At 47.8% G+C, this 135,952-nt stretch overlaps 4 protein-coding genes across 4 annotated transcripts; 2 read left to right on the top strand and 2 right to left on the bottom strand.

Moving 5' to 3' along the window:
• Positions 1-30,096: 30,096 nt before the first annotated feature.
• Positions 30,097-67,251, bottom strand: LOC138352844 (uncharacterized). Its single transcript, XM_069305401.1, has 3 exons — positions 67,127-67,251; positions 32,720-32,899; positions 30,097-32,603 (listed from the first exon to the last, which is right to left on the bottom strand). Exons 1-3 carry the CDS (start codon positions 67,241-67,243, stop codon positions 32,055-32,057), a joined length of 846 nt encoding a protein of 281 aa, XP_069161502.1. The 5' UTR covers positions 67,244-67,251; the 3' UTR covers positions 30,097-32,054.
• Positions 67,252-67,897: 646 nt separating this feature from the next.
• Positions 67,898-110,263, bottom strand: LOC138352980 (tripartite motif-containing protein 59-like). The gene is made up of 3 exons (XM_069305644.1): positions 110,039-110,263; positions 80,161-80,230; positions 67,898-68,581 (listed from the first exon to the last, which is right to left on the bottom strand). Exons 2-3 carry the CDS (start codon positions 80,164-80,166, stop codon positions 67,898-67,900), a joined length of 690 nt encoding a protein of 229 aa, XP_069161745.1. The 5' UTR covers positions 80,167-80,230; positions 110,039-110,263.
• Positions 83,729-84,067, top strand: LOC138352979 (tigger transposable element-derived protein 7-like). The gene has a single exon (XM_069305643.1). It carries the CDS (start codon positions 83,729-83,731, stop codon positions 84,065-84,067), a length of 339 nt encoding a protein of 112 aa, XP_069161744.1.
• Positions 110,264-125,433: 15,170 nt separating the features above from the next.
• On the top strand, positions 125,434-126,475 carry LOC138352978 (uncharacterized). The gene is made up of 2 exons (XM_069305641.1): positions 125,434-125,716; positions 125,958-126,475. Exons 1-2 carry the CDS (start codon positions 125,434-125,436, stop codon positions 126,473-126,475), a joined length of 801 nt encoding a protein of 266 aa, XP_069161742.1.
• The last annotated feature ends 9,477 nt before the right edge of the window (positions 126,476-135,952 follow it).

Raw genomic sequence — 135,952 nt, 5'->3', positions numbered from 1 at the left:
TGTGAGGTAGTAGGGAGGTTGTGAGGTAGTAGGGAAGGTTGTGAGGTAGTAGGGAAGGTTGTGAGGTAGTAGGGAAGGTTGTGAGGTAGTAGGGAAAGGTTGTGAGGTAGTAGGGAAGGTTGTGAGGGTAGTAGGGAAGGTTGTGAGGTAGTAGGGAAGGTTGTGAGGGTAGTAGGGAATGTTGTGAGGTAGTAGGGAAGGTTGTGAGGTAGTAGGGAAGGTTGTGAGGTAGTAGGGAAGGTTGTGAGGTAGTAGGGAAGGTTGTGAGGTAGTAGGGAAGGTTGTGAGGTAGTAGGGAAGGTTGTGAGGTAGTAGGGAAGGTTGTGAGGTAGTAGGGAAGGTTGTGAGGTAGTAGGGAAGGTTGTGAGGGTAGTAGGGAAGGTTGTGAGGTAGTAGGGAAGGTTGTGAGGGTAGTAGGGAAGGTTGTGAGGTAGTAGGGAAGGTTGTGAGGTAGTAGGGAAGGTTGTGAGGTAGTAGGGAAGGTTGTGAGGTAGTAGGGAAGGTTGTGAGGGTAGTAGGGAAGGTTGTGAGGTAGTAGGGAAGGTTGTGAGGTAGTAGGGATGGTTGTGAGGTAGTAGGGAAGGTTGTGAGGTAGTAGGGAAGGTTGTGAGGTAGTAGGGAAGGTTGTGAGGGTAGTAGGGAAGGTTGTGAGGTAGTAGGGAAGGTTGTGAGGTAGTAGGGAAGGTTGTGAGGTAGTAGGGAAGGTTGTGAGGTAGTAGGGAAGGTTGTGAGGTAGTAGGGAAGGTTGTGAGGTAGTAGGGAAGGTTGTGAGGGTAGTAGGGAAGGTTGTGAGGGTAGTAGGGAAGGTTGTGAGGTAGTAGGGAAGGTTGTGAGGTAGTAGGGAAGGTTGTGAGGTAGTAGGGAAGGTTGTGAGGTAGTAGGGAAGGTTGTGAGGTAGTAGGGATGGTTGTGAGGTAGTAGGGAAGGTTGTGAGGTAGTAGGGAAGGTTGTGAGGTAGTAGGGAAGGTTGTGAGGTAGTAGGGAAGGTTGTGAGGTAGTAGGGAAGGTTGTGAGGTAGTAGGGAAGGTTGTGAGGTAGTAGGGAAGGTTGTGAGGTAGTAGGGAAGGTTGTGAGGTAGTAGGGAAGGTTGTGAGGTAGTAGGGAAGGTTGTGAGGTAGTAGGGAAGGTTGTGAGGGTAGTAGGGAAGGTTGTGAGGTAGTAGGGAAGGTTGTGAGGTAGTAGGGAAGGTTGTGAGGTAGTAGGGAAGGTTGTGAGGTAGTAGGGAAGGTTGTGAGGTAGTAGGGAAGGTTGTGAGGTAGTAGGGAAGGTTGTGAGGTAGTAGGGAAGGTTGTGAGGTAGTAGGGAAGGTTGTGAGGTAGTAGGGAAGGTTGTGAGGTAGTAGGGAAGGTTGTGAGGTAGTAGGGAAGGTTGTGAGGTAGTAGGGAAGGTTGTGAGGTAGTAGGGAAGGTTGTGAGGGTAGTAGGGAAGGTTGTGAGGGTAGTAGGGAAGGTTGTGAGGGTAGTAGGGAAGGTTGTGAGGGTAGTAGGGAAGGTTGTGAGGTAGTAGGGAAGGTTGTGAGGTAGTAGGGAATGGTTGTGAGGGTAGTAGGGAAGGTTGTGAGGTAGTAGGGAAGGTTGTGAGGTAGTAGGGAAGGTTGTGAGGTAGTAGGGAAGGTTGTGAGGGTAGTAGGGAAGGTTGTGAGGTAGTAGGGAAGGTTGTGAGGTAGTAGGGAAGGTTGTGAGGGTAGTAGGGAAGGTTGTGAGGTAGTAGGGAAGGTTGTGAGGGTAGTAGGGAAGGTTGTGAGGGTAGTAGGGAAGGTTGTGAGGTAGTAGGGAAGGTTGTGAGGTAGTAGGGAAGGTTGTGAGGTAGTAGGGAAGGTTGTGAGGTAGTAGGGAAGGTTGTGAGGGTAGTAGGGAAGGTTGTGAGGTAGTAGGGATGGTTGTGAGGTAGTAGGGAAGGTTGTGAGGTAGTAGGGAAGGTTGTGAGGTAGTAGGGAATGGTTGTGAGGTAGTAGGGAAGGTTGTGAGGTAGTAGGGAAGGTTGTGAGGTAGTAGGGAAGGTTGTGAGGTAGTAGGGAAGGTTGTGAGGGTAGTAGGGAAGGTTGTGAGGTAGTAGGGAAGGTTGTGAGGTAGTAGGGAAGGTTGTGAGGTAGTAGGGAAGGTTGTGAGGTAGTAGGGAAGGTTGTGAGGTAGTAGGGAAGGTTGTGAGGTAGTAGGGAAGGTTGTGAGGGTAGTAGGGAAGGTTGTGAGGTAGTAGGGAAGGTTGTGAGGGTAGTAGGGAAGGTTGTGAGGTAGTAGGGAAGGTTGTGAGGTAGTAGGGAAGGTTGTGAGGTAGTAGGGAAGGTTGTGAGGGTAGTAGGGAAGGTTGTGAGGTAGTAGGGAAGGTTGTGAGGTAGTAGGGAAGGTTGTGAGGTAGTAGGGAAGGTTGTGAGGTAGTAGGGAAGGTTGTGAGGTAGTAGGGAAGGTTGTGAGGGTAGTAGGGAAGGTTGTGAGGTAGTAGGGAAGGTTGTGAGGTAGTAGGGAAGGTTGTGAGGTAGTAGGGAAGGTTGTGAGGTAGTAGGGAAGGTTGTGAGGTAGTAGGGAAGGTTGTGAGGTAGTAGGGAAGGTTGTGAGGTAGTAGGGAAGGTTGTGAGGTAGTAGGGAAGGTTGTGAGGGTAGTAGGGAAGGTTGTGAGGTAGTAGGGAAGGTTGTGAGGTAGTAGGGAAGGTTGTGAGGTAGTAGGGAAGGTTGTGAGGTAGTAGGGAAGGTTGTGAGGTAGTAGGGAAGGTTGTGAGGTAGTAGGGAAGGTTGTGAGGTAGTAGGGAAGGTTGTGAGGTAGTAGGGAAGGTTGTGAGGTAGTAGGGAAGGTTGTGAGGTAGTAGGGAAGGTTGTGAGGGTAGTAGGGAAGGTTGTGAGGTAGTAGGGAAGGTTGTGAGGTAGTAGGGAAGGTTGTGAGGTAGTAGGGAAGGTTGTGAGGTAGTAGGGAAGGTTGTGAGGTAGTAGGGAAGGTTGTGAGGTAGTAGGGAAGGTTGTGAGGTAGTAGGGAAGGTTGTGAGGTAGTAGGGAAGGTTGTGAGGTAGTAGGGAAGGTTGTGAGGGTAGTAGGGAAGGTTGTGAGGTAGTAGGGAAGGTTGTGAGGTAGTAGGGAAGGTTGTGAGGTAGTAGGGAAGGTTGTGAGGTAGTAGGGAAGGTTGTGAGGTAGTAGGGAAGGTTGTGAGGTAGTAGGGAAGGTTGTGAGGTAGTAGGGAAGGTTGTGAGGTAGTAGGGAAGGTTGTGAGGTAGTAGGGAAGGTTGTGAGGTAGTAGGGAAGGTTGTGAGGTAGTAGGGAAGGTTGTGAGGTAGTAGGGAAGGTTGTGAGGTAGTAGGGAAGGTTGTGAGGTAGTAGGGAAGGTTGTGAGGTAGTAGGGAAGGTTGTGAGGGTAGTAGGGAAGGTTGTGAGGTAGTAGGGAAGGTTGTGAGGTAGTAGGGAAGGTTGTGAGGTAGTAGGGAAGGTTGTGAGGTAGTAGGGAAGGTTGTGAGGTAGTAGGGAAGGTTGTGAGGTAGTAGGGAAGGTTGTGAGGTAGTAGGGAAGGTTGTGAGGGTAGTAGGGAAGGTTGTGAGGGTAGTAGGGAAGGTTGTGAGGTAGTAGGGAATGGTTGTGAGGTAGTAGGGAAGGTTGTGAGGTAGTAGGGAAGGTTGTGAGGTAGTAGGGAAGGTTGTGAGGTAGTAGGGAAGGTTGTGAGGTAGTAGGGAATGGTTGTGAGGTAGTAGGGAAGGTTGTGAGGTAGTAGGGAAGGTTGTGAGGTAGTAGGGAAGGTTGTGAGGGTAGTAGGGAAGGTTGTGAGGTAGTAGGGAAGGTTGTGAGGTAGTAGGGAAGGTTGTGAGGTAGTAGGGAAGGTTGTGAGGTAGTAGGGAAGGTTGTGAGGTAGTAGGGAAGGTTGTGAGGTAGTAGGGAAGGTTGTGAGGGTAGTAGGGAAGGTTGTGAGGGTAGTAGGGAAGGTTGTGAGGTAGTAGGGAAGGTTGTGAGGTAGTAGGGAAGGTTGTGAGGTAGTAGGGAAGGTTGTGAGGTAGTAGGGAAGGTTGTGAGGTAGTAGGGAATGGTTGTGAGGTAGTAGGGAAGGTTGTGAGGTAGTAGGGAATGTTGTGAGGTAGTAGGGAAGGTTGTGAGGTAGTAGGGAAGGTTGTGAGGGTAGTAGGGAAGGTTGTGAGGTAGTAGGGAAGGTTGTGAGGTAGTAGGGAAGGTTGTGAGGTAGTAGGGAAGGTTGTGAGGTAGTAGGGAAGGTTGTGAGGTAGTAGGGAAGGTTGTGAGGTAGTAGGGAAGGTTGTGAGGGTAGTAGGGAAGGTTGTGAGGTAGTAGGGAAGGTTGTGAGGTAGTAGGGAAGGTTGTGAGGTAGTAGGGAAGGTTGTGAGGTAGTAGGGAAGGTTGTGAGGTAGTAGGGAAGGTTGTGAGGTAGTAGGGAAGGTTGTGAGGTAGTAGGGAAGGTTGTGAGGGTAGTAGGGAAGGTTGTGAGGTAGTAGGGAAGGTTGTGAGGTAGTAGGGAAGGTTGTGAGGTAGTAGGGAAGGTTGTGAGGTAGTAGGGAAGGTTGTGAGGTAGTAGGGAAGGTTGTGAGGGTAGTAGGGAAGGTTGTGAGGGTAGTAGGGAAGGTTGTGAGGGTAGTAGGGAAGGTTGTGAGGGTAGTAGGGAAGGTTGTGAGGTAGTAGGGAAGGTTGTGAGGTAGTAGGGAAGGTTGTGAGGGTAGTAGGGAAGGTTGTGAGGTAGTAGGGAAGGTTGTGAGGTAGTAGGGAAGGTTGTGAGGGTAGTAGGGAAGGTTGTGAGGGTAGTAGGAAGGTTGTGAGGTAGTAGGGAAGGTTGTGAGGTAGTAGGGAAGGTTGTGAGGGTAGTAGGGAAGGTTGTGAGGTAGTAGGGAAGGTTGTGAGGGTAGTAGGGAAGGTTGTGAGGGTAGTAGGGAAGGTTGTGAGGTAGTAGGGAAGGTTGTGAGGGTAGTAGGAAAGGTTGTGAGGTAGTAGGGAATGTTGTGAGGTAGTAGGGAAGGTTGTGAGGGTAGTAGGGAAGGTTGTGAGGTAGTAGGGATGGTTGTGAGGTAGTAGGGAAGGTTGTGAGGTAGTAGGGAAGGTTGTGAGGTAGTAGGGATGGTTGTGAGGTAGTAGGGAAGGTTGTGAGGTAGTAGGGAAGGTTGTGAGGTAGTAGGGAAGGTGTTGAGGTAGTAGGGATGGTTGTGAGGGTAGTAGGGAAGGTTGTGAGGTAGTAGGGAAGGTTGTGAGGTAGTAGGGAAGGTTGTGAGGGTAGTAGGGAAGGTTGTGAGGGTAGTAGGAAAGGTTGTGAGGTAGTAGGGAATGTTGTGAGGTAGTAGGGAAGGTTGTGAGGGTAGTAGGGAAGGTTGTGAGGTAGTAGGGAAGGTTGTGAGGTAGTAGGGAAGGTTGTGAGGTAGTAGGGAAGGTTGTGAGGTAGTAGGGAAGGTTGTGAGGTAGTAGGGAAGGTTGTGAGGGTAGTAGGGACGGTTGTGAGGTAGTAGGGAAGGTTGTGAGGTAGTAGGGAAGGTTGTGAGGTAGTAGGGAAGGTTGTGAGGTAGTAGGGAAGGTTGTGAGGTAGTAGGGAAGGTTGTGAGGGTAGTAGGGAAGGTTGTGAGGTAGTAGGGAAGGTTGTGAGGTAGTAGGGAAGGTTGTGAGGTAGTAGGGAAGGTTGTGAGTTAGTAGGGATGGTTGTGAGGGTAGTAGGGAAGGTTGTGAGGTAGTAGGGATGGTTGTGAGGGTAGTAGGGAAGGTTGTGAGGTAGTAGGGAATATTGTGAGGGTAGTAGGGAAGGTTGTGAGGTAGTAGGGAAGGTTGTGAGGTAGTAGGGAAGGTTGTGAGGTAGTAGGGAAGGTTGTGAGGTAGTAGGGAAGGTTGTGAGGGTAGTAGGGAAGGTTGTGAGGTAGTAGGGAATGTTGTGAGGGTAGTAGGGAAGGTTGTGAGGTAGTAGGGAAGGTTGTGAGGTAGTAGGGAAGGTTGTGAGGTAGTAGGGAAGGTTGTGAGGGTAGTAGGGAAGGTTGTGAGGTAGTAGGGATGGTTGTGAGGTAGGTAGGGAAGGTTGTGAGGGTAGTAGGGAAGGTTGTGAGGTAGTAGGGATGGTTGTGAGGGTAGTAGGGAAGGTTGTGAGGTAGTAGGGAAGGTTGTGAGGTAGTAGGGATGGTTGTGAGGTAGTAGGGAAGGTTGTGAGGTAGTAGGGAAGGTTGTGAGGGTAGTAGGGAAGGTTGTGAGGTAGTAAGGAAGGTTGTGAGGTAGTAGGGATGGTTGTGAGGTAGTAGGGAAGGTTGTGAGGGTAGCAGGGAAGGTTGTGAGGTAGTAGGGATGGTTGTGAGGTAGTAGGGAAGGTTGTGAGGTAGTAGGGAAGGTTGTGAGGTAGTAGGGATGGTTGTGAGGTAGTAGGGATGGTTGCGAGGTAGTAGGGAATGTTGTGAGGTAGTAGGGAAGGTTGTGAGGGTAGTAGGGAAGGTTGTGAGGTAGTAGGGATGGTTGTGAGGTAGTAGGGAAGGTTGTGAGGTAGTAGCGAAGGTTGTGAGGGTAGTAGGGAAGGTTGTGAGGTAGTAGGGAAGGTTGTGAGGTAGTGAAAAGGTTGTGAGGTAGTAGGGAAGGTTGTGAGGTAGTGAAAAGGTTGTGAGGTAGTAGGGAAGGTTGTGAGGTAGTGAAAAGGTTGTGAGGTAGAAGGGAAGGTTGTGAGGGTAGTAGGGAAGGTTGTGAGGTAGTGAAAAGGTTGTGATGATAGTAGGGAATGTTGTGAGGTAGTAGGGAAGGTTGTGAGGTAGTAGGGAAGGTTGTGATGTAGTAGGGAAGGTTGTGAGGTAGTTGGGAAGGTTGTGAGGTAGTAGGGAAGGTTGTGAGGGTAGTAGGGAAGGTTGTGAGGTAGTAGGGAAGGTTGTGAGGTAGTAGGGGAGATTGTGTGGTAGTAGGGAAGGTTGTGAGGGTAGTAGGGACGGTTGTGAGGGTAGTAGGGAAGGTTGTGAGGGTAGTAGGGACGGTTGTGAGGGTAGTAGGGACGGTTGTGAGGTAGTAGGGACGGTTGTGAGGTAGTAGGGACGGTTGTGAGGTAGTAGGGAAGGTTGTGAGGTAGTAGGGAAGGTTGTGAGGGTAGTAGGGAAGGTTGTGAGGGTAATGGGGGAAGGTTGTGGGGTAATGGCTCACATCACTGCCTAATGCATTCCACCTGTTAACTTCTCTGACACTGAAAAAGTTCCTTCTAACGTCTCTGTGGCTCATGTGGGTACTCAGTTGCCACCTGTGTCCCCTTGTTCGCGTCCCACCAGTGTTGAATAGTTTATCCTTGTCTACCCGATCGATTCCCCTTGGGATTTTGTAGGTTGTGATCATGTCTTCCCTTACTCTTCTATCTTCCAGTGTCGTAAAGTACATTTCCCGCAGCCTTTCCTCGTAACTCATGCCTCTTAGTTCTGGGACTAGTCTAGTGGCATACCTTTAAACTTTTTCCAGCTTCGTCTTGTGCTTGACAAAGTACGGGCTCCATGCCGGGGCCGCATACTCCAGGATTGGTCTTACATATGTGGTATACAAGATTGTGAATGATTCCTTACACAAGTTCCTGAACGCTGTTCTGATGTTAGCCAGCCTCGCATATGCCGCAGACGTTATTCTTTTTATGTGGGCTTCAGGAGACAGGTTTGGTGTGATATCAACTCCTAGATCTTTCTCTCTGTCCGTTTCATTAAGTACTTCATCTCCCATTCTGTAGCCTGTGTCAGGCCTCCTATTTCCACCGCCTAGTTTCATTATTTTGCCTTTACTCGGGTTGAACTTTAACAGCCATTTGTTGGACCATTCACTCAGTCTGTCTAGGTCATCTTGTAGCTTCTTACTATCATCATCTGTTTCAATCCTCCTCACAATTTTGGCATCATCAACAAACATTGAGAGAAACGAGTCTATATCCTCTGGGAGATCATTTACATATATCAGAAACAGTATAGGTCCAAGGACTGACCCCTGCGGGACTCCACTTGTAACGTCTCGTCAATCTGAGACCTCAGTCCTCACATTGACTCGTTGTCTCCTGTTGCTTAGGTACTCCTGTATCCAATGGAGTACCTTCCCTTTCACTCCAGCCTGCATCTCCAGCTTTTTCACTAGCCTCTTGTGTGGTACTGTATCAAAGGCTTTCTGGCAATCCAAAAATATACAGTCTGCCCACCCTTTTCTTTCTTGCCTGATTTTTGTTGCCTGGTCGTAGAATTCAAGTAACTCTGTGAGGCAGGACTTGCCATCCCTGAACCCATGTTGATGCTGTGTTACAAAGTTCTTTCACTCCAGATGTTCCACTAGCTTTCTTCGCACAATCTTCTCCATCAGCTTGCATGGTATGCAGGTTAGGGACACTGGCCTGTAGTTCAGTGCCTCCTGTCTATCCCCTTTTTTTTATATCGGGACTACGTTAGCTGCTTTCCAAATTTCTGGCAGTTACCCTGTTGTCAGTGATTTGTTATACACTATGGAGAGTGGCAGGCACAGTTCTTCTGCTCCTTCCTTTAGTATCCAAGGGGAGATTCCATCTGGGCCTATAGCCTTTGTCACATCCAACTCTAGTAAACACTTCCTTACTTCCCCGCTGGTAATCTCAAACTCTTCCAGTGGTTCCTGGTTAGCTATTCCTTCTCTTATCTCTGGAATTTCTCCTTGCTCTTCTTATGTATGTATGTGTGTGTGTGTGTGTGTGTGTGTGTGTGTGTGTGTGTGTGTGTGTGTGTGTGTGTGTGTGTGTGTGTGTGTGTGTGTGTGTGTGTGTGTGTGTGTGTGTGTGTATGTGTGTGTGTGTGTGTGTGTGTGTGTGTGTGTGTGTGTGTGTGTGTGTGTGTGTGTGTGTTTGTACTCACCTAGTTGTATTCACCTAGTTGTGTCTGCAGGATCGAGCATTGACTCTTGGATCCCGCCTTTCGAGCATCGGTTGTTAACAGCAATGACTCCTGTCCCATTTCCCTCTCATACCTGGTTTTAAAATTATGAATAGTATTTGCTTCCACAACCTGCTCCTGAAGTGCATTCCATTTTCCCACTACTCTCACGCTAAAAGAAAACTTCCTAACATCTCTGTGACTCATCTAAGTTTCAAGCTTCCATCCATGTCCCGTCGTTCTGTTACTATTCCGTGTGAACATTCCGTCTATGTTCACTCTGTCAATCCCTCTGAGTATTTTATACGTTCTTATCATGTCCCCCCTCTCCCTTCTTCTTTCTAGTGTCGTAAGGCACAGTTCCCTCAGGCGCTCCTCATACCCCATCCCTCGTAGCTCTGGGACGAGTCTCGTTGAACACCTCTGAACCTTTTCCAGTTTCATTATATGCTTCTTCAGATGGGGACTCCATGATGAGGCGGCATACTCTAAGACTGGCCTCACGTAGGCAGTGTAAAGCGCGCTAAATGCCTCCTTACTTAGATTTCTGAATGATGTTCTAACTTTTGCCAGTGTAGAGTACGCTGCTGTCGTTATCCTATTTATATGTGCCTCAGGAGATAGATTAGGTGTTACGTCCACACCCAGGTCTCTCTCACGCGTCGTTACAGGTAGGCTGTTCCCCTTCATTGTGTACTGTCCCTTTGGTCTCCTATCTCCTAGTCCCATTTCCATAACTTTACATTTGCTCGTGTTGAATTCCAGTAGCCATTTCTCTGACCATCTCTGCAACCTGTTCAGGTCCTCTTGGAGGATCCTGCAATCCTCATCTGTCACAACTCTTCTCATTAATTTTGCGTCATCCGCAAACATCGACATGTAGGACTCTACGCCTGTAAACATGTCGTTAACATATAAAAGAAATAGAATTGGTCCCAGCACCGATCCTTGTGGTACTCCACTTGTTACTGTTCGGCAGTCCGACTTCTCGCCCCTTACCGTAACTCTTTGGCTCCTTCCTGTTAGGTAGTTCCTTATCCATGCTAGGACCTTTCCCCCCACCCCCGCCTGCCTCTCGAGCTTGAACAGCAGTCTCATGTGCGGTACTGTATCAAAGACTTTTTGGCAGTCCAGAAATATGCAGTCTGCCCAACCATTTTTGTCCTGTCTTATCCTCGTTATTTTATCATAGAATTCCAGAAGGTTTGTTAGGCACGATTTCCCTGTCCAGAACCCATGTTGATGTTTGTTCACAAACCTAATGTTCTCCAGGTGCTCAACCAGTCGTAGCCTAATTATTCTTTCCAGTATTTTACAGGGGATGCTTGTCAGTGATACAGGTCTATAGTTAAGTGCCTCCTCCCTATCACCTTTCTGTGTGTGTGTGTGTGTGTGTGTGTGTGTGTGTGTGTGTGTGTGTGTGTGTGTGTGTGTGTGTGTGTGTGTGTGTGTGTGTGTGTGTGTGTGTGTGTGTGTGTGTGACATGGTCATCATGGGTGTACATGATCACTACACATGGTCATCATGAGTATCCATCATTACTACTCATGTTCATTATGAGGGTATGTCATCAGTATACATGATCATAATGAGAGTATAACATTAGTATACATGATCATAATGAGAGTATATCATCAGTATACATGGTCATAATGAGAGTATAACATCAGTATACATGATCATAATGAGAGTATAACATCAGTATACATGATCATAATGAGAGTATAACATCAGTATACATGATCATAATGAGGGTATAACATCAGCATACATAATCATAATGAGAGTATATCATCAGTATACATAATTATAATGAGAGTATATGAGAGTGATCATGGGTGTACATGATCACTACACATGGTCATCATGAGTATCCATCATTACTACTCATGTTCATTATGAGGGTATGTCATCAGTATACATGATCATAATGAGAGTATAACATTAGTATACATGATCATAATGAGAGTATATCATCAGTATACATGGTCATAATGAGAGTATAACATCAGTATACATGATCATAATGAGAGTATAACATCAGTATACATGATCATAATGAGAGTATAACATCAGTATACATGATCATAATGAGAGTATAACATCAGTATACATGATCATAATGAGAGTATAACATCAGTATACATGATCATAATGAGAGTATAACATCAGTATACATGATCATAATGAGGGTATAACATCAGCATACATAATCATAATGAGAGTATATCATCAGTATACATAATTATAATGAGAGTATATCATCAGTATATGTCAGGGGACATATTTTCCCTGCTCTCTCGTGCACTGAATTGAGTACGAATTTGCATAGTGCACCGGTGATGTGCACGGTGTTTCAACTTTCTGTATATAACTTTTCCACAGTCGTGTTGGGTGTCGTTGGACAGCCCATGACATTTGCTAGCCATTGATGTCATCCTGATCGCTGTATCAGGTCTGTGAAGGAAATTACAGGAGGGAGTTGATTTCAGGGAATTTTGTACAAGTCAAGTGTAGAGAGGGAGGTATGGGGGGTTAACGGCCGTAGACCACCCCCCCCCTATCACGTGTCCACCTCGTGTGAGGGGGGGGTAGCGTCATGGAGCAGGTGCGCGATTGGCTGAGGGCCTGGGCCTCAGAAATGCTGAACCGTGATTGGCCAAGACGCTGAGGGGTACCACATGGTACCCCAGGCATGATATTGGCGGGAAAAGACATTCTTACCTAATACGTTGCTGCCTGAGGACAGGACATTTCCCGTGCTAGGCCAAGCATCGGGAAATACCGCCTGCAACGTTGCTAAAGTCACGCCTACATCTTGCTATCTTTCCGTGTGCCGTGCGTAAGAATCCGGTAATCGGAAAGGGGCTTGTATCGAGCCGTGTGAACTTGTCATCTAGCCGCGTAATTGTGGGACGCCATCTTAGAGGAGCTGGACTGAGTGAGGCGTTAATTATCGGGCTACAAAAACGACATCCGCCGTCGATCGTATCTGTGCTTGAAGATACTGCTGTGAGACATGCCAGAAAAGGTTTCAGTGTTATGAGAGAAACCTTAAATGTTATAATTCTGAGGAACAGTGAAGGACTCCATCTCGTGTACCGTCGTATCCTGGGGTACCGTGTCAAGTGGAAGGGGCGTGGTACCGCATCCCTGCTGTTGTGCACAACCTTGGCTGCCTGTGCCGGTGTGTCTGCGCCATCCTGGTCTCTGTGTGTGTGTAGAGCTAACCCCGTGGTCTAGGACCCTGTGCTCCACCTGACCACGTGTAGGAAGTGAGGATGCCTACGTCATCATCCAGCAGCAGCAGTGGGAGTGTGATTGACGTGTATGTGTGAGTGAAAGAGGGGCCCCACATCATTAATGTAAGTACACTGTTTCCGTTTGGGTAATAAAACTCTGAAGTTGGGTTCGCCCCCAGTGGTCCGTCTGTCCTCTGTCCCTGTGACCACCTGGGGAGGTGAATGGGAATTGGAGACGTGTGAGCCTACCCTGTTTGTCATCAAGTTGAGGATTGGGCTCAACTGTGATTTATGACGTGTGTGAAGACACCTAGTGACACATTCAGAGGTAAAGTGAGTTATTTACTTCTATAAATTTGCTATGTGCCGTGTATGTATTCGCTGTAATTTGATTCCCTTTTTTCAGCAGTGGAAAGTGGTAACAGGGAGATTTCCCTTGGTTATATATTTTACTGTTGTGTTGTGGTAAAGTGTGAATTATTGGTGGATAATTTACTGGGGGAAGTCATTTACAAGTTTTGCCGTGAGTGGCAAGGATGTACTGTGTTGTACCGTGTGTAAACCGTAGACAAGTTTGACCTAGGTGGAAGGCGTTGTGTACTGTGAAGGATTCCGTGAGAATTAAAGTCAGTTAACGTCACCGGGGGTCACGATTTACTTAACGAGGTCACTTGTTCGTTGAACATTGTTGTGATTAACGTAGGGACGTGTAAAGGCAACAGTCACAGTGAAGTTCACGCAGTGGAGGAATTGTCAAGTGAAGACTAACGTAGTGTTAACGAGTTAACGAGCTGTCGTTAATTGAGTAATTAACGTAAGGGGTTGACGGTCTGTGATGATCGGAGTCAATTGCGCTGTAATTAAGCTGCTGTAATTCGTTGGACTGATCAGCTCTGTCGGCGGACAGAGTGATTAAGCACTCGTAGCTAATTAAAGATAATTAGTAATCGCCACTTAGTGAATTCACCAGGTGTTGATGTTGTTTACACGGAGTATTGGAACATTGTGTGTGGTACAGTAGTCTACCCTCGTTAAGGTAATCTTGTCGTAAGACCGGAAGAGAACTGTCAGTTGAGAGACAGTAGGCTTTGTCAATACTCGTCTGTATTAATAGCCTGTTGTATTCAGTAATTAATTGGGAATTACTCACCGAATGCTTGACTTTCAAGTTGATGTAATTAATTGATTTACGAGTTATTGATGCCATTTAAGTGTCGTTGAGACACGTGTGTGTTAACGTAATTGTTTAAATTCAATTAGAGTAACTTTTGTTTTGTTTGTCCTGAGAGACAAGTGTTAACGTAAGATTTTTTTTTATAAGGGGTTATCATTCTTGGATTAACCGCCTTGTTACTTGGTACCTCGTTGTGGGCAGCGAGCGCCAGTCAAGTTTTTGTGATTATAGTATTGGTCACCGTGAAGCCGTGACAATATTGATTGCAAGCTTGCGTCACCAGTGGGCACCACTTTGTTCAGTTAGTGTCATTGTTCAGTCAGCGACGACGGGATAAGGAGACCGTGGGTCCATCAGGCTGTTGATTAGCTGTTCTGTAATGTGCCACTGGAGTGACAGTAAAGTAACGTAAATTCAATGTGTAGTAGTTTTAGTTCTTGTTTTGTGAATAAATTGTTTTGTTATAGAAACGGTCGTTTACGTCAAACCTTCCAATTTTACTGCCCCACATTTCATGTTCTGCAACGCTTTGCCTGCTTATGTTCATATCAAGTCTGTATCTAAAGCTCGAGTCCATTGCACAGCACCACACTTCTATAAATAAGAGGTGAGAATCCGTCGGCTACCCTTTATTAGTTTGTTAACTAGGAGGAGCCAGCGACCTAAGTGACAGGTGTTACCCGAGTGGTTTCGCCTGGCGGTTTGCTCCCGCGGTCCTATGATCTTAGGCTTTAAGATTAAATATCTACCACTGGCAGCTCTTGCTGTTTAAGGTCTGCCTCTCTTGCGAGGTAGTTACGATTAACGTAACATCAATAGGACTTAATTCTTTTGATAACCTGTCAAGAATAAAAATCTCACAATTACCATAATTACCTGAACTATTACTATAATATTACCATAATTACCTGAACTATTACTATAATATTACCATAATTACCTGAACTATTACTATAATATTACCATAATTACCTGAACTATTACTATAATATTACCATAATTACCTGAACTATTACTATAATATTATCATAATTACCTGAACTATTACTATAATATTACCATAATTACCTGAACTATTACTATAATATTACCATAATTACCTGAACTATTACTATAATATTACCATCATTTCTTTAATTATTACTATAATTTTACAAAAACTACCTAATTATTACTATAATATTAACATGATTGTCTTTATTAGTACTATAATTTTGCCATAATTACCTTAACTAGAAGTAGGCATCGGTCAACCCCGTGCGGGTTATGGAGTTGTGCCCTGGGTGTCTAGTTGTTATAGTGTAGTTGGATGCTGGGCCTGCTGTGGCTGTGAAGGTCAACCCCGTGCGGGTTATGGAGTTGTGCCCTGGGTGTCTAGTTGTTATAGTGTAGTTGGATGCTGCGCCTGCTGTGGCTGTGAAGGTCAACCCCGTGCGGGTTATGGAGTTGTGCCCTGGGTGTCTAGTTGTTATAGTGTAGTTGGATGCTGCGCCTGCTGTGGCTGTGAAGGCCAACCCCGTGCGGGTTATGGAGTTGTGCCCTGGGTGTCTAGTTGTTATAGTGTAGTTAGATGCTGCGCCTGCTGTGGCTGTGAAGGTCAACCCCGTGTGGGTTATGGAGTTGTGCCCTGGGTGTCTAGTTGTTATAGTGTAGTTGGATGCAGCGCCTTCTGTGGCTGTGAAGGTCAACCCCGTGCGGGTTATGGAGTTGTGCCCTGGGTGTCTAGTTGTTATAGTGTAGTTGGATGCTGCGCCTGCTGTGGCTGTGAAGGTCAACCCCGTGCGGGTTATGGAGTTGTGCCCTGGGTGTCTAGTTGTTATAGTGTAGTTGGATGCCGCGCCTGCTGTGGCTGTGAAGGTCAACCCGAGAATGACAGTCCCAACTACAGCGAGTGCAGGTAAACGCCGAAGCGGGTGCGTCTGACAGTGGTCGAGACCTCCTCTGTTGATGTCGATGCTCATCTGCTTGAGGTCGCGTTTGCAGCCGTCTTTGAAACGCAGCTGAAGTCTTCCGGTGGGTCTCCTTCCTGATGCCAGTTCTCCATACAAGAGGTCCTTTGGTTTGCAGCCATCTTCCATATGTGTGACATGTGCCAGTCATCGCAAGTGTCTCTGTTTCAGGAGAGTGAACATTGAAGGGACTCTTGTTCTCTCGAGTCCTGTATTCTTGGTGACGTGGTCTTTCCACGTGATGTCAAGGATGCGTCTCAGGTTCCGCATGTGAAAGGTATTAAGCCGTCTCTCCTGGTGAGAGCGTAGGGTCCAGGATTCCAAGCCGTAGAGAAGTGTACTCACCACGCATGCCATGAAGACTTGTGCCTTGGTGTGCACTGTCAGTTTGGCATTTTCCCAAACGCGCTTTGTGAGCCTGGCCAGTGTTGTTGCGGCCTTCCCGATACGCCTGTTGAGTTCAGTGTCCAGGGAAAGGGTGTCTGAGATTGTGGAGCCCAGGTACACAAACTAGTGAACTGCCTCCAGCATATAGTCTGCTATGTTTATATAGGGTAGCTCATTGACGTCTTGTCCCATCACCTGTGTCTTCTTCAGGCTGATTGTCAAGCCGAATGCGGAACAGGCTGCGGCAAAGCGGTTGAGTAGCTGCTGCAGGTCTTCTGCTGTGTGTATGATCGCTTCGTCGTCGGCGAAGAGGAACTCCCTGAGGATTCGCATCTGTACTTTTGTCTTTGCTCGGAGTCTGGATAGATTATAGTTCTATCAGATCTTGTTTGGAGATAGATGCCCTCTGTGGTTGTTTCAAAGGCATGCTTGACGAGGATCGCGAAGAAGAGGCCAAACAGTGTTGGAGCAAGAACGCACCACTGTTTAACACCACTCTTGATGTTGAATGGTTCAGAAGTTGAGCCGTCGTACACGACCGTGCCCTTCATGTCCTTGTGGAACGATTGTATCATGCTGAGTAGGGTGGGTGGGCAGCCAATTTTGGCCAAGATCTTGAAGAGTCCGTCCCTGCTCACGAGGTCGAAGGCCATTGTAAGGTCAATGAAGGCGATGTACACGGCTTTTCTCTGCTTCCTGCACTTTTCTTGAAGCTGTCTCAGGGTGAACACCATGTCAGTGGTCGACCTCTGCTCGGAAACCACACTGTGACTCGGGGTACACTCTTTCAGCAAGAATCTGAAGCCTGACCAAGACGACCCTGGCGAAGAGTTTGCTGACGACGCTGAGGAGGGAGATGCTACGATTGTTGTTGACATCGCTTCTGTCACCTTTATTTTTGTAGAGAGTGATGATGTTTGCATCTCTCATGTCTTGTGCCACCGAGCTCTCCCTCCAGCACTGGCACAGAAGTTCATGAAGCTCAGTTTTAAGTGTTCCACGAGCGCACTTGAGAACTTCAGGCGGAATCCCGTCGTCTCCTGGGGCCTTCCCTGAGGAAAGTGAATCCAGTGCTTTCTCAACTTCTGCCACAGTCGGTTCAAGGTCAAGTTCTTCCATGATGGGCAGGCACTTGATTGCATGCAAGGCTTCTACGCTGACCAAGTTCTTTCTGGAGTAGAGTTCGGAGTAATGCTCTACCCAGCGATTCATCTGTTGATCACGGTCTTTAATGATCTCTCCAGTAGCTGACTTAAGAGGAGCCGTCCTGTTTTGTGTAGGGCCTGTTGCCTGTTTGATCCCTTCGTACATGCCTCCTATGTTGCCAACAGTGGCCGCAGTCTGGATGCTGGAACAGAGTCGGAGCCAGTAATCGTTTGCACAGCACCTCACAGTTTGTTGAACTCTACTGCGGGCAGTACGGAGGGCCTGTAGGTTCCTTTCTGAGGGCAGGTTTTTGTAGGATGAGAGAGCTCCTCTCTTTTCCTCTACAAGGGGTAAGAGTTCCTCTGCAATGGCCTCGAACCAATCTGCTGACTTGTTCTGCTTCTTACCGAAGGTGGATATGGTAGTTGTAACACGGGACGGTATTGGCTCTACTCTGTCCTTTACCCTGTCCGTGACTATGCTTACTGAAACTTAACCGAATTCCAAAGGACCCCAGAGTATGCTCTATAGCCGAGTCCCACGCCACGTGGTCTTAGCCGTTTGACCGGCTAAGCTTCTATAGCCACGTGACGTCGTACTAGGTTTTCTAGCAAACTCAAGGGATCGTCAAGACACCCTTGGTTTGGTTACAGGTAGAGAGTTTAAGAGAACACCAACTCCTACTCAGGTTAAACGCCTCCTAGACAAAAGTTCTCAGGACACACGGAACAAAGTTGCTTATGTTGTCCAAGTGTTTAACGAGCTTAAATGTTACCTTAATTCCCTTGACACTTAACCATGGCTCATCAAACAAAAACAATTAAGTTTCTTTCTTGGAATATTCGAAGTGTTAATCTTCGGATAAATGACGTAATCTTGTATGCTAAAATGAGAGACGTGGATGTGATGTGTTTACAGGAACCATATACGTCCACAACTATCAAGAAGGTCCCACCCAGGATACCTGGGTATATAGCATACAACAACAGTATTGGAACTGGTTTACTAACGTATATTAAGAGTGGATTAATCTGTAAACTAATTAAAAATCACAGGAGTGATAGTATACATTATCAAAAATTCAAATTACAAACTGCAAATAGCCATTTCCTACTGTATAACATATATGGACGATGTAGTGTACTTAAAGCAGACCTGCTACCGACACCTACAGGTAACACAGCTATGTTATGTATGGGTGACTTTAATGCTCGTCACACTGCTCTTGGTGACGTTCAGTGTAACAATAATGGAAGGGTCTTCTTGAAATACCTTAATGATCATAATATTACTGTGTATGATACTGATAAACAGACCCATTTATTGGGGGGTAGGCTGGATTATGTGATTGGATACAGCCTAGTAGATAGCAATGTTAACGTTAAGCTCATCCCGAAACTAGTAAGTGATCATTTTGCAATATATTGTGAATACAATGTGGCGGATATTAGGTCCAGTCCTCATTCTAGAGTTAAAATTAACATTCCAGACAATCTTAAACAGCACTTTAAGGCTTATGTACATAAGTGGTACACTGGGTATACACCTGTATCAGTGGACCACTTTTACACTGATCTTGTCAGTATCATTACCAGTTATTATGATACCTGGGTTAAATCAAGGAAAAAAAAGAACACTCGTTCTTCCTCATGGACAGAGGATCCTATTATTATTGCAGAGCGAGCTAAAGCGCTTCAGCTGCTGACTCTTATAAACGAGACAAAACAGCTGACAATTTACTTGCATTCCTTAATGCCAACAGAGATTTTCGCGAGCTTAAGGGTCAAGTTAAGGACACATATTGGGAACAATTCCTACAAGGTATCAATAGAACTACAACATTATCAGAAATGTGGAACAAAATTAAAAACATTACCAAACCTTCAGCCCCAGTTCAGCTTCATCATACTCCTGCAGAATATGCTGACATGCTCCTAGCTCAATGGTCTAGTGTCTCACAAATTTCTTCCTTACCCCCAGATATACAGCAGCATTTAAGACATACCAACATTAACAGAAACTTTAATATTGAAATAGCACGCTCCTCACCAGATTAAACAGATCAGTTTGCTATAACCCCCTTTGAATTAACATCAGCATTAGGAAAACCTAAACAAATTGCCCCTGGTGAGGATGGTATAACTTATAACACCTTGAGCTTACTGAATGATGTCCCTAGCCATCCTCTGCTTGACCTCTATCAAATGAGTCTCTCACAAGGTATCTTGCCAAAGAAATGGACACAAAGTCTCATAATACCAGTTCCTAAACCTAACTCTCAAAAATTCAGCCCATTTCCCTTACATCTTGCATGTGTAAAGTCTTGGAGAGAATTATTCTCAATCGTGTCATGTTTCAGGTCAAAGAAAAACTGGCCCCAAACCTATATGGGTTCATGCCCAAGTGTAGCACACAAACATGCTTTGCTGAATATTTTGTACACTTCCAGGATGGGACACAGGCAACCTTTATTGACCTAAAGTCAGCTTTCGATGTAGCGAATGGCGAAATAATATTAGAGCAACTTGCTGAATTTGGAATCAAAGGTAATCTTCTGAGTTGGATAAAGAGCTACCTATCCAACAGGCGTGTTAGTATCCTATTTAAAGGAGTTAAAAGTACAAGAACAGATGCATTCGAACTAGGCACACCTCAAGGTGGTGTCCTAAGCCCTATGCTCTTCAATATACCTATGCACAAACTTATCCATGACATACCTGTACAAACTACTGAAACTGTTATATGTTATGCTGATGATATTTGTATTATGGCACACAGTAAACCAAGCACCAAAGTGTTACTTGATGCATTCTCCAAGAAAGTAGTAGAATGTGGCCTCATAATCTCTGTTCATAAAACAAGGGTTCTTATTCCCCATTCTCTTCATGTTAACTATACTATTAATGGAATGCCCGTGGAGACTTGCGAGTCTTATAAATATCTTGGAGTCGAGGTTAATGATACAAATCTCGTCAGCAACCTGGGCAAAAAACTAGTTGAGCGTCTTAAACCTCTCAAAACTCTTGTTGGCAAAGGATTTGGCATTAACATAAAATATGCTCGTAGTTTTCATATTGCCTTTACACGATCTGTTGTTGATTATTATGCCTTGCATCTTCTTAATTTTTCTCTTAAACAATTACAAGGCCTAGATGTAGTACAGAATGATGCCATGCGCATCATCCTGGGTTGTCCTAGAACTGTCAGAATTGTTAACATGAGAAAGGAACTAAACTTACCTTCCATTTACGAAAGAACAGTTCTACTTAGTACTATGTTTTGCGCCAAAACTTTGAAAAATAATGGTCCCCCCAGCTCTATTCAAATTAAATTGAGATCCATTCTAAACAATTCTGACTGTTCCCTCAATCCGCCGCAAAAAGCTCCCTACAGTGTGTGGCTCAGTTGTTGTGCCTATAATCTTCAGAAACTGAATGCGTCTCTTAACCCTGATAAAACTGTTCACTATATTCCCCCTTGGAAAGATGTGGAGGTCTCTGCATTATACTCCCATCAGTGTAAAATAAATGTATAACACTGACATTTTGAGATGTATAACATTAGAAGCTATTGACAGTCATCTTCAAATTCTCAAACCGACTGAATCCTATGCCTTTACTGATGGCTCTGTGCAGTTAGGCACTGGTAGAACAGGTTGTGCATGTGCAGTATATAAAGGGAATGAAATGATCATGTCTAGTACACAGAGATTGAACAACTGGGCAAGCACGACACAGACCGAGCTATTGGGTATTTATCTAGCCACTGAATACCTTAAGCTCAATGGTGGTGGAGTTATTTTCTGTGACTCTAAAAGTGCTCTGCAGTCCTTAAATAACCCATCACAATGTATGTTGGAAGTAAGTAAGTAATTATCAAAAGAAGGCACCAAACCGGGAAGGCTATGTAGCACCATCAAATACGCAAAATAATCAGAGGGCGCTAAATATCACCAAGGATGCCAATACGAGAACAAAAACGCATAAGGCGAACGATATCAAAAGTATCCGAGTCACCAAGAATTCTATCGAGGGACAGGTGACCGCGAGTGGCGGTCGGAAAGCAAGACACACGCTCGACCTGGAAGTCAGGACATTCAAGAAGGACATGCACGACCGTAAGAGGGACAATGCAACTAGGACAATAAGGGGCAGGGCGGTGCTCCATCAAGTGACCATGGGTTAAGCGAGTATGGCCAATACGCAACCTCGCCAGAGCTGTTTCCCACCTCCGGTTACGGTGGAAGGAGGACGGCCACGAGAAAACACAACATTCAAGAGTACGTAGCTTGTTACCAGTAACAGACAACCAAGAAGCCTGCCAACGGGTAAGGACTGAGGAATGGATAACCGGGTAAAAGTCGGAATACGGAATGCCTTTATGAGAGATGGGACAAGAGCGGACAGCTTCCTTGGCGGCAGCATCCGCACACTCATTTAAAGACACACCAATATGGCTGGGAACCCAACAAAACTCAACCGACTTAAATTTACTGTGAACGAGAAACAGCCAATGCTGGATCTCGACAACTACTGGATGAACCGGATTAAAGGACCCGAGAGCCATGAGGGCACTACGAGAGTCAACAACAACTACAAAGGAAGACTGACAACGAGAAAGCAGGAGACGAAGAGCATAGAGAATAGCATAAAGTTCCGCTGTAAAGATGCTAGTCTCCAGAGGCAAGCGACACATATAAGTGCGATCAGGAAAAACAACAGAGTAGCCAACACCGTCCGCTGACTTAGACCCATCGGTGAAGACAGAAACGGAGCGGGAGTGAAAAGAAAAGTGCTCTAGGAAAAGGCGTTTCAGAACCGTAGGAGGGGTAAAAGCTTTAGTGATACGGGTCAAGGATGTACAAAACCGCGGAAGAGGGACCCTCCACGGGGGCAAAGAAGGAACAACACGAGGAGAAACATCAGAAATACGAACGGAAAGAGAATCCTGTAGGCGAGATAACCGGACAGAAAGAGGGAGGTGGTGAAGAGGAACAGGAACCGCAGGAGGGGTAAAAGTTAAAGCACGACAGAGGCGAGAGGAAGGATGTTGCAAGGACCGCGCAAGATAGCGAAGACAGTAGCGATCACAGCGGTCCTGGAGAGACAGGAAGCCAGTGTCAACATACAAGCTAAGGATGGGAGTCGAACGAAAGGCACCAGAACTGAGGCGCAACCCAATATGGTGCAAAGCATCAAGACGGCGAAGAGTAGAAGGAGAAGCAGACGAGTAAGCAGGGCAACCATAATCGAGCTTAGACAGGACGAGAGAGGAATGTAAAGCAAGGAGAGTGCGCCTATCTGCCCCCCAAGAAGTATTAGGCAAGACCCGAAGGAGGGTAAGGGCCTTAGAGCACTCAACACGGAGGTAAGAGATATGGGGAGACCAAGACAAACGAGTGTCAAGGAATAACCCCAAAAGCTTTGCGGAATCTTTGTATTCAAGGGGATGACCATAAAGTGACAAAGAGGGATGAAGAACAACCCGTTTCCGCGTAAAAGTTATGGCACAAGTCTTAGAAGTAGAGAACTTGAAGCCATGATCTGTGGCCCAAGACGACACGGCATCAATTGCAAGTTGAAGCCGGCGTTGAAGGAGAGGCGAATCATCACCCTGACAACAAAGGGTAAGATCATCGACATAGAGAGCGGAGAAGACACCAGAAGGAAGAGAGGAAAGAAGACTATTGAGGGCAACCAGAAAAAGAGTAGTGCTCAGAACACTACCCTGGGGCACACCTTCGTATTGCTGAAAAGAGGGAGAGAGAGCGGTACCAAGGCGCACCCGAAAGGAACGACGAGAGAGGAAGCTGCGGAGAAAGAGAGGGAGATGACCACGAAGGCCAAAAGAATGAAGTTGAGATAGGATATGATAACGCCAAGTGGTGTCGTAAGCCTTTTCCAGGTCAAAAAGGACGGCAACAACGGAGGTCTTCACAGCAAAAGCAGTACGAATATAGACCTCCAAGTTCACCAGGACATCTGTCATGCTGCGGCACCTGCGGAAACCAAATTGAGAAGGGGAGAGGAGGTGATGGTGTTCCAGGAACCACATCAGACGAACGTTAACCATACGTTCAAAGAGTTTGCAGACACAACTTGTGAGAGCAATAGGGCGAAAGTCCTTAGGGGAAGTACCCAGAGACCCCAGTTTGCGAACAGGGAGGACAACGGCATCGAGCCAGTCCTCAGCGACTGACGACGACTCCCAGATCCGATTATACAGACTCAGTAAATACTGAGACGTGCTCGGAGGGAGATGGCGAAGCATCTCATAATGAATACCATCGGAGCGCGCCGCCGTAGACCCGCAGAGGGCCAGGGCAGAACAAAGTTCAGAGAGAGAGATGGGATCATTATAGGGAAGCTGAAGATGAGTGCAGAAATCTAAAGGACGAGACTCGAGGACAGGTTTACGAAGAAGGAAAGATTGGGGAAGATGAAGACCAGAGCTAACAGAAGAAAAGTGGGAACCCAGTTCAGAAGCGACCTGCAACGGGTCCGCCACAAGAGTATCATGGAGGTGAAGGACCGGTGAAACATCGGGAACGAACTTACCCGCTATCTTGCGGATACGCTTCCAGATCTGGGCCAGAGGGGTTTCGGACGTAACTGTTGAGACATAAGATGCCAAACATTCACGTTTAGCTGTACGGATGGCCCTACGGGCCACCGCACTCGCTTTCCGAAAGAAAAGAAAAGAATCGGTCGTCTGCCTACGGCGGTGCCTCTTCCAGGCTGCACGCTTACAGCGGACAGCCCGAGCACAGTCCGCATTCCACCAGGGAACGCACTTCCGCGGACCCCGAGAGGAAGAGCGAGGAATAGAGCGGAGGGCAGCGTTGAAGATAGTGTCATGAAAAAGGAGGAGAGCGCAAGAGAGAGGCAGAAGGGAGAGGCCAGAGAGAGCAGCACTGAGGGTAAATAGGGTCCAGTCTGCCTTAGCAAACTGCCACCTAGGGAAAGAGAGGGAAGGGCGAAAAGAGAAAAAGGAAACAAGGATGGGGAAATGATCACTTCCATGGAGGTCATGAAGAACCTGCCACGTGAAATCTAAGTAAAGAGAAGAAGAGCAGAGAGAAAGATCAAGACAAGAAAGGGTGCGAGTCCGAGAGTCCAAATGAGTGGGCTCACCAGAATTCAGAAGAGACAGGGAAGAAGAGAGGAGAAACGGCTCAAGGAGGCGACCCCGGGTATTCGTCACAAGGTCACTCCAAAGGGAATGACGACAATTGAAGTCACCCAGCAGGAGCACAGGCTCCGGCAAGGAGTCTAGGAGGTGTTTCAAATCAGGAAGAGAGAGCGGGACACTCGGGGGGAGATAAATGGAACAAACTGTGTACCATTTCCCCACAAAGATACGAGCAGCAGAACAATGGAGAGGCGAAGGAAAAAGTAAAGGAACAAAGGGAACATCAGCATGAATCAAGAGAGCAGAAGAATTAGAAGCCCCAGCAATGGCTGGGGGGGGGGGGGAGAGAAAGGAATAGCCACGAAAACGACCAGGACGAGCACCAAGCATTGGCTCCTGGAGACAGACACAAAGGGGCGAAAACTGCAAAATCAGAAGTTGGAGTTCGAGGAAATTGGCGTAATAACCTCGAACGTTCCATTGAAGAATGGACAACGACGAGAAGAGAAAGGACAAAACCAGAGAACAAGGAAGAAACCAAGGCGAAAGAGCAACAGAGCACGTTAAAGAATATCAGGGTCGGGATCAGGGTCAGCAAAGTCAGGGTTAGGGGGCATGGGTAAACTGAGCAAAGACGGAGGGAAGGAAACGGGAGAACAGATCAGAGGTGGGCGGGCGGGGTCCGGAGGAGGAGGAAGAGGAGGAGACAACGGAGAGGAGCAGTCAAGGACAGCAGCAGGAAGAGGGGGAGTAGAAAGAGGGGAGCGCACCCCAGCAACCGAAAGGGAAGCAGGGGCCAAAGAAACCTCCATAGCAGGAACAGGGGGCGCAATCACTGAAACGGGAGGGGAAGGAGCAACAGAACCAGACGTAGGAGCTGAGGAAGAAAGCGAAGCCTTCTTACCTGCCGGGGAAGAGGAAGGAGAGGAGCCAGGCTTACGCTTCTGACTTAAAGAGACCGGTGTCCCAGCAACTACGTACCGGGCAACGGATTCCAGTGTCTCAACAGGAGAAGCCGAACGAGAGCACACACGACGGCCGCTAGGAGAGCGATGGACATCCGCCCGCACCGACAGGCGGTGGGGAGAGCCGATAGATGGAGGAAGAGGATGGGAAGGAGGATCGGAGGGGGACGAGGAAGAAGACACAGGAGACACGACAGACCGGGTAGAAGGAAGGGGAACCCCGGACAGAGGACCAGGAGGAGGATCCTTCGGGAGAGAACCCAAAGGAACAGAGGAGGGGGCAGTGGGCGCATCAGGGTCCAAGGCCCGGAAACGGTTGTGAGTCTGAGGAAGGCGGGAAGGACGAGGAGAGGAAGAGCGCAACACGCGAGCATAAGAGATATTAGCATAAGGCGGGAGCCGGCGAACCTGGCGTCTCGCCTCGGGAAAAGATAAACGCTCCCGGTGCTTCAAGTTGAGGACGGCTGCCTCAAGCTTGTAATGGACACACGCACGGGAGAAGGTAGGATGGGCCTCACCGCAGTTGAGGCAACGAGCCTGGGGAGAAGTGCACTCCGACTTAGAGTGACCTTCGCCACCACACAAAGGACAGAGAGAGACAGTCCCGGAGCAGCGGAGGGCACCATGCCCAAACCTCCAGCACTTGTTGCAGAGCCGAGGAGAAGGAATGAACTCCTGGACAGAGCACCTGGCACCAGCAAGAATGACAGAGGGTGGAAGGGTCCTACCATCAAAGGTAATCTTCACAACCCGGAGGGGTTGACGGCGACTACCACAAGGGGGACGAGTAAACGTGTCCACCTGGAGAATAGAATGGCCCTGGGCAGCAAGGATATGTCGAATATCGTCGTGGCAGTCACGCAGGTCCCGAACACCGGTCGCAACATGGGGCGGGAGCAAAATAGTGCCAACACTGGCATTCAACTGAGCGTTCTTCGAGACCCGAACAGGGGTCTCGCCAAGGCAGTCTAAGGCAGCCAAGCGGGAAGCAGCATCCTGAGAAGGAGCAGCAACGACACGTGTACCGAGACGAGTGGGGTTGAAAGTAATGGAGGCATCCACGGAATCAACGAGATGTCGATGGAGGGAGAAATCGTCAGGAGGCGCAGAATCAAGAGGGAGGAGATCAAAATATTTGGCCCACGAAGCGGGACCAAACAAGGCTTGATAGGTAGCAGAACTGGAAGGAACCGAGCGAGGGCGGCCGTGATGAGGACGGCGGTGAGAACCCCCAGAGAGAGAGGGGTTAAAAGGCGCAGTAGTTACAACTAGAGAAGGAGCCGCGCCAGGGGACGAGGTAGTCACCACTGGGGGCCTGGGGCTCGACCCAACCACAGAGGAGGGAGGGGAGCCAGGGGAAGGAGTCAGAGAGGCCAAAGGAGGAGCAAGGTCGGGGCCCAATGCAGCGGAGGCTACAGAGCCCGGTCTTCCAATACGGACCAACTCGGGGGCTTGGTCGCCCACCCCACGAGCCTGAGAAGGTACACCAGAAGCAGCCGAAACAGGGGTTATCATCATGACGAAAAAGAAGAATTCATTCACGAATGTGCCCCCACACCCACCATGGAGCCACAATTAGAGGCAGGACACCCAACAAGAAGCTATCGCCGATCTTGCCGGGGCCTCCTAGGGGTGCGTCGTGAGTATACGCCCCACAAACGCCACCTTAAGAAACCGACAGTCCGTCGAGATCGGGTTCAGTGACGAAAGGGGGATTGACAATAAAAGGTTCCCCTCGCTCTCGACGTCGGGTACTACAGTTCTACAGGTGCAAGAGTATGCCTCCTCAAGCACCCGGGCGTCAAAATAGAAGAAGTCCAAGGAAAGAACCAGAACGAGCAAAAGGTCGGCAGGAAACGGCAAGCAGATAGGAGAAGAGAGGGGAGAAAAACGAAACAGAAGGAAAAGGAAAAGATGCCCAGCAGAATTGGAGAGGACGGCAGCAGGAGCACAAGGCTAGAAAAGGACAGAGGACTGTCCCAAGGAGCATCACACTCCGGCAGCCGTCCACTAAGCCCCCACACGGCGACAACGAGCTGAGCGGGGAGGGGGGTATGTTGGAAGTAGCTTGTAATATTAAATGGAATGTAATTTTTGCCAATGATAATAACTCTTGTATAAAATTTGTGTCGATCCCATCCCATGTTGGAGTTGGAAAACATGACTTTGTAGATCGATTGGCCAATGAGGCTTGTAGGAAAGAAAACATTGATTATGACTTTGGACTATGTAATGCAATTATTAATAACATACAAATTAAAGAAATTACTTCAGATTTAGAAGAACTAAGAAATGCCCAGAGGCCTGAAAGCTGCAGTATTAAGAGTTATGACAAGTTTTGTAATAATAGGTATTTGAATGGTCAGCACAGTAACCGAACCAGGCAGTGTGATGTAGTCATTGCGCGAATTCGCCTTGGCTATAGACACATTTGGCAGGTTAGTGAGGCTGAGCCACTACCAGAATACTCAGATTGTAAATTCTGTGATAAACCTTTAATGCATTCACTAGAACACTATATTGATGAATGTGAAACCGTAAAGGACTTTAGACCTCCTGGCCTCTTGTACCACCAACTGTGTAAATATTTTATTGACTCAGGTGTTCTGGACGACATCCTAACAATTTATCCAAAATTTGCTTGTCCATTTTAAAGAATGAAGAACAATTTTTATTTATATCACTTCTAAGCTGCATCACTTATGAACCATCCCTGCTCTTGTGTGGCAGTGCACAATAGAAAGTTGTTTTCACATATCCATACATTTTTTTTTTTTTTTTTTTTTTTTGAGATATATACAAGAGTTGTTACATTCTTGTACAGCCACTAGTACGCGTAGCGTTTCGGGCAAGTCCTTAATCCTATGGTCCCTGGAATACGATCCCCTGCCGCGAAGAATCGTTGTTACATCCAAGTACACATTTTACTGTTGCGTTAAACAGAGGCTACAGTTAAGGAATTGCGCCCAGTAAATCCTCCCCGGCCAGGATACGAACCCATGACATAGCGCTCGCGGAACGCCAGGCGAGTGTCTTACCACTACACCACGGAGACTGCTTTGTTTACATTGAAACATTGAAACATTGATTGTAACCATTATATATATGTGCTTCAGCCTACAGTTTAGACCTATTGTCTTATGTATGACCCTCTGTCTTGCATGACAGTGAATACCAGCATTATCCTCACTTTAATAAGACTTTATCAAAATCTTCAGATTAGGCAAAATTGTAATTATTTTTGTCTATAAAGATGTTAATAATAATAATCAACTGAGAAAATCAAAGAGTGACCGCCCAGAGCCATGCTGGCCGGGAGCGACACTGTATCCACCTCTATGAGTCAGCTGACTCCTCTCTTTCAAATATCTCAAGCTCATATACAGACATATCTCGATCAAGAACTCCTAATTCATATATCAACAAAATAAAGACTATAATACACAACCTTACATAATAATACATATCAATAATTCAGTACATTAAAGATTATATCATGATATAAAAATATGTGAACAAAGAATTCATATTGGCAAGACATGGTAACACTGGCGGGAGAGGGGAGGAGGGGTTAAGGGAGGATTTCAAGACGTCTGCCAGCCAGCCATTATACATAAGTATACATGAATACAATATAAAGTATATATATATAAAACATTTGTATCAAAACCATGTTTATGTGGTATACATCTCACAGTGCCAAAATCTAATTTAATGTTAGAGGACAATGTAATGAACAATAATGAAAGGGAAATTACACAGTATACATGACAGTAATACATCCGAGACTTAAATTTATACATTCTCCATCATAGTTCACATAATATTTCCTATACAGCATTATGTAGCATTCCATAATATAAGTATATACGGATGTTTTTCAAGCTACATGACATTAGGCTACTGCTATTCACTAGACTTCTAATATATATCCACAAATACATGGCAAGGACTTATAGTACAGATATATAATATACATAGATATATATGGAATACATATTACAATACACATTTAATACTAGTGTGTTGTCGAAAAAAGAATAACTACATAAATTAATATTCATGACACTAGGCTAATCAGCCAAGACATCACTATACAGTTTGAGCACATCATACACCAGCTACAGTATGATCATACTGGTGTATGTGTGGTCATAACCTCACACCCATATGGTAATATCACAACACACCATGGACCAGAATGGTAATATCACAACACACCATGGACCAGTATGGTAATATCACAACACACCATGGACCAGTATGGTAATATCACAACACACCATGGACCAGTATGGTAATATCACAACACACCATGGACCAGTATGGTAATACCACAACACACCATGGTCCAGTATGGTAATACCACAACACACCATGGTCCAGTATGGTAATACCACAACACACCATGGACCAGTATGGTAATATCACCACACCATGGTCCAGTATGGTAATATCACAACACACCATGGACCAGTATGGTAATACCACAACACACCATGGTCCAGTATGGTAATATCACAACACACCATGGACCAGTATGGTAATACCACAACACACCATGGTCCAGTATGGTAATACCACAACACACCATGGACCAGTATGGTAATATCACCACACCATGGTCCAGTATGGTAATACCACAACACACCATGGTCCAGTATGGTAATATCACAACACACCATGGACCAGTATGGTAATATCACAACACACCATGGACCAGTATGGTAATATCACAACACACCATGGTCCAGTATGGTAATATCACAACACACACCATGGACCAGTATGGCAATATCACAACACACCATGGACCAGTATGGTAATATCACAACACACCATGGACCAGTATGGTAATATCACAACACACCATAGTCCAGTATGGTAATATCACAACACACCATGGTCCAGTATGGTAATATCACAACACACACCATGGACCAGTATGGTAATATCACAACACACCATGGTCCAGTATGGTAATATCACAACACACCATGGTCCAGTATGGTAATATCACAACACACCATGGACCAGTATGGCAATATCACAACACACCATGGACCAGTATGGTAATATCATAACACACCATGGTCCAGTATGGTAATATCACAACACACCATGGACCAGTATGGTAGTATCACAACACACCATGGACCAGTATGGTAATATCACAACACACCATGGTCCAGTATGGTAATATCACAACACACCATGGTCCAGTATGGTAATATCACAACACACCATGGTCCAGTATGGTAATATCACAACACACCATGTTTCCAGTATGGTAATATCACAACACACCATGGACCAGTATGGTAATATCACAACACACCATGGACCAGTATGGTAATATCACAACACACCATGGACCAGTATGGTAATATCACAACACACCTGAGTGATTGTGATATAACTGTGATAGTATGGTGGTGATATAGCAGTGACAGTAAGGTATTGGTGTTGTAGCAATGATAGTGATATATCAGTGAATGTAAGGAGGAAAAATATAAGTGTGAGGTGATAATGCAGAGAAAGTGAAATGATGTTGGTGTAGCAGTGACAGTGTTATGTGATAGTGAGCTGTTGGTGATATAACAGTGACAACAGCTGTCATATAGTGACACCAACAATTTGTTACTCAACATGGTCAGTATATGACCCCAAGTGTGGGGCCTGAGGTGATGGTGATATATAGAGGTGATAGTGAAGCTATAGTGATACAGCAATGATAGGTTACAGTACTGAGAAGATATAGCATTGATGGTGATACAGCCGTGATTGTCAGGTATATGATACCAAAGTGTTAAACACCAAGGATAGTGAAGTTATGATGATATAGTGATAAAGGTCTGTCCTTAAACTACATTGTCATCAAAACACGCAGTTCAAGGTGATGCAGGAGTGGTGGTGATGATGGTGGTACAGTGAACTAGAGAGGCAGCACAACACCACAGTAGTGATGGTACAGTGAACTAGAGTGGCAGCACAACACCACAGTAGTGATGGTGGTGGTACAGTGAACTAGAGTGGCAGCACAACACAACAGTAGTGATGGTGGTGGTACAGTGAACTAGAGTGGCAGCACAACACCACAGTAGTGATGGTGGTGGTACAGTGAACTAGAGTGGCAGCACAACACCACAGTAGTGATGGTGGTGGTACAGTGAACTAGAGTGGCAGCACAACACCACAGTAGTGATGGTGGTGGTACAGTGAACAAGAGTGGCAGCACAACACCACAGTAGTGATGATGGTGGTACAGTGAACTAGAGTGGCAGCACAACACCACTGTAGTGATGGTGGTGGTACAGTGAACAAGAGTGGCAGCACAACACCACAGTAGTGATGATGGTGGTACAGTGAACTAGAGTGGCAGCACAACACCACAGTAGTGATGATGGTGGTACAGTGAACTAGAGTGGCAGCACAACACCACTGTAGTGATGGTGGTGGTACAGTGAACAAGAGTGGCAGCACAACACCACAGTAGTGATGATGGTGGTACAGTGAACTAGAGTGGCAGCACAACACCACTGTAGTGATGGTGGTGGTACAGTGAACAAGAGTGGCAGCACAACACCACAGTAGTGATGATGGTGGTACAGTGAACTAGAGTGGCAGCACAACACCACAGTAGTGATGATGGTGGTACAGTGAACTAGAGTGGCAGCACAACACCACAGTAGTGATGGTGGTGGTACAGTGAACAAGAGTGGCAGCACAACACCACAGTAGTGATGATGGTGGTACAGTGAACTAGAGTGGCAGCACAACACCACTGTAGTGATGGTGGTGGTACAGTGAACTAGAGTGGCAGCACAACACCACAGTAGTGATGGTGGTGGTACAGTGAACTAGAGTGGCAGCACAATACCACAGTAGTGATGGTGGTGGTACAGTGAACTAGAGTGGCAGTACAACACCACAGTAGTGATGATGGTGGTACAGTGAACTAGAGTGGCAGCACAACACCACAGTAGTGATGGTGATGGTACAGTGAACTAGAGTGGCAGCACAACACCACAGTAGTGATGGTGATGGTACAGTGAACCAGAGTGGCAGTACAGCACCACAGTAGTGGTGGTACAGTGAACTAGAGTGGCAGCACAACACCACAGTAGTGGTGATAGTGAACTAGAGTGGCAGCACAACACCACAGTAGTGATGGTGGTGGTACAGTGAACTAGAGTGGCAGCACAACACCACAGTAGTGATGGTGGTGGTACAGTGAACTAGAGTGGCAGCACAACACCACAGTAGTGATGGTGGTGGTACAGTGAACTAGAGTGGCAGCACAACACCACAGTAGTGATGGTGGTGGTACAGTGAACTAGAGTGGCAGCACAACACCACAGTCACCTCCGTAATGTCACTGTGGTTGACTGCTGCCCTCACCACATCCAGGCCGCTCACCACATCACCGAAGACATTTGGCCACTGGTAAACCTGGTCGTCCCTGGTGGTGATGATGAACTGGGCACTCTTGGGACTCTCCGACACCCACCAGCACGACACAGCTCCTGCCCGGCCTGACTTCCGGTACTGCCCCTGGAGGTCAGGCAGCAGTCGAGCTCCTCCCTTACCATCATTACTCTCGTAGTCTCCGCCCGCCACCCACTCCCCCGACTGACCCTTGTCCCACACCCCAAACAGTTTAGTGTTGCGGTAGGTGTGGCCCCGCTGGCCCGTACACAACAACACAAACTGTCTGGCCAGCGGAGTGTCAGGGGTCAGCCGGATGGTGACCCGCCCTCTTGTTGACCCCGCCCACCCGAGGTCAAGGAACGCCAGGGTGCAGGAGGGCTCCAGCACGCCCACAACCTCACTCTCCTGCAGAAAATGAAATAAATCATGCTGATAACTGTACAACAAAATGTTATCATATTAGTTATCATAACTCAGTAAATCAGTAATGTCAGTAAGACTAGTGGGTGTAATAAAGTAACCTGGAGGGTGTGAGCGTCGGCGGGCGTAGGCTGACGCAGGAGTGAGTGGAGGTACAGCTGTCCGTCTTGTAGAGTTATCCTGGCGGAGCGGCGGCCATCTTGGTCTTCCTGGACGGCCAACACCCGGCCAGCCTCCACCAGCCTCTTGACGGGCTTCCTCTTCCTGCGGAGGTCCTCAACCTGTGGACAGTGTCAGCCCCATTATCACCTGTGGTCAGTGTCAGCCCCATTATCACCTGTGGTCAGTGTCAGCCCCATTATCACCTGTGGTCAGCGTCAGCCCCATTATCACCTGTGGACAGTGTCAGCCCCATTACCACCAGTGGGCAGAGTCAGCCCCATTATCACCTGTGGTCAGTGTCAGCCCCATTATCACCTGTGGTCAGTGTCAGCCCCATTATCACCTGTGGTCAGTGACAGCCTCATTATGCTGGACCTGTAGCTCCAGCACCCCCCCTCCTGGCAGGGGGGCTGGTGCTGGACATGTAGCTCCAGCTCGCCCCCTCAACTGGAAGGGGGTTGTGGTGGACCTGTAACTTTAGCCCCCCTCTACTGGCAGGGGGGTTGGTGCTGAACCTGTAGCTCCAGCCCCCTCTACTGTCAAGGAGATGGTGCTGGACCAATAGCTCCAGCCCCCTCTACTCTCAGGGGGTTTATGCTGGACCTGTAGCTCCAGCCCCCCTCTACTGGCAGGGGTGTTGGTGCTGGATTTGTAACTCCAACCCCCCTCTACTGCAACCCGTTCTCGCAAATTCGTATAGTCAATATTGACTTATTAAATAAGTGCATAGGTGACATACTAAACATAATAGATACCCTTAAAAAAGCTTCATAGAAAACACCGACCTTACCTAACCTTGTTAGTATCTTAAGATAAGCATCTTATAGCTTCGTAATTACAATTGTTACTTAACCTATTATAGGTATAGGTTAAGTAATAGTTGTAATTACGAAGCAATAAGATGCTTATCTTAAGATACTAACAAGGTTAGGTAAGGTCGGTGTTTTCTATGAAGCTTTTTAAGGGTGTCTATTATGTTTAGTATATCACCTATGCACGTAGTTAATAAGTCAATATTGACTATACGAATTTGCGAGAACGGGTTGTCTACTGACAGGAGGTTGATGCTGGACCTGCAGCTCCAGCCCCCCTCTACTGGCAGGGGTGTTGGTGCTGGATTTGTAACTCCAACCCCCCTCTACTGACAGGAGGTTGATGCTGGACCTGCAGCTCCAGCCCCTCTCTACTGGCTCTACTGGCAAGGGGTTGGTGTTGGATCTGTAGCTCCAGCCCCCCTCTACTGGCAGGGGGTTGCTTCTGGACCAGTAGCTGCAGCCCCTCTACTGGCAGGGGGTTGTTGCTGGACCTGTAGCTCCAGCCCCCCTCTACTAGAAGGGAGTTGGTGCTGGACCTGTAAAGTCCAGCCCCTCCCCCTCTACTGGCAGGGGGTTGGTGCTGGACATGTAGCTCTAGCCCCCCCCCCCCTCTACAGGCAGGGGGTTGGTCCTGGATCTGTAGCTCCAGACCTGCTCTACTAGCAGGGGGTTGGTGCTGGACCTGTAGCTCATGGGCCCCTCTACATGCAGAGAGTCGGTGCTGGACTTATAGCTCCAGCCCCCCTCTACTGGCAGGGGGTTGGTGCTGGACTTGTAGCTCCAGCCCCCCCTCTACTGGCAGGGGGTTGGTGCTGGATTTGTAGCTCCAACCCCCCCCTCTACTGACAGGAGGTTGATGCTGGACCTGTAGCTCCAGCCCCCCCCCCCCTTACTGGCAGGGGATTAGTGCTGGACCTGTAGCTCCAGGCCCCCTCTACTGGCAGGGGGTTGGTGCTGGACCTGTAGCTCTAGCCCCACCCCCCTCTACTGGCAGGGGGTTGGTGCTGAACCTGTAGCTCCAGCCCACCTCTACTGGCAGGGGGGGTGGGTTGGAGCTGGACCTGAAGCTCCAGGCCCCCTCTATTGGCAGGGAATTGGTGCTGGACCTGTAGCTCCAGCCCCCCTCTACTGGCAGGGGGTTGGTGCTGGACCTGTAGCTCCAGCCCCCCTCTACTGGCAGGGGGTTGGAGCTGGATCTGTAGCTCCAGCCCCCCCTCTACTGGCAGGAGGTTGGTGCTGGACCTGTAGCTCCAGCCCCCCTCTACTGGCAGGGGGGTTGGTGCTGGACCTGTATCTCCAGCCACCTCTACTGGCAGGGTGTTGATGCTGACCCTGTAGCTCCAGCCCCCTCTTTACAGGCAGGGGGGTGGGGATGGTCCTGGACCTGTAGATCCAGCCCCCCTCGTCTGGCAGGAGGTTGGTGCTGTAGCTTTAGCTCCAGCCCTCCTCTACTGGCAGGGGGGGGGGGGTGGTCCTGCACCTGTAACTCAAGCACTCCTCTACTGGCAGGGGGTTGGCCCTGGATCTGTAGCTCCAGCCCCCCTCTACTGGCAGGGGGTTGGTGCTGGACCTGTAGCTCCAGCCCCCCCTCTACTGGCAGGGGGTTGGCACTGGACCTGTAGCTCCACCCCCCTCTACTGGCAGGGGGTTGGCCCTGAATCTGTAGCTCCAGCCCCCCTCTACTGGCAGGGGGTTGGTGCTGGACCTGTAGCTCCAGCCCCCCCTCTACTGGCAGGGGGTTGGTGCTGGACCTGTAGCTCCAGCCCCCCCCCCTATCTACTGGCAGGGGGTTGGTGCTGAACCTGTAGCTCCAGCCCCCTCTACTGGCAGGGGGTTGGTGCTTGACCTGCAGCTCCAGCCTCTTCTATTGGCAGGGGGATGGTGCTGGACCTGTAGCCCCTGCCCCCCTCTACTGGCAGGGGGTTGATGCTGGACCTATAGCTCAAGCCACCTCTCTACTGGCAGGGGGTTGGTGCTGGACCTGTAGCTCCAGGCCCCCTCTCCTGGCAGGGGGTTCCTGCTAGACCTGTAGCTCTAGCCCCCCCCCACCTCTACTGGCAGGGGGTTGGAGATGGACCTGTAGCTCCAGCCATCCTCTATAGCCAGGGGGTTGGCCCTGAATCTGTAGCTCCACTCCGCCCTCTAATGACAGGGGGTTGGTTCAGGACACGTAGCTCTAGCCCCCCCTCTAATAGGAGGGGGGTTGGTGCTGAACCTGTAGCTCCAGGCCCCCTCTACTGGTAGGGGGTCGGTGCTGGACCTGTAGCTCCAGCCCCCCTCAACTGGCAGGGGGTTGGTGCTTGACCTGCAGCTCCAGCCTCCTCTACTGGCAGGGGGTTGATGCTGGACCTGTAGCTCTAGCTCCCCTCTACTGGCAGAGGGGTGGTGCTGGACCTATAGCTCCAGCCCCCCCTCTACTGGCAGGAGGTTGGCCCTGGACCTGTAGCTCCAGCCTTCCCTCTACTGGCAGGAGGTTGGCCCTGGACCTGTATCTCCTGCCCCCTCTACTGGCAGGAGGTTGGCGCTGGACCTGTAGCTCCAGCCCTCCTCTACTGGCAGGGGGTTGGTGCTGGACCTGTAAGCTCCAGCCCCCTTCAACTGGCAGGGGTTTGGTGCTGGACCTGTAGCTCCAGCCCCCCTCTACTGGCAGCGGGTTGGTGCTGGACCTGTAACTCCAGCCCCCGCCCCTCTACTGGCAGGGGGTTGGTGCTGGACCTGTAGCTCCAGCCACCCCTCTACTGGCAGGGGGTTGGCCCTGAATCTGTAGCTCTAGCCCTCTCTACTGGCAGGGGGTTGGTGCTGGACCTGTAGCTCTAGCCCCCCCTCTACTGGCAGGGGGTTGGTGCTGGACCTGTATCTGCAGCCCCCTCTACGGGCAGGGTGGGGTTGGTCCTGGACCTGTAACTCCAGCCCCCCTCTTCTGGCAGGGGGTTGATGCTGGACCTGTAGCTCTAGCCCCCCCTCTACTGGCAGGGGGTTGGTGCTGGACCTGTAGCTCTAGCCCCCCCTCTACTGGCAGGGGGTTGGTGCTGGACCTGTAGCTGCAGCCCCCTCTACGGGCCGGGTGGGGTTGGTCCTGGACATGTAACTCCAGCCCCCCTCTACTGGCAGGGGGTTGGTGCTGGACCTGTAGCTCCAGCAACCTCTACTGGCAGGGGGTTGATGCTGGACCTGTAGCTGCAGCCCCCTCTACGGGCAGGGGGTTGGTCCTGAACCTGTAACTCCAGCCCTTCTCTGCTGGCAGGGGGTTGGTGCTAGACCTGTAACTCCAGCCCCCCTCTACTGGCAGGAGGTTGGTGCTGGACCTGTAGCTCCAGCAACCTCTACTGGCAGGGGTTGGTGCAGGGCTAGTAGTTCCAACCCCCCTCTACTGGCAGGGGGTTGGTGCTGGACCTGTAGCTCCAGCCCCCCTCTACTGGAAGAGGGTTGGTGCTGGACCTGTAGCTCGAGCCCCCCTCTACTGGAAGAGGGTTGGTGCTGGATCTATAGTTCCAGCACCCCTCTACTGGCAGGGGGTAGGTGCTGCACCTGTAGCTCCAGCCCCCCCCCCTCTACTGGGAGGGGGTTGGTGCTTGACGTGTAGCTCCAGCCCCCCTCTACTGGCTGGGGGTTAGTGCTGGACCTTTAGCTCCAGACCCACACTACTGGCAAAGAGTGGGTGCTGGACCTGTAGTTCCAGCCCCCCTCTACTGGCAGGGGGTTGGTGCTGCACCTGTAGTTCCAGCCCCCCTCTACTGGCAGGGGGTTGGTGCTGGACCTGTAGCTGCAGCCCCACACTACTGGGAAACGGTGGGTGCTGGACCTGTAGCTCCAGCCCCTTTCTGCTGGCAGGGGATTGGTCCTGGACCTGAAGCTCCAGCCCCCCTCTACTGGCAGGGGGGGGGTTGATGCTGGACCTGCAGCTTCAGCCCCCCTCTACTGGCAGGGGATTGGTGTTGTACCTGTAGCTCCAGCCCCCCTCTACTGGCAAGGGGTGGGTGCTGGACGTGTAGCTCCAGCCCCCCTCCACTGGCAGGAGGTTGGCCCTGGACCTGTAGCTCCAGCCTTCCCTCTACTGGCAGGGGGTTGGTGCTGGACCTATAGCTCCAGCCCCCCTCTACTGGCAGGAGGTTGGTGCTGGACCTGTAGCTCCAGCCCCCTCTACTGGCAGGGCTTGGTGCAGGGCTAGTAGTTCCAACCCCCCTCTACTGGCAGGGGGTTGGTGCTGGACCTGTAGCTCCAGCCTTCCCTCTACTGGCAGGGGGTTGGTGCTGGACCTATAGCTCCAGCCCCCCTCTACTGGCAGGAAGTTGGCCCTGGACCTGTAGCTCCAGCCCCCCCTCTACTGGCAGAGGGGTGGTGCTGGACCTGTAGCTCCAGCCCCCCTCTACTGGAAGGGGGTTGGCCCTGGACCTGTACCTCCAGCCCCCCTCTACTGGCAGGGGGTTGGCGCTGGACCTGTAGCTCCAGCCCTCCTCTACTGGCAGGGGGTTGGTGCTGGACCTGTAGCTCCAGCCCCCCTCTACTGGCAGGGGTTTGGTGCTGGACCTGTAGCTCCAGCCCCCCTCTACTGGCAGCGGGTTGGTGCTGGACCTAAAGCTCAAGCCCCTCTCTACTGGCAGAGGGGTGGTGCTAGACCTGTAGCTCCAGCCCCCCCCCCCTCTACTGGCAGGGGGTTGGTGCTGGACCTGTAGCTCCAGCACCCCTCTACTGGCAGGAGGTTAGCCCTGGACCTGTAGCTCCAGCCCCCCTCTACTGGCAGGGGGTTGGCGCTGGACCTGTAGCTCCAGCCCTCCTCTACTGGCAGGGGGTTGGTGCTGGACCTGTAGCTCCAGCCCCCCTCTACTGGCAGGGGTTTGGTGCTGGACCTTGTAGCTCCAGCCCCCCTCTACTGGCAGGGGGTTGGTGCTGGACCTGTAGCTCCAGCCCCCCTCTACTGGCAGGGGTTTGGTGCTGGACCTTGTAGCTCCAGCCCCCTTCTACTGGCAGATTGTTGGTGCTGGACCTGTAGTTCCAGCCCCCCTCTATTGGCAGGGGGTAGCTGCTTGACCTGTAGCTCCAGCCCCCCTCTACTGGAAGAGGGTTGGTGCTGGACCTGTAGCTCCAGCCCCCCTCTACTGGCAGGGGGTTAGTGCTGGACCTGTAGCTCCAGCCCCCCCCTTTACTGGCAGGCGGTTGGTGCTGTCCAGCCCCCCCCCCCTCTACTGGCAGGGGGTAGCTGCTTGACCTGTAGCTCCAACCCCCCTCTACTGGAAGAGGGTTGGTGCTGGACCTGTAGCTCCAGCCCCCCCCCTTTACTGGGAGGGGGTTGGTGCTTGACGTGTAGGTCCAACCCACCTCTACTGGCAGGGGGTTGGTGCTGGACCTGTAGCTTCAGCCCCCCTCTACTGGCAGGGGGTAGGTGCTGGACCTGTAACTCCAGCGCCCTCTTCTGGCAGGGGGTAGGTGCTGGACCTGTAACTCCAGCCCCCCTCTACTGGCAGGGGGTTGGTGCTGTCCAGCCCCCCTCTACTGGGAGGGGGTTGATGCTGGACCTGTAGCTCCAGCCCCCCTCTACTGGCAGGGGGTTGGTGCTGGACCTGTAGCTCCAGCCCCCCTCTACTGGCTGGGGGTTGGTACTGGACCTGTAGCTCCAGCCCATCTCTCCTGGCAGGGGGTTGGCCCTGGACCTGTTGCTCCAGCCTTCCCTCTACTGGCAGGGGGTTGGTGCTGGACCTGTAGCTCCAGCCCCCTCTACTGGCAGGAGGTTGGCCTTGGACCTGTAGCTCCAGCCTTCCCTCTATTGGCAGGTGGTTGGTGCTGGACCTGTAGCTCCAGCCCCTCTCTACTGGCAGAGGGGTGGTGCTGGACCTGTAGCTCAAGCCCCCCTCTACTGGCAGGGGGTTGGCGCTGGACCTGTAGCTCCAGCCCTCCTCTACTGGCAGGGGGTTGGTGCTGGACCTGTAGCTCCAGCCCCCTCTACTGGCATGAGGTTGGTGCTGGACCTGAAGCTCCAGCCTCTACTGGCAGGGGTTTGGTGCTGGACCTGTAGCTCCAGCCCCCCCTCTACTGGCAGGAGGTTGGTGCTGGACCTGTAGCTCCAGCCCCCCTCTACCGGCAGGGGTTGGTGCTGGATCTGTAGCTCCAGCCCCCCCCCCCTCTACTGGGAGGGGGTTGGTGTTTGATGTGTAGCACCCGGCTCCCCCTCAACTGGCAGGGGGTTGGTGCTGGACCTGTAGCTCCAGACTCCTCTTCTGGCAAGGGGTGGGTGCTGGACCTGTAGTTCCAGCCCCCCTCTACTGGCAGGGGGTTGGTGCTGCACCTGTAGCTCCAGCCCCCCCCCCCCCACTCCTCGCAGGGGGTTGGTGTTGGACTTGTAGCCCCAGCCCTGCTCTATTGGCAGGGGGTTGGTGCTGGACCTGTAGCTACAGCCCCACACTACTGGCAAGGGGTGGGTGCTGGACCTGTAGTTCCAGCCCCCCTCTACTGGCAGGGGGTTGGTGCTGCACCTGTAGCTCCAGCCCCCCTCTACTTGCAGGGGGTTGGTGTTGGACTTGTAGCTCCAGCCCCACACTACTGGCAAGGGGTTGGTGTTGGACCAGTAGCTCCAGCTATCCTTCTACTGGCCGGGGGTTGGTGCTGGACCTGTAGCTTCAGCTATCCTTCTACTAGCCGGGGGTTCGTGCTGGACCTATAGTTCCTGCCCCTCTTCTACTGGCAGGGGGTCGATGCAGGACCAGTAGCTCCAGCCCCCCTTTACTGGCAGGGGGTTGGTGTTGTACCTGTACCTCCAGCCCCCCCTCTACTGGCTGGGGGATGGTGCTGGACCTGTAGCTCCAGCCCCCCCCCTCTACTGGCAGGGGGTTGGTGCTGGACCTGTAGCTCCAGCCCCACTCTACTGACAGGGGGATGGTGCTGGACCTGTAGCTCCAGCCCCACTCTACTGACAGGGGGATGGTGCTGGACCTGTAGCTCCAGCCCCCCCCCCCCCCTATACTGGCAGGGGATTGGTGCTGGACCTGTAGCTCCAGCCCCACTCTAATGACAGGGGGATGGTGCTGGACCTGTAGCTCCAGCCCCCCCCTCTACTGGCAGGGGGTTGGTGCTTGACCTGCAGCTCCAGCCTTTTCTATTGGCAGGGGGATGGTGCTGGACCTGTAGCCCCAGCCCCCCTCTACTGGCAGGGGGTTGATGCTGGACCTATAGCTCAAGCCCCCTCTCTACTGGCAGGGGGTTGGTGCTGGACCTGTAGCTCCAGGCAGGGGGTTCCTGCTAGACCTGAAGCTCTAGGCCCCCCCCCACCCCTACTGGCAGGGGTTGGAGATGGACCTGTAGCTCCAGCCATCCTCTATAGCCAGGGGGTTGGCCCTGAATCTGTAGCTCCAGCCCCCTCTACTGGCAGGGGGTTGATGCTGGACCTGTAGCTCTAGCCCCGCCTTTTACTGGCAGGGGGTTGGTGCTGGACCTGTAGCTGCAGCCCCCTCTACGGGCAGGGTGGGTAGGTCCTGAACCTGTAACTCCATCCCCCCTCTACTGGCAGGGAGATGGTGCTGGACCTGTAGCACCAGCCCCCTTCTACTGGCAGGGGGTTGGTGCTGGACTTGTAACTCCAGCCCTCCTCTACTAGGAGGGGGGTTGGTGCTGGAACTGTAGCTCCAGCCCCCCTCTACTGGCCATGGGTTGCTGCTGCACCTGTAGCTCCAGCTCCCCTCTACTGGCAGGGAGTTGGCGCTGGATCTGTAGCTCCAGCCCCCCTCTACTGGCAGGAGGTTGGAGCTGAACCTGCAGTTCCTTCCCCCCCTCTACTGGCAGGGGGTTGGCCCTGAATCTGTAGCTCCAGCCCCCCTCTACTGGCAGGAGGTTGGTGCTGGACCTGTAGATCCAGACCTCCTCTACTGGCAGGGGGTTGATGCTGGACCTTTAGCTCCAGCCCCCCTCTACTGGCAGGGGGGATGGTGCTGTACCTGTAGCTCCAGACTCCTCTACTGGCAAGGGGTGGGTGCTGGACCTGTAGTTCCAGCCCCCCTCTACTGGCAGGGGGTTGGTGCTGCACCTGTAGCTCCAGCCCCCCCCCCTCTCCTCGCAGGGGGTTGGTGTTGGACTTGTAGCCCCAGCCCTGCTCTATTGGCAGGGGGTTGGTGCTGGACCTGTAGTTCCAGCCCCCCTCTACTGGCAGGGGGGTTGGTGTTGGACTTGTAGCTCCAGACCCCTCTACTGGCAGGGGGTTGGTGCGGGATCTGTAGCTCCAGCCCCCTCTACTGGCAGGATGGGGGGGGGGTGCTGGACCTGTAGCTCCAGCCCTCCTCTACTTGCAGAGGGTTGGTGTTGGACTTGTAGCTCCAGCCCCACACTACTGGCAAGGGGTTGGTGCTGGACCAGTAGCTCCAGCTATCCTTCTACTGGCCGGGGGTTGGTGCTGGACCTGTAGATTCAGCTATCCTTCTACTGGCCGGGGGTTCGTGCTGGACCTATAGTTCCTGCCCCTCTTCTACTGGCAGGGGGTCGATGCAGGACCAGAAGCTCCAGCCCCCCTTTACTGGCAGGGGGTTCGTGTTGTACCTGTACCTCCAGCCCCCCCTCTACTGGCTGGGGGATGGTGCTGGACCTGTAGCTCCAGCCCCCCCCCCTCTACTGGCAGGGGGTTGGTGCTGGACCTGTAGCTCCAGCCCCCCCTCTACTGGCAGGAGATTGGTGCTGGACCTGTAGCTGCAGCCCCCTCTACGGGCAGGGTGGGTAGGTCCTGAACCTTTAACTCCAACCCCCCTCTACTGGCAGGGAGATGGTGCTGGACCTGTAGCACCAGCCCCCTTCTACTGGCAGGGGGTTGGTGCTGGACCTGTAACTCCAGCCCTCCTCTACTAGGAGGGGGGTTGGTGCTGGAACTGTAGCTCCAGCCCCCCTCTACTGGCAGGGGGTTGTTGCTGCACCTGTAGCTCCAGCTCCACTCTACTGGCAGGGAGTTGGCGCTGGATCTGTAGCTCCAGCCCCCCTCTACTGGCAGGAGGTTGGTGCTGAACCTGCAGTTCCTTCCCCTCCTCTACTGGCAGGGGGTTGGCCCTGAATCTGTAGCTCCAGCCCCCCTCTACTGGCAGGAGGTTGGTGCTGGACCTGTAGATCCAGACCTCCTCAACTGGCAGGGGGTTGATGCTGGACCTATAGCTCCAGCCCCCCTCTACTGGCAGGGGGGATGGTGCTGTACCTGTAGCTCCAGACTCCTCTACTGGCAAGGGGTGGGTGCTGGACCTGTAGTTCCAGCCCCCCTCTACTGGCAGGGGGTTGGTGCTGCACCTGTAGCTCCAGCCCCCCCCCCCTCTCCTCGCAGGGGGTTGGTGTTGGACTTGTAGCCCCAGCCCTGCTCTATTGGCAGGGGGTTGGTACTGGACCTGTAGTTCCAGCCCCCCTCTACTGGCAGGGGGTTGGTGCTGCACCTGTAGCTCCAGCCCCCCTCTACTGGCAGGGGGGTTGGTGTTGGACTTGTAGCTCCAGACCCCTCTACTGGCAGGGGGTTGGTGCGGGATCTGTAGCTCCAGCCCCCTCTACTGGCAGGATGGGGGGGGGGGGTGCTGGACCTGTAGCTCCAGCCCTCCTCTACTTGCAGGGGGTTGGTGTTGGACTTGTAGCTCCAGCCCCACACTACTGGCAAGGGGTTGGTGCTGGACCAGTAGCTCCAGCTATCCTTCTACTGGCCGGGGGTTGGTGCTGGACCTGTAGCTTCAGCTATCCTTCTACTGGCCGGGGGTTCGTGCTGGACCTATAGTTCCTGCCCCTCTTCTACTGGCAGGGGGTCGATGCAGGACCAGTAGCTCCAGCCCCCCTTTACTGGCAGGGGGTTCGTGTTGTACCTGTACCTCCAGCCCCCCCCCCCTCTACTGGCCGGGGGATGGTGCTGGACCTGTAGCTCCAGCCCCCCCCCCTCTACTGGCAGGGGGTTGGTGCTGGACCTGTAGCTCCAGCCCCCCCTCTACTGGCAGGAGATTGGTGCTGGACCTGTAGCTGCAGCCCCCTCTACGGGCAGGGTGGGTAGGTCCTGAACCTGTAACTCCAACCCCCCTCTACTGGCAGGGAGATGGTGCTGGACCTGTAGCACCAGCCCCCTTCTACTGGCAGGGGGTTGGTGCTGGTCCTGTAACTCCAGCCCTCCTCTACTAGGAGGGGGGTTGGTGCTGGAACTGTAGCTCCAGCCCCCCTCTACTGGCAGGGGGTTGTTGCTGCACCTGTAGCTCCAGCTCCACTCTACTGGCAGGGAGTTGGCGCTGGATCTGTAGCTCCAGCCCCCCTCTACTGGCAGGAGGTTGGTGCTGAACCTGCAGTTCCTTCCCCCCCTCTACTGGCAGGGGGTTGGCCCTGAATCTGTAGCTCCAGCCCCCCTCTACTGGCAGGAGGTTGGTGCTGGACCTGTAGATCCAGACCTCCTCTACTGGCAGGGGGTTGATGCTGGACCTATAGCTCCAGCCCCCCTCTACTGGCAGGGGGGATGGTGCTGAACCTGTAGCTCCAGCCCCCCTCTATTGGCATGGGGTTGATCCTGGACCTGTAGCTCCAGCCCCCGTCTACTAGCAGGGGGTTGGTGCTGGACCTGTAGCTCTAGCTCCCCTCTACTGGCAGGGGGTTGGCCCTGAATCTGTAGCTCCAGCCCTCTCTACTGGCAGGGGTTGGTGCTGGACCTGTAGCTCTAGCCCCCCCTCTACTGGCAGGGGGTTGGTGCTGGACCTGTAGCTGCAGCCCTCTCTTCGGGCAGGGTGGGGTTGGTCCTGGACCTGTAACTCCAGCCCCCCTCTACTGGCAGGGGGTTGGTGCTAGACCTGTAGCTCCAGCAACACTCTACTGGCAGGGGGTTGGCCCTGAATCTGTAGCTCCAGCCCTCTCTACTGGCAGGGGGTTGGTGCTGGACCTGTAGCTCCAGCCCCCCTCTACTGGCAGGGGGTTGGTGCTGGACCTGTAGCTCCAGTCCGCCTCTACTGGCAGGGGGTTGGTGCTGGACCTGTAGCTCCAGTCCCCTCTACTGGTAGAGGGTTGGTGCTGGACCTGTAGCTCAAGCCCCCTTCTACTGGAAGAGGGTTGGTGCTGGATCTATAGCTCCAGCCCCCCTCTACTGGCAGGGGGTAGGTGCTGCACCTGTAGCTCCAGCCCCTCCCCCCCCCCTCTACTGGCAGGAGGTTAATGCTGGACCTGTAGATCCAGCCCCCCTTTACTGGCAGGGGGGGGGTGGTCCTGCATCTGTAGCTAAAGCACTCCTCTACTGGCAGGGGGTTGGCCCTGGATCTGTAGCTCCAGCCCCCCTCTACTGGCAGGGGGTTGATGCTGGATCTATAGCTCAAGCCCGCTCTCTACTGGCAGGGGGTTGGTGCTGGACCTGTAGCTCCAAGCCCCTCTCCAGGCAGGGGGTTCCTGCTTGACCTGAAGCTCTAGCCCCCCCCCACCTCCACTGGCAGGGGGTTGGTGCTGGACCTTTAGCTCCAGCCTTCCTCTACTGGCAGGGGGTTGGCCCTGAATCTGTAGCTCCAGCCCCCTCTACTGGCAGGGGGTTGGCCCTTAATCTGTAGCTCCAGCCCCCTCTAATGGCAGGGGGTTGATGCTGGACCTGTAGCTCTAGCCGCGCCTTTTCCAGGCAGCGGGTTGGTGCTGGACCTGTAGCTGCAGCCCCCACTACGGGCAGGGTGGGGTTGGTCCTGAACCTGTAACTCCAACCCCCCTCTATTGGCAGGGGGATGGTGCTGGACCTGTAGCTCCAGCCCCCTTCTACTAGGAGGGGGGTTGGTGCTGGAACTGTAGCTCCAGCCCCCCTCTACTGGCAGGGGGTTGGATCTGAACCTGTAGCTCCCGCCTCCCTCTACTGGCAGGGGTTTGGTGCTGGACATGTAGCTCCAGCCCCCCTCTACTGACAGGAGGTTGGTGCTGGACCTCTAGATCCAGCCCCCCTCTACTGGCAGGGTGTTGGTGCTTGACCTGTAGCTCCAGCCCCCCTCTACTGGCAGGAGGATGGTGCTGGACCTGTAGCTCTAGCCCCCCCCTCTACTGGCAGGGGGTTGGTGTAGCTGCCCTGTAGCTGCAGCCCCCTCTACGGGCAGGGTGGGGTTGGTCCTGGACCTGTAACTCCAGCCCCCCTCTACTGGCAGGGGGTTGGTGCTGGACCTGTAGCTCCAGCCCTCCTCTACTGGCAGGGGGTTGATGCTGGACCTATAGCTCCAGCCCCCCTCTACTGGCAGGGGGATGGTGCTGGACCTGTAGCTCCAGCCCCCCCTCTATTGGCATGGGGTTGGTCCTGGACCTGTAGCTCCAGCCCCCCTCTACTAGCAGGGGGTTGGTGCTGGACCTGTAGCGGCAGCCCCCTCTACGGGCAGGGTGGGGTTGGTCCTGAACCTGTAACTCCAGCCCCCTCTATTGGCAGGGGGTTGGTGATAGACCTGTAGCTCCAGCCACACTCTAATGGCAGGGGGTTGGTGCTGGACCTGTAGCTCCAGCCCCCGTCTACTGGCAGGGGGTTGGTGCTGGACCTGTAGTTCCAGACCTCCCCCCCCTTTAGTGGCAGGGGGTTGGTGCTGGACCTGAAACTCCAGCCCCCCCTCTACTGGAAGGAGGTTGGTTCTGGACCTGTAGCTCCAGTCCCCTTCTACTGGCAGGGGGTTGGTGCTGGACCTGTAGCTCCAGCCCCCCTCTACTGGCAGGGGATTGGTGCTGGACCTGCAGCTCCAGCACCCCCCCCCCTTACTGGCAGGGGGTTAGTGTTGGATGTGTTGACCCAGCCCCCCTCTACTGGCAGGGGATGCTGGTGGACCTGTAGCTCCAGCCCCCCTCTACTGGCAGGGGGTTGGTGCTGGACCTGTAGCTCCAGCCCCTCCTCTACTGGAATGGGGTTGGTTCTGGACCTGTAGCTCTAGTCCCCTTCTACTGGCAGGGGGTTGGTGCTGGACCTGTAGCTCCAGCCCCCCTCTACCAGCGGGGGGTTGGGGCTGGCCTTATAGCTCCAGCCCTCCTCTACTGGCAGGGGGTTGATGCTGGACCTATAGCTCAAGCCCCCTCTCTACTGGCAAGGGGTTGGTGCTGGACCTGTAGCTCCAGGCCCCTCTCCAGGCAGGGGGTTCCTGCTAGACCTGAAGCTCTAGGCCCCCCCCCCCCCACCTCTACTGGCAGGGGGTTGGAGATGGACCTGTAGCTCCAGCCATCCTCTATAGCCAGGGGGTTGGCCCTGAATCTGTAGCTCCACTCCGCCCTCTACTGGCAGGGGGTTGGTGTTGGACCTTTAGCTCAAGCCCCCCTCTACTGGCAGGGGGTTGGCCCTGAATCTGTAGCTCAAGCCCCCTCTACTGGCAGGGGGGTTGATGCTGGACCTGTAGCTCTAGCCCCGCCTTTTACTGGCAGGGGGTTGGTGCTGGACCTGTAGCTGCAGCCCCCTCTATGGGCAGGGTGGGGTTGGTCCTGAACCTGTAACTCCAACCCCCCTCTACTGGCAGGGGGATGGTGCTGGACCTGTAGCTCCAGCCCCCCCTCTACTGGCAGGGGGTTGGTGCTGGACCTGTAGCTCCAGGCCCCCTCTACTGGTAGGGGGGTGGTCATGGACCTGTAGGTCCAGCCCCCCCCCCCTCCCTCTTCTGGCAAGGGGTTGGTGCTGGACCTGCAGCTCCAGCCCACCCCTCTACTGGCAGGGGGTTGGTGCTGGACCTGTAGCTCCAGCCCCCCCCCCTCTACTGGCAGGTGGTTGGTGCTTGACCTGTAGCTCCAGCCCCCCCCCCCCACTCTACTGGCAGGGGGTTGTGCTTGACCTGCAGCTCCAGCCTCCTCTACAGGAAGGGGGATGGTGCTGGACCTGTAGCTCCAGCCCCCCTCTACTGGCAGGGGGTTGATGCTGGATCTATAGCTCAAGCCCGCTCTCTACTGGCAGGGGGTTGGTGCTGGACCTGTAGCTCCAGGCTCCTCTCCAGGCAGGGGGTTCCTGCTTGACCTGAAGCTCTAGGCCCCCCCCCACCTCTACTGGCAGGGGGTTGGTGCTGGACCTTTAGCTCCAGCCTTCCTCTACTGGCAGGGGGTTGGCCCTGAATCTGTAGCTCCAGCCCCTTCTACTGGCAGGGGGTTGATGCTGGACCTGTAGCTCTAGCCGCGCCTTTTACAGGCAGGGGGTTGGTGCTGGACCTGTAGCTGCAGCCCCCACTACGGGCAGGGTGGGGTTGGTCCTGAACCTGTAACTCCAACCCCCCTCTATTGGCAGGGGGATGGTGCTGGACCTGTAGCTCCAGCCCCCTTCTACTAACAGGGGGTTGGTGCTGGACCTGTAACTCCAGCCCCACTCAACGAGGAGGGGGGTTGGATCTGAACCTGTAGCTCCAGCCCCCCTTTACTGGCAGGGGTTTGGTGCTGGACCTGTAGCTCCAGCCCCCCTCTACTGGCAGGAGGTTGGTGCTGGACCTCTAGATCCAGCCCCCCTCTACTGGCAGGGTGTTGGTGCTTGACCTGTAGCTCCAGCCCCCCTCTACTGGCAGGAGGTTGGTGCTGGACCTGTAGCTCTATCCCCCCCCCCCCTCTACTGGCAGGGGGTTGGTGCTTGACCTGCAGCTCCAGCCTCCTCTACTGGCAGGGGGTTGGTGCTGGACCTGTAGTTCCAGACCTCCCCCCCCTCTACTGGCCGGGGGTTGGTGCTGGACCTGAAACTCCAGCCTCCTCTACTGGCAGGGGGTTGATGCTGGACCTATAGCTCCAGCCCCCCTCTACTGGCAGGGGGGGTTGGTGCTGGACCTGTAGCTCCAGCCCCCCTCTATTGGCATGGGGTTGGTCCTGGACCTATAGCTCCAGCCCCACTCTACTGGCAGGGGTAGGTGCTGGACCTGTAGCGGCAGCCCCCTCTACGGGCAGGGTGGGGTTGGTCCTGAACCTGTAACTCCAGCCCCCTTCTATTGGCAGGGGGTTGGTGATATACCTGTAGCTCCAGCCACACTCTACTGGCAGGGGGTTGGTGCTGGACCTGTAGCTCCAGCCCCCGTCTACTGGCAGGGGGTTGGTGCTGGACCTGTAGTTCCAGACCTCCCCCCCTTTAGTGGCAGGGGGTTGGTGCTGGACCTGAAACTCCAGCCCCCCCCACTGGAAGGGGGTTGGTTCTGGACCTGTAGCTCCAGTCCCCTTCTACTAGCAGGGGATTGGTGCTGGACCTGCAGCTCCAGCACCCCCCCACCCTCTACTGGCAGGGGGTTGGTGTTGGATGTGTTGACCCAGCCCCCCTCTACTGGCAGGGGATGCTGCTGGACCTGTAGCTCCAGCCCCCCTCTACTGGCAGACGGTAGGTGCTGGACCTGTAGGTCCAGCCCCCCTCTACTGGCAGGGGGTTGGTGCTGGACCTGTGGCTCTAGTCCCCTTCTACTGGCAGGGGGTTGGTGCTGGACCTGTAGCTCCAGCCCCCCTCTACTAGCGGGGGGTTGGGGCTGGCCTTATAGCTCCAGCCCTCCTCTACTGGTAGGGGGTTGGTGCTGGACCTGTAGCTCCAGCCCCCCTCTACTGGCAGGGAGTTGGTGCTGGACCTGTAGCTCCAGCCCCCCTCTACTGGCAGGGGGTTGGTGCTGGACCTGTAGCTCCAGCCCACCTCTACCGGCAGGGGGGGGGGGTTAGAGCTGGACCTGTAGCTCCAGCCTCCCCCCTCTACAGGCAGGGGGTTGGTGCTGGACCTGTAGCTCCAGCCTCCCCCCTCTACTGGCAGGGGGTTGGAGCTGGACCTGTAGCTCCAGCCCCCCCTCTACTGGCAGGGGGTTGGTAGTATACCTGTAGCTCCAGGCCCCCTCTACTGGCAGGAGGTTGGTGCTGGACCTGTAGCTCCAGCCCCACTCTACTGGCAGGGGGTTGGTGCTGGACCTGTCGCTCCAGCCCCCCTCTACTGGCAGGGATTTGGTGCTTCACCTGTAGCTCCACCCCCCCTCTGCTGGCAGGGGGTTGGCCCTGAATCTGTAGCTCTAGCCCCCCTCTACTGGCAGGGGGTTGGTCCTGGACCTGTAGCTCCAGCCTCCCCCCTCTACTGGCAGGGGACTGGTGCTGGACCTGTAGCTCCAGCCCCCTCTACTGGCAGGGGGTTGGTGCTGAACCTGTAGCTTCAGCTCCCTTTTACTGGCAGGGGGTTGACCCTGGATCTGTAGCGCAAGCCCTCCCCTCTACTGGCAGGGGGTTGGTCCTGGAAATGAAGACTCCAGCCCCCCTCTACCGGCAGAGGGTTGATGCTGGACCTGTAACTCCAGCCCCCTTCTACTGGCAGGGGGATGGTGCTGAACCTGCAGTTCCTTCCCCCTCTCTACTGGCAGAGGGTTGGTGCTGGACCTGTAGCTCTAGCTCCCCTCTACTGGCAGGGGGTTGGCCCTGAATCTGTAGCTCCAGCCCCCTCTCCTGGCACCGGGTTGATGCTGGACCTGTAGCTCCAGCCCCCTCTACTGGCAGGGGGCAGTTGGTCCTGGACCTGTAGGTCCAGCCCCCCCCCCTCCCTCTTCTGGCAAGGGGTTGGTGCTGAACCTGTAGATCCAGCCCCCCCCCCCTCTACTGGCAGTGGGTTGGTGCTTGACCTGCAGCTCCAGCCTCCTCTACTGGCAGGGGGATGGTGCTGGACCTGTAGCTCCAGCCCCCCTCTACTGGCAGAGGGTTGATGCTGGACCTATAGCTCAAGCCCCCTCTCTACTGGCAGGGGGTTGGTGCTGGACCTGTAGCTCCAGGCAGGGGGTTCCTGCTAGACCTGAAGCTCTAGGCCCCCCCCCCCCCACCTCTACTGGCAGGGGGTTGGAGATGGACCTGTAGCTCCAGCCATCCTCTATAGCCAGGGGGTTGGCCCTGAATCTGTAGCTCCAGCCCCCTCTACTGGCAGGGGGTTGATGCTGGACCTGTAGCTCTAGCCCCGCCTTTTACTGGCAGGGGGTTGGTGCTGGACCTGTAGCTGCAGCCCCCTCTACGGGCAGGGTGGGTAGGTCCTGAACCTGTAACTCCAACCCCCCTCTACTGGCAGGGAGATGGTGCTGGACCTGTAGCTCCAGCCCCCTTCTACTGGCAGGGGGTTGGTGCTGGACCTGTAACTCCAGCCCTCCTCTACTAATAGGGGGGTTGGTGCTGGAACTGTAGCTCCAGCTCCGCTCTACTGGCAGGGAGTTGGCGCTGGATCTGGAGCTCCAGCCTCCCTCTACTGGCAGAAGGTTGGTGCTGAACCTGCAGTTCCTTCCCCCCCTCTACTGGCAGGGGGTTGGCCCTGAATCTGTAGCTCCAGCCCCCCTCTACTGGTAGGAGGTTGGTGCTGGACCTGTAGATCCAGACCTCCTCTACTGGCAGGGGGTTGATGCTGGACCTATAGCTCCAGCCCCCCTCTACTGGCAGGGGGGATGGTGCTGGACCTGTAGCTCCAGCCCCCCTCTATTGGCATGGGGTTGATCCTGGACCTGTAGCTCCAGCCCCCGTCTACTAGCAGGGGGTTGGTGCTGGACCTGTAGCTCTAGCTCCCCTCTACTGGCAGGGGGTTGGCCCTGAATCTGTAGCTCCAGCCCTCTCTACTGGCAGGGGTTGGTGCTGGACCTGTAGCTGCAGCCCCCTCTTCGGGCAGGGCGGGGTTGGTCCTGGACCTGTAACCCCAGCCCCCCTCTACTGGCAGGGGGTTGGTGCTAGACCTGTAGCTCCAGCCACACTCTACTGGCAGGGGGTTGGCCCTGAATCTGTAGCTCCAGCCCTCTCTACTGGCATGGGGTTGGTGCTGGACCTGTAGCTCCAGCCCCCCTCTACTGGCAGGGGGTTGGTACTGGACCTGTAGCTCCAGTCCGCCTCTACTGGCAGGGGGTTGGTGCTGGACCTGTAGCTCCAGTCCCCTCTACTGGAAGAGGGTTGGTGCTGGATCTGTAGCTCAAGCCCCCTTCTACTGGAAGAGGGTTGGTGCTGGATCTATAGCTCCACCCCCCTCTACTGGCAGGGGGTAGGTGCTGCACCTGTAGCTCCAGCCCCGCCCCCCCCCCTCTACTGGCAGGAGATTGGTGCTGGACCTGTAGATCCAGCCCCCCTCTACTGGCAGGGGGGGAGGTTGTCCTGCATCTGTAGCTAAAGCACTCCTCTACTGGCAGGGGGTTGGCCCTGGATCTGTAGCTCCAGCCCCCCTCTACTGGCAGGGGGTTGATGCTGGACCTATAGCTCAAGCCCGCTCTCTACTGGCAGGGGGTTGGTGCTGGACCTGTAGCTCCAGGCCCCTCTCCAGGCAGGGGGTTCCTGCTTGACCTGAATCTCTAGGCCCCCCCCCCACACCTCCACTGGCAGGGGGTTGGTGCTGGACCTTTAGCTCCAGCCTTCCTCTACTGGCAGCGGGTTGGCCCTGAATCTGTAGCTCCAGCCCCCTCTACTGGCAGGGGGTTGACCCTGAATCTGTAGCTCCAGCCCCCTCTACTGGCAGGGGGTTGGCCCTGAATCTGTAGCTCCAGCCCCCTCTACTGGCAGGGGGTTGATGCTGGACCTGTAGCTCTAGCCGCGCCTTTTACAGGCAGGGGCCACCCACCACCAGCCGCCACCCGCCACCAGCCGCCACCAGCCGCCACCCGCCGCCACCACCCACCACCCGCCGCCACCACCCACCACCAGCCGCCACCACCCACCACCAGCCGCCACCACCCACCACCAGCCGCCACCCGCCACCACCCACCACCAGCCGCCACCCGCCACCACCAGCCGCCACCCGCCACCGCCACTCACCACCCGCCGCCACCACCCACCACCCGCCGCCACCCGCCACCCACCACCCGCCGCCACCCGCCACCACCCACCACCAGCCGCCACCCACCACCAGCCGCCACCCGCCACCAGCCGCCACCCGCCACCAGCCACCGCCACCCACCACCGCCACTCACCACCCGCCACCAGCCGCCACCACCCGCCACCCGTCACCACCCGCCGCCGCCACCACCACCCACCACCACCGCCGCCGCCACCACCCATCACCGCCGTCGCCACCACCACCCACCACCACCGCCGCCGCCACCACCCATCACCGCCGCCGCCGCCACCAGCCGCCACCCGCCACCACCCACCACCACCCGCCACCACCCACCGCCAGCCGCCACCAGCCCCCCCACCGCCAGCCGCCACCAGCCCCCCCACCGCCGATCGTCACCACCCACCACAGCCGCCGCCGCCCGCCACCGCCACCACCCACCACCCGCCGCCACCACCCACCACCACCACCAGCCGCCGCCGCCACCACCACCCACCACCACCGCCGCCACCACCCACCACCACCAGCGGCGGCCGCCGCCACCACCACCCACCACCACCGCCTCCACTACCACCCACCACCACCGCCGCCACCACCCACCACCGCCAGCCGCCACCACTCATCACAGACGCCGCCACCCGCCACCACCGCCAGACACAGCCGCCAGTGTCCGCCACCGCCGCCACTGTCCGCCACCGCCGCCACTGTCCGCCACCGCCGTCACTGTCAGCCACCGCCGCCACTGTCTGCCACCGCCACCACTGTCCGCCCGCCGCCACCACTGTCCGCCCGCCGCCACCACTGTCCGCCCGCCGCCACCACTGTCCGCCCGCCGCCTCCACTGTCCGCCCGCCGCCACCACTGTCCGCCCGCCGCCGCCACTGTTCGCCCGCCACCGCCACTGTCCGCCCGCCGCCGCCACTGTCCGCCCGCCGCCGCCACTGTCCGCCCGCCGCCGCCACTGTCCGCCCGCCGCCACTGTCCACCACCGCCGCCAAAGCCGCCACGGTCCGCCCGCCGCCACTATCCACCACTGTCCGCCGGCCGCCACTGTCCGCCCGCCGCCACTGTCCGCCCGCCGCCACTATCCGCCCGACGCCACTGTCCGCCCGCCGCCACTATCCGCCACCGCCGCCACTGTCCGCCCGCTTCCACTATCCGCCACCGCCACCACTGTCCGCCACCGCCACCACTGTCTGCCACCGCCACCACTGTCCGCCCGCCGCCACCACTGTCCGCCCGCCGCCACCACTGTCCGCCCGCCGTCACCACTGTCCGCCCGCCGTCACCACTGTCCGCCCGCCGCCTCCACTGTCCGCCCGCCGCCACCACTGTCCGCCCGCCGCCGCCACTGTCCGCCCGCCGCCGCCACTGTCCGCCCGCCGCCGCCACTGTCCGCCCGCCGCCGCCACTGTCCGCCCGCCGCCACTGTCCACCACCGCCGCCAAAGCCGCCACGGTCCGCCCGCCGCCACTATCCGCCACAGCCGCCACTATCCGCCACCGCCGCCGCCGCCACTGTCCGCCCGCCGCCACTATCCGCCACCGCTGCCACTGTCCGCCCGCCGCCGCCACTGTCCGCCCGCCGCCACTGTCCGCCACCGCCGCCACTGTCCGCCACAGCCGCCACTCTCCGCCATACAGCCTCCCCTCTCTCCGTTAGTAAATAATTATAATTGTTAGTAAATAATAAAAGAAATATAAATTAATAAATTTTTTTTACCCTTCAATTGGTTTTAATATTTAAATTGAAAATAATAATATAATATAAAATATAATAAAAATAATATAATATAAAATATAATTTAATTTCAAGAAATTTAACTTTAAACACAAAGATGTGAAAAAGGTTCAGATTATTGGCTCAAACCTTTCATAAGAGATTCATATTGGTGTATGAATGGATTATGAATGACTCATGTTAGGAGTGTAAAGTTGCCACAACATCTCAAATTAGTGTTAGATACATATGTCTTGGTTATAAGTTTTGGAAACCTATTTAAGTCCACACACAATATCGTATCTGATACGATAAAACAAACGTTTCCAATACTTTCAAATACTTTCCAGATATGTTGTGGCAACCTAAAATTGTTTGCTGGGGGGTTGGTGCTGGACCTGTAGCTGCAGCCCCCACTACAAGCAGGGTGGGGTTGGTCCTGAACCTGTAACTCCAACCCCCCTCTATTGGCAGGGGGATGGTGCTGGACCTGTAGCTCCAGCCCCCTTCTACTAACAGGGGGTTGGTGCTGGACCTGTAACTCCAGCCCCCCCCCTCTACTAGGAGGGGGGTTGGTGCTGGAACTGTAGCTCCGGCCCCCCTCTACTGGCAGGGGGTTGGATCTGAACCTGTAGCTCCAGCCCCCCTCTACTGGCAGGGGTTTGGTGCTGGACCTGTAGCTCCAGCCCCCCTCTACTGACAGGAGGTTGGTGCTGGACCTCTAGATCCAGCCCCCCTCTACTGGCAGGGTGTTGGTGCTTGACCTGTAGCTCCAGCCCCCCTCTACTGGCAGGAGGTTGGTGCTGGACCTGTAGCTCTTGCCCCACCCTCTACTGGCAGGGAGTTGGTGTAGCTGCAGCCCCCTCTACGGGCAGGGTGGGGTTGGTCCTGGACCTGTAACTCCAGACCCCCTCTACTGGCAGGGGGATGGTGCTGGACCTGTAGCTCCAGCCCCCCCTCTATTGGCATGGGGTTGGTCCTGGACCTGTAGCTCCAGCCCCCCTCTACTAGCAGGGGGTTGGTGCTGGACCTGTAGATCTAGCTCCCCTCTACTGGCAGGCGGTAGGTGCTGGACCTGTAGCGGCAGCCCCCTCTACGGGCAGGGTGGGGTTGCTCCTGAACCTGTAACTCCAGCCCCTCTCTATTGGCAGGGGGTTGGTGATAGACCTGTAGCTCCAGCCACACTCTAATGGCAGGGGGTTGGTGCTGGACCTGTAGCTCCAGCCCCCGTCTACTGGCAGGGGGTTGGTGCTGGACCTGTAGTTCCAGACCTCCCCCCTTTAGTGGCAGGGGGTTGGTGCTGGACCTGTAGTTCCAGACCTCCCCCCCTTTAGTGGCAGGGGGTTGGTGCTGGACCTGAAACTCCAGCCCCCCCTCTACTGGAAGGGGGTTGGTTCTGGACCTGTAGCTCCAGTCCCCTTCTACTGGCAGGGGGTTGGTGCTGGACCTGTAGCTCCAGCCCCCCTCTACTGGCAGGGGATTGGTGCTGGACCTGCAGATCCAGCACCCCCCCCCCCCTCTACTGGCAGGGGGTTGGTGTTGGATGTGTTGACCCAGCCCCCCTCTACTGGCAGGGGATGCTGCTGGACCTGTAGTTCCAGCCCCCCTCTACTGGCAGGGGGTTGGTGCTGGACCTGTAGCTCCAGCCCCCCTCTACTAGCGGGGGGTTGGGGCTGGCCTTATAGCTCAAGCCCTCCTCTACTGGCAGGGGGTTGATGCTGGACCTATAGCTCAAGCCCCCTCTCTACTGGCAAGGGGTTGGTGCTGGACCTGTAGCTCCAGGCCCCTCTCCAGGCAGGGGGTTCCTGCTAGACCTGAAGCTCTAGCCCCCCCCCCCCAACCTCTACTGGCAGGGGGTTGGAGATAGACCTGTAGCTCCAGCCATCCTCTATAGCCAGGGGGTTCGCCCTGAATCTGTAGCTCCACTCCGCCCTCTACTGGCAGGGGGTTGGTGTTGGACCTTTAGCTCCAGCCCCCCTCTACTGGCAGGGGGTTGGCCCTGAATCTGTAGCTCAAGCCCCCTCTACTGGCAGGGGGTTGATGCTGGACCATTAGCTCTAGCCCCGCCTTTTACTGGCAGGGGGTTGGTGTTGGACCTGTAGCTGCAGCCCCCTCTATGGGCAGGGTGGGGTTGGTCCTGAACCTGTAACTCCAACCCCCCTCTACTGGCAGAGGGATGGTGCTGGACCTGTAGCTCCAGCCCCCCTCTACTAAGAGGGGGGTTGGTGCTGGAACTGTAGCTCCAGCCCCCCCCTCTACTGGCAGGGGGTTGGTGCTGAACCTGTAGCTCCAGGCCCCCTCTACTGGTAGGGGGTTGGTGCTGGACCTGCAGCTACTTCCCCCCACTACTGGCAGGGGGTTGGTGCTGGACCTGTAGCTCCAGCCCCCCTCTACTGGCAGGGGGTTGGATCTGAACCTGTAGCTCCAGCCCCCCTCTACTGGCAGGGGTTTGGTGCTGGACCTGTAGCTCCAGCCCCCCTCTACTGGCAGGGGGTTGGATCTGAACCTGTAGCTCCAGCCCCCCCTCTACTGGCAGGGGGTTGGATCTGAACCTGTAGCTCCAGCCCCCCTCTACTGGCAGGGGTTTGGTGCTGGACCTGTAGCTCCAGCCCCCTCTACTGACAGGAGGGTGGTGCTGGACCTCTAGATCCAGCCCCCCTCTACTGGCAGGGTGTTGGTGCTTGACCTGTAGCTCCAGCCCCCCTCTACTGGCAGGAGGTTGGTGCTGGACCTGTAGCTCTAGCCCCCCCCCCCCTCTACTGGCAGGGGGTTTGTGTAGCTGCCCTGTAGCTGCAGCCCCCTCTACGGGCAGGGTGGGGTTGGTCCTGGACCTGTAACTCCAGCCCCCCTCTACTGGCAGGGGGTTGGTGCTGGACCTGTAGCTCCAGCCCTCCTCTACTGGCAGGGGGTTGATGCTGGACCTATAGCTCCAGCCCCCCTCTACTGGCTGGGGGATAGTGCTGGACCTGTAGCTCCAGCCCCCCCCTCTATTGGCATGGGGTTGGTCCTGGACCTGTAGCTCCAGCCCCCCTCTACTAGCAGGGGGTTGGTGCTGGACCTGTAGCTCTAGCTCCCCTCTACTGGCAGGCGGTAGGTGCTGGACCTGTATCGGCAGCCCCCTCTACGGGCAGGGTGGGGTTGGTCCTGAACCTGTAACTCCAGCCCCCCTCTATTGGCAGGGCGTTGGTGATAGACCTGTAGCTCCAGCCACACTCTAATGGCAGGGGGTTGGTGCTGGACCTGTAGCTCCAGCCCCCGTCTACTGGCAGGGGGTTGGTGCTGGACCTGTAGTTCCAGACCTCCCCCCCTTTAGTGGCAGGGGGTTGGTGCTGGACCTGAAACTCCAGCCCCCCTCTACTGGCAGGGGATTGGTGCTGGACCTGCAGCTCCAGCACCCCCCCCCCTCTACTGGCAGGGGGTTGGTGTTGGATGTGTTGACCCAGCCCCCCTCTACTGGCAGGGGATGCTGCTGGACCTGTAGCTCCAGCCCCCCTCTACTGGCAGGGGGTTGGTGCTGGACCTGTAGCTCCAGCCCCTCTACTGGAATGAGGTTGGTTCTGGACCTGTAGCTCTAGTCTCCTTCTACTGGCAGGGGGTTGGTGCTGGACCTGTAGCTCCAGCCCCCCTCTACTAGCGGGGGGTTGGTGCTGGCCTTATAGCTCAAGCCCTCCTCTACTAGCAGGGGGTTGATGCTGGACCTGTAGCTCCAGCCCCCCTCTACTAGCGGGGGGTTGGGGCTGGGCTTATAGCTCAAGCCCTCCTCTACTGGAAGGGGGTTGATGCTGGACCTATAGCTCAAGCCCCCTCTCTACTGGCAAGGGGTTGGTGCTGGACCTGTAGCTCCAGGCCCCTCTCCAGGCAGGGGGTTCCTGCTAGACCTGAAGCTCTAGGCCCCCCCCCCCACCTCTACTGGCAGGGTGTTGGAGATGGACCTGTAGCTCCAGCCATCCTCTATAGCCAGGGGGTTGGCCCTGAATCTGTAGCTCCACTCCGCCCTCTACTGGCAGGGGGTTGGCCCTGAATCTGTAGCTCAAGCCCTCCTCTACTGGCAGGGGGTTGATGCTGGACCTGTAGCTCCAGCCCCCCCCCCCCCCCACTCTACTGGCAGGGGGTTGTGCTTGACCTGCAGCTCCAGCCTCCTCTACAGGAAGGGGGATGGTGCTGGACCTGTAGCTCCAGCCCCCCTCTACTGGCAGGGGGTTCCTGCTTGACCTGAAGCTCTAGGCACCCCCCCCCCACCTCTACTGGCAGGGGGTTGGTGCTGGACCTTTAGCTCCAGCCTTCCTCTACTGGCAGGGGGTTGGCCCTGAATCTGTAGCTCCAGCCCCCTCTACTGGCAGCGGGTTGATGCTGGACCTGTAGCTCTAGCCGCGCCTTTTACAGGCAGGGGGTTGGTGCTGGACCTGTAGCTGCAGCCCCCATGTGGGCAGGGTGGGGTTGGTCCTGAACCTGTAACTCCAACCCCCCTCTATTGGCAGGGGGATGGTGCTGGACCTGTAGCTCCAGCCCCCTTCTACTAACAAGGGGTTGGTGCTGGACCTGTAACTCCAGCCCCACTCAACGAGGAGGGGGGTTGGTGCTGGAACTGTAGCTCCAGCCCCCCTCTACTGGCAGGGGGTTGGATCTGAACCTGTAGCTCCAGCCCCCCTCTACTGGCAGGGGTTTGGTGCTGGACCTGTAGCTCCAGCCCCCCCTCTACTGGCAGGAGGTTGGTGCTGGACCTCTAGATCCAGCCCCCCTCTACTGGCAGGGTGTTGGTGCTTGACCTGTAGCTCCAGCCCCCCTCTACTGGCAAGAGGTTGGTGCTGGACCTGTAGCTCTAGCCCCCCCCCTCTACTGGCAGGGGGTTGGTGCTGGACCTGTAGCTGCAGTCCCCTCTACGGGCAGGGTGGGGTTGGTCCTGGACCTGTAACTCCACCCCCCTCTACTGGCAGGGGGTTGGTGCTGGACCTGTAGCTCCAGCCCCCCTCTACTGGCAGGGGGTTGGTGCTGGACCAGTAGCTCCAGCCCCCCTCTACTGGCAGGGGGTTGTTGCTTGACCTGCAGCTCCAGCCTCCTCTACTGGCAGGGGGTTGATGCTGGACCTATAGCTCCAGCCCCCCTCTACTGGCAGGGGGGGTTGGTGCTGGACCTGTAGCTCCAGCCCCCCTCTATTGGCATGGGGTTGGTCCTGGACCTATAGCTCCAGCCCCACTCTACTGGCAGGGTGTAGGTGCTGGACCTGTAGCGGCAGCCCCCTCTACGGGCAGGGTGGGGTTGGTGCTGAACCTGTAACTCCAGCCCCCCTCTATTGGCAGGGGGTTGGTGATATACCTGTAGCTCCAGCCACACTCTACTGGCAGGGGGTTGGTGCTGGACCTGTAGCTCCAGCCCCCGTCTACTGGCAGGGGGTTGGTGCTGGACCTGTAGTTCCAGACCTCCCCCCCTTTAGTGGCAGGGGGTTGGTGCTGGACCTGTAGTTCCAGACCTCCCCCCCTCTATTGGCAGGGGGTTGGTGATATACCTCTAGATCCAGCCCCCCCTCTACTGGCAGGGTGTTGGTGCTTGACCTGTAGCTCCAGCCCCCCTCTACTGGCAGGAGGTTGGTGCTGGACCTGTAGCTCTAGCCCCCCCCCTCTACTGGCAGGGGGTTGGTGCTGGACCTGTAGCTGCAGCCCCCTCTACGGGCAGGGTGGGGTTGGTCCTGGACCTGTAACTCCAGCCCACTTCTACTGGCAGGGGGTTGGTGCTGGACCTGTAGCTCCAGCCCCCCTCTACTGGCAGGGGGTTGGTGCTGGACCAGTAGCTCCAGCCCCCCTCTACTGGCAAGGGGTTGGTGCTTGACCTGCAGCTCCAGCCTCCTCTACTGGCAGGGGGTTGATGCTGGACCTATAGCTCCAGCCCCCCTCTACTGGCACTGGGGTTGGTGCTGGACCTGCAGCTCCAGCCCCCCTCTATTGGCATGGGGTTGGTCCTGGACCTATAGCTCCAGCACCACTCTACTGGCAGGGGGTAGGTGCTGGACCTGTAGCGGCAGCCCCCTCTACGGGCAGGGTGGGGTTGGTCCTGAACCTGTAACTCCAGCCCCCTTCTATTGGCAGAGGGTTGGTGATATACCTGTAGCTCCAGCCAAACTCTACTGGCAGGGGGTTGGTGCTGGACCTGTAGCTCCAGCCCCCGTCTACTGGCAGGGGGTTGGTGCTGGACCTGTAGTTCCAGACCTCCCCCCCTTTAGTGGCAGGGGGTTGGTGCTGGACCTGTAGTTCCAGACCTCCCCCCCCTCTATTGGCAGGGGGTTGGTGATATACCTCTAGATCCAGCCCCCTCTACTGGCAGGGTGTTGGTGCTTGACCTGTAGCTCCAGCCCCCCCTCTACTGGCAGGAGGTTGGTGCTGGACCTGTAGCTCTAGCCCCCCCCCCCACTTCTGGCAGGGGGTTGGTGCTGGACCTGTAGCTGCAGCCCCCTCTACGGGCAGGGTGGGGTTGGTCCTGGACCTGTAACTCCAGCCCTCCTCTACTGGCAGGGGGTTGGTGCTGGACCTGTAGCTCCAGCCCCCCTCTACTGGCAGGGGGTTGGTGCTGGACCAGTAGCTCCAGCCCCCCTCTACTGGCAGGGGGTTGGTGCTTGACCTGCAGCTCCAGCCTCCTCTATTGGCAGGGGGTTGATGCTGGACCTATAGCTCCAGCCCCCCTCTACTGGCAGGGGGGGTTGGTGCTGGACCTGTAGCTCCAGCCCCCCTCTATTGGCATGGGGTTGGTCCTGGACCTATAGCTCCAGCCCCACTCTACTGGCAGGGGGTAGGTGCTGGACCTGTAGTGGCAGCCCCCTCTACGGGCAGGGTGGGGTTGGTGCTGAACCTGTAACTCCAGCCCCACTCTACTGGCAGGGGGTTGGTTCTGGACCTGTAGCTCCAGTCCCCTTCTACTGGCAGGGGGTTGGTGCTGGACCTGTAGCTCCAGCCCCCCTCTACTGGCAGGGGATTGGTGCTGGACCTGCAGCTCCTGCACCCCCCCCCCCTCTACTGGCACGGGGTTGGTGTTGGATGTGTTGACCCAGCTCCCCTCTACTGGCAGGGGATGCTGCTGGACCTGTAGCTCCAGCCCCCTTCTACTGGCAGGGGGTTGGTGCTGGACCTGTAGCTCCAGCCCCTCCTCTACTGAAATTGGGTTGGTTCTGGACCTGTAGGTCTAGTCCCCTTCTACTGGCAGGGGGTTGGTGCTGGACCTGTAGCTCCAGCCCCCCTCTATTAGCGGGGGGTTGGGGCTGGCCTTATAGCTCCAGCCCTCCTCTACTGGCAGAGGGTAGGTGCTGGACCTGTAGCTCCAGCCTCCCCTCTACTGGCAGGGGGTTGGTGCTGGACCTGTAGGTCCAGCCCCCCTCTACTGGCAGGGGGTTGGTGTGGGATCTGTAGCTCCAGCCCCCTCTACTGGCAGGATGGGGGGGGGGGGTTGGAGCTGGACCTGTAGCTCCAGCCTCCCCTCTACTGGCAGGGGGTTGGTGCTGGACCTGTAGCTCCAGCCCCCCTCTACTGGCAGGGGGTTGGTGTGGGATCTGTAGCTCCAGCCCCCTCTACTGGCAGGATGGGGGGGGGGGGGGTTGGAGCTGGACCTGTAGCTCCAGCCTCCCCTCTACTGGCAGGGGGTTGGTGCTGGACCTGTAGCTCCAGCCTCCCCTCTACTGACAGGGGGTTGGTGCTGGACCTGTTGCTCCAGCCCCTTTCTACTGGCAGGGGGTTGGTGCTGGTCCTGAAGCTCCAGCCATCCTCTACTGGCAGGGGGGGGGGGGGTTTGATGCTGGACCTGCAGCTCCAGCCCCCCTCTACTGGCAGGGGGATGGTGCTGGATCTGTAGCTCCAGCCCCCCCTCTATTGGCAGGGGGGGGGGGGTGGTGCTGGACCTGTAGCTCCATCCCTCCTCTACTGGCAGGGGGTTGGTGTTGGACTTCCAGCTCTAGCCCCCCCTCTACTGGCAAGGGGGTTGGCCCTGGACCTGTAGCTCCAGCCTTCCCTCTATTGGCAGGGGGTTGGTGCTGGACCTATAGCTCCAACCCCCCTCAACTGGCAGGAGGTTGGCTCTGGACCTGTAGCTCCAGCCTTCCCTCTAATGGCAGGGGGTTGGTACTGGACCTATAGCTCCAGCCCCCCTCTACTGGCAGGAGGTTGGCCCTGGACCTGTAGCTCCAGCCCCCCCTCTACTGGCAGAGGGGTGGTGCTGGACCTGTAGCTCCAGCCCCCCTCTACTGGCAGGGGGTTGGCCCTGGACTTGTAGCTCCAGCCTTCCTTCTACTGGCAGGGGGTTGGTTCTGGACCTATAGCTCCAGCCCCCCTCTACTGGCAGGGGGTTGGCCCTGGACCTGTAGCTCCAGCCCCCCTCTACTGGCAGGGGGTTGGAGCTGGACCTGTAGATCCAGCCATCCTCTACTGGCAGGGGGTTGGTGCTGGACCTGTAGCTCCAGCCCCCCTCTACTGGCTGGGGGTTGGTGCTGGACCTGTAGCTCCTGCCCACCTCTACTGGCAGGGGGTTGGCGCTGGACCTGTAGCTCCAGCCCTCCTCAACTGGCAGGGGGTTGGTTCTGGACCTGTAGCTCCAGCCCCATTTACTGGCAGGGGGTTGGCCCTGGACCTGTAGCTCCAGCCTTCCCTCTACTGGCAGGGGGTTGGCGCTGGACCTGTAGCTCCAGCCCCCTCTACTGGCAGGGGGTTGGCCCTGGACCTGTAGCTCCAGCCTTCCCTCTATTGGCAGGTGGTTGGTGCTGGACCTGTAGCTCCAGCCCCCCCTCTACTGGCAGAGGGGTGGTGCTGGACCTGTAGCTCAAGCCCCCCTCTACTGGCTTGGGGTTGGCGCTGGACCTGTAGCTCCAGCCCTCCTCTTCTGGCAGGGGGTTGGTGCTGGACCTGTAGCTCCAGCCCCCCTCTACTGGCAGGGGATTGGTGCTGGACCTGTAGCTCCAGCCCCCCTCTACTGGCAGAGGGTTGGTGCTGGACCTGAAGCTCCAGGACCCCTTCTACTGGCAGATGGTTGGTGCTGGACCTGTAGCTTCAGCCCTCCTCTACTGACAGGGGGTTGGTGCTGGCCCTATAGCTCCAGCCCTCTACTGGCAGGGGTTGGTGCAGGACTAGTAGTTCCAACCCCTCTCTACTGGCATGGGGTATGTGCTGGACCTGTAGCTCCAGCCACCCCTCTATTGGCAGAGGTTTCGTGCTGGACCTGTAGCTCCAGCCCCCCTCTACTGGCAGAGGGTTGGTGCTGGACCTGTTGCTCCAGCCCCTTTCTACTGGCAGGGGGTTGGTGCTGGTCCTGAAGCTCCAGCCATCCTCTACTGTCATGGGGGGGGGGCGGTTTGATGCTGGACCTGGAGCTCCAGCCCCCCTCTACTGGCAGGGGATTAGTGCTGTACCTGTAGCTCCAGCCCCCCTCTACTGGCAGGGGGATGGTGCTGGATCTGTAGCTCCAGCCCCCCTCTATTGGCAGGGGGGGGGGTGGTGCTGGACCTGTAGCTCCATCCCTCCTCTACTGGCAGGGGGTTGGTGTTGGACTTCCAGCTCTAGCCCCCCTCTACTGGCAAGGGGGTTGGCCCTGGACCTGTAGCTCCAGCCTTTTCTCTATTGGCAGGGGGTTGGTGCTGGACCTATAGCTCCAACCCCCCTCTACTGGCAGGAGGTTGGCCCTGGACCTGTAGCTCCAGCCTTCCCTCTAATGGCAGGGGGTTGGTACTGGACCTATAGCTCCAGCCCCCCTCTACTGGCAGGAGGTTGGCCCTGGACCTGTAGCTCCAGCCCCCCTCTACTGGCAGAGGGGTGGTGCTGGACCTGTAGCTCCAGCCCCCCCTCTACTGGCAGGGGGTTGGCCCTGGACCTGTAGCTCCAGCCTTCCTTCTACTGGCAGGGGGTTGGTTCTGGACCTATAGCTCCAGCCCCCCTCTACTGGCAGGGGGTTGGCCCTGGACCTGTAGCTCCAGCCCCCCTCTACTGGCAGGGGGTTGGAGCTGGACCTGTAGCTCCAGCCATCCTCTACTGGCAGGGGGTTGGTGCTGGACCTGTAGCTCCAGCCCCCCCTCTACTGGCAGCGAATTGGTGCTGGACCTGTAGCTCCAGCCCCCCTCTACTGGCTGGGGGTTGGTGCTGGACCTGTAGCTCCTGCCCACCTCTACTGGCAGGGGGTTGGCGCTGGACCTGTAACTCCAGCCCTCCTCAACTGGCAGGGGGTTGGTTCTGGACCTGTAGCTCCAGCCCCCTTTACTGGCAGGGGGTTGGCCCTGGACCTGTAGCTCCAGCCTTCCCTCTACTGGCAGGGGGTTGGTGCTGGACCTGTAGCTCCAGCCCCCTCTACTGGCAGGGGGTTGGCCCTGGACCTGTAGCTCCAGCCTTCCCTCTATTGGCAGGTGGTTGGTGCTGGACCTGTAGCTCCAGCCCCCCCTCTACTGGCAGAGGGGTGGTGCTGGACCTGTAGCTCAAGCCCCCCTCTACTGGCTTGGGGTTGGCGCTTTACCTGTAGCTCCAGCCCTCCTCTACTGGCAGGGGGTTGGTGCTGGACCTGTAGCTCCAGCCCCCCTCTACTGGCAGGGGTTTGGTGCTGGACCTGTAGCTCCAGCCCCCCTCTACTGGCAGAGGGTTGGTGCTGGGCCTGAAGCTCCAGGACCCCTTCTACTGGCAGATGGTTGGTGCTGGACCTGTAGCTTCAGCCCTCCTCTACTGACAGGGGGTTGGTGCTGGCCCTATAGCTCCAGCCCTCCTCTACTGGCAGGGGTTGGTGCAGGACTAGTAGTTCCAACCCCTCTCTACTGGCATGGGGTATGTGCTGGACCTGTAGCTCCAGCCACCCCTCTACTGGCAAGGGGGTTGGTTCTGTCCCTATAGCTCCAGCCCTCCTCTACTGGCCGGGGTTGGTGCAGGACTAGTAGTTCCAGCCCCCCTTTACTGGCAGGGGGTAGCTGCTTGACCTGTAGCTCCAGCCCCCCTCAACTGGAAGAGGGTTGGTGCTGGACCTGTAGCTCCAGCCCCCCTCTACTGGCAGGGGGTTAGTGCTGGACCAGTAGCTCCAGCCCCTCTCTACTGGCAGAGGGTTCGTGCTGGACCTGCAGCTCCAGCCTCCCTCTACTGGCAGGGGGTTAGTGCTGGACCAGTAGCACCAGCCCCCCCCCCTCTACTGGCAGGGGGTTGGTGCTGGATCTGCAGCTCCAGCCCCCCCCCCTCTACTGGGAGGGGGTTGGTGCTTGATGTGTAGCTCCAGCCCCCCCCCCTCTACTGGCAGGGGGTTGGTGCTGGACCTGTAGCTCCAGCCCACCTCTACTGGAAGAGGGTTGGTGCTGGACCTATAGCTCCAGCCCCCCTCTACTGGCAGGGGGTAGGTGCTGGACCTGTAGCTCCAGCCCCCCTTTACTGGCAGGGGGTAGGTGCTGCACCTGTATCTCCTGCCCCCTCCCCCCTCTACTGGGAGGGGGTTGGTGCTTGACATGTAGCTCCAGCCCCCCTCTACTGGCAGGGGGTTGGTGCTGGACCTGTAGCTCCAGCCCCCCCTCTACTGGCTGGGGGTTGGTGCTGGATCTGTAGCTCCAGACCCCTCTACTGGCAGGGGGTTGGTGTTGGACTTGTAGCTCCAGCCCTGCTCTATTGGCAGGGGGTTGGTGCTGGACCTGTAGCTCCAGCCCCACACTACTGGCAAGGGGTGGGTGCTGGACCTGTAGTTCCAGCCCCCCTCTACTGGCAGGGGGTTGGTGCTGCACCTGTAGCTCCAGCCCCCCTCTACTGGCAGGGGGTCGGTGCAGGACCAGTAGCTCCAGCCCCCCCTCTACTGGCCGGGGGTTGGTGCTGGACCTGTAGCTCCAGCCCCCCCCCCTCTACTGGCAGGGGGTTGGTGCTGGACCAGCAGCTGCAGTCCCCCTCTACTGGCAGGGGGTTGGAGTTGTACCTGTAGCTCCAGCCCCCCCCCCTCTACTGGCAGGGGGTTGGTGCTGGACCTGTAGCTCCAGCCCCCCTTTACTGGCAGTGGGTTGGTGCTGGACCTGTAGCTCCAGCCCCCCTTTACTGGCAGTGGGTTGGTGCTGGACTTGTAGCTCCAGCCCCCCTCTACTGGCAGGGGGTTGGTGCTGGCTGTGTAGCTCCAGCCCCCCCTCTACTGGCAGGGGGTTGGTGTAGCTCCCTGTAGCTCCTGCCCCCCCCCCTCTACTGGCAGGGGGTTCGTGCTGGACCTGTAGCTCCAGCCCCCTTCTACTGGCAGGGGGGTGGGTGCTGGACCTATAGCTCCAGCCCCTCTCTACTGGCAGTGGGAGTTGGTGCTGGACCAGTAGTTTCATCCCCCCTTCTACTGGCAGGGGGTTGGTGTTGTACCTGTTGCTCCAGCCCCCCTCTACTGGCAGGGGGTTGGTGCTGGACCTGTAGCTCCAGCCCCCCTTCTACTGGCAGGGGGTTGGTGCTGGACCTATAGCTCCTGCCCCCCTCTTCTACTGGCAGTGTGTTGGTGCTGGACCTGTAGCTCCAGCCCCCTCCCCCCCCCATCCCTCTACTATCATGGGGTTGGTGCTGGCATTGTTGTGGAGTTCATTGGCAATTTTAAGGCTTCACTTTCTTCGTACCCAGCAGTGGTCTGATTTGGTTCGCTGTCTTACTGGATTCAACGTCCTCCCAGCGAGCATAAGAAATATTGCCGGAACAACCGTACACATCTTCAAGTGGAAACTAGATTGTTTCTCCTAAGGAGTGCTAGATCAACCGGGCTGTGGTGGATATGTGGGCCTGCGGGCCGCTCCAAGCAACAGCCTAGTGGACCAAACTCTCTCAAGTCAAGCATGGCTTCGGGCCGGGCTTGGGGAGTAGAACAACTCCCAGAACCCCATCAACCAGGTATCAACCAGGTACACTTTTTTGGAAAGGTTGGTGGAGTGTCTCCCGCTCTCTGCGCCTCTGTGAGGGGGAGCCAGGATCGCGGGTTCAATAGAGGATCACGGGTTCAATCACCATGCAGGACAGAAATGGTTAACATGTTTCCTGTTGCCTTTCACCTGTTGCCTCTGTTCACCAACCAGTAAATATTTATCCAGGAGTTAGGCAACTATTGTGGATTGTATGTTAAGGAAAGTCAGTAGTTGACCTTGGGGAACCCCGATAAACCTAAGAACAGGCTTCCTCTCCTCAAAACTCAACTCAATATCTTGTGGTATGACCTATGTGAGAAAATAAAAAACTTACTGTTAATTGCTTCTGGGGGATCTCTAAAGTGATTTCCTGAACTTTATCCATGATGCTGGAGGCTGAGTCTCCCAGGTGTACGGGGTCAGCTGTGGCACCTGTCTCTGTCGTCATCATCTCCAGGGCCTCCCTGATGGTCTCCTGCACCTGTCATTACCAACACAAACATTAATAGTGGAACCTGGACTATAATGAAGCATCAGGCTCTGAGTAAAGTAACTGGACTATAATGAAGCATCAGGCTCTGAGTAAAGTAACTGGACTATAATGAAGCATCAGGCTCTGAGTAAAGTAACTGGACTATAATGAAGCATCAGGCACTGAGTAAAGTTACTGGACTATAATGAAGCATCAGGCTCTGAGTAAAGTAACTGGACTATAATGAAGTATCAGGCTCTGAGTAAAGTAACTGGACTATAATGAAGCATCAGGCTCTGAGTAAAGTAACTGGACTATAATGAAGCATCAGGCTCTGAGTAAAGTAACTGGACTATAATGAAGCATCAGGCTCTGAGTAAAGTAACTGGACTATATATAATGAAGCATCAGAATGAGTAAAGTAATTTGACAATATAAGTAATGTTTCTCTACACTGACCACAGTGTAGAGAAACACCAAGATGACAGTTGACTTTATTAATAACAATGTTTCAGGTGTTAGAGCAAAAAATTTCCTATATATAAAGTCAACTCTCATCTTGATGTGTCTCCATGTCAAAAGTGTTTATATAGAGGCAATACTACACTCAGTTGGGTGAGAACAATGTGACCTTCAGCAGCGTACCTTCACTGAGGTGTGGACAGTCTTGACATTTGGGAAGAGTTCCCGGCACTTCTGGAGCCAATCTTCTACCTTCATGCTGCACTCATCAGCTGTGCCTATGGTTGTGTAAACTTCCTGTGGGGTGTTGCCTGTGTCGAGGCTCCCCAACATGGCCTGCAGCTGAGTCTTCCCTTCCTCTCCTTGTGTTGTCATATTCACCACACTGGTATCCTCCAGTTCCAAGAGCTTCATTGCTGACTTGTTCTGCTCTACCAGAGCATAGAGTCTGTCCTGGAGCTGAAGGTGGCAAGTCTTCCAGTCCCCCAACTGCCCCCGGTACTCCCCCAGCTGGGACAGTACCTCTTCACAGCTAGTAATGAGGCTGCTGATGCTGCTCTTCTGCTCCTGCACCAGGGAATGTAACTTCTTTTTTACTGGTACAGTTTTCTTTTGTGTTAGCTGGATATCTTTCAGTTTCCTAACAAAAGCCTCCACAGCGTAGCTAATTGGGAACTGAGTAGCAGCTGTGGCAGCGTGCTGGGCACGGCAGTTGGGGCAGGTCAGTTGACCATTCTCGATAGCATTGTCAATACACTGGGAGCAGAATGTGTGGCCGCACGGCAGTGTACGAGGCCGTAGCTGATTGTCATCATAATCGTTATAACACACTGAACATTCCTCTGGCTTGTTATCCTGTGGAAAGAATATTTGGTTAAGCTATACGTATTATTACAGTACAGTGTCACCTCGAAAAAAAGTAATATTACAGTGCAGGTACTTTTTTTACTAATAGTAATTATATAATATTTACATACATTTTTTGTATTAGCTATTCTAGAGCAGAGTTAATATTACTGACAGATTAACATATCCACAGAAGGGCCAATATTTTTTATAAATATATCCCGGAATATAGGATAATATTTTTAGGTAACATATTGCAGCAGTAGGGCTGCTTGTAAGCCGTACCCGAGAGTACAGACTAACAAAACCCGTCCTTACTTTCTTACGAATAATGGAAGGAAATGTATGTATCGTATGTGATAATGGAGGAAAGATCAAGTATTCTTAGTTTAAGTTGGTCTTAGTCCCTCGAAAGGGAAGACAACGAAGGGAGCGCAAGTCCCTCAAGATGCTCACAAAGTAATGAGAGTACTTAAGCGAATTTTCATTGTGGGAGATTCCCAGGTGAGGTATTTGGCTAAAATGTTTTGTGCCAAGGATAGGGGGAACAAGTTAAGGGTTTGCTATTCGGGAGCAGGAATTGGTGATATTGTTAACAACATGAATGATGTTATAACTGGAAATGGGAACAAACCCATTACAATGGGGCCTTGACTTATGATGCTAATCCGTTCCCAGAGACGGATCGTAACTCAAAATATCGTAAGTCGAAGCGATTTTTCCCATAAGAAATAAAGGGATTTGAATTAATCCGTTCCCCACCCTCCAAAATATTAACATACAAATACATTTTATACTGAATACAATGTTTTTTTCTAACTACAATACAGTACCTAAGTTGATCTTACCTTTATGGAGGGGTCTTGATGGCGTATGGAAGATGGTGATGAGTTGGGAGAAGAGTTGTTACTGTTTGGAAGGGGAGTTCCCTTCCATTATCACATCAGGCAGTGATGTTTTCTCTGGGGTACTCTCTCTCCTACGTTTTCCCTGAATACCACTAGGACCTGGTTGTGGTTCAGTGCTTGTTTGTCTCACTACAAATTTGTCAAGAGACATTTTTATCCCTTCATTTTAACATTTGTCTGTAATGATGCATCAGTGTCATTGAATAGGTTAAGGCAACGGCCTACAGCAGCTTGATTTGGGTGAGTCGTTTCAGCAAAGGTTTGCAATTCTTCCCATGCTGCACACATTTTCTTAATTGTTGAGGAAGAGACATTCTGTACTCTTGTTTCTGCTCTATGGCATCCTTACATGGGTTTTCATATGTTGAGCCTTACCACTGACTTTCCTGGGACTCATGGCATGATATATAATACAGGTATGTGTGAAATGGACTACTTTACTGCATATTTTGATGAGTCGCTCATGGAGCATATTGTTCAGGAAACGAACAAATATACGACTGATCTCAATGGTGAGGAGTTATCCGATTTTTCATGATTACAGCAATGGAAAGATACGACTTTAGGTGAAATGTATGTGTATGTTGATGAAGCATTGTGTCAAACACATACTCGACCATTATTGGAGCAAAGACCAAACTATTCCAACACCATTGTTTGGGAAATATATGTCTCGAGACTGATTTGCGATAATCCTCAGGTGTCTTCATTTTGCAAATAATGAAGACCAGACTGAAGACTTCGGAAGGTGAGGCACATCCTGAATGAACTTGTTTGAAAGTCAGAGATTTCTACGTACCAGCTCAGAAGCTGGCGACTGATGAATCCACTGTGCTTTTCAAAGGACGGTCTGCCTTCAAGCAGTATATTCCCTCAAAACGCCTCAGATTTGGATTTAAATTCTGTGTACTCTGTGACTGTGAAACAGGAACTGTGTTACACATGATAATGTATACAGGTACAAGTGTAGACATTCCTGCTAATAACAATCATGGCTTCTCGGGTAGTGTGGTGAAGTCACTGCTTGCACCATATCTGAACAAGGGCCACATATTATACACATAACTATTATACCAGTCCCTTGCTAACCAGGTTCTTGCTTGATAATAGAACTGGTGTGTGTGGCACAGTGAAGGCAAAACAAAGGAAAATGCCAGTGTTTCACACTGCTATGCAGGTTGGTGATTGTGAGCTAAGAAAAACTGGTGCAATGCTTTCAGTGCAGTGGAAAGACAGGCGTGAGGTGAACATGTTGACCACCGTTTACGATGGTACAATGGTGGACAGTGGCAAGGTGAACAGAACGACAAAACAAATAATCTATAAGCCTGATTGTGTTTTGGACTATAACATCAACATGCGTTTGGTGGATAAATGTGATATGATGGTAGGGGCAGTAGAGTGTGTACAGAAAACAGTGAAGTGGACCAAGAAGATGTTTTTCCACCTTGTTGATGTAATAATGCTGAACAGTTACAATACGTATTTTGTCAAAACAGATGGTAAATGAAATTTCTGTGCATTCAATTTTACTGTAGTAACACAATTACTACAGAAGTTTGGCAAAGTAATTCCTGGTGTACAGAGGCCCATTCTGAACCCGGTATTGCACCATGCTCCAACACCCAGGCTCGCTTTCAGGGATGCCTTTTTGACACACAATCTCAGGTTTTTACCACCAACTGGAAAGCGTGCAGTAGGCCAGCGTGTGTGTGTAGTATGCTGGTCAACAACCAAGAGGGAACAGAAAAGAAAAATGGTGATGACTTGGTGCACAGCGCGTCAGGTCCCTCTGTGCCATGTCCGATGTTTCAACGAGTATCACAGTCTTGATGACTTCTAAATGTCCAAGACTGGTGCCAAAACATGTAAATACAGAATAAGTGAGTGTATATAATGGAAATAAATCATAAGAAATAGTATATTTTATTGTGAAATAAGACATTTTTGTGCAAATGTGACACTAATATGTGGATACAATATACATTGACAACAGTTTTATGTTTATAAATCATCTTGTGAGAACATATTGAACCACACCAGTGAAAAAAATGGGTGTAAAATATGCCATAGATACTGTAAATAATAACGCGAAAATAAATTCGCGGCAACTCGCGCTCCTTCTCCGTCGCGCCTGACTCACCCCGGGCGCACAGCGGTCCAGCGAAGATCAGGCGTGACATCATCGACGATCTTCTCAGGTCATTTACGTCCATGGTAAGTGTAATTAAATTTTTTTATTATTTTTCCCGTGCTCAGGGAACACAAATAAAGAGATTAAAAAGAAAACAAAATTGTTTAGAATTTTTTTTTTGTTGCGCGTGTGGGTGTTAATTCCATTTGGACCCCGAGCGGTTTGAGGATTAAAGATTCTTACATAGACGAAATAATGGCAGTGTGCTGTGGCTAGCGCTGTGAACATCTTGAACAGCATTCATTCACTGATATTTGAACATTGTACAGTCTTTATCACAGTAAGACTCTTCTGTAATACTATCACGACTAAATAATACCAGTTACATATATATTTTGACATTTTTAGGTGATGCTGTGGTCACAAGCTGAACAAAAGTGCATTTAGCTCATGGTGTGTGCGCCAGCCTTAGTTGCTCACTCAGTACTGAGGCTCTCATAACAGGAATGTTGCCCACGATTTTTTTTTTTATATGGCGTCTGTTTACGAAAGCCCTGAGGAAGCTGATGTGAATCCCATGTAGAAGCGAGAGCTTTGAATGCTACGCTATACCTACAAGTGCCCTGAGACGCCTTGCGCACTACCAATCTAGAGCCTCAAGGCGCATTGCGCAGTGCAGTGGTTAAACAATACAAAAATATTTTTGCTGTTATTACAATATATGCATACATTTTACAAAAGTATCTGCATTTGTGCTCACCATAACGAATACTATCATCACAAAATAATAGCGGTTACATAAATATTTTGACATTTTTAGGCGATGCTGTGATCACAAGTTTAACAACAGTGCTGTTAGCTCATGATGAGTGCACCAGCCTTGGTTGCTCACTCAGTACTGAAAAACTCGCACCCGGAAATGTTACCCACAATTTTTTTTAAATGGCGTCTGTTTACTAGAGCCCTGAGGTAGCTAATGTGAATCCTTTGTAGCCGTGGGACTTTTAAATCTTACGTGGTACTTTAAAATGTATATATACGATGTGCAGAATGGAGGCAGTTAGACCAAAATTGTATATGCAATTTATGCTGTTAAAGGGTAAAGGTGCTATGTGTAGTTTAGGGGGTTAATACAATCAACATAACTGGTTCATAACACCATGATTAATACACTCAGTTTCAAAGCGTTATATGACAGAGAGTGCTGGGAAGACGGGACACCACGAGCATAGCTCTCATCCTGTAACTACACTTAGGTAATTACACTTAGGTAATTACACTTAGGTAATTACTCACCATCACTGGGTAATGACTATATGATTAATACACTTGCCATCAATGGTTAATGACAATATAATTAATACATATTAATCCTACCCACCCTCCTTACTCATGCCCACCCTCCATAGTACTCAGTGATAAGTACCTAGTGATGAGTACTCACTATCACAGGTTAATGACAACATAATAAATACACTCACCATCACAAGTTAATAACAACATCATGATTAACCCCCAAGCTGCTAAGGCCTATTTGGCTTTTGTCACCCAAAGGCGCATAACAAAAAAAAAATACACAAATTAGTTTCTTCTTAACCTGTTAATTTGTGTTCCCTGACCATGAGAAAAATAATTTTTTTTTTAATTTACTTACCAATGACATAAATGAGTCGACAATATGAGCGATGATGTCACACCCTGCATGCTCGCTCATGTAAGGTGTGTCTTCAAGCAGCCAGAGTTGCCACGAATTTATTTTTGCTGCATTATTTACAGTGTCTAGGCATATTTTATTACAATATTTTTTCACTAATTGTGTTGCATATAATGTTACTTGATGCTCAATGATAATACAACTTGCATACATTGAGTATACACATGCACACACAAATGTTTTCAATTATGCCATATATAATATGCATTCACATTTTTCATTATTATATTTACACACATCCATGCACTATTTACAGGTTTTACAACATTACTGCACATTTAGACGTTTTGGAGACAGTTGTAGTCGTTGAAGCAGTTGACAGCACACAATGGGACTGCACACGCTTCACACCATGTTTGCACCAGTTTATGTTGTTATTCTCTCTTTTTTGTTGTTCTACAAACTAAGCAATCATGTTGGCCTATTACACACTTTCCAGCTGGTGGCAAATGTTTTAGTATGTGTGCTTGAAAGCCCTCCATGTAAGTGAGCCTGGGTGTAGCAGCATGCTGCAACACTAGGATCGTGATGGGTCTTTGTATGCCAGAAATTTCTTTGCCAAACTTTGTTAGTAACTGTGTCACAAGTGTAAAACCAAAAGAATGAAAACTTGGTTTACGTCCAGTTTTCACCAGATACATATTATAGCTGTTCAGCATGCTTATGTCAACAAGATGGCAAAACACTTCTTTCGTCCACTTCAATGTTATCCTATCACACTCGACAGCACCCACCATCATGTCAGATTTATCAAACGCATGTTTATATTATAGTCAAGAACACAATCTGGCTTATATACTGGTTGTTTCATTACTCGGTTCACCTTGCCACTGTTCACCGTTGTACCATCATGAACGGTTGTCAGTAAGTTCACTTCTCTCTTGTCTTTCCACCTAACTGAGAGTAGTTGATCACTTTTTCTTAGCTGGCAGTCACCAACTTCAAGTTTATTGTCAAACACTGACATTTCCCTTCTTCTTGGCTTTACTGTGCCAACCACTCTAGTTCTATTTTTAATCAAGAACCTTGCTAGCAAGGAAATTGTATAGTAGTTATCCATGTATAAAATGTGGCCCTTGTTCATCCATGGTGCCATCAGTGACTTCACCACACTACCTGAGAAACCATGTTGGTCATTACCGGGAATGTCTACATCGCTAGCAGAATACAGGATCATGTGTAACACGTATCCTGATTCACAGTCACACAGTACAAAGAATTTCAATCCAAATCTGTTTCGTTTGGAGGGAATATACAGCTTGAACCTAACACGTCCTTTGAAAAGCACAAGGGATTCGTTAATCACCAGCTTCTGTGCTGGTACAGTGGCGCCTCGATTAACGAGTTTAATCCATTCTGGCACCAAGCTCATCATGTGGAAAACTCGCCTTGCGAAACAACAACAAAACTGTCGTCGAAGGTGGCCGAGAACCAGCGGGAATGCTTGTTAATCGATCAAAAGCTTGTCAGTCGAGACATATTTTCTGCGAGTGGCTTGCACGTTACACGAAATGCTCATAACTGGAGCCGCTCGTCACTCAAGGTTCCACTGTACGTAGAAATTTCTGTAATTTTTAATCACGTCATTCATAATGTGTCTGACTTTCCAAAGTCTATCATCCTTTGTCCGGTCTTCATTACTTGCAAAATGAAGACACCTGAGGAGTATCTGAAACCTGTCTTGGGACATATGTTTCCCAAACAAAGGTGTTGGAACAGTCTAGTCTTTGCCCCAATAATCTGAGATAGAGTGTTTTACACATGTTTCATCAACATACATAGTGCCAAAAATACATACATTTCACCTACAGTAGTGTTTTTCAAACGCTTCAATCGTGAAAATTCTGTTATATCTTTTCTAATGAGATGAGCCGCATGAAGGTTCGTTTGGTGTACAATATATTCCATGAGCGGCTCATCATGAAATGCTGTAAAATAATGAATTTCACACATGTCCTCACCAGTATCAAGGAAAAGGTCTGTAATCACAACATCTTTATTGTCAAAGGCAGAAATTAGAGGAATAAAATTGTCACCATCACTCCACACAAGTACACCTGCTGTCCTGCGAGACGAAACAGCGGCACCACGGTGAGGAATCGTTGCATACCGTGGACCAGGAGCTGAAGCCCGTCTACGCAAAGTACGGGCGCTACGTGAACGTGAGGTAAAATCACGTGAACAAGAGGGTCTTGATTCCTCATGTGGTGCCATGTGGCGGCGCTTGGCTAGGCAAGACGCTGCTGACGCGACAAAATTTCACTTGGTAACACCACTGGCACAAGCGACAGGCGAGGTAATACTATGCTCTGAATCCACTTCACTAAACCCAGAAAAAGAGTCACCTTCCTCTGACTCATTGCCCAAAATATCCTCATACTCTAAATAAGCACAAGAACTGTGTGGTCATGGGTGAATTGGAGTAGACACTGGGCAAGGCAGCACTGGTGAGTGTGTAGGCCTTGCCATGGCAGCAGGCTGTATCTTAAATTCACTGTCTGTGCTACTATCATCGGTCATTTGTGTGTAGTTCTTATCAATGTCAGAGTCATCAAAATCACTTTCCTCGCCATCAGAAAATAATTCACTAGTTATTTGCTCTTGAGTAAGTGATTGCGTGGTGCGTGCCCGGGAGGCATTTGACCGTGTGCTCACCATGGTGACTGCTGGGTAACTGAGGCCTTCCACACGTTAGTGGCAAGAGCTGGATTTTTGCACAAAATGGTGGCTGTTTACTATAGCCCCTGGGCAGCGTATGCCCCCCCCCCCATCCTACCCCACTGGACATTCAAATCTTATGCGGTACTCCATCACGTCATATGATGTGTTGCGCACTTTTGCATAACTTACTCAACACGTCGTATGACATGTTGCGCAGTTTAACGGTTAATACATTTACCATCACTAGTTAATGACAACATCATAATTAACCCTCAAACCGCTAGGGGCCCAAATGGAATTCACACCCACAGGCGCAACAAAAAAAAAAAAATCCAAAAAATTCTTTCGTCTTATAGAAGTGTTCATTTTTGTTCCCTGATCACGGAAAAAATAACAAAAAAATCGTAGGTGGCATATTTTAGCTGCAATAGGGTAGGGAAGTGTGGCAAAAAAGGGGCGTTGGCAGAGCCTTCGCCAGACGAGGTCTACTTCGCCCGAGCTGTCGGACGGCAGTTGCCACAAATATATTATTACCTAATTATTTCAATGTCTCTGATTTTTTCTTAGTTTTTTTGCAGTAATATTATTCCATACAGTGAATTGTGGTATATTTATATTATAAAATGTGTGAACCATCGCTGTACTCAAAATTATGGTGTGCATATTAGTGATTCAATTATTATGTTCATAAAACAATAAACAAATAGTTTTGCTGTTGTTACACTATATACACAGGTTATATATATGTATTTGCATGTTTTGTACACCATAACGCACTACTAAGTTGGTCTTGTGAGTCAAAAAGCAACGAGGAGTGACCGCCAAACACCAGCGAGCCACTCACTGCCACTCCCTCCCTCAACACCACCTCACTCACCCTCATTCACCTCCCACAATACTCTTTCTGTATTTATTCACTATACACAGACGTTATATATACGTATTTACATGTTTTGTTCACCATAACTGTACATCTAAGCTTGTATGGTGAGTAAAGGCCATAAGACGTAGCTACTCGTCTTATGGGGCCTCGTAGCCTGGTGGATAGCGAGCAAGACTCGTAATTCTGTGGCGCGGGTTCGATTCCCGCACGAGGCAGAAACAAATGGGCAAAGTTTCTTTCACCCTGAATGCCCCTGTTACCTAGCAGTAAATAGGTACCTGGGAGTTAGTCAGCTGTCACGGGCTGCTTCCTGGGGGTGGAGGCCTGGTCGAGGACCGGGCCGCGGGGACACTAAAGCCCCGAAATCATCTCAAGATAACCTCAAGAAGAAGATACTCACACAGTCAGTTGATCGGCGGCCGCCCTCAAGGCCAGACGCACTAATATTTGTCCTTCAACAATATTGTTTGTGATGTTATTATGCTATATACACACATTATATATAAGTATCTACCTGTTTTATTCACCATACCTGAACAAATAAGCTGGTATGGTGCCCAAAGACCATAGTGGCCATCAGTAAACAACATGCCAAGTCGTGCAGACGATGCTCCTCCCTCACCAAAATGGCGGCTCCCAACCTACTCCTCTCGCTGTTATCTCACACTATACACACGTTATATATAAGTATCTACATTTGTGTTCACCATATCGAACCACTAAGCTGGTATGGTGAGTGCAGTCAATAAATGGTGGCCACACACAGTCAGAAAACGACGCCACAACCCTCCCTCCCACAGCCTTACTCCTTCCTCCATGGAGCACAGCACTAAATATCACCACAATCCTGCTATTATCAGAATCCTGGTCAGTTTTATCACAGTCAGGGGGCTTCAGTAATACTATCACTGCTAAATAATAGCAGTATCATTTATATTATGGTATTTGTAGGCGATGCTGTGGTCACAAGCTGAACAGCGGTGCTGTGAGCTCGTGCTGCGTGCACCAGCCTTGGTGGCTTGCTCAATACTGACGCTGTAACACCCAAGAATGTTGGCCTGGATTTTTTTTCTAGGTGGCATCTGGCAACTATCGGTCGTGGCTGTACTATAGCTGCCCCTATCCCAGGCGGGGCGTTTAAATTATAGCGCTAGACACGAAATCATATATAAATGATGTGCGCGGTTTCAGTTTTGTCACTGATATCATTTATATATGATATGCGCGGTTTGAGGGTTAAGGGACCCAGTGAATGTGGAGACTTTTCCAAATATGAAAAATAGTAAAAAAATTCCAAAAATCTTCTGTTATTTGGCATCAGGGTCGTGAAAATTTCATTCTAATATGTTTAAAAAGGGAATTTTTACAATTTTTTAAAAAATAAATGCGTGAGCATCTGGTGGCAACCTGTTCTGATAACAACAATAACACCTCCTATTTTCTGGAAATCAAGGTTAATGAGATGCAAGCACCTGTTCGACACACAAAGAAGATGAGTAGTAGTAAAGAGGGTCCACAAAGTGGATATGCCTCTGCTGTCGCTTGGAGGGCCAGATTTCACACATAATAATGAGTTAGTAAGTTGTTATGCTGTATTCTATTATATATCATATAAATACATTGCCCAATGGCAATACTGTACAGTATTTCTTATGTCCCTTTATACAAAAAGCCGACAACCACTTTTTTGTTTTTTGTTTTTACTTTTTTTCTCGTTTGTTTCTATGTGGATTTTGTTGTGACTTCTACATCTTGGAGAATACATATCAGGCACTAAGCATGTGAAGTTTGAACGAAATTGGTTAACATGTTAATCAGCCACACGTGGCCGAAGTTGTGACATTTGTTTTTTTAGCCAATTATTTGCAGAGTTCAAACACTATTCTCTTTGTCTATTTAGCTGGTATTCATGAATGAGGACCAGATGATGGCCTTATCACTAATAAATGGGCAATAAAGTTATTGCAATATAAGTGTTTCGTTATAATAACATAAGAATGACGGTAACTGCAGAAGGCCTATTGCCCCATACGTGGCAGCTCCTATTTATATCCACCCAATCTCATTCATATATATATGTCTAACCTACTGTTTGACAGTTAAGGGACCCAGTGTCTGTTTTTCAGTTATCCCTAACTTATTCATATATTTTGTTATTTGGGGAGGGGGGGGGTTATTTTTTCGTGACTTCATTTCAACATATATTGCAACCCGTTCTCGCACTTTCGTATAGTCAATATTGACTTATTAAATACGTGCATATGTGACATACTAAACATACTAAGTATACCTATTATAGGTATAGGTTAAGTAATAATTGTAATTACGAAGCAATAAGATGCTTATCTTAACATACTAAGAAGGTTAGGTAAGGTCTGTGTTTTCTATGAAGCTTTTCAAGGTAAACTAGTATGTTTAGTATGTCACATATGCACGTATTTAATAAGTCAATATTAACAGTAAGAAAGTGTGAGAACGGAACGTATATTGACCTACAACTTTCACATATTCGAGTACAAATGCCAAGCAATCTTAATTATAACCTACAAGATATGTCATAAATTAGAAGTACTATATTCAATGTCGAGAACTTTAAATGCATTTTTGCTCTATGAAAAACATTTTCAACTTTGAGACTTAATAAAAATTTCAGTTTCTGACCGATTCTCACCATTTTTACATATTATGTATGGTGCTACATAGCCTTCCCGGTTTGATGCCTTCTATTGATAATTACTTACTTACATATTATGTGCAAAGTTCTTAGTGCTAAGGTTCCTAGTGAATCGATTTGTCAAAAAGCCATAACATTTGGAATTTTAAATATTTTTTCGTATAAATTTGGCACATATTTGGATGGCCACATTTAAAAAATGTTTTACAGTAACCTATACTCTAAAACAGTGATTTTCTCACTAGCAATTGAATGTTATATGCCATTCTGAGACCATAATGAATAAAATAACAATTGGTGATATTGTAAGATATTTATAGCAATTTGAAATTGTGAATTTATATATATATTTTTTTTTTTTTTTTACTTTTTTCCATTGATGTTGTGATGTTGATTTATAAGGAAAAGTTGGAGCATTTGCCATGAGGATTCTGCACAAAAACTGAGTGTGTATGAGGAAGTTTCGGTGCCCATGCACCAGGCCCCTTAATACGCTCACCGTCACTGGTTAATGACAATACTATCATGATTAATACACTCACAATCACTGGTTATCGACATCAACATGATAAACACACACACTGGTAGTACAGTAATAATAAAATTGTCCTTACCATCATTAATGAGAAGAAGTTGTGTTTGCTATCGTCCTGGGTAGCCGAGCACAGATGGAAGCAGTATTACCTGTTAGGGGAAAATAAAACAAATTTAAGGTTGACTAATTCATTGATATTGACATTGACAATAATGACATTGACTAATATAAGGTATGACTAAAATTTTCCCAGCAAAACATAGAACATATTTACCCAAATTTTTTTTTATTTGTTAGGTATTGTGCTTAGAGCAGAAGGAGGGTGGGCAGGAGTAAGGAGGGTGGGCAGGAGTAAGGAGGGTGGGCAGGGGTAAGGAGGGTGGGCAGGGGTAAGGAGGGTGGGCAGGAGTAAGGAGGGTGGGCAGGAGTAAGGAGGGTGGTCAGGAGTAAGGAGGGTGGGCAGGAGTAAGGAGGGTGGGCAGGAGTAAGGAGGGTGGGGCAAGAGTAAGGAGGGTAGGCAGGAGTAAGGAGGGTAGGCAGGAGTAAGGAGGGTGGTCAGGAGTAAGGAGGGTGGGGCAGGAGTAAGGAGGGTGGGGCAGGAGTAAGGAGGGTGGGCAGGAGTAAGGAGGGTGGGGCAGGAGTAAGGAGGGTGGGGCAGGAGTAAGGAGGGTGGGGCAGGAGTAAGGAGGGCGGGCAGGAGTAAGGAGGGTGGGCAGGAGTAAGGAGGGTGGGCAGGAGTAAGGAGGGTGGGCAGGAGTAAGGAGGGTGGTCAGGAGTAAGGAGGGTGGTCAGGAGTAAGGAGGGTGGGCAGGAGTAAGGAGGGTGGGCAGGAGTAAGGAGGGTGGTCAGGAGTAAGGAGGGTGGGGCAGGAGGAAGGAGGGTGGGGCAGGAGTAAGGAAGGTGGGGCAGGAGTAAGGAGGGTGGGCAGGAGTAAGGAGGGTGGTCAGGAGTAAGGAGGGTGGTCAGGAGTAAGGAGGGTGGGCAGGAGTAAGGAGGGTGGGCAGGAGTAAGGAGGGTGGGCAGGAGTAAGGAGGGTGGGCAGGAGTAAGGAGGGTGGGGCAGGAGTAAGGAAGGTGGGGCAGGAGTAAGGAGGGTGGAGCAGGAGTAAGGAGGGTGGTCAGCAGTAAGGAGGGTGGGCAGGAGTAAGGAGGGTGGGCAGGAGTAAGGAGGGTGGGCAGGAGTAAGGAAGGTGGGCAGGAGTAAGGAGGGTGGGCAGGAGTAAGGAGGGTGGGCAGGAGTAAGGAGGGTGGGGCAGGAGTAAGGAAGGTGGGGCAGGAGTAAGGAGGGTGGGGCAGGAGTAAGGAGGGTGGTCAGCAGTAAGGAGGGTGGGCAGGAGTAAGGAGGGTGGGCAGGAGTAAGGAGGGTGGGCAGGAGTAAGGAAGGTGGGCAGGAGTAAGGAGGGTGGGCAGGAATGAGGAAGGGGGTATGGGCATGTTCTCAGCTGCCTCCCCTCCCTCTCTAACAGCCTACGTAATATAAACCACGTGCATTAACCCTTAAGCTGCTACAGCCTGGGCTGTAAAAGCTGGGACTGGGCAAAAAAATATTTGAATTATGTGAAAATTATTACTAAATGTTGAACAAATCTCCAACTTATCGGCTTAATCATCAAGAAAGTTTCACCCCAATGTTTTCAGAAATGTACTTTAGACAATTTTTTTTTTTTTTTAAAGAACATTTTATTGATAAGGAGAACAACTCCTATTAACTGGAACTGAGAGTTTTGTCTCCTTTGTTTATTATCTCATTTTGTTGTAACCTCTACATCCTGGAGAGTGCATACCCATCCCTAACAATGTCAAGATAGAATGAAATTGGTCACCAAATAAATCAGTCACAACTGGCAGAACTTAGGACTTTGAATTTTTTTACTGAGTTTTTCAGAGATTTCAGATTCTATTTTCTTTGTCTCTTTAGGCGGTTTTGATGATTAGGGACCAGATTAGAGCTTTATCACTTTTATAAAGTATACATTTTTATCCCCTAAATCATTATAATTACCCCTATATTTTGTTTTTTGGGGGGTTATTTTTTCTTGACATCATTCCAACACATACTGACCTACAACTTTCACATATTTGAGTGCGAATGCCAAACAATATTTATTAAAACATATAAGTAAATTAATGAATTAGAACTACCTTATTCATTGTCGATAACTTCAACTTCAATTATCTCTAAAACTAGAGTTTCAACTTTGAGTCAGCTTCAATAAATCCAGTTTCTCACCTATTCTCATCATTTTTACAAATAATGTGCACAGCTGTCTGTTATACAATCCTATTAGAATGGATTTTTCACAAACCCTAAACGTTTCAAGATATCAATTTTTTTTTCTAAATTTCAGGCATAATTCAGATGCCACACTGACAATTGTTTTTACAGTAAACTAAACTGAAAACATATATTCTAAATCTATGAAAATGAAGATCATATATTATTCTGAGAGCATAATAACATCAAATGAACAATTGGCGATAGTTTATATTTTTGCAGCTAATCTCAAAATCTGAAGTATTCAATATTCAATTTTATAATTATTTTTTATTTTCTTACTTTACAAGTTACGTTTATGATCATTTAGACAAAGTTGCAGGATTTGCTAGTATGCACAAAAAACTGGAAAGCATTAGAGCAAATTTGAGAAATTGAACTTTGCCATCAGGTCCTGTCGTATATGTATGCCATGCACAGCTTAAGGGTTAATACAGAACTGTACTGTATAAAATGCATAAAACTTCAAACTAACAATATAACAATAATAATATTTTAAATAAAATAACTTGTAACAGTCAATATGTACATTAAATTTTGAATATGCCTATAAAATAAGCACAGGTCATGTCAACGCGTTTGGCCTGGATGAGATGGCTGGCACCATGTGCTTCTCCTCTTCCTGGGGTAAAAACGTCAGACTCGCGCGCGAAGGATTTTTGTGATAAATTTAAAAATTTTTACTGTTTGAACTCATTTAATGTCAAGATGTTTCAGAGCAGCATTCATGGTATTGAAGGTATAAAACAAAAGAGAAAATATTTGTCAATTGATTAGAAAGTTGACTTGACAGAGAAAGTAGAGCGTGGATACTCTGTCACTCGACTCGCCCAAGAATTCAACATCGGTAAAGTTACTGTTTGTGATATAAAAAAGCAGAAGGATAACATTAAGAAATTCTTTGCTCAAACTGATGCAATAGGCAACAGGAAAAATTGAGGCCTGCTAAGTATAGGATTTGGACTCGTCTGTATTTAAATGGTTTACACAGCTGGTGCGAAAGGAATTGCTGTTTCAGTTGATTCTATTAGAAATGCAGCTGAAAGACTTGCTGTAAAGTTAAACATAGACAATTTCAAGGCTAGCACTGAATGGGTATGTCGATTTAAAGAGAGGTATGACATCATTAACAAGAAAATTTGTGGCGAGGCATTAAGTGCAGATGTTGGAAGTGCTAATGCATATAAGCATAAACTTACTCAGCACACGATATCTAAAAATCTAAGCTGGTTTTAAGTGTACAATGCAGATAAAACAGGCTTTAACTGGAAATTGCCTTCAAAGAAACACTTTGGCCTTCAGGCTCGAGAAGAGTATTCCTAGTTGCAAGGTAAAGAAGGAAAGAATTTCAGCATTATTGTGCTCTAACGCAGATGGCAGTCACCGAACAAAGTACGCAATTGTTGGGAAATCTGCCAACCCCCAGAGCATTGAGAAACTGCATGAACAGACTACCTGTCATCTGCTACAACACAAAAAATGGCTGGTTCACACAGATTATTTTTGAGGATTGGTTCCAGAATCACTTTTATAAATTAGTAAAAAAGCAGCAGATCAATGAGTGTAGAATTCATCCTGCTGAGGTAAAGGTAATGCTGTTGACAGATAATGCCCCAGCTCACCCCATTGCTAAATTAACATCGCCTGATGGCAAAATAACATGTATGGCTTTACCACCAAACACTACATCTGTAATACAACTCATGGATTAAGGGTTATCTATGCTCTCAAAAGGCTTTGTCTGGCTAATGTCTGAGGCTAATGCCTGAGCTATGAATTTAGACATTATGGAAGTTCTGCTCTCTGAGGAAGACGAGATACTTAACCACTGCACTGTGCAACGCGCTTGTAGGCGCTCGACGGGTGGTGCGTAACACACCTCAGGGATCTTATAGGTATAGCATATGATTCAAAACTCCCGCAGCTACGTGGGGGTCACATCAGCCTCCTCAGGGCTCTTGTAAACAGACGTCATTTACAAAAAAATCGTGGGCAACATTCCCGGGTGTAAGAGCCTCAGTACTGAGTGAACAACCAAGGCTGGCGCATGCAACATGAGCTCACAGCACTGCTGTTCAGCTTGTGACCACAGCATTGCCAAATAATGTCAAAATATATATGTAACTGGTATTATTTAGCCATGATAGGACGATAATAGCAGGATTGTGGTGATAATTAGTGCTGTGCATAATATTGTGGGAGGTGGAATTTTGGTGAGGGAGGGAGGGAATCGAGGTAGCGTCAGTGTGTGGCAGCCACTCTTGTTTTGCTCACCATACTAGCTTAGTGGTTCACTATGGTTAACACAAATGTAGATACATATATATAATGTGTGTGTATATAGTGTAATAACAGCAACAGGAGTATATTGGGAGGAACCATTTTGGTGAGGGAGGTGGCGTCGTACTCGTAGCGTTGTCTTCTGCTGTGTGACTTGTCATGCAGTGTATGGTGGCCACTGTGCTGTTTGGACATAATACGAGTTTAGTTGTATGGTTATGGTGAATAAAACATGTTTATATTTATACATAATGTGTGTAAATAGTGTAATAAAAACAATAACAGTATGGTAGGAGGAGGAATGTTGGCGAGTAAGGTGTTGGAGAAGTGAGGGAGGGCTGGCTGGGTGTGGCAGCTCAATCTTGTTTTTTGGGCTCACCATACCAACTTATGGTTTGTTATGGTGAACACACATGTAGATGGTTATATACAATGTGTGTATATAGTGTAATAACAGCAAAAACACTGTTTGATCGTAGAATATAATATACACCTTACATCTTGTATAATCGATGATTGAACAACTGACCACTATCGTACCTTCCTCATAGCAAACATGGACATAACACCACCAGAAGCAAACTCTCATTCAGGCTACACAGTGAATCAGCTTTAGGCAATCTCTCAAATGCACTTCACAATATTAACTGGGACTCTGAATTCAAGAATACACAGGATATAAACTCATTAACTAACCTCTTTCTCTCCAAAACTCTAAGCTTCTTCAATACTCACTGTCCCCTCCTTATCAAACAAGTAACTGACAAAAGAATAAACAATCCGTGGCTCACAAGTGGCATACTCAAATCAATCAACAAAAAACTTGAATATGAAAAGAAATCTAGGATTAGCCTAGTTACAAAGGAAGTAGCTAAAAGGTACTCATCAGTGCTTACCAGTATCATAAGAAAAGCTAAACTTTCATATTATGAGAATAGATTCAAAGAAGCAAAAGGCAACATGAAAAGCACATGGAATACCATCTCTAATATCCTGGGAACTAAACAACACTCCCATAACCAGATAATACTCTCTAAGGGTAGCTACACAGTGTCAACTGATTTAAAAATGGCAAATGAATTTAATAGCTTCTTTTCATCGGTTGGTGCTAACCTTGTCAGTAAAATCCCACAGACTCAGACACATATCAATACATATCTCTCAGGCAGCTATCCAAACTCTCTTCTCCTTTCACCAGTCAGCCCGACAGATGTTGTGTCCGTCATACACTCACTAAAAAACAAAGCTGGGAACATCAGTGAAATCCCATCCACTGTATACAAGAGCGCCTCCCATGCCCTTGCGCCACCCATAGCTCTGCTGTTCAACAAATCCCTAGAGTGTCATATCTTCCCTGATATCCTTAAAAAACCAGCGTTGAATGTAATGAAACGCCATTTTCTGGGTGAGTCCCGGAGGCTTCCCGGAGCCTCAAAACAAACCCCTATTCTGGTTAAAATTGCTACCAAAAACCGAACTAGTGGATAGAACTCCCCAACCGATAACAAGCAAACTAGTGTGACGTCACACACTGCCGCGCCGCTGTCTGCGCAGCTCCCCCCTTCCCGGAAGGGGGAAGGGGGAGCCCCAGACCCCCCATGCTGGCTACCCACACCTCAGTTCTTGAGGCTGGATGTCAAAAACGCGAAAAAACGCCGACCGGAGGGAGGGAGGGATGCCGGGGAGCCTCCGGGACTCACCCAGAAAATGGCGTTTCATTACATTCAACGCTGTTTTTCTGGGGGGAGCCCCGTCGGCTCGCCGGAGCTAACTACCCACAGACAGAAAAAAGAGGGACTTACCCGGGAGGCGGTCGTCGCTCACTCCTCAACTCGAAGCCGAGACAACTGGCTACAACCGCCGACCCAAAGCAACACAGGCCCAATGAGGCCCAGGGACATTCACAAGGTAACGAGCAGCCAGGACCCTCTTCGACCGCCAAAATCCCCGCGCCCGAATATCAGACCAAGACATATCCCCAAAGACGGCAGCAAGAGCCGCGAACTTACGAACGTCATGGGCACGGGGATAGACCGCAGGCTGGCTGGACTTAATAACCCTGCGGAAACAGGGAAGAAGGGAAACCGGATCAACCCACAGCGCGTCCCCGGACACAGAAGCTGTGGCGCGCAAATAACGGCGAAGTGCCGCAACCGGACACAAAACATGATGCACCCCCCGGTCTGACCAACCAAGCATAAACCACCCATGGACCCCTCCGGAACGCAGCAGTCTCATTCTTCGCCAGAAAAGAAGGAGACGGCTGCAAACGAACAAAACAATCACCACGACCAAAAGAGCAGAAATCCCTGCGCCGGAGGAGAGCATGAAGCTCCCCTACCCGACCCCCAGAGGCCAAAGCCAACAAGAAAAGTGCCTTGGAAAAACAATCCTGGACCGAAGGGGCCACAACGAAACGAGGAGACGAAAGGAAAGCGAGCACTCTGTCCAAAGACCAGGACGGCTCAGGCGACGCATGAGCAGGCCGGAGGTGAAACAATGCACGAGACAGCTTGCGAAACGGCGCAGATGTAACATCGATACCGAAAGCAAGCTGAAGCGGCTCCGCCAGCGCCGCACGATACGAAGCGACAGTGTTAGGCATAAGATGACGGTCCTGAAACAACCACGAGAGGAAGGACAAGACCACCCGAACAGACAAGGAACTAACACGACGAAGACGCAAAAAGAAACGGAAGGACCACCAGGAAACTTCATACTGCCGCCGAGAAGAAGCCCTCAGGTGGGACACCAACAAGGAGGCCACCTGATCACCATAGAGATGATGATAGACTTGAGTCAAAAAACCATACGCGAAGACTCAAGAAGATCGAACCAGCCATGTGACGTACCGGCCCGATCTGCTGAAAGAGGCGGAGCCGCGGGAAAACCCTCGGGTTCGGACACCGAGCAACCAGCGCCTGAAACCAAGGCTGGGCCGGCCACCAAGGGGCCAGAAGGACAACTCTCCCCTGGTAAGTCTCTAAGCGAGTCAGGACCTGGAGCAACAGCCGAACTGGGGGAAAGAGGTACAGGAACCCCCACCTCGACCAGTCTAGCCGAAAGGCATCGACCCCGACGGCCTCGCGATCGGGGAAGGGCGCCGCTTAAACGGGAAGACGCCGCGACCACGCCGACGCGAAGAGGTCCACTTCGGGGCGCCCGAACGTCTGGCAAAGCCAACGGAAGGACTCGTCATCGACCGTCCACTCCGTGGAGAGGGGAACAAAGCAAGACAGGGCGTTGGCCAAGACGTTGGACGCGCCCGTACGTGAACCGCCAGGAGAGCCAAACCCCGAGAACTCAGCAAACGAGTCACCTGAAGCGACCAACCCCAAAGAGACAAGGACTGCATCGAACCCCGCGGTTCAGGCAATGAACCACCGGAGAGCAGTCCGAATGGAGCCAAATCGTCGATCCGCGGGCCACCCGAATCCTCCACAGAGCAAACCACACTGCCGCGAACTCCCGCACCGTGCTGTGAGCTCGACGGAAGGACGGATTCCAACGCCCCTGGCCGGCCTGGTGAGCAATGGTCACAAAACCCCAACCGAGAGACGACGCATCCGTGTACACATCGAGCGAGGGCTCGGGTAGGCGCCAAGGCACTGAACCCCGAAAAACCCGAAGAGGAAGCCGGTGACGCAGCAACCAACGCAAGGCCCCCGGGGGTCGAACTCTGCGATCGCGAGAGAGGCGGAAGGGGGAACCCCGAAGGAACCAGAACAGCCGTCGAAGCCAAACCCGACCCGGCGGGTAGACCACCATCGCGAAGTTCAGGCTCCCGCACAGCCCCTCGAGCAACCGCCGGGTGACCCGAGGGCCCTCCAGAAACAGACGAAGGCGGGACTGCAGCCGCAGGAGAGACTCCGGAGGGAGAGACAAGGAGGCAGTTCGAGAGTCCCAAACGAGACCCAGCCAAGTCCAAACCTGAGAGGGAACCAGATGGGACTTCCTCCAGTTCACCAAGAACCCGAACTCGGCGAGCTGGGAAAGAACCAAATCCCTGGCTAGCAAGCAAGTTGACTGGCTGGGAGCCCAAACCAGCCAGTCGTCGAGGTAGGCCAACACCCGAACACCTAGGAGACGCAAAAGAGCCACCACAACCCGTGTAAGGCGCGTGAACACGCGAGGTACCAGGTTCAACCCGAACGGGAGACAACGAAAGCGGTAACTCAGACGCCCCACAACAAAACCGAGCCAGTCCCTGAACCGCGAATGAATCGGGACATGCCAATAAGCGTCCCAGAGGTCCAGGGACACCATCCAAGCTCCCGGCTCCAAGAGGAGCCGAACCTGAGACAGCGTAGTCATCCGAAAGGAGGGGCAATGAACCCAGGGGTTCAGACAGGACAAGTCCAGAATGAACCGCAGGTCCGCGCAGTCCCGTTTCGGAACCGGAAACAGACGGGAAACCCATCTGAGGGACGACGTCGTTTCGACGACGCCCAAGTGTACCCACTCCAAGACGACTCGACAGAGCGCAGGGGAAGAAACCTGCCCTGCCAGCCCCGACCCCCCAAAGGGGGAGGGGCCACCCAACGCCACCGCAGGCCACGAGACACGACCCGAAAGGCCCACGAATCGTGGGACCAGGCGCGAGCGAACAGTGCAAGCCGCCCCCCCATCGCCCCGTCAAGGGGGCAAACCGCGAAAGGGCCAGCGACCCTTACGAGACCCAGAACCCCGCACAGCGTGAACACCGCGCCGACCAGACGAGGGAGGGTCCGCAGGAGGAGCCAACCCCGAACCTGACACCAGAGGCCTACCACGACGAGAGGAACCCCGAGCCCTGGCACGACCTTTCCGGGAAGACCCACCCCGGGACCCCCGGAAAACCAACAAGTCCGACATCGGACGACAAGCCGCCGACGCAGCCTGAATAAACTGCGCCACGGCCGACTCCTCAAACAGAAGAGAACAAAAAGGTGAAGAACGCCTAAGAGCCAGAGCCCAAGCAGATTCCACGGAGGAACCCGGCACTGCCTGCCGACACGCGAGACGGGAAGCATAAAACAGGGAAACCGCATCTTGCAAAATCGGCGTGAACAGCTTCAACAAGGCAGCCGACGAACGCGCAGCCGACGAACGCGCAGCCGAGAACAAGGTGCCGGACCCCGGGACGGACCCAAGCGTCCACACATCCTCCACGAGCCAATCCGAAGACAGCTCCAGGAGGGAAAAGAACCGCAAGGCCGAAGCCAAAAGGCCCCGGGCGCGCAAGTCCTCCGCAACGAGCGCCGCCGAAAGGGAGGGAACCTGCACATGGAGCTGAATAACGCCCACATCGCGGGGAAGGGCAGGGGCAAACAAGCACTCATTCAGGTACTCAAGTTCGCCCCCCAGGAAAACCTGAAGCACCGTGGAAGCTTCCCACCACTCCAGCGTGCGGGAACGACAGAAGGAATGCCAGGCATGCAGACCAAACAAGGGGCAGTCTGCTAGCCAGGACGACTCCGGAACCTCGTAACGGAGCCAGAAAAGGAACGAAGTCCCAAACCTGAACGTGGACGGATCCATTTCCGAGGCATAATCCGGGTCACGCAGGAGGTAAGCTGCAAAGGCCGCTCGCACCACACCAGGTTGGATGCGATAAGCCGAAAACCTCCAGATGGACGGAACCGACGTACCCGGGGGAACACGGAACCGAACCCGGGGAGAGGCCGACACCAAATCCAACTCGTATGCAGAGGGGGGAAAAGAAAACCCCACTCCTTGTAACAATAAGCCCCGCTCAGACGGAAGAAAATCCCAGGCGGGGCCCAAGGCCCCCAAGTCAGCCCCTCCCCAGCCTCGAGGTCCTTCACCACAGGACCCGAGGCCGAGTCCTCTCCCCAAGCCCCGACCCCACAAGACAAGGATGGAGCAGCCGGAAAAGCTGGAGGAAGGGGGGCCCACTGGTCAGACCCTGAAGCTTCGGCCGGGAGACAAGACTCGAATACCTCTGCCGCCCCCCCGGAAGGGGCACCCCCCGAAGCTGCCCGAGTCTCGAGATCAAGTAACCCCTGCTCCGACCCCGAAACCCTCAGACGCTTCGGGGCCGGAAGCAGGGGGGGGGCCAGAACGAACAGAAGGGGAAGGACGAGGAGGTGCGGACTGAACCAGGATGGAAGCGACCCCCACCCCCAAGTCCGGGTCTCGAAAAGCAAAGCGGAGCAGCCCCAGGGCATCCGGGGGAGCAACCAACCGAGCGCGTTGCAACAGACGAAACCTAGACTGCAACGCACGCGCCGCCTGTACCCGAATAGAATCATCAGAGGATTGGGTAAATTGAGTCACAAGCAAGCAGCAACACTCACAGGACTCAGGGTCGAAAGTATCACCGACCCAACAGGCAGCGTGGCAGAGGCAAAAACAATGAGATAAAACATATATATATATATATATATATATATATATATATATATATATATATATATATATATGTATATATATATGTATATATGTCGTACCTAGTAGCCAGAACGCACTTCTCAGCCTACTATGCAAGGCCCAATTTGCCTAATAAGCCAAGTTTTCATGAATTAATTGTTTTTCGACTACCTAACCTAACCTAGCTTTTTCTGCTACCTAACCTAACCTAACCTATAAAGATAGATTAGGTTAGGTTAGGTAGGGTTGGTTAGGTTCGGTCATATATCTACGTTAATTTTAACTCCAATAAAATAAAATTGACCTCATACATAATAAAATGGGTAGCTTTATCATTTCATAAGAAAAAAATTAGAGAAAATATATTAATTCATGAAAACTTGGCTTATTAGGCAAATCGGGCCTTGCATGGCAGGCTGAGAAGTGCATTCTGGCTACTAGGTACGACATATATATATATATATATATATATATATATATATATATATATATATATATATATATATATATATATATATATATATTTATGATCGATGTCCCCTTTGGGAATCTTAATTTTAAGATGAATAGGAAAACCAGGGATATACTGAACATCTTGTTTCAGATTCTTTACTTTAAAATGCATAACGTTTCGAATACTTCTCATATTCATCATCAGATCTAAAAGAAAAAACAGAAATCACAATCAAATAACTAGTAAACAAAGAACTCATACTGAATATAATTGCCTATCAAAGAAAGGAAAATGCTTAAAAACAAAACCCTTAAGCGCACTTAAAGTGATCAATACAAATAAAACTTATTAACTGTCACATATATAAAATCTAATTTAAAAATCGGTTAGACTACAAGACGAAATTTATAACTACTAAAACAAACCATTCTATTAAACTTACGTGAAGTGATCAGAAGTGAAACTTGATACCTAACACATAGATACTAAACACTATAACAAATATTCATATAATGACTACAAATCTACAAAAAATGTATATAAAATACAAACAGAATAAACGACAATTATAAAGTACTAACCAAAATCTTATAAAAACTCAAATATTAAATAAAATTAAATACCAAAAAATGTATTATATACCCTAAATAAAAGATTATAATAATGTACAATGTCAAGACTTGAAATAAGTAAGAAAGGGCAAAGGCATGATAAACTAAACAAAATTATAATAAAATTAAACTACCAGAATGAACTATAAATCAATTTACAGGGCCTACTGTGCACTATACAGTGTACAATTGAACGGCTGAAAGGTTGCTATTTAACAGAGGCCGCAGCTCCTTTATATACAAGGATTCCATTACTCTCAAATCTGACTGGCCATTCATACAAGTGTCCAGAATTTTAAAATCAGATTCCAGCAGAGAATGATTAAACTCATAACAATGGTTTCTAATCTCCGAAAATGCTGGTTTAGACAATGGTAATCCAGTCCTAAATTGATTTATAGTTCATTCTGGTAGTTTAATTTTATTATAATTTTGTTTAGTTTATCATGCCTTTGCCCTTTCTTACTTATTTCAAGTCTTAACATTATACATTATTATAATCTTTTATTTAGGATATATAATACATTTTTTGGTATTTAATTTTATTTAATATTTGAGTTTTTATAAGATTTTGGGTAGTACTTTATAATTGTCGTTTATTCTGTTTGTATTTTATATACATTTTTTGTAGATTTGTAGTCATTATATGAATATTTGTTATAGTGTTTAGTATCTATGTGTTAGGTATCAAGTTTCACTTCTGATCACTTCACGTAAGTTTAATAGAATGGTTTGTTTTAGTAGTTATAAATTTCGTCTTGTAGTCTAATGGATTTTTAAATTAGATTTTATATATGTGACAGTTAATAAGTTTTATTTGTATCGATCACTTTAAGTGCGCTTAAGTGTTTTGTTTTTTAAGCATTTTCCTTTCTTTGATAGGCAATTATATTCAGTATGAGTTCTTTGTTTACTAGTTATTTGATTGTGATTTCTGTTTTTTCTTTTAGATCTGATGATGAATACGAGAAGTATTTGAAACGTTATGCATTTTAAAGTAAAGAATCTGAAACAAGATGTTCAGTATATCCCTGGTTTTCCTATTCATCTTAAAAAAAATATATATATATATATATATATATATATATATATATATATATATATATATATATATATATATATATATATATATATACAGTGGTACCTCGCATAACGATTGCCCCAAAAGACGAATATTTTGGGTAACGAACGGCCCGATCGGCATCAAATCGTCCCGTATGACGAACGCTGGTTTGAGTAACGTCAACACAACATGGTGGGGTCGCGCTGCTGCTTGCACATTCTTAGACGCCTCCGACGATGCACATAAATTATGTTGTTCTTGTTTAAAGATGCTAATGATGCTGGGATATAAAAGGGTGACTGCTGAGATGTTGCAAAGCATTGACGTTTTTGTAGGAAAAAAGAAATGAAATATCTGATATACAACAAATGTCAAAAAAGTTCGTTCGGTGTTCGGCAGGTAGGCTGCTCCATTATAACAATCTTTCTTTGTTTCAAATGTGTTCCATTTGTTTTTTATTTGTCATTTACGTCTCAATAATGGAGAAGCCTACCTTACATACACTGAATAAACCATTATGACATTTTCCTTTCTTCAAATGTGTTCAATATTTATTTTTCATTTGTCTTATAGCAAAAGGTTCGTTCGGTGGTCGGCAGGTAGGCTGCTCCATGTTTCTTACATACAAAAAACGTAAATAATAAAAAAATGAAGAATTTTGAAAACCAGTACAAATGTCAAAAAGGTTCGTTCGGTGGTCTACAGGTCGACTGCTCCATGTTTCTTAAAAAAAAAAAAACGAGAAATAAAAGAACTGTTGAAACAATTTGAAAAATGGACAAATGTCAAAGGTTCGTTCAGTGTTTGTCGGGTAGGCTGCTCCATTATTGAGACGTAAGTGATAAATACAAATCAAATGGAACACATTTGAAACAAAGAAAGATTGTCATAATGGAGCAGCCTACCCAACAAACACTGAACGAACCTTTTGCTATAACAAATATGAAAGACAAGGGCTGCTGGCTGGGTTAGTAGTGCGTGAGCAACCGTTTGTAGCACACATGCCTCTGGCTCTCAAACACCTGTCCCACACGGTGTTGAAAGACTGTACTCAGTCAGTGCAATTCAGACCCTATTGTTTGAAGAACATAAGGGTCATAACATTGGTGAAGCTAGGCGCAATAAGGGCTTAACACAACGGTCGGATGCCTGTGATACAGCACCTATGAGGATGATACAGCGAGCGTATCCAGGTGTAGCTCTGAGCCCCACCCTTGCCATCTCTAATGTATATAGATGATACATAGATGAATCGTTTTCTGCGTTCAGTGACGATGCATCTGATACAAGTAGCATAGATGAACAGTGTTAGCGGCTTCCATGGTGGTGGTGTTCATTGATATTTTTAAGAATACCTGAATCTTTTCTTGACTGATGGACACTCTTTGAGGCTAGCTGAATCTCTTCCTGACTGATGGACACTCTTTGAGGCTAGCTGAATCTCTTCCTGTGTGGGACCTTACAAAGCGATCTTTTCAAGACTACCTTACAAATTGAGCTTTTCCTATAATCGTTTCAATACTACTTTATGCTTTACAAGCTTGGCTACATACCACCTACAAGTACTAAAGCCAAGGGTGCACGCGAGTGCATTATTTGCAACCACACAGAACGATGAAACGGGAAACAAAAATCTATCTGTAGCTGGTGCAAGGAGAGCAAAGTCGCGCTGTGTACCATGGACTACTTCGTTGACTATTATGCACCTCCAAAGTACTGAGTGTGTAATACAGTGTGTTACTGTGTAAATAGTATGTGAAACTGTACATATTGTAATATTAGTGAATTTTTACCACGTAATATTGTGACAATAAACATTTATTGTGGACACATTACTGACACATGTATCACAGTTTCATGGAAAATTATGAACATTCTACTGTATACATATTGTAAAGGTCACAAATATGCATCATATACGATAAATGAAACAAATAAAACCGCATTGGAAATGCATAGGAAAAATATTTGAAAATATATTTGTGGCAACACGCGGTGCTTGAATGGCCTGCGCGACCGTGTCTGGGAGCTTCACACACGGGCGACCAGCCCCTGATGACGTCACAGCACACCTTGTCCACGCCCTCACAGCCAAAGTAAGTGGAATTTGGTAATTATTTTTACATAGACATGTTCAGGGACGGTAATTTATCATTTTACAAAGAAAAATTATATTTTGGGGAACATTTGATGTCATGCACACTAGGGAAATTTCACAATAAACACAGTGCATCACACTGGTTACATGGGGGACACTCGTTTTGTATGACGTCCGTTTCACATGACGAACATGGAACGGATTAAATTCGCTATGGGAGGTACCACTGTATATATATATTAAATACAACAAAACAAAACACCTTAACAGTGTTACAATGGAATCCGAGGCCATGCCCTGGACTATATCCAATCCTATCATAGTGATAGACACCAATGTGTAGCCATCAATAATATAACCTCTCCCACTCTACCAATAACCATTGGAGTGCCACAGGGCAGCATCTTGGGACCTCTCCTATTTCTTATATACATCAATGATCTGCCTAATGTCTCTAACATTCTGAAACCTATATTGTTTGCTGATGATACTACCCTCATCTATTCTAACCCCAACCTACATACACAAAATAATGTTGTTAATAATGAACTAAAAAAAGTCCACTTATGGATGTCAATCAACAAACTATCACTTAACATAGAAAAGACCTACTACATCTTATTTGGTAGCAAATCAACAAATGCAATTCAGCTTCAGATAGACAATGTTAACATTAGTAATAAAAATGATGGAAAGTTTCATGGCCTATTCCTAGACAAGAGACTCAACTTCAGCACCCACATACAACACATAACTAAGAAAGTCTCTAAAACAGTTGGTATACTCTCCAAAATCAGATATTATGTACCTAACTCTGCTCTCATCTCACTATATTATGCACTTATCTATCCCTATCTTAATTATGGTATCTGTGCATAGGGTTCAACCACTTCAAACCACCTCAAGTCCATCATTACCCAGCAAAAATCTGCTATCAGAATAATAACCAATTCTGCTTTCAGACAACACTCAGCCCCCTTGTTTAACTCCCTAAACATGCTAAATATAATCTCACTCCACACATTCTCTTGTGTCAACTACATTTACAAAACCCTGTTCTTAAATGCAAATCCTGCACTGAAACTCTCCCTGGACAGATGTAATAGGACCCATTATCACCACACCAGAAATAAATATCTCTGTGATATCCCCAGTCAAACTTAATCAGAGTAAACACTCTATACAAATAAAGGGACCTAGTCTATGGAACTCACTCCTTAATGAATTGAAAAGCTGTCCAACTTTGGCGTCATTCAAAAACAAAACTAAAAAGTACCTAATTTCATCTTCATAGTTTTGTAGCTTGTTGCTTTAAAATTGCACTGTATCTAGTGCTACCCAATCTCCCAATCTTGATGTACCCAATCCAAACAACTTTACCATTGTGATCATTGCTGTCTTCTTATATGTGCTATCAATTTGCTGTATCGTGCCTATTAATCTTTGTTTAAATTACCAATCAAGCTGTCAATGCAATCAATCAGAGCTTTTAGATACGAATGTGCTTTAATACACCTACTAATCTCTCTCATCTCATTTTTTTCTTGCAATGTATCTGTTATCATATTATTAATTCTGCTAGAATTTACCTACTTAAAATTATCTGTTAGATTATGGACCTGCCCGAAATGCTGTGTGTATTAGCGGCTTTACAAGATTGTAAATACCATGCTATGTATTCTCACAAACCCAATGTACCTTCTTGTATATAAATAAATAAATATATACAGAGCACCACTTGGTTTCCGAACTTTAGTTATCCGAAACTTCCAGTTTCCCGATTGGGGTTGGGGAGTCATGCTACCCGAACAAAGTTCGGGTAGGAAGGGGTCCGCCAAGCGTCACGCCAGCTTGTGGTGGTGGGTGGGAGATGGTCCAGGGTGCCCACTGTGACTTCACAGATTCACGGCCTATTACTGTATTCCTATTACAGTATTTTGAATTGCCATAAGGCTGGAATGTTCATTCTGTGCTTTTGTTTTACATATCTGCATAATCAAGAAACATCTGTGCACCATGTTGGCTCCAAATGGACACATTGCGTCAGTGATGGCTGACTGGTGGGTGGATGGAGCTTAGGTGGGAGGCAGTATGAGAGGGGGGGGGAGAATCAGTGAGAGAGGGGGATAATTAGTCAGAAAGGGAGGGAGAGAGAGATGCTAGGATGGAGGGGGAGGTAGGGAGAGATGTTAGGAGGTAGGGAGAGATGCTAAGAGGGAGGGGGAGGTAGGGAGAGATGCTAAGAGGGAGGGGGAGGTAGGGAGAGATGTTAGGAGGTAGGGAGAGATGCTAAGAGGGAGGGGGAGGTAGGGAGAGATGTTAGGAGGTAGGAAGAGATGCTAAGAGGGAGGGGGAGGTAGGGAGAGATGTTAGGAGGTAGGGAGAGATGCTAAGAGGGAGGGGGAGGTAGGGAGAGATGCTAAGAGGGAGGGGGAGGTAGGGAGAGATGTTAGGAGGTAGGGAGAGATGCTAGGAGGGAGGGGGAGGTAGGGAGAGATGTTAGGAGGTAGGGAGAGATGCTAAGAGGGAGGGGGAGGTAGGGAGAGATGCTAAGAGGGAGGGGGAGGTAGGGAGAGATGTTAGGAGGTAGGGAGAGATGCTAAGAGGGAGGGGGAGGTAGGGAGAGATGTTAGGAGGTAGGGAGAGATGCTAAGAGGGAGGGGGAGGTAGGGAGAGATGTTAGGAGGTAGGGAGAGATGCTAAGAGGGAGGGGGAGGTAGGGAGAGATGCTAGGAGGTAGGCAGGAAGGGACGGAAGTAGTGAGAATTAGGGAGGGAAAGGCAAGCTGGCAGGCACAGGCTGGCAGGCACAGGCAGACAGGCACAGGCAGACAGGCAGGCAGGCAGGCTGGGAAGGAGGCAGGCAGGCAGGCTCGGGTAAGGAAGCGGTCAGCCAAGCGTCGTGCCGGCCCGTGGTGGGTGGGTGGGGGGGGGTGGGTGATGGTTTAGTTTGCTCACTGACCGTGTCGGGCGCCGCCGCCTACCCTGTGACGTCACAGACTCACGGCCTATTGTTCCCATTGTTTGAATTTGTCACGAGACTGGAGTGTTCATTCCGTGACTTTGTTTTACATATCAGCACAATCAAGGAACATCCGTGCACCATGTCGGCTCCAAATGCACGCATTGTGTCAGTGAAAGCATCTACAAGCGGGTTACGTAAAAGAAAGAGGTCAGTGATGACATTTGAAAAGAAAGTTGAAATAATTAAGAAGGTGGAAAGCGGTGTCCCGAGAAGTGTCGTGTGCGCTGAGTATGGCATTAGTAAAAGTACTGTTTTTGATCTTCTTAAGGCTAAACCTATCATTTTTGACTATTTCTCTAGAAGTGAAAGTGATAAAGCAATACGAAATAGAAAGGTAGTAAGTAAAGCAAAAGTGGAGAGTGTTGATAACGCAGTGTGGGAGTGGTACAAACAGAGACGTGAAGTGACGAAGAAGCCAGTGGCAGGGTGGCTCCTCGTGGAAAAGGCGCGTGAATTTCACCAAGCAATGAAAATTACTCAAAAGTGTGTATACAGTGATGGTTGGCTCAGAAGTTTTAAAACCCGTCATGGCATTAGGTTTATTAAAGTGCATGGTGAAAGACAATCTGCTGATATTGTTGGTGCTGATGAGTATGTGAGTAAATTTGCGGAGATGGTGCAGGAACAAAATTTATCTCCAGAGCAAATTTATAATGCTGATGAGACAGGTTTGTACTGGCGTATGCTTCCCACAGAAACGATGGCTCATAGTGGTGAGGACGATCCTTCAGGTGGTTATAAACAGAACAAACAGAGAATTTCTTTGTTGTGCTGTGCAAATGCAGCTGGCACGCACAAATTAAAGTTACTTGTGATTGGAATTAGTAAAAACCCCAGGGCTTTAAAGTCAGCCAGGTGCCTCCCTGTGATTTATAAGGACCAGCCAAGTGCGTGGATGTCTCGAGTAATATTTGTCGAGTGGTTTAATAAGAACTTTGTACCCGAGGTGAAGGAGCACCTGAAAAGTGTTGGTCTCCCGCAAAACAGCAAAGTTGTGCTGCTGCTAGATAACAGTTCAACGCATCCACGAGGTGATGAGCTTATAAATGGCAATATTATTGGAACGTTCTTGCCACCCAATACAACCTCAGTGATCCAACCCATGGATCAAGGAATAATTAAGAACCTTAAACACCACTACAAGAGGATGTTTGCCAGACGTCTTAACAATCAGCTTGGAACACTTAAGGACTTTTATAAAGTCTTCACAATAAAGTCAGCTATCTGGACTATTGCTAGTGCGTGGGATGAGGTAAAGCAGACAACACTAAGAAATGGTTGGAAAAAACTTTGGCCCGCGTCAAGTCTGTTTCCTGAGGAAGATGACGAGGCAGATTTTGAAGGATTTGCGGTGAAGAAAGTTAGCGAGAAGAAAAAATTAAGAGAGGAACTCCTAGCCTATGTCAAGGGGATTAAGTCCCCTGAGATTAGAGCAGAACTGGTGACTGAAACAATCGAAGATGACATAGATAGATGGATAGGTTTTGATGAAGAAGCCCCAAACAATCGAAACATGACTAATGATGAAATTATAGAATTAGTATGTACAGCAAAAAAGCCAGACGAGTGCAATGAAGAAGATGGAGAGGAAGAGGAAGAGGATGAAGAAACGTTAAAGGAAAAATGTGATATGGAAAAAGTTCAGCAAAATTTTGAATACATTCTGGGATTTATGGACACGAGTTACAGCGAGTTTGAAACTAAGGACATGATGAGTCTGTACAATATGTATATGAAGTTTTTAAAAACAAGAGCCAAGGGAATGAAACAAATGTCAATTACAGAGTCTTTTGCAATGGCTTCCAAGAAAGCTCGCATTGCATCACCTGCACCTGACTCATCGCATGTTGACCCAGTCAATCCAACACCATCAACATCCACCACCACCTCTTCCATGTAAATAACTATGCTTCATCAACATCGATCATCAACATAAGAGGATCAGGACTTCAATTATTGGTGAGTACAAACAAAATACGGTCACGCATTTACGCTATGAACCTGTCGATTTTTTCCCCTAGATTTTTTCACATTATTTTTTTATTTTTTCCTCCATTTCTCGTATACGAACTTACATGTTAACCGACGGGTCTCGTCCCCAAGGGGTTCGGAAACCAAGTGGTGCTCTGTATATATATATATATATATATATATATATATATATATATATATATATATATATATATATATATATATATATATATATATATATATATATATATATTAGTATATTTTGGTAGCAGTCTTTCCTGTAGACATATATTATTAAATATGACCGAAAAAGTAAGATTAATAATTCTAACACGAATTTTCTCAATCTTTCGTACATTACGCTTCACTGTTGGAGGTAAATCAAAAATCACTTCTCCAAAATTCATTTTTATATATATATATATATATATATATATATATATATATATATATATATATATATATATATATATATATATATATATATATATATATATATATATATATATTAGTATATTTTGGTAGCAGTCTTTCCTGTAGACATATATTATTAAATATGACCGAAAAAGTAAGATTAATAATTCTAACACGAATTTTCTCAATCTTTCGTACATTACGCTTCACTGTTGGAGGTAAATCAAAAATCACTTCTCCAAAATTCATTTTTATTTCTAGTCTGACGCGACACGGGCGCGTTTCGTAAAACTTATTACATTTTCAAAGACTTCACAAATACACAACTGATTAGAACTTGCGTTTCTCTGATTTTATATCTACATTTGAGTGAGGTGGGAAGGGTGATGTGGCATTAACACAAGACAGAACAATAGGGGATATTAATAGGGTATTAAAAGTATCAACACAAGACAGAACAGAAACAATGGGTATTGAATAGAAGTGTTTGTAGAAAGCCTATTGGTCCATATTTCTTGATGCTTCTATATTGGAGCGGAGTCTTGAGGTGGGTAGAATATAGTTGTGCAATAATTGGCTGTTGATTGCTGGTGTTGACTTCTTGATGTGTAGTGCCTCGCAAACGTCAAGCCGCCTGCTATCGCTGTATCTATCGATAAACAACACAGAAATCATCGATAGATACAGCAATAGCAGGCGGCTTGACGTTTGCGAGGCACTACACATCAAGAAGTCAACACCAGCAATCAACAGCCAATTATTGCACAACTATATTCTACCCACCTCAAGACTCCGCTCCAATATAGAAGCATCAAGAAATATGGACCAATAGGCTTTCTACAAACACTTCTATTCAATACCCATTGTTTCTGTTCTGTCTTGTGTTGATACTTTTAATACCCTATTCAACTCCCTGTTTACAGGAGTTGTAGCTGATGTGTGGAAAAAGGCTAACATAGTTCCAATCTACAAAAGTGGAAGCAGGGAAGACCCCCTTAATTATAGACCGGTATCATTGACAAGTGTATTAGTCAAAATATTGGAAAAAATAATTAAATCTAAATGGGTAGAACACCTGGAGAGAAATGATATAATATCAGATAGACAGTATGGTTTTCGATCTGGAAGATCCTGTGTATCGAATTTACTCAGTTTCTATGATCGAGCAACAGAGATATTACAGGAAAGAGATGGTTGGGTTGACTGCATCTATCTGGACCTAAAAAAGGCTTTCGACAGAGTTCCACATAACAGGTTGTTCTGGAAACTGGAAAATATTGGAGGAGTGACAGGTACGCTTCTAACATGGATGAAAAATTTTCTGACTGATAGAAAAATGAGGGCTATGATCAGAGGCAATGTATCGGACTGGAGAAATGTCACAAGTGGAGTACCACAGGGTTCAGTTCTTGCACCAGTGATGTTTATTGTCTACATAAATGATCTACCAGTTGGTATACAGAATTATATGAACATGTTTGCTGATGATGCTAAGATAATAGGAAGGATAAGAAACTTAGATGATTGTCATGCCCTTCAAGAAGACCTGGACAAAATAAGTACATGGAGCGCCACTTGGCAAATGGAATTTAATGTTAATATATGCCATGTTATGGAATGTGGAATAGGAGAACATAGACCCCACACAACCTATATATTATGTGAGAAATCTTTAAAGAATTCTGATAAAGAAAGAGATCTAGGGGTGGTTCTAGATAGAAAACTATCACCTGAGGATCACATAAAGAATATTGTGCGAGGGGCCTATGCCACGCTTTCTAACTTCAGAATTGCTTTTAAATACATGGATGGCGATATACTAAAGAAATTGTTCACGACTTTTGTTAGGCCAAAGCTAGAATATGCAGCAGTTGTGTGGTGCCCATATCTTAAGGAGCACATCAACAAACTGGAAAAGGTGCAAAGACATGCTACTAAGTGGCTCCCAGAACTGAAGGGCAAGAGCTACGAGGAGAGGTTAGAGGCATTAAATATGCCAAAACTAGAAGACAGAAGAAAAAGAGGTGATATGATCACTACATACAAAATAGTAACAGGAATTGATAAAATCAATAGGGAAGATTTCCTGAGACCTGGAACTTTAAGAACAAGAGGTCATAGATATAAACTAGCTAAACACAGATGCTGAAGAAATATAAGAAAATTCACTTTTGCAAACAGAGTGGTAGACGGTTGGAACAAGTTAGGGGAGAAGGTGGTGGAGGCCAAGACCGTCAGTAAATTTCAAAGCGTTATATGACAAAGAGTGCTGGGAAGACGGGACACCACGAGCGTAGCTCTCATCCTGTAACTACACTTAGGTAATTACATACAATATTTATTTTTTAGTTTCCCATGATCAGAGACTTTATTTTAACATTAGAAGATAACAAAAATTTTGCCAAGAATTTATTTCCTGCACACAGGGGGTATCCATATTTGGAGCCCTAGCAACACAGTGACTAATAAGGATACAAAGTATGCTCTCGGGCGCAAGTTCGAATCCTCGTCACAGCCCTTGTGGATTTGTTCATACAAAGGCTAGTAGAACATTAGAAAACTTCAAGAAATATTCAATTAAAGATGCAATTTACAACTAGGCCATAGAATGGAGCGAGTTAAAGGTCACCACATTAAAGAATGCATGGAATAAAATTCTGAGTCCGGTAACTGGTTAGAATGAAGATGAAGATTACTATGATTTTGAGGGCTTTGATAATGCGATTTTTCAGACATTCAGAGATGCATGTGAGGAAGATTTGCAACTTTCTGAAGTGTTTGAGTGGTTAGATAATGATGCTGATGATCCAGGTTATAGTGAATTAACTGATGATGAGATTATCTAGTCTGTTACTGGTAATAATGATGAGGATGTGGAAGAGGAAGATGATAGTGTGTTACCTATTCCATATGCTGCATCATTGCAAAAGGTTAATGATCTGCTTGATTTGGTTATTGTAACTGATAATGAAGAGCTGAGAGATTATTACCTGCACCTAAAGGACATGAAAGATATTATAATGAAGCACACGACAAAGAAACAATCTAAGATTCCAAAGCTTTTGGTACGATTTCACAGTAGGCCTACAGGACCAGCACCCAGCACTAGCAAGGACTCACCTTCCGAGGATGCCCAGGCAACTGGACCAGCACCCAGCACTAGCAAGGACTCACCTTCCGAGGATGCCCAGGCAACTGGACCAGCACCCAGCACTAGCAAGGACTCACCTTCCGAGGATGCCCAGGCAACTGGACCAGCACCCAGCAATAGCAAAGACTCACCTTCCGAGGATGCCCAGGCAACTGGACCAGCACCCAGCGCTAGCAAGAACTCACCTTCTAAGGATGCCCAGGCAACTGGACCAGCACCCAGCACTAGCAAGGACTCACCTTCTGAGGATGCCCAGGCCACTAGACCAGCACCCAGCACTAGCCATAACTTACCTGGGTGTACCAATTGAGCTGTACAGCACAGTTCTAATGACATTAAATGTACAAAGTGTAGTTTATATGATATAAGTGTACTGCAGTAGTGTGATTCTAGGTCTGTACTTTATGTACAGACTGTAGTGTATAATGTACATTTGTTAGAAAAGTTACTGTTCTTTAAACAATTTATATTCATGTGTGTGGCACTCACAGGATATTAAGGCTAACAAAGTTTGCACTACAAAACTCAACTGGTAAGGTAAGTACAGTACTGTAGCATGCCATATCAATGTATTTCATTGCAATACAAATTCTTTATTATTTAAATTTTTCATAAGGCAAATGTGGACTGGCATATGCAATAATGTGATTGTATTTTTTATTTATTTTTTTTGGGGGGGGGAAGGGAGTTGCTGGGGGCCGAACGGATGGAATGAATTCCACACTGGAATGAATCGGCTATGCCCCATATAGTTCATTCAAGCGAGGACACACATTTAATTTCTACATTTACTGTCTACATTTAATGTCATCTAATTTCATGCATTTCTTTGATAAAGTGTTTACTCGTGTCCTTTATGATCTTGGTTATTTGAAACTGTTGGCCAAATTAACCTTAAATTATAGTATGTTACTCTATGTTCTGATATGTTCAAAGAAAATGTTATGAGGAATAGTTCACTTGCTTTTCTAAATTACACCTTGTATTTCCATTCTATAATTAATGTAAATAAACTACTGTACTGTTGCTAGAACTACTGACTCCATAATGTAATAGTCTATGCTTGTCATCCTTAAGTATCACCTTCTTTGTATTAATTTTTTATTTTCCTTGAACATTCTCATTTTGTTAGCTTACTTCTCTAACAGTATTAAGTGTTTTATCCCGTCACAACTTTAATTAAAAAATTTCTATATTATTATTAATTTTACCCAAAAACGCTTTGCCTAATAGTGGCTTCATTAGTATGCGTAACTCCTGTCCCTTCAATTGAACAATATTCTTATGTTCTTTGTACACACAATCTTTTGAATAAATAATAATATTATTATTATTATTTACACAGAAAATCACACTAAAGTGATATACATCAATGAGAAAATTCACTCGGGCTGTGAGATGATGCAAACCTGCAATGTTTGCATCACCTCACAGCCTCAGTGGATTGTTCATTGATGTATATCACCTTAGTGTGATTTTCTGTGTATCTGAAGTTGTGCATACAGTGTTGAACTACAGTACTTTATCCTTCACCTGAGTGCTTGGGGGTCTTACATAAAACTTGGACTGGCTTCAGGACTGTCTACCTTGAGGCTACCTTGAGGTGCTTCCGGGGCTTAGTGTCCCCGCGGCCCGGTCGTCGACCAGGCCTCCTGGTTGCTGGACTGATCAACCAGGCTGTTAGACGCGGCTGCTCGCAGCCTGACGTATGAGTCACAGCCTGGTTGATCAGGTATCCTTTGGAGGTGCTTATCCAGTTCTCTCTTGAACACTGTGAGGGGTTTGCCAGTTATGCCCCTTATGTGTAGTGGAAGCGTGTTGAACAGTCTCGGGCCTCTGATGTTGATAGAGTTCTCTCTCAGAGTACCTGTTGCACCTCTGCTTTTCAACGGGGGTATTCTGCACATCCTGCCATGTCTTCTGGTCTCATGTGGTGTTATTTCTGTGTGCAGGTTTGGGACCAGCCCCTCAATTATTTTCCACGTGTAAATTATTATGTATCTCTCCCGCCTGCGCTCAAGGGAGTACAGATTTAGGCTCTTTAGTCGGTCCCAGTAATTTAGATGTTTTACTGAGTGGATTCTAGCAGTAAAGGATCTCTGCACGCTCTCTAGGTCAGCAATTTCTCCAGCTTTGAAAGGGGCTGTCATTGTGCAGCAGTACTCCACTCTAGATAGCACAAGCGTTTTGAAAAGTATCATCATCGGTATAGCATCTCTAGTGTGAAAAGTTCTTGTTATCCAACCTGTCATTTTTCTTGCAGTTGTGACGGCTACTTTATTGTGTTCTTTAAAGGTAAGGTCTTCCGACATGAGTACACCCAGGTCCTTTACATTGCCTTTTCGTTCTATGTTATGATTTGCCTGCGTTTTGTACGTGGTTTCTGTTTTTATATTTTCAATTTTTCCGTAGCGCATGAGCTGAAACTTATCCTCGTTGAATACCATATTATTTTCTGTAGCCCATAGAAAGACCTGATCTACATCTGATTGGAGGTTTGCCGTGTCCTCTATGTTGCCAACTCTCATGAAAATCCTAGTGTCATCTGCAAAGGATGATACAGTGCTATAGGTTGTGTTCTGGTCTATGTCCGATATGAGGATGAGAAAAAGTACTGGAGCAAGCACAGTACCCTGGGGGACTGAGCTCTTCACGGTTGATGGGCTGGATTTTATTTTGTTGACTATTACACATTGGGTTCTGTCAGTCAGGAAATTGTAGATCCATCTGCCTATTTTCCCGGTAATTCCTTTTGAACGCATTTTATGTGCAATAACACCATGGTCACATTTATCAAAAGCTTTTGCGAAATCTGTGTAAATTACATCAGCGTTTTGTTTGTCTTCCATAGCATCTAATGCCATATCATAGTGGTCCAGCAACTGCGACAGGCAAGAGCGCCCTGTTCTGAAACCATGTTGTCCGGGGTTATGGAGATGCTGTGATTCCATGTATTTTGTGATCTTACTTCTTAGCACTCTCTCAAAAATTTTTATGATGTGCGATGTTAGTGCTATCGGTCTGTAATTTTTTGCCTCTGCCTTATTTCCTCCTTTATGGAGTGGTGCTATCTCTGCTGTTTTTAGTATGTCAGGGATAACGCCAGTATCTAGACTTTGTCTCCACAGAATGTGAAGGGCCTGCGATAGTGGTTTTTTACAGTTCTTGATGAATATGGAGTTCCAAGAATCCGGGCCTGGTGCAGAGTGCATAGGCATACTGTTTATGGCTTCTTCAAAATCTAGTGGGGATAGGGCGACGTCTGATATGTGATTTGTTGTTGGTATCATATCCATGAAAAATTCATTTGGGTTATCAATCTTTAGTGCATTTAATGGCTCACTGAAAACAGAGTCGTACTGCTTCCTCAGTAACTCGCTCATTTCTTTGTTGTCATCTGTGAAAGTTCCATCTCCCTTTCGCAGGGGCCCGATACTAGATGTGGTTTTTGATCTTGATTTTGCATAGGAGAAAAAATATTTCGGATTTCTCTCTATTTCACTGATGGCCTTTTGCTCTCTTTGCCTCTCCTGGGTTTTGTATGATTCTTGTAGCTTGAGTTCAATTGTTTCTATTTCTCTACCTAACCTTCTTCGCCGTTCTTGAGATAGGGTGCGACTCTCAAGTTGTTCCGCGATTCGTTTTCTTCGCCTATATAGGGAACGACGTTCCCGTTCCAATCTGCATCTCTTTCTCTTTTTTCTTAGGGGTATGCGGTTTGAACATATTTCTAGTGCTACTGAGCTTATTTTTTCCAGGCACTGGTTCAGGTTTGCATTTCCTAGCTGTTCTTCCCAGTTTATTTCTGTGAAGTCCTGGTTTATTTGCTCCCTGTTTATCCGTTTATTATTGAAGTTGAATTTGCTGAAATCTCCTCCACCGGGAATCTGGACTGGTTTTGAAGGTCCATTTCCCATGGTTGTCAGAACTTCAATTAAGTTGTGATCTGAGTAACAGGTATTTGTAATCATTATGTTCCCGATCAACTCATCATTATTAGTGAAGATGAGGTCCAGCGTGTTCTCCTTCCTAGTTGGTTCTACTATTTGCTGGTTTAAGGCAAACCTATCGCACATCCGTAGCAGGTCATTTGCATGTGCCTGCTCATTTAGGCTACTTCCTGGTATTCTTTCTGATATTACTGTATTAGCCAGGTGCTTCCATTTCAGGTGCCGTAGGTTGAAGTCCCCAAGCAGGATGATGTTCGGAGCTGAATTTGTGAGGTTTTCCAAGCAGTGCTCTATTTTCATTAGTTGGTCTTTAAACTGCTGAGGGTTTGCCTCCGGTGACTTATATACAAGGACAACAACTACATTTAGGATCTCTATTTTGACTATCAGCACTTCCACCATATCATTTGAGGTGTTTAGCAGCTCAGTACAGATGAGTGTGTCTTTGATGTAGAGGCTGACCCCACCCTGAAGCCGGTGTTTCCTATCACATCTGAAGAGATTGTATTCTGGGATCCATATTTCACCATCAAGGTAGTCCTTTGTGTGAGTTTCCGTTAGGGCTGCAAACACTGCATTTGCCTCATGAAGGAGACCATCTATAAAATGAACTTTGTTGGATTTGCGTGTTTTTATACCCTGGATGTTGGCAAATATAAATGATGTTATCCTGTCATATCAGGATATCACAGACTTCCTGTGATATCAGTAGAAATCCGATTGTAAGAAAGTCAGTGGTGGTACAGTAGTAGAGTATGCAGCTGGCAATGCCTTGGTCATGGGTTTGCAACACCACACAGTCCCAGTGGAATTTCTCATTATTATTATTATTATAAAAGTTATCATTATTCGATAGGCCAATGTCCACACCCCAACAATGCCAGGCATATAATTTACCCCAACAATTCCACTGGCCTACATCTACACCTCCAACAATTCCATAGTCCTATTTCCATACCCCAACATTATTGTTGAAGAAAAAAAAATGCTGTTTGTTGACCAACTTGTATATTGGCTATTTTCTACCATGTTCCCCCCTTTTTTCATCTTTTATTATTTTTATTTTTTTCTTTCAATGCAATTATACTTTAAGCTTAATTACTATTAAGTTTTAGTCTAAGTGTTTTTTTTCCCCACCTCACCTTGCCCAAAACGGTATGCGTACTAGTGGCTTTAGGTATTGTATGTACTACCTCTGTCTTTAAATCAAACAGAATGTTTGTACTGTAACTCTGCAACTATGTATGTACTTTTCCTAAATAAATTTTTATTATTTTTATTATTAACAATTGTATGTTGGGGGTGTAAAACAATGTTGGAGCAGACAATGGTGGAACAGAAAGCTCAGTACTCACTTCCCCCCCCCTTCAGAGCAGGAGAGATTGCTGAAATAGAGGGAATACAGAGAACATATACGGCACGCATCGTTGAGATAAAACACCTAAATTATTGGGATCGTCTCAAAGCTCTCCGAATGTACTCTCTAGAAAGGAGACGAGAGAGATACCAAATAATATACACATGGAAAATACTGGAGGGCCAGGTCCCAAATCTACACAGTAAAATAACAACGTACTGGAGTGAATGATATGGAAGAAAATGCAGGATTGAACCAGTGAAGAGCAGAGGTGCCATAGGCACAATCAGAGAACATAAGAACATAAGAGCAAAGGCAACTGCAGACGGCCTATTGGTCCATACGAGGCAGCTCCTATCTATAACCACCCAATCCCACTCATTTACATGTCTAACCCGCGCTTGAAACAATCAAGGGACCCCACCTCCACCACGTTACGCAGTAATTGGTTCCACAAATCAACAATCAACAACCCTGTTACCGAACCAGTATTTACCCAAGTCTTTCCTAAATTTAAATTTATCCAATTTAAACCCATTGTTTCGTGTTCTGTCTTGTGCTGATACTTTTAATACCCTATTAATATCCCCTTTGTTGTGTCCATTCATCCACTTGTAAACCTCTATCATGTCACCATTAACTCTTCGCTGTATAAACATCAGAGGTCCACGGTTGTTCAACGTTCTCCCAGTGACTATAAGAAATATTGCCGGAACAACCGTGGACATCTTCAAGAGAAAACTGGACTGTTTTCTAAGAGAAGTTCCGGATCAGCCAGGCTGTGGTGGGTATGTGGCCCTGCGGGCCACTCCAAGCAACAGCCTGGTGGACCAAACTCTCACAAGTCGAGCCTAGCCTCGGGCCGGGCTTGGGAAGTAGAAGAACTCCCAGAACCCCATCAAGCAGGTATCAAGCAGGTAATGCACTCAAGTACTTACGAAGGATGATGAGAGTGCGAGGAACAAGGTGGTCAGGCGGAGCCAGTGACTCCTTCCTTCAACAGTTTTGTCTTTCCCTCGTGGTATATCCTCAATGTCTTCAGTGGTGTGTCCTCACCACACACTTACACTGCCATAAGTGTCCTGAGAGTACTGTGGGAGGGACAATTTGGCGGGTATTGTGGACACAGGTCTTTAAGACAGGCGAACTTCACGAGTCGTGGAGACGTCTACAGCTACCTTTGTTGTGATGACGTCACTCGCTCGCTTGCTTACCCGCCACGGTGCTCTTCCCATTTTCTTTGGTTACTGATCTTTGCCGACCTTTAATTAACCTGAGAGCCACTAATATTGGTGGCCTCAACGAGGACAGGAAGTTGGCGGCTTGTCAAAGGTCCTACCCATTTGCCTGGACGATCTTTTCTATCTGTATTTTAAAACCCAGTAGAGTTTTGGCGTTTACCTTATCCACTCTTTGGCGGGTAGGCTGTTCCACGGGTTTACCACCATATGGGTGAAAAAGCATCTCTTGTTTTCTGTCCTACATTGTGGCTTGTTGAGCTTGAACCCGTCGCTCCTCGTTCGTGTTACATCTGCCCTTTTGAAGAAAGTATCCGGATCGACATCGTCCAAATTGTTTAGTATTTTAAGTGTTTCGATGAGCTCCGCCCTGTCATGCCTGGTTTGCAGTGTTGTTTGGCCAGTGGCCCTCAACCCTTCCTGATACGAGAGATGACTAAGCTCTGGTATGATTTTTGTTGCCCGGTGTTGCATCTTCTCCAGAGCAGCTATGTCTTTCTGAAGATAAGGTCTCAATGCCTGTATGCAATAATCCAGGTGGGGGCGCACCAGAGACATACAATTGAAGGACTACTTTAGTTTCCTTGAAGGTAAAGGCACGCTTGATTATTCCCAAGGTTTGGTTCGCTTTTTTTACTGCCGCTCCCACTTGTTGTGCAACTTTTAGTGAATGATGGATTCTTATTCCAATGTCGTATTCTTCATCTATCTGTTGTAAGGTAGTGTGGGCAATTTGGTAGTTGTGACGTGGAATGTTATGCCCTACAGGCAAGGTCTTGCATTTATCGACATTAAAGAGCATTTGCGAGTCATCTGACCATTGGTGGAGTTCATGTAGATCTCTTTGTAAGGTCTCAATATCACTTTCACTTCCTTCTTTATCATAGATCTTAGTGTCATCTGCAAATGTGTCATCTGCCCAACATTCCATCTCCCAGGATGAACAGGACCAGCAAAAGCTGCTTGACTATGTTATTGTGTCGTCCCAAAATATTCCTGTGGAACGTGAAGGTGAAAAGTGTATTGAAATAGTTCAGGCTCTCATAAAAGACGAATTGCGTGTCACTCTAAATAAAACCGACATTATTGCTGCCTACAGAGTAGGTAAAAAGAATTCATCAGGTCTGAACCAGCGAAAAATTCGCTTCAAGCTAGCTTCCCAGTCCATAAAATCACAACTTGTCCGGACAGCTGCATCCCAACGAAAGGGAATCTACATCACCGAGTGCTTGACTAGAAAAAGACAGCAACTCCTCCACCGCCTGCGTCAAATCCGTAATCAAAACCCAGATGCGATTCATCCAGTGCTTCGTTAGAGATGGCATGATTAAAGTGAGAAAGACCTCAGGAGGTAAAATGTTTACAATCGCTAATGAGGATAACCTCAACACTTTCCTCTCCCAATGTGGTTTGTCCCACCTTATTATCCCTCTCATTGAGTCAACATAATTAACCCCCTTGACCTAGATTCAGGAAGCTCTGTGTATTTCTTCGTAAGTGGGTTTGCTACGAAGGTTCCTAAGTGCGCCCTAAAAAGTTGCTTAGGTGCGATTCAATAACGTATACTTAGGAAGAAAATTGTTGGTTCACCTGCGTGCCGATAGAGGTCACTACTGTGTTTCGTTTGGCCAATCAGAGAGCAGCAATATTCTTCATATTGAAGATTTAGCGCTGGCTTATTGGAGCTCTACTGCCTCCTATTTACGTTGAATTTTCTTATAAAATTAGTATATTTCGAAGTAAAACAATGTTTTTTCATGTTTTACAGCCAGCACCGACATTGTAGTAAACAAATATGTTACATTTGTTGTTTACCTACGTAATTCTAAGAGATACTGTGTAGCTGTCCTTGTTGCTCGGAAGATGCGCTGACAATTATTGTATATATTTATTGAATTTACCCAAGGGCCACTAACTATCTAGTGACCTCGAAGAGGACAGAAAGCATGCGGCTTGTTAAAGGGCCCGCCAATTGTCTTAATGATATTTTTAGCTGGAATTTGGCATTTACGGCTTCAGCGGGTAGGCGGTTCCATGGGTTTATAGCCCTCTTGGTGGAAAAAAAAACATCTGTTTTCAGTCCTACTTGAGAGAACATACTCTCCAACACTATATCTGTGATTGTCCTGTTATCAGTGACTTCATACCAAATGGTATGAGGTATTTTGAGCTCTATAATTACTTCATACATTCAGGAATATTGGAAGATATTCTTGTGCTGCACCCAGATTTTGCCAGTGGAGGCTAATAGATCAGCATTAAGTATTTTGTTCTCTCCTAATTCCATGTATGACTGGCCATCCTGTGAGGTGAGGATGTTGGGTGAGCTTGTAGCTGGTTTTTGATCTACACTGTGTGGTCCTTTATACAGAATAGGGAAGCAGCACATTGCTGTGTATACCTAAACATGTTTAAAAATACATTGTTTGAGAGGAGTTTTGTAGAAACTGGTAAGAGTAATTATAATATAATGTTTCCATGATTCAGTGCTTACCTCTTGTGAAAATTGCTTAGAGTTGTTTAGTCAGAGTTGATTTGTTTTTTGTATTGAGGCTGGTATTTTCTAAATTGATTCCATGTACAGTATGTCTAACCATCCTGTGAGATGGGAGTATTAGATAAACTTATAGCTAGTTTTTTATCTACACTGTGTAATATTCCATATAGAATAGGGTAGCAGCACATTGCTGTGTATACCTAATCTTCTTAATAAAAAAAATCAGTAATAAAGATTTTAAATTATAGTTTGTATTATTACAAATACAGTACTGTATTATCCTTACTAAATCATGTTGACCATGGATCATTAAGATCTCATGTTGATATGTAATACAAGTCATATTTCTTTTGAACTGCTAATCCATGCTAATCATTCATTAAATTGTGCATTATGTCTCAATTTTTCACTTCCTTGGATATACTGTACAGTACAAAAAGATAGGATAAAAATAAACCAGTAATATTTCTTTCATTATATTTTTCATTTAAATAACTGCATCAATATTTTTACAGCTGACAGGATTTGTTTTCCCATACAGGTGCATAATTATTTGTTAAAAAAAATTTGGTTTATTGTTACACACAATGGTGCTACATAGCATTCCCAGCTTGGTGCCATCTTTTAATACTTACTGATTAAAAAATAAATAATAAATACATTTTATTCAGGAAAAGTACATACAGTTGATTTACAAACATAATGTTGGATTTAGAGGCAGAGCTAGTACATACAATACCTAAAGCCACTAATACTCATAGCATTTCGGGCAAGGTGTGGGGGGAAAAAAACACAGACTAAAACTTAATAGTAATCGGGATTAGGTATAAATTGTGTTGAAAGAAGGAATAAAAAATACAAAAAGGGGGGTTAACATAGCATAAATCAGCAATTGCACATGTTGGTGAACAGCATTGTTTAAAAAATAGCAAGACACGGGTTGACATTTAGGAGGTAAGTTAGGTTACATGGAGTTAATTAGGCAATACTTGGTTTAACTATTAAACTGGTTGAGAGAGGTACAGCCTTTGACATGATTTGGGAGGTCATTCCACATTCTGGGTCCCTTGATTTGTAGAGCACTTCTAGTTTGGTTACACACAGCCAAATTGAGTAACAGGAAGAGGTCTTGGACACAAATTTGTTCCATGCTAAATGTAGAGGAATCAGCTGAGTATTCCTCAAATAAAATAAGTTGCCTCAGCTTATAAGGTAAATAAAATAAGCATTTCTCAAATAAGTAGCTGCCTCACCTCACTGCCTTACTGATACATAGCCTTCCCGGCATGGTGCCTTCTTTTGATAATTACTTGTTCCACACCCAAATTGTATAACAGGAAGAGGCCTTGGACCCCTACTACCCTCTCTCTTTTTTAATAATCTATATAGTCATAATTATAGCTTTAAGTATTCAATGAATAAAGTTTGTGACATTTTTACCCTTCTCCTTACCTAACATCATTTGTGCAGCATATTTTATGTCTCACCCAGATTTAATTTCAAAATAAAACCAAACTAAATAAATTAGAAATGGGTATGTATAGCTAAGGTACACCCTTACTACTAGGTGAACAGGGGCATTTGGTGATAGTAAATGATCCCATCAGGCAGGGCTCATCACCTTCTCTCATATTTCATGTTCACCAGTGTTTATTTACTTAATAACTACTGGTATAATACCTTGCTATTATAAAACTAATTCTACTATCATCAAACACATATTTACTTCAAGTTTCAAGCAGAGAATGCATATATAACTAACACGAAGGACTCCTCTCCACTAGATTCACCAGCTATAATATTTTGGTCATGTTCCAATATCATAAATCGATCCCAGTGTTATGTAGTAGAGAAAAAATGACTTATATCCAGTTTACGTAAAGCTACGAGTGGTCGAAACCACACTTAAATCCCGGAATGAACTTACGAAGGTTTTTCCACTTAGGGTAGTTAATTGAATACGGACGTAGCCGCCACGAAGGCGCTAAGACGGAAAACGCTCTTAGCTAAGAGGGAAAACCTTCGTAAGTACCTTCCTGAATCCGGCCCCTTGTCACCTAGTGCGGGCTACGTATCCAAAGTCTCTTTGTTACACTTTATTAAAGTAAATTTTAATTTAATGTATATTAGTCATTTATTGGACTTAATTAATTGAGTGCACTAATATTTTCTTTAGTTCTTATTAATTATAGGATCATAACTAAACTATTTATAGTTAATAATCATTAGATTAAACTTGCCTATGTTTATTATTCAACTTTATTCTTTGCTTTCATTTATTACCTAGGTTGCCTAGCCTCGCCATACTCCCTTACTCCATTGTACCCCTGGCTTTGCCTGTGTCTCAAAATGCTAATTATTACTTACAGTGTACCTGAGAGAACTTGTAAGCAATCTACCTCAATTTTCTTTTTTTTTCATTTTGTGTTTGTCTTGTATAGGTCTTGTTTATATTTTAATTTTCCTCCTTTTATATCAAAATTTTGTTTTGTAATTGCCATTCTTGCCTTGTTTTCCTACAACCAGCCTTCTTATGCAAACAAGTATAGACCCAGAACTAAACCTCTTATCCACTATCTATGACAATCATCACTTTAATTATCAAAATTGCAGATATTTTACAGCTCATGATGTAAACAATGTATTAACACATAACCACAATATCTCTGTAATTAACTTGAATGTAAGATCACTTAGCAAACACTTCGATGATGTTAGTGCCTTGATTGAAACTATTGACAACAAATTCTCTTTTATTATACTTACTGAAACGTGGTTAAAAGAGGATACTACTCAACTCTTTAACATGCCTAACTACTCGGCAATTCACAACTGTCGACCAATTCAGAGAGGTGGTGGTACTGCTCTTTACTACCACCAAGAACTGACATGCCTTAAAGTAATTACAACTAGAGACTGCTGTGGGGAGTATATCTTCGCCAGCTCCAGAGTCAAGCTAGGGTGCTGAGTCTGTCCTGTCTGTGGGAGCAGTCTATAGAATTCCTAACACAGATGTGTCCGAATTCAACTCTAACCTTAGAAATCTAATACTAGATAACAGACTGAACAAAAACCATCTAATTATCGCAGGGGACTTTAATATTGACCTCTGCGAGCCTGAAAACCCTACTGCTGTTACCTTCCTCAACTGTATGAATTCCTGCTTCCTCATACCCTTAATCACTAGACCAACTAGAATCACTGATAGTACTGCCACGACTCTAGATCACATCTGGACCAACATAACCTCTCCGCTTACTTCAGGTATAATCATCGATAGCACTACAGACCATTACCCCACATTTCTCCAAACTAACATTAACAAACCACCTCTAGAGACAGGGGAGATAAACTTTAGGCTGCACAATGAAACTGCCATAAGCAATTTTATAGCTGCTGCTGCTAATGTCAACTGGGAGTCGGAATTAGGTAACATAGGGGACATCAACCTAGCAGTGCAATCTTTTCTTCAAAAAACTCTCAGCCTTTATAACACCCACTGTCCCATGCTAACGAAACAAGTCACAACTAAAAGGCTAAATAATCCTTGGCTTACAAAGGGGATACTTAAATCTATTAATAAAAAACATGACCTTGAGAAGAAGTATAGGTTAGGAATCGTCTCCAAAGAATTTTCAAAGAATTACTCATCATTGCTATCTAAAATAATTAGGAGAGCCAAAATTAGATACTACGAAGATAAATTTACCCACACAAAGGCCAACATTAAGAAAACATGGAGCACAATTTCACAAATATTGGGATCAAAGAAGATTTTAAATAACAAACCAATACTCCTGTCAAATAATGATGGTCTGCTTTCAGCCTCTGACACTGCTCTTGAGTTCAATAGGTTCTTCTCTTCCATTGGGTCATCCCTTGCAAATGATATTCCATCTTCCAAATACAAATATTTATTCAGGTAAAGTACATACATACAAGGTGAGATACAAAAGTTGATGGATTTATAGATAGAGCTAGTACATTCAATGCCTAAAGCCACTATTATGCAAAGCGTTTCGGGCAGGAAAAACACTAAGACTAAAACTTAATACTAATTGAGATTAAAGCATAAATTGTGTTGAGAAAAAAATAAGAAAAAAAATAAAAAAGGGGGGGGGGTAAACATGAAAAAAAAAAAAAATACAATTTGGTCAACAAACAGCATTGTTTCAAGTAGTAGACATGGGTTGACATTTTGGGGGTGAGGTAGGTTACATGGAGTTAATAAGGTAGTACTTTGTTTTTATCTTAAACTGGTTGGGAGAGGTACAGTCTTTAAGTCCAGTCGAGTTAAGTCCAAATTAGTACAGTCCAGTACTAATATTCAGGACAATCTTACAGGTAACTATCCACAGTCTCTGTACCTAATGCCTACTAATTCCACTGATGTTACTGACATAATCCTTTCCCTTCAAACCAAGTCTGGTGCCCTTGAGGAGATACCAACTCTTATTTACAAAAAAGCCTCCAGATCTTTAGCTCCTGCCATTGCATTGCTCTTCAACAAGTCACTTGAACTCCAAACCTTTCCAGAAATTCTGAAAAAAGCGATAGTAACCCCTGTCCACAAATGTGGTGATTCCACTGACGTTAACAACTTCAGACCTATATCAGTTCTGCCAAATTTGTCTAAAATATTTGAAAAACTTATCTACAAGCACCTTTACTCTTATCTAGCCCAGCACAATATACTTAGCTCTTGTCAATATGGCTTCAGACCCCAAAAAAGCACTAACGATGCGCTTATTTGTATGATTAACTTGATACATGCAGCTCTTGATAAAAATGAGTTCCCTGTTGGGTTATTTGTGGACCTGCGTAAGGCTTTTTACACTGTCAACCACCAAAACCTTCTTCTTAAATTACAACATTATGGAGTCAGAGGTCACTCCATGCAGTACCTTAAGTCTTACCTTACTGACAGGCTCCAATATGTTTCTGTGAATAATTCTATTTCTCCCACCCTACCCATCAACATTGGTGTTCCCCAGGGCAGCATACTTGGCCCTCTCCTCTTTCTCATCTACATTAATGACCTTCCAAATGCCTCCCAACATCTCAAACCAATTCTATTTGCTGACGACACGACCTTCATTTACTCCAGTCCTGACCCCTTGCTCTAAATGTCACAGTGAATAGTGAGCTAAATAAAGTCCATCACTGGCTAACTGCCAACAAAGTCACCCTCAATATTGACAAAACTTTCTATATTTTGTTTGGCAATAAATCCTCAAATCAAATAAATCTCAGGATTAACAATACCCAAATTTCTAACAAAGTAGATGGCAAATTCCTTGGCGTTCTCATTGATCGCAAGCTGAATTTCCAGGGACACATTCTAAATATATCCCCAAAAAGTTTCAAAAACTGTTGGCATTCTTTCTAAGATCAGATAATATGTACCCCGCCCTGCCCTGGTGACACTCTATCACTCTCTCATCTATCCTTATCTCAGCTATGGTATTTGTGCTTGGGGTTCTACTACCCAAAATCATTTACGTCCTCTAATTACTCAACACAAAGCTGCTATTAGGACAATATCTAACTCTGGCCCCAGACATCACTCGGTACCCTTACTCAAATCTCTGAATATGCTAGATATTAAGTCACTGCACATCCTCTCATGTGTATTTTATATATATAAAACGCTGAACTGTAATGTCAATCCTGACCTTAAAAGCTTCCTAGAAGGTTGTAACAGATCCCATGAACACCACACCAGAAACAAATACTTATTTGATATTCCAAGAGTACGACTTAGTCAAACTAGAAATGCTTTACAAATCAAGGGACCTCGAATGTGGAATGACCTTCCCAATTATGTTAAAGACTGTACCTCTCCCAAACAGTCTAAGATAAATACTAAGTGCTACCTAATTAACTCCCTGTAACCTACCTCACCCACAAAATGTCAACCCATGTCTACGATTTTAAACAATGCTGTTTGTTGACCAAATTGTTTTTTTGCTTTTTTCTGCCTTGTTTCCCCCCACCCCCTTTTTTTATTGTTTTTCTGATTTTTTCTCAACACAATTTATACTTTAATCTAAGTTAGTGTTAGGTTTTAGTCTTTAGTGTTTTTCCTGCCCGAAACGCTTTGCTTAATAGTGGCTTTAGTCATTGTATGTACTAGCTCTATCTATAAATCCATCAACTTTTGTATCTCACCTTGTATGTATGTACTCTACCTGAATAAATATTTGTATTTGTATTTTTGTAATTGTCAAAATGATGTACCTTGCATACATCAGATCTTTAGTGGATTATGCTGCACCTCTGCTTGTTTTGATGCCTGAAAGAAAGCTTGAGGGGCTTGAAAAACTGCAGAACGAAGCCTTGAAGATTATCCTTGGGTGCCCTCGTACCACAAAGATACTTAACATGAGAAAGGAACTTAATATTCTGAGCGATGTTGATTGTGTTACTGAAATTAACTGTCAAATTGGTATAAAAATGCTTAGGCTAACTCATCCTAACCCTTGCACAGAAGCCCTCCAGAATTTCTTTATTGAAGGTCAACATTGTTTTATATGGATGACTAAAACTGGAACTCAACTCAGAATGTATCAGGCTTATGATTTGTACCAAGAGAGACAACTACGGCACTTTCCTGCATATTGATGCTCTGTCCACAGAACATTCTCTCTCTCAAATCATATACACTGATGGTTTCCTACACCGCACCACGGGTGCAGCTGGAAGTGCAGTTGTCCTGACAATGGGCGATGGCTTGTACTTTGAGTGGGGAGTCCGTATAAACAACTGGGCCTCTACCCTTCAAACCGAACTATTTGCCTTGATCCTTGCACTGAAATGTGTACAAGTCTCCAAACTTGATACATTAATTGTAAGTGACTCTTCATCATCCTTAATTGCTCTCAACTCTTTAAAATAAATAAATAAATAAATATGTTTATTTAGGTAAGGTACATACATACAAGTGATGTTACATTAATGGATTGATATATAGATAGAGCTAGTACATACAATGCCTAAAGCCACTATTACGCAATGCGTTTCGGGCAAGAAAAACATTAATATCTAGAACTTAATACTAATTGAGCATAAAGAATAAAAAGTGTTGAGAACAAATACAAATAAAGATAAAAAAAATAAAGGGGGAACATGACTGAAAAAGCAGCACAAATACAATAGGTTGACAAACAGTGTTGATTAAAAAAAATAACAGACATGGGTTGACAATAGAGGAGTGAGGTATTTAAGACATAACTGTAACATTCTCGTGTCCGAAGCTAGACGCAAATACAACAAAATTATTAAGGATGGTAACAGAGTCCATTTCATGTGGTCTCCATCTCATGTTGGCCTCCGAATGCATGATAGAGCTGATAAGTTAGCCAAAGAATCTGTCTTTAAAGGAGCCGTTGAGTGTAACCTTGGATTGTCAATGAGCAATCTGAGAGCAGCAGTACACCGAGAACTTCAACAAGATCTTGAAGATCTGAGGCAAAGTGAAATTGACACCAGTAATTCCATCTATCATCATACTATCATGCAAGAGGAGACACACATCTATGAATCATCCAATAAAATCAGCAGACTTCTAGATGTTACTACTGCTCGGCTTAGACTCAGTTACAAGTATCTCTGGGAATTTTCATTACCTGCCGATGTAGACCTGACCAAATGTAAACTGTGTCAACAAAATTATTCGCACACCCTCCGTCACTATGTGATGGAGTTCGAAAAGATACGTGAATTCAGAGACAATTCTTTAACAAATGTTCCAGAGATGTGTCAATATTTCATTCAAAATGATTAGCTACCAGAAATTTTAGCCAAATAACCCCAGTTTGCTAACATTGGTAGTAACTGAGTGATTGTAACCTATCCACCGCTGCCCACTGGATGGGGGGCGGTGTGCAGGACAAACATCAATTGTGACACTAGCTCTCCACATATGTCAGTTGCTTAATTTAGAACCTGTACTTGTGGTCGATCTCGAACCCATTATTGATGTGACGACTTATACTGAATTTTGTAACTAGCTCATCAAGATTGTAACTTGCTTAGCTAAATGAATTGTGGGGTTCAGTCCCTGAGCCCATTATGTGCCTCTGTAACCCTTTCCACTACCGCCCACAAGATGGGTATGGGGTGCATAATAAATGAACTAAACTAACTAACTTCCGGCCTAAACATAACACTGGGAATGTTGTAACATCTCTGACTGCCCTGTTATCAATGATTTCAGACCAAATGGTACGAGGTATTTTGAGCTCTGTAACTACTGTTATTATTATTATTATTATTATTATTATTTATATATGGAGGAGTTCATACATGGTTGTAAAGCCACTAGCACACATAGCGTTTCGGGCAGGTCCTTAGTCCTATGTTCCCTGGAATACCAACCAGGTACCCATTTTACTGTAGGGGTAAACAAAGGCTATAGTTAAGGATTGGCGGCGTCCAGTAAATCCTCCCCGGCCAGGATACGAACTCAGGACAAAGCGCAAGCTAAACGCCAGGCGAGTGTTAACCACTACACCACCGAGACTACTTCATACACTTACGTGTATTGGAAGATATTCTTGTGCTAGTGTACTGGTGGAGTTTTTTTTAGTTTAGTTCATTTATTATGCACCCCATACCCATTTTGTGGGCGGTAGTGGAAAGGGTTACAGAGGCACATAATGGGCTCAGGGACTGAACCCCACAATTCATTTAGCTAAGCAAGTTACAATCTTGATGAGCTAGTTACAAAATTCAATATAAGTCATCACATCAACAATGGGTTCGAGATCGACCTCAAGTACAGGTTCTAAATTAAGCAACTGACATATGTGGAGAGCTAGTGTCAAAATTTATATGTTTGTCCTGCACACCGCCCCCCATCCAGTGGGCAGCGGTGGATAGGTTACAATCACTTAGTTACTACCTACAGTTAGCAAACTGGGGATATTTGGCTAAAATTTCTGGTAGCAGATCATTTTGAATGAAATATTGACACATCGCTGGAACATTGGTTATAGAATTGTCTCTAAATTCACGTATCTTTTCGCACTCCATCACATAGTGACGGAGGGTGTGCGAATAATTTTGTTGACACAGTTTACATTTGGTCAGGTCTACATCAGCAGATGAGAATTCCCAGAGATACTTGTAACCGAGTCTAAGCCGAGCAGTAGTAACATCTAGAAGTCTGCTGATTTTATTGGATGATCCATAGATGTGTGGCTCCTCTTGCATGATAGTATGATGATAGATGGAATTACTGGTGTCAATTTCACTTTGCCTCAGATCTACAAGATCTTGTTGAAGTTCTCGGTGTACAGCTGCTCTCAGATTGCTCATTGACAATCCAAGGTTACACTCAACGGCTCCTTTAAAGGCAGATTCTTTGGCTAACTTATCAGCTCTATCATGCATTCGGAGACCAACATGAGATGGAGACCACATGAAATGGACTCTGTTACCATCCTTAGTAATTTTGTTGTATTTGTGTCTAGCTTCGGACACGAGCATGTTACAGTTATGTCTTAAAGAGTTGAGAGCATTTAAATAATAAATAAATAAAATAAATATGTTTATTCAGGAAAGGTACATACATACAAGTGATGTTACATTAATGGATTGATATATAGATAGAGCTAGTACATACAATGCCTAAAGCCACTATTACGCAATGCGTTTCGGGCAACGAATGTGGAATGACCTTCCCAATTTATTTATTTATTTATTTATTTATGCATATACAAGAATGTACATAAGGAATGTGAGGATACAATTATGGTAATTACAGTCTTGTAAAGCCACTAGCACGCGCAGCGTTTCGGGCAGGTCCTTAATCTAAGAAAATTTTAAGGAGGTAAATACTTGCAAAATTTATAGACAAAAAAATGATAACAGATTACATGGAATGAAAAAAAAAAAAAAAAAAAAAAAAGATGAGAGAAAATTATAGGTACAGTATATTAAAGCACATAGGTAGCTATGATTGATTGCAATGACAGCTTAAAATGGTAGTTGACAACAAATTGGTAGGCACAATACAGCAGAAACAATATAAGATTGATTGCAATGACAGCTTGAATGGTAGTTGACAAAAATTGGTAGTCACAATACAGCAATGAACACAATGATAAGGTTGTTTGATATTACATAAAAATTAGGAGATTGGGTACCACTAGGTACAGAGCAAATTAAAGCTCAGTGTAGGAAACTAAATAGATGAAGTTAGGTACTTTTTGGTTTTGCTTTTAAATAAGGCAAAAGTTTTACAGTTTTTCAATTCACTAGGGAGTGAGTTCCATAGACTAGGTCCCTTAATTTGCATAGAGTGTTTACACAGATTAAGTTTGACCCTGGGGATATCAAAGAGATATTTATTTCTGGTGTGGTGATAATGGGTCCTATTACATCTGTCCAGGGAGAGTTTCAGAGCATGGTTTGCATTTAAGAACAGGGTTTTGTAAATGTAGTTGACACAAGAGAATGTGTGGAGGGAGTTAATATTTAGCAAGTTTAGAGATTTAAACAAGGGAGCTGAGTGTTGTCTGAAAGCAGAGTTAGTTATTATTCTGATAGCATATTTTTGCTGTGTGATGATGGGCTTAAGGTGGTTTGCAGTGGTAGACCCCCATGCACAGATACCATAATTAAGATAGGGGTAGATTAGTGCATAATATAGTGAGAGGAGAGCAGAGTTAGGAACATAATATCTGATTTTGGAGAGTATACCAACTGTCTTAGAGACTTTCTTAGTTATGTGTTGAATGTGGGTGCTGAAGTTGAGTCTCTTGTCTAGGAATAGGCCAAGAAACTTGCCATCATTTTTTTGATGGATGATTTTTTTAAGGATGATAAGGAGTCACTTACAATTAATGTATCAAGTTTTGAGACTTGTACACATTTCAGTGCAAGGATCAAGGCAAATAGTTCAGTCTGAAGGGTAGAGGCCCAGTTGTTTATACGGACTCCCCACTCAAAGTATAGGCCATCGCCCATTGTCAGGACAACTGCACTTCCAGCTGGTGGATCAGCCTGGCATTCCATATTCTCTCCTGATTCCGTGTATGACTGGCCTTCCTGTGAGGCGGGGAGGTTAGATGAACTTGTGGCTAGTTTTTGATCTACACTTTGTAATCCATCATATAGAATAGCGAAGCAGCATATTGCTGTGTAGATCTAAGCTTATTAATACAAGATTTTCTGAATATTAATTTCAGTGGGAGACACAGTTCATCTGCCAGTTCTTTTATAACTTGTGATTTAATTTCGTTTACACCTGGGACTTTTGAGTCGTTGACCCAATGTACCTTCTTGTATATATAAAATAAATAAATACATAAATTTACGATGCTTACTGTTTGAGACATTTATTTTTGCTATATTTCGTATATGACAAGTGAAATTCAGTTCCTTGTCAATGTGAACACCAAAAATAATTTTCCAACTACTCTGCTTTCAATTTGGGTATTGTTAATTGTTAGTGTAATATGATCCATAGCAAGTCATTGAGTGCTCCTCGTACAACAGGTGTCAAGGTCACTAACCAGCAGAGTCACCCTATAAATGTATCTCGTTTTCTGTCAAACAAAAATCACAGAGAATGTTAAAATTTGTCAATAACATAAACTTTGTAACTTCAGAGATATCTAAGTCAATATGTGAATTTATTCCGTGATAGCGTGGCAATTATAGACTAAGTAACATAAATAATTTAAAATACAAGCCTAAGGGACATGTGGGAGCACTGGATAAAACTGGGTTAAAATGTTTATCATAAAATGTATAAAATTATCGATTATATCATTGACAGTATTTATTTATTTATTTATTTATTTATTTATTTATAAGAAGGTACATTGGGGATTAACAGAGAACATAGAAATTGAGTTGATTTTAAATTCTTGTAAAGCCACTAGCACGCTTAGCGTCTCCTCCATAGAATAAGAACCATATGGCTTCATGCATGGAAGGAGTGTGCATCATTGCATCACCAACATTCTTACTCTTAACACTTTTAACTCTGTATTAGACTCATGTCAGGACCTAGGTTTAGTTATCTCAGCAGAGAAAACAAAGATACACAATCGGCGCCCACCCAGGCAGGGAGGAGCTGTTCGCAAGATGCAACTGTCTGATGGCTCCCAGCTTGACTATGTAAACAGATTCAAATACATTGGCCTTGAGGTGCCACTGTATGGTCCTGTTGTATTCAGACTCTGTCGTCAGTATAAAGAGAGGCTCCGAGCTCTCAAGGCTGTTGCAGGTTATCACCCAGGCTATAGTGCCAATGTTAGGATTGTTAAAATGATGCACCTTGCACACATCAGATCTTTAGTGGATTATGCTGCACCTCTGCTTGTCTGCTTGCTCTGGAGGACTTGGAGGCTTCGAGGGGCTGGAGACTTGGAGGCGTGGAGGTCTCGGAGGGCTTGGAGGTCTCGGAGGTCTCGGAGGTCTCGGAGGGCTTGGAGGGCTTGGAGAGGGTTGGAGGCTTGGAGGGCTTGAGAAATTGTAGAAGGAAGCCGTGTGAATTACCCTTGGGTGCCCTCGTGTCAAGCAGAGATTTAATATAAGAAAGGAACGTAATATTCGGAGCGTTATTGATCGTGTTACTGAAATTATGGCACAAGCCTCACTACAGGAATTTCCGGAGATTTCAGAACCGCTAGACCGAGTGGGGGCTGATTTGATTGATCTCCATTGCAGCCATTCAGGCAATCGGTACGTGTTGGTATTAGTGGCCCATCTGTCCAGATACACCACCTTGATCGCCATCCCTCAAAAGGACTCTCATACTGTTGCCCGAGTATTTTTGAATAGGTTCGTAAATGTATTTGGACCTCCTAAAGTTTTAGTTTCGGACCGAGGTCAAGAATTTAATGGGGATATATTTAGAGAAGTTTGTAAGATATTGGAGACAACCTCAGCCTTTACAACAGCTTACCACCCTCAGGCAAACGGGATGACTGAACGTACCAACCGTTCAGTTAAGGATATGCTTGCAATCCTTGCTGAACGCGATGCAAGCTCATGGTACGAACACCTACTCTATGTTCAGCTGGCATTGAATACTGCTACCCGCCAGTCTATTAATACCCAACCCCCTTCTTTTGTTCACTGGTCAATCATGCAATTTCCCATCAGGTCTGCTTAACAGACACAATGTTGCATATGGAGAGGATTATCCTTTAGAAGTTCTGAACAAAATGAGGAATGCTTGGAGAGTTGCAGCGGAGGCTTCAAGAAAAGCACGGGGTAGATATGCTCACTATTATGACAGTAATGTACAACCTCTGAAACTGAAGGAGGGCAGCCTGGTCTTGAGAATCAATGAAGCTGCTCCCACCAATCAGAGTAGGAAACTAGCTCCTAGATGGCGGGGGCCGTACAGAGTGATCAAGAAAGACGGCCCTGTCAATGTTGTCATAATGGGAGTATTTGAGGATCAGGTGGAAAGAACTGTCCACATTAATAAGTTGAAGATTTACCATGCTAGGGAGGAACTGGAATTGCCTTCAGCAAGTCTAATTCCTGACCCAGCAGAGCTGACTAATGACTCAAGTTACGAGTCAGATGGGGAGAATGACCCTCTGTCATCTCTCGTCAGTAGTCAAGTGCACTCTCGTCACCCCATGGTAACAAGATCTCGCACTGTACAGTAAAGGTTAAAGTAACTCCCTTAGTTAGTATCATTTAGAATTCATTAGATTTTCCTGTAGAGGCAATAATGATGTGGATTTCTTAACTGTACTTAACTCAGATAGCAGACTTTACCTTGCTCTGGGGTTTCCAACTTCCAACAAACCCAGAGTTATATCCATACTTCCGCCATGTTCTTGTCTGTCTTTTCCCAGGTCTGATTTGTACACCTGCCCAGTTGTCCCAGCCACACGTGAACCCTATCTGAGAAGATCAAGGGGGAGACACGTTACACAAAGTCCTCCCCGACCAGACCCAGTAACTAATCACATGGTTATTTAGGGTTAGTGACAATACACCAGTCACCCAGCCGACACCTCACGTCACTAACGAGGTTGTCTTGGCTCAGTATGCTGTCTACAAGGATGCAGTCACCAGATGTCAACGTTTTACACCATCGTGGGTGGTTGTCTCGACGTCCTCACCACCCACCAGCTGCGTCGTCAAGACTGCAAGCAGACCGGAAGTAATTGTGGAAAAATCGAAGAGGGAGCCAGCATGTAGCAGTACTAATTATTCTCGTCGTTGGATCCATGGTTACTATGTCGGAAAATCCGACACCATTTAATAATCATACAGATAATAGCTGTGTTGTATAAACAAGTCCATCTGTGGCTAACTGCCAACAAACTCACCCTTAACATTGACAAAACTTTCTATATTCTGTTTGGCAATAAATCCTCTAATCAAATAAATCTCAAAATAAACAATACCCAAATTTGTAACAAATTAGATGGCAAATTCCTTGGCATTCTCATTGACCACAAGCTGAATTTCCAGGGACACATTCTAAACATATCAAAAAAAGTTTCAAAAACTGTGGGCATTCTTTCTAAGATCAGATATTATGTACCACGCCCTGCCCTGGTGACTCTCTATTACTCCCTTATCTATCCATATCTCAACTATGGTATTTGTGCTTGGGGCTCTACTACCCAAAATCACTTACGTCCTCTAATTACTCAACACAAAGCTGCTATTATGACAATATCCAATTCTGGCCCCAGACATCACTCGGTACCCCTATTCAAATCCCTGAATATGTTAGACATTAAGTCACTGCACATTCTCTCATGTGTACTATACATATACAAAACGCTAAATTGTAATGCCAATCCTGATCTCAAAAGCTTCATAGAAGGTTGTAACAGAACCCATGAGCACCACACCAGAAATAAATACAGTTTTGATATTCCTAGAGTACGACTTAATCAAACCAGAAATGCTCTACAAATCAAGGGGCCCAGGATGTGGAATGACCTTCCCAACCATGTTAAAGACAGTACCTCTCTCAACCAGTTTAAGTTAAAACGAAGCTATACCTAATAAATTCCCTGTAACCTACCTTACCTCTCTATTGTCAACCCATGTATGTTTTTTGTTTTGTTTTTTTTTGTTTTACAATTCAACGCTGTTTTAATGTAATTTTCTGTAATAATTTGTAATTGTATTTGTGCTGTGTTTTCAACAATGTTCCCCCCTCTTTTACCTCTATTTTTATTTGTACTCAACGCATTTTTTTCTTTTTACCCATTAGTTTTAAGCTTTAGTCAGTAGTGTTTTTTCCTGCCCGAAACGCTTTGCGTAATAGTGGCTTTAGGCATTGTATGTACTAGCTCTTATCTATAAAGCCAACAAACTTTGTAAAATCTCTTTATGTATGTACCTTTGCCTAAATAAAAATTATTATTATTATTAAGTTACCCATAGAAAACGTAACTTGTAGTGGAATTACCGTCTAAAGAAAACGGGATATCATCACCACACACTATTATAATTCACCACCTATTATGGTGGGAATTATTCTTAAATACATTAGTCTTTGGACTTTACCATCAAAAAAACATCTTATATAAATTAACTTAATTATCAATATTAAAGTAGAGTAAATGTGACCCTTCTATCACTTATTGACATCTGGACAAGTAGGCCAGGCGTCAGTGGGGAAGGAGGGCAGCGATTGTTGTGTCACCTCCGAGACGTGTGGAGCAAATTTAGCTCCTATCATATCTGGACAATGTCGGCCAGTAACGTCAATAGTATGGAGTGTTAAACAGCCATTGTTTATATTGAGACCAGAGGCTCACACGGGAGCAAATTCGGCTCCTGTTAATTTTACTTGGACGTAGTGTTATGGAAACCAAAGGTACCATCTCCAACACGATGTCTACAATTCAAGTTAAGTGTTCTTTCCAAAACCCATGTATCTTTCATTTATGGCCATTAATGTCATTATATAGGGTGGTCCGGTTAGAGCACGTGGAAGCCTCAAACTAAAGGTAATTAAGCCTGGTCTTCATGTTCCATGTACAGTTTTCTCTGAAATACTTGTCATATATAGGATTCTGGCTTCACAGCTAGCGCACTTTTGACAGGTCAAGACGAGGAAGCAAGATTTGTGCACCAGTTACTGGGTGATATGGAAGCTACCTCAAAGAGGATAATTTGGTGTCTACACCCTAGTTATACCTGGTGGACTAACCTGCTGTACTATAAGATAAGGAACCTCTTCAATGTATGTAGTTACTGTAGTTTGATTGGCTGCATATATATAAACTAATAAACCCTCCCTAATGTGTAGAGGATCGATTTGTGAGATTATAAGATTATTGCAGAAATACAGTCCACTTATCATTATACAAATTGCTATCGAAGTATATAAATTAACGTAAATATAAATTCATATAAATTAAATAAATATAAATCTCACAGGTCGGTTCCCACATACGTCGTCTATTGTAACGCAAGTGGAACGAGGCGGACACTAGATGAACGACACGGGCTCCCTACAGAGTACAGTCTACTCGCCATAGAAGCGGGCCACAGCCTCCCTCGGCCCGAGGTTAACTGTACAAGGGTATACACGCATGGTGTTTACGGTCTAGTAGTCTGGTGTCATCAAGACCCGCCTGAGATGAAGTGAACCATGGTGACTGAAGATTGGGAGCCACTTGAGGAGTCTGGTGTCTGGTGCCCTTGAGGGGAGGTGCCCTTGAGGGAAGTCTGGTGCCCTTGAGGAGATACCAACTTTAATCTACAAAAAAGCCTCCAGATCTTTAGCCCCTGCTATTGCTTTGCTCTTCAACAAGTCACTTGAACTCCAAACCTTTCCAGATATTCTAAAAAAAACGAGAGTAACGCCTGTCCACAAATGTGGTGATCTCACAGATGTTAACAACTACAGACCTATATCAATCCTGCCAAACTTGTCAAAATTTTTTGAAAAACTAATCTATAAGCAGCTTTACTCATATCTAGCCAAACTCAATATACTTAGCCCTTGCCAATATGGCTTCAGGCCCAAAAAAAGCACTAACGATGCACTTATTAGTATGCTTAACTCGATTCATACAGCTCTTGATAAAAATGAGTTCCCTGTTGGGTTATTTGTGGACCTGCGTAAAGCTTTCGATACTGTCAACCACCAAAACCTTCTTCTTAAATTACATCATTATGGTGTCAGAGGACACTCCCTACAATACCTCAAATCCTACCTTACTGACAGGCTCCAATGTGTTTCTGTGAATAATACAATTTCTCCCACCCTACCCATCAACATTGGTGTTCCCCAGGGCAGCATACTTGGCCCTCTCCTCTTTCTCATCTACATTAATGACCTTCCAAATGCCTCCCAACACCTCAAACCAATCCTATTTGCTGACGACACAACCTTCATTTACTCCAGTCCTGATCCCCTTGCTCTAAATGCCACAGTAAATACTGAGCTAAATAAAGTCCATCTGTGGCTAACTGCCAACAAACTCACCCTTAACATTGACAAAACTTTCTATATTCTGTTTGGCAATAAATCCTCTAATCAAATAAATCTCAAAATAAACAATACCCAAATTTGTAACAAATTAGATGGCAAATTCCTTGGCATTCTCATTGACCACAAGCTGAATTTCCAGGGACACATTCTAAACATATCTAAAAAAGTTTCAAAAACTGTGGGCATTCTTTCTAAGATCAGATATTATGTACCACGCCCTGCCCTGGTGACTCTCTATTACTCCCTTATCTATCCATATCTCAACTATGGTATTTGTGCTTGGGGCTCTACTACCCAAAATCATTTACGTCCTCTAATTACTCAACACAAAGCTGCTATTAGGACAATATCCAATTCTGGCCCCAGACATCACTCGGTACCCCTATTCAAATCCCTGAATAAGTTAGACATTAAGTCACTGCACATTCTCTCATGTGTACTATACATATACAAAACGCTAAATTGTAATGCTAATCCTGATCTCAAAAGCTTCATAGAAGGTTGTAACAGAACCCATGAGCATCACACCAGAAATAAATACAGTTTTGATATTCCTAGAGTACGACTTAATCAAACCAGAAATGCTCTACAAATCAAGGGGCCCAGAATGTGGAATGACCTTCCCAACCATGTTAAAGACAGTACCTCTCTCAACCAGTTTAAGATAAAAACTAAACACTACCTAATAAATTCCCTGTAACCTACCTCACTCCTCTATTGTCAACCCATGTCCGTTATTTTCTTTTTTTTTAATCAACACTGTTTGTCAACCTATTGTATTTGTGCTGCTTTTTCAGTCATGTTCCCCCTTTTTTTTATCTTTATTTGTATTTGTTCTCAACACTTTTTATTCTTTATGCTCAATTAGTATTAAGTTCTAGATATTAATGTTTTTCTTGCCCGAAACGCATTGCGTAATAGTGGCTTTAGGCATTGTATGTACTAGCTCTATCTATATATCAATCCATTAATGTAACATCACTTGTATGTATATACCTTACCTGAATAAACATCTGAATCTGAATCTGAATCTGAATCTGACTTGTTCTGTCAACACACCACCCACCTCAACGCCTTTCTGCAGCTACCTCCGTCACGAGACATCGTTGTGCGTCTAAGTCCTGCACTCCTGCGGTTCATCTACTGGTTCAGTCGCTTCTATCAAGAGTGTTTTGTGGGCTACAAGATGAGTAATGAGTCGCGTCTCGTTAGCGAGGTTCACCCGACCAGTGGCAGCCAGTCACGGGCTGTCACTGGTCACTCAACACTCAGTTCTCGGACGACAGTCTATTGTCCTTCAGCGGTAACTGTTATGTAGTACAAGAGGATCAAGATTCTCTACAGTTAACAACTGATGGCCGTGGAACTACAATCAACTAATCGTCAGTCTTCTAACATCCATGTTTTTTGTTCATGAACAATTGTGAAACAGGAAAAAGTAAATGTCACCTTTGCTCTATAATATTAACGTAATGCTTCTTAATACCTAGGAACATGAGTTTGGAATAATAGTGATTAAATGTTGAAACCAAGAAAATAAGTTACTAGAATTCTGGAGGAGGGAAATATGGAAACTCTGGTTAAATAACATTGTCTAATGAAAACCTATTGTACGGTATCTAGAACAACAGGTACTAGGAAAATTGTTGTCATGTCCTGTTCTGTGCTTTGAGAGCAAGAGGGGCGAACTAAAGAAACAATTAACACTTAAGTGATAGTGTGAACACCCTTATGGCTGTAATTTCAGCTAGAACTGTGATATTAGTAGTATTCATAAATAAATGATATATTGTGTTTGATTGTCTAATCTTAGGAAAGGTCATGTGGGCCTTAGATTTTTGAAGAAAAGGACGAGTGGAACACCTGGATGAACTTTGAGGAGTTCAGTGTTCCTCTCCTGAAAGACTGAGATTTCAATCTGTGTTTAAATTCGTGTTCTAGATGGAACACGTGTATGGCTAAGGAAGAGCCAATGATCTATGCTAGCTTTGCTGAAGGATTAAGGATATTGTATTTAGTTATATCAGTTCAGGGATAGGATGTTTTTTTCTCAGATGTATTATGCTGTCAACAGCATAGTCGAGAGTCATATTCCTGGATTTTTCATTTTTGTATTTGTGATTATTACTAGACAACCTGCTGGTCGTCACTGATGATTAGATAGAATAGTTTTTGTTATTTTTGGAGGCTCTGGTTCAGATTGTTGGTTATAGAGTAAGGAATTGTGATAAGAAACTGCGTGCTAAATATTTTAACACAAAGTTTCTTAAATACTTGAGCGAGGGAGTTGTAACAGTAATACAAGAAAGTATCTTACTGAAGTCAAATGCTTCTTTAGTAACATACAAGACTTATTCTCTGTTCTCAAGATGTAACATTATAAGTTGGTAGTGACCCGACTTGCTAGGGAAGGCTCCCCCCCCCCCCAAAGGGATGTGAACCCATAGTGTTAGAAACGGGGACGCCACCCCCCCCCCCCCGTGTCGAGTCGTCAAACTAGGAGAATTATGAAAGATATTACAGAATTAGGAGGAATTATCAATCATGGTTAAGCACTTATGTTATAATTAACGTCAATTGAGAACAGAGAATAAGTCTTGTATGTTACCTAAGAAGTGAAAAAATCGTCTTATTTTGTTGCAACTGTCGAGGCAGCCACAATGCTGGTTCCTCTCTATGCCCCATGAAGCCTCATCTGAAAGAGACTAGGACGGGTCCTACAAGCAGGATAGATGTATCCTCGCAGCAAGGAAAAATTGTGCAAGAGGAACATGGAGGAAACAACTGCAAGCCAACGACAGCCCCTATGATCAATGTGTGGGAAAAAGGGACGGAGAAAGTAAAGGCGAGCTTAGGGAAAGTACATCATGCAGTGGAAAAACTGAAACCTTGTGACGACAAGGTTCAGGACAATATGGTCACCTCTGAGGTTGGTAATCAAATTTTGGAGTATCTAAAAAAAACTAGATAAGAGGATTGAGGCATTGGAAAAATTGGCTATGGATGGTGGACGGGGTGAAGATGGTGGTGAAACAGGACGTGTAATTGAAAGTAAAACGAGACGTGAAATGGAAAGTGAAACGTGCGTAGAAGAAAGTAATGATGTGCATGAGGTAACGATGATAGAGGATAGTCAGGAGAATACACTTTCTAGTAGTGTTAGCGGTGTTCAACCTCCTGTTGTGACAAATGGTGAAAGAACGGTTAAAGTAAAACGGGTTACAGAAATAACAAAGAAAATAGATATGAAAAATATTACCTTCGATGTTAGTAGTAGTTGTGAAGGTGAGGAGAAAGAAAAAATGTTACGGTGTTGGAAGGAAGTTTCTAAGGTACTCTTGTATCTCATGGAATGTGACGGACAGGGCAAAGGTAGTTTTATTATTAATCATGGATGAAAGTAAATTGAGAATATTATCTTGGAACATTAATGGATTAAAAACTAGAGCGGTGGATGTACACTATTATACTCTTAGAGAGGATACTGACATAGTAGCACTCCAGGAAACTGGGGATAGGGATGGTAGCATACTGAGGCTAAATGGCTATAGAGGCTTTCACTTATATGCTGATTGAGGAACTAGGGGGGTCTCATGTTATGTCAAAAGTACCATACCTGCCGAGATAACTGGAATCCCTCAGAGATATAGAGGTATTGAAAGTATTAGAAAGTAACATCTTATTTGGAAGCAAATCATCAAATGCAATTCAGCTACAGATAGACAACATTAACATCAGTAATAAAAATGATGGCAAGTTTCTTGGCCTATTCCTAGACAAGAGACTCAACTTCAGCACCCACATTCAACACATAACCAAGAAAGTCTCTAAGACAGTTGGTATACTCTCCAAAATCAGATATTATGGTCCTAACTCTGCTCTCCTCTCACTATATTATGCACTAATCTACCCCTAACTTAACTATGGTATCTGTGCATGGGGGTCTACCACTGCAAACCACCTTAAGCCCATCATCACACAGAAAAATCTGCTATCAGAATAATAACTAACTCTGCTTTCAGACAACACTCAGCTCCCTTGTTTAAATCTCTAAACTTGCTAAATATTAACTCCCTCCACACATTCTCTTGTGTCAACTACATTACAAAACCCTGTTCTTAAATGCAAACGATGCTCTGAAACTCTCCCTGGACAGATGTAATAGGACCCATTATCACCACACCAGAAATAAATATCTCTTTGATATCCCAAGGGTCAAACTTAATCTGTGTAAACACTCTATGCAAATTAAAGGACCTAGTCTATGGAACTCACTCCCTAGTGAATGAAAAACTGTAAAACTCTTGCCTTATTTAAAAGCAAAACCAAAAAAGTACCTAACTTCATCTATTAGTTTCCTACACTGAGCTTTAAATTTGCTCTGTACCTAGTGTTACCCAATCTCCTAATTTTTATGTAATATCAAACAACCTTATCATTGTGTTCATTGCTGTCTTCTTTTATGTGCTAGCCATATGCTGTATTGTGACTACCAATTTTTGTCAACTACCATTCAAGCTGTCATTGCAATCAATCTTATATTGTTTCTGCTGTATTGTGCCTACCAATTTGTTGTCAACTACCATTTAAGCTGTCATTGCAATCAATCATAGCTACCTATGTGCTTTAATATACTGTACCTATAATTTTCTCTCATCTTTTTTTTCATTCCATGTAATCTGTTATCATTTTTTGTCTATAAATTTTGCAAGTATTTACCTCCTTAAAATTTTCTTAGATTAAGGACCTGCCCGAAACGCTGCGCGTGCTAGTGGCTTTACAAGACTGTAATTACCATATTTGTATCCTCACATTCCTTATGTACATTCTTGTATATGCATAAATAAATAAATAATAAATAAATAAATAAATTAGCTTGCGGATACAATTAAAGGACCGAGAGTTAAATTTCATTAATCTATACATCTCTGATAGCTCCCTTGATTTACGATACTTGCCAGATTCCTTCTTTTCTGAAGATACACTTGTGGTAGGGGATTTTAATGCCAGACATCCAGCTTTAGGATCAAGGGGTAAAGCAAATAGGAATGGTTGCAGATGGTACCAGTTTTTGCAGGAACATGAAGATGTTCAACTGCTGGGCGAGCCCTCTCCTACTCATTTGAGGGGAGGGAGATTAGATTATGCTTGTTTAATAAATGCTGAGGGCATAGAGGGGAATTGTCTTACTGTGGATGAAATGCTAAGTGATCATTTTGCATTACAAATACAGCTTAAACTAGATAAAAAGCATGCCTGCCTTCAGAGGAAAAGGTTAAAGTTTAATGAGGGAGAATTAAGGGGTCTTGTTGGCCATATTAAGTCTTGGTATGATACTTATAAGCCGGTTTCGGCAGAAGCATTTTATGAAGATTTAATTAAGGAGGTAGATGTATTTAATGCAACATTGAACCGGAAACCATCTAGTATAAAAAGGCATCTCCCCAGAAAAGAAAATTATACACATGACAAGATGCTTAAGGGGTGGACATTAACAATGAGGAGAGCTCACAGGGATTGGAATAGGAATGGTAGGACTGAGGAAGGGAAGAATGCTTTACTGGCAGTTGCTAGGCTGTGTGGGGAGAAGAGAAAGGAAATTAGGGGCAAGTATTGGCAGGAATTTGCAGAGAAAGTTGGGAGTAACAGAAACTTGAAGGAAATCTGA

Source organism: Procambarus clarkii, chromosome 55 (genome assembly GCF_040958095.1).
Source record: "Procambarus clarkii isolate CNS0578487 chromosome 55, FALCON_Pclarkii_2.0, whole genome shotgun sequence".
In the NCBI taxonomy this organism is placed as follows: Eukaryota; Metazoa; Arthropoda; class Malacostraca; order Decapoda; family Cambaridae; genus Procambarus; species Procambarus clarkii.
The sequence above is the reverse complement of the archived record's forward strand: the minus strand, read 5'-3'. Positions and strand labels throughout refer to the sequence as shown.

Excerpts from the sequence above, each read along its gene's own strand:
- LOC138352844 (XM_069305401.1), bottom strand. The coding sequence starts at position 67,243 with ATGATGACGACAGAGACAGGTGCCACAGCTGACCCCGTACACCTGGGA. Across the intron at positions 32,900-67,126 it reads TCCCCCAGAAGCAATTAACA|GTTGAGGACCTCCGCAGGAA; the intron begins GTAAGTTTTTTA and ends CACTGTCCACAG. Across the intron at positions 32,604-32,719 it reads CCGACGCTCACACCCTCCAG|GAGAGTGAGGTTGTGGGCGT; the intron begins GTTACTTTATTA and ends CATTTTCTGCAG.
- LOC138352979 (XM_069305643.1), top strand. The coding sequence starts at position 83,729 with ATGGCAGTCACCGAACAAAGTACGCAATTGTTGGGAAATCTGCCAACC.
- LOC138352978 (XM_069305641.1), top strand. The coding sequence starts at position 125,434 with ATGGCACAAGCCTCACTACAGGAATTTCCGGAGATTTCAGAACCGCTA. Across the intron at positions 125,717-125,957 it reads GGATATATTTAGAGAAGTTT|GTCTGCTTAACAGACACAAT; the intron begins GTAAGATATTGG and ends ATTTCCCATCAG.